The sequence below is a fragment of the Pungitius pungitius genome, chromosome 15 (genome assembly GCF_949316345.1).
Source record: "Pungitius pungitius chromosome 15, fPunPun2.1, whole genome shotgun sequence".
NCBI lineage: Eukaryota > Metazoa > Chordata > Actinopteri > Perciformes > Gasterosteidae > Pungitius > Pungitius pungitius.
The window spans coordinates 16056997-16186774 of record NC_084914.1 but is presented as its reverse complement, the minus strand read 5'-3'; the positions used below and the strand labels follow the sequence as shown (position 1 = coordinate 16186774).

At 44.8% G+C, this 129778-nt stretch overlaps 3 protein-coding genes and 1 pseudogene across 4 annotated transcripts; all 4 read left to right on the top strand.

Moving 5' to 3' along the window:
- The first annotated feature begins 12962 nt into the window (after positions 1 to 12962).
- On the top strand, positions 12963 to 56509 carry LOC119209259 (hydrocephalus-inducing protein homolog; annotated as a pseudogene).
- On the top strand, positions 56192 to 58061 carry LOC134105331 (hydrocephalus-inducing protein-like). The gene is made up of 3 exons (XM_062557934.1): positions 56192 to 56529; positions 56602 to 56826; positions 56908 to 58061. The coding sequence occupies exons 1-3, from the start codon at positions 56332 to 56334 to the stop codon at positions 57022 to 57024; spliced, it is 540 nt and encodes a 179-aa protein (XP_062413918.1). The 5' UTR covers positions 56192 to 56331; the 3' UTR covers positions 57025 to 58061.
- Positions 58062 to 87655: 29594 nt separating this feature from the next.
- Positions 87656 to 120862, top strand: LOC119209839 (hydrocephalus-inducing protein-like). The gene is given in 47 exon segments (XM_062557884.1): positions 87656 to 87835; positions 89653 to 89852; positions 90138 to 90262; positions 92755 to 92956; positions 93222 to 93405; positions 94226 to 94325; positions 95368 to 95486; positions 96573 to 96817; positions 96819 to 96951; positions 97032 to 97175; positions 97562 to 97705; positions 97922 to 98014; positions 101502 to 101633; positions 102594 to 102803; positions 103265 to 103414; positions 105693 to 105820; positions 106098 to 106234; positions 106906 to 107033; positions 107127 to 107228; positions 107419 to 107499; positions 107640 to 107762; positions 107859 to 108098; positions 108301 to 108430; positions 108540 to 108653; positions 108727 to 108897; positions 109210 to 109355; positions 109649 to 109717; positions 109871 to 110054; positions 110182 to 110302; positions 112306 to 112444; positions 113358 to 113403; positions 113719 to 113792; positions 114281 to 114454; positions 114621 to 114650; positions 114948 to 115136; positions 115282 to 115488; positions 115655 to 115872; positions 115967 to 116149; positions 118543 to 118620; positions 118622 to 118660; positions 118743 to 118902; positions 119025 to 119197; positions 119424 to 119617; positions 119777 to 119870; positions 120028 to 120120; positions 120508 to 120590; positions 120724 to 120862. Coding segments are annotated over 43 exon segments (6108 nt in total). The 5' UTR covers positions 87656 to 87667; the 3' UTR covers positions 119599 to 119617; positions 119777 to 119870; positions 120028 to 120120; positions 120508 to 120590; positions 120724 to 120862.
- Positions 120863 to 122429: 1567 nt separating this feature from the next.
- Positions 122430 to 128100, top strand: LOC119209731 (hydrocephalus-inducing protein-like). 2 transcript variants are annotated; one of them, XM_037459251.2, is made up of 8 exons: positions 122430 to 122578; positions 122728 to 122923; positions 123093 to 123155; positions 123679 to 123840; positions 126409 to 126551; positions 126624 to 126848; positions 126930 to 127042; positions 127488 to 128100. In XM_037459251.2, the coding sequence occupies exons 4-8, from the start codon at positions 123702 to 123704 to the stop codon at positions 127546 to 127548; spliced, it is 681 nt and encodes a 226-aa protein (XP_037315148.2). In that variant the 5' UTR covers positions 122430 to 122578; positions 122728 to 122923; positions 123093 to 123155; positions 123679 to 123701; the 3' UTR covers positions 127549 to 128100. The 2 variants fall into 2 exon arrangements, with proteins under 2 accessions (XP_037315148.2, XP_062413917.1); XM_062557933.1 differs by lacking the exon at positions 127488 to 128100 and adding an exon at positions 127149 to 127176.
- Positions 128101 to 129778: the final 1678 nt, after the last annotated feature.

The following is a 129778-nucleotide window of genomic DNA, read 5'->3' as shown; positions in this document are numbered from 1 at the left end:
CAATTATATAACCTTCCTCCTATCCCCATACTACTTAGCTTGATAAGCAAACCTTCCCTCCACATGGTATCATATGCCTTTTCTATGTCAAAATATACAATTGTCATTACTTCTTTCATTTTTAAAGCCTTTTCCACATCATTACTAACTCTAACTAGAGCATCCGTTGTGGAACGCCCTCTTCTAAATCCACTTTGAATATTGGTCAGTAATCCTCTCTGTTCCAATATATGTGATAATCTATGAGCTATTATCCTCTCCATCCATTTGCACAAGTGGGATGTCAATGCTATGGGCCTGTAGTTATCAGGATTAGCTGGGTCCTTACCAGGCTTGTTGAATGGTAATATTACTGCACTTTTCCAACTGTGTGGTATTATTCCATCCCTCCAAATTTTATTAAACAGCCTTAATATTAACTTAAATGATTCGCCTGGTAACTGTCTGAACATGGCATAACATAATTGATCTTGCCCGGGTGCTGTATATCCAGTGCCCAGCAGAGCTATGTTGAGTTCTGATAACGTAAAATCCACGTCTAGTATTGACATACCATCCTCCTTTTTTAACTTCACTTCCTTATTTTCTCTTAACGCCTGTTCTTTCTGCTGTTTATGTATGTCACTGAGGTTTTCACAACTGTGAACTGCCACAAAGGCCCTCCCTAGCACTTCTGCCTTTCCCTTATCTGATACTATTATCTTCTCTCTATCCATCAAAGCTGGGATTTTACCAGATGTCCTTTTCCCATTCATTCTCTTGAACATAGACCATATATCCCCTAATTTTACTCCTCTGCCTATGGTGGAACAGAATTCTCTCCAGTTTCTCTTTTTGTTATACTTTATTGTCCTACGTGCCGCAGCCCTTTTCCTTTGATACTCTATAACATTCTCGTATGAAAGATTTTTCTTTAATGTTCTAAATGCCTTGTTTCGTTCTTTAACGGCTCTGCTACATTCCTCATTCCACCAAGGTACCACCTTCTTCCTTCCCTTTGTTGTTCTTTGTGGGATACTCCGTATCGCTGAGTTTATAATGTGTTCTGTAACTTGCTTTGTACATTCTTCTATATTTCCATCAAATGTCACCAGATTAACTGACTCTTCACAATATGCCCTAAATTTTTCCCATTCTGCTTTCTCAAAACACCATCTGGTTATGGACATCCCTTCTTGGATACAAATGTGTGTATTAATTACAGTGAGAACTGGGAAGTGATCACTTCCTATGGTAGTTTCACTTTTAACATGCCAATCACATGCTTTAACTAAGCTTTCTGACACCAGTGTAACATCCAAGCATGATATAGTGCCCCTATTCATATCTATTCTTGTACCCTGTCCATTATTAAGGCACACCAACACTCTTTCTTCCATAATCTCTTCCATTATGTTCCCGTTGCTATCTGTATGCTTGCTGCCCCATAGGCTGTTATGCGCATTAAAATCTCCACACCAGATTTCTTTCCTGTATACACTCCCTGCCATTTCTTTTAATTTTTCAGTAATTAATTTTTTGCATGGGTTATAAAAATTTATTAGCTTAATATGACCCTCTTTCCTTGGACTACATATCTCGATCATAATACATTCCATATCCACTGGGCAAGGGAGCTCTCTAAATGCCAGCCCGTCCTTGAGAAAGGTAGCACACCCTCCCCCATTTTTGATTGTTAGGCCTATCATATCTTACAGCACTAAACCCTGGTATAACGAAGTCCAAATGTGGTTGTAACCAAGTTTCTTGTACACATACTACATCTGGAACTACATCTAAGTCATAAATATATTTTTTAAATTCTTGACCATTAGCTATGAGGCTTCTGGCATTCCACTGTAGTATGTGAATTACCATAATTAATGTTCTAACCCTCAGTTTGTGTATTTTCCCCGTTTCCAAGCGCTGTTAACAATTCATGAATCTGGTCTGCTTTAACATCTATATCAAGAATTCTTTCTGCTGACTCCACAATAGCCTTGATTCGATCACTTTTCTTTTTCAGCTGTGGCGCAACATTGATAGTGTGACAAATGAATACCACAAAGTTTATCTTCTTAACTACCAGTGTTTCCTTATCAACTTCACATTTGTGTTCACATGTAACCTGAGTATGAACAGGAGTCTGCCTTTGTGTTTGGTTGACTGCTTCTGTATTTCTTTGAACCATTCCACTGGGGTTTTTATTTGATGTTGTTTCTCTCACTGTTTTTAGTGCTTCTGCATAAGACACTTTACTTAGGATTTTCACCCTCTGGGCTTCTCTGGCTTCTCTTTGTATCTCACATCCTCCAAACGCAGCACTATGCTCACCACCACAGTTACAGCATTTAATTTTCGTATCCTTTTCACATTTACCGTACTCATGCTGACCACCACATCTAGCGCACCTCAACTTTCCTTTGCATTGCTGGGCTGTATGTCCCATTCTTTGGCATTTATAGCATCGAATAGGTTTGGGAATATACTCTCTCACACTGTAGCTCATGTACCCTATTTGCACTGATTTAGGTAGTTTTCTCAAATTGCACTACAACTGATAGTGTTTCCTTTAATGACCCATCTCGTTTGCTTTTAATACGTGTGGCTTCAATCACTTTGCCTCCCTGAATCTCATGTTTGACATCTTTCATTGACATACTCAGTGGTACACCTGATATCACTCCTCTCACCTTTGTCATTGCTCCTGGTATATGTGCTTTCATTCTTTCCCCTTGAAGTGAGGACATTTTCAGTATCTTTTCTTGTTGTTGCTTGCTAGTTGCATGTATCAGTATTCTTTTATTGCTCAAAAACCTAGCAAATATGATTTTTCCAATCTCTTTCTCAATAGCCTTAGTGAGTTTAATCGGGTGGTAATGTCCACCGTCCTGGTTAAACTCAATAATAACTTTCCATACGGTTCCTTGCCCATTCTCCATGTTGTCCGTTTTCTGTTTCTCCGACTGATTAGATCTCAGTTTCTTGCTCGTACTTCCCTCCCCAGTCTCGCTGTACTCTGACCAACTTTTCCCTCTATTTCTTGTTTTTAAAGCCCTTTTCAGTCTCTCTGTTTTGGGTATTGTCCAATCCATCTCGTCTCCATCTGAACTAGTTGACATGCTATACAGTCACAGTACAGTTTATGCAGATCCGCCAGATTATTTGCTCAACCAGTGATCCTACCGCGTTTCACTTCCGCCTTTCCCAGTCCTCTCGCATATACTGCTCCGACCTCCTCCCGTCCACATTGTAAAATTAAAAAGATGACAAAGGACAATTTCAGCTAAGCGATAGTAGCGACAACAGCGCAACTTGTGCGAGACGGCGATATTAGGAACGGAAATGACGTCGGCACTAACGTGTGTATGACGTGTTATCTCTCCATGGCAACGCCTCTGATATCGTCAGCGTGTCACGAGTCACATTACAGCTTTCATATCGAATTCCATTTGTCTGGCAGTCGACATAGTTTGGAGCTGAGGAAGGAACCACAGGTAGATACAAACATCACTGCATTTGTTTAGAAAAAGCTTTAAAAATGTATCTGAATGTTAATAGTGAGCTCAGTAAAGCCCGAAAACATGCCGCTGAACAGGAGTTGCGTATATCTCAGCTAACTGTGGACTTAGATTGCTCCAGAAAACAACAGCAAATTGATCAAAAAAGCTGGAAGGATGAGAGAAAACAATTTCAGTTGAATTATTCATTATCCTTGGAAAAAACCACAAAGTTTGAGAACAAATACATCGTGGAAAATTCGCTCCGGTTGCAGAGGGAAGACGAATTGAAGGCGCTCAAGGACACAATTGCGAAGAATGCCAACAATGACTTTGAAGAATTGAGAGCACAGTTCGACGAGTTGGAAAAATATAAATCTTTTGCTATTGAAAAATTGGAAGAACAGAGCCTGAAGATCAATACAATGGACATAGACGCCATTAAATTAAATGATGCATTGAGCAGTGCGAAACAACAGCTTGCTAAAAATGAAAATGTGGATAAAGAGCTGACCTCTGTAAAGAAGCAATTGCGTGTAGAAAAAACTGATTGTGAAAAAATAAAAAAGGAACTCTTAAAAAGATCCACAAAAGGGAAAGCTTATGAGAGACGAATAAAGGAACTGACTGAAACGAACAATGACATGAAATGTCAAAATGGCAACTATTTAACGTTGAATAAGAAGCTTCAGGTAGAAGTGAGTAGCCTGCAAGAAAATCTGGCAAAGAAGACAACGGAATTAGAAAATCATGAAAACGAGGCGACGAAGCAGGCAGACCACATTAGGAAAATGAAGGAGGATCAGCAGTGCTTCATTGACCAGCTGAAAATGCTCACCGAGGACATGAAAACCAAAGAACAGGAGAATGGGAATGTCAGGTGTTTGCTTGCTGATTTGGAGAAAAGGCATGAACTGGAAACGATCAATAATGAGTTCATAATAAAAGAGAGAAATATTGGCCAGGAAAACTTGTTCAAGGCTGAGGAGGAACTCGTTCAAAACCGCAAGGGATATCAAAGTCTGCAGGAGAAGGTCATAACCTTGAATTTTGAGGCTGAAAATAGGAATAAACAGCTTACCAAGGCTAACCTGGATTGCAATGACTTGAAAGAAATGCTGGAAAAAAAGATTTTGCACTTAGAAAATGAAAAAGAACAACTAAAAGTCCAGGTCAACCTATGCACGCTATGCACACCCCAACCCAGGCAACCACGACCCATATGCCGAGTCGCACCAACACCCCGACCCAGGCCACCACCAGCCATAGGCAGAGTCCCACCATAACCCCAATACGGGCCATCACCAGCCCCAGCGTCACCCCGACCCTGGCCACCACCAGCCCCAGCGTCAACCCGACCCTGGCCACCACCAGCCCTGATCTGAAGAACCTCCCCGTTCCACTCCTCTCCAAAGCCACGCGATGCACACCCCGACCCAGGCCACCACCAGCCTCAGCGTCCCCCCGACCCAGGCCACCGCCAGCCACATGCCAAGCCCCAACGTCACCCCGACCCAGGCCACCACCAGCCACATGCCAAGCCCCAACGTCACCCCAACCCAGGCTACCACCAGCCACATGCCGAGCCCCATCGTCACCCTGACCCAAGCCACCCACGCGGTCTTAAATTAGCCATTCCCAAGGAAGAGCAAGGTGGCTCGGGTTGGGTTCTGGGTTCACATTCATGAGCCTCATTGAGTGGCTTTGCATGTTCTTGTGCATGGCTGGTGCGTTATGATTTTCTCCAGGTACTCCGGTTTCATTGAAAGGCCTTAAGACACACAGTGTCAATAATAGGCAAACTGTGGCTCACAACAACAAGCAGAGGCCTTCTTCCCAATTTACACAATGCCGCAGCCACACATTAAGAACCATTCCAAGGTTGCTTGCAGGCCTGTGTCAAGGCAAACTCGCTTCCCACTCAATGCAAAGTCTAAGCCTGGATGTGAAAAGGATCTGAAGAACCTCCCCGTTCCACTCCTTTCCAAAGCCACGCGATGCACAACCTGACCCAGGCCACCACCAGCCACATGCCAAGTCCCAGCATGACCCCGACCCAGGCCACCACCAGCCTCAGCGTCACCCCGACCCAGGCCACCACCAGCCACATGCCGAGCCCCATCGTCACCCTGACCCAGGCCACCACCAGCCACATGCCGAGCCCCATCGTCACCCTGACCCAGGCCACCACCAGCCACATGCCAAGCCCCAGCGTCACCCTGACCCAGGCCAGCCGCACGTCACATTACATTACATTACATGTCATTTAGCTGACGCTTTATCCAAAGCGACGTACAAAAAGTGCATTTCCACATAGATACAAACTCAGAAGAACAAGTAACAAGAAAGTACATTTTTCATCAAATAAGCAGTTACAAAACATGTTGTAGAAAAGTGCCATTATAAGTACAATTGAAGTGCTATCATTTGTTAGTGCTACGGTTTGCTAGTGTTTTAGTCAAGGTAGAGTCTAAAAAGGTGTGTCTTGAGTTTTCGACGGAAGATGTAGAGGCTCTCTGCAGTCCTGATCTCATCGGAGAGCTCATTCCACCATGTGGGAGATCTCGTTGAGTGCTTTTCTCTCAGTGAGGGAGGAACAAGCCGCTTGGCAGATGCAGATCGGAGTGTTCGGGTTGGGATGTAGGGTTTCACCATGTCCCGGATGTAGACTGGTCACGATCCATTCCCAGCATGGTACGTCAGTACCAATGTTTTGAACTGGATGCAGGCAGCCACTGGTAACCGATGAAGTGCACGGAGAAGCGGTGTGTTGTGGGAGTATTTTGGAAGGTTGAAGACCAGTCGAGCTGCTGCATTCTGGATGAGCTGCGGTGGTCGTATGGCACCTGGGAGACATGCCAGCAGAGAGTTACAGTAGTCAAGGCGGGAGATGACAAGCGCCTGAATCAGTACCTGTGCCGCCTTCTGAGTGAGAAGGGGTCGTATTCTCCTGATGTTGTAGAGCGTGTATCTACAGGATTGTGTCGTTGCTGCGATGTTGGCTGTCAGGGAGAGTTGGAAGTCAAGTGTCACGCCGAGGTTCCTGGCACTCTGAGTGGGCGTTAACACGGAGTCGCCGAAGTTAACGGTCAGGTCCTGAGTGGGTGAGGTTTTTCCAGGGAAGAAAAGTAGTTCGGTCTTGTCGGGGTTGATCTTCAGGTGATGAGCGGACATCCACTGGGAGATGTCAGTCAGACATGCAGAGATCCGTGCCGCCACCTGAGTGTCCGAGTCGGGGAAGGAGAGGAATGTCGTCGGCATAGCTGTGATAGGAAAAACCGTGCGAGCGAATGAAAGAGCCAAGGGAGTTGGTGTAAATTGAGAAGAGGAGGGGACCCAGGACGGAGCCCTGAGGAACTCCAGTTGTAAGGGGACAAGGTTCCGACACTGATCCTCCCCAAGTTACCCGGTAGGTGCGACCATCAAGGTAGGATGAGAGAAGAGATCCTGTGCGGATCCTGTGACACCAAGTTCCTGAAGGGCGGCAATAAGGATCTGGTGGTTTACTGTGTCGAATGTTGCAGAGAGTCCAGTAGGATGAGCACGGAGTCGAGCGAGGCGGCTCTAGCAGCGTGGAGTTGGTGGGGGTCTAGGAGGTTGTTACTATGGAGGTAGGAGGAGAGTTGGTTAAAGATGGCTTGTTCAATTGTTTTGGACAGGAAGGGAAGGAGGGATACCGTAGAAAGCACTTTTTGCAGCAGAGATGGAGGCAGAAAAAGATGACAGAAGCGACTGAAACGCATGCAGGTCATCAGGTTGTTTGTATTTTCACCATTTCCTTTCAGATTGCTCGCAGAGTGGCTCTCGTAGCACGCACCGGCTCAGTTGTGTACGGGGTTCACATTGAGCCTGGGGCCTCACTAAGTGACTTTGCATGTTCTCACTATGTCCATTATGATTTTCTCAGGTGCTTCGGTTTCATCAAATACCTTAAGATACACAGTGTAGTCAAAAGGGTTTCTGTGGCGTAGGTGACTGTTGTAACAGTGAAGCGGCATTGTTTTGATTAATAGCTAGTGTGAAGTTGAGACATTTACATCAATAGAACTATTAATAATAGTCTACTTTTCGTCAATGAAAACTAAAAAAAAAAAGATTTTAGTCTAGTTTTAGTCGACCAAAACAAAATTAAATTTTAGTCTAGTTTTAGTCACACAGCCATACTAAACTCCTTTTCTTCCTTTCTCAGGCCCAGGGACCCCCATGTGTTGTGTCTACAAGTGCATAATAGTCTAGCTTACAGTACTTAGATTGTCCATTAGATATCCCTCATTGGAAAAGTCTATAGGATGTGACGAATGTGGGCAAATCTATATCTGTATCTCCATTCCCAACAAAAAGAAAAATAACTTTAGTCGACCTATTTATTTTCTGACACAACACATATTCACATATAACACATCACACATATCTCAAATTGTGTGTGCTTGTGCGCATCAAAAGTGTTGTGTGCGTAGAAAAAAATAAGTAAGTGCGTGTGCAGGCTTGTTGTTTGTATTTGTGTGCATGGATGTGTGTGTACAAGCAATCATTTGTTAAACAGAACCGTGTTAACAACCACACAGAAAAAACACACACACACTTTAACAATCCGATGGGGCAGTCTTAACGGAAACAAGAACCCTCCTGGAGTCTATTGAGTTTGAGGAAAGCACTTCTCTCTAATACTAAAAACCCGCTCCGCAAATGCTTGGGATGCTGGCATTGCCAGAAGGTCAAGGGCAAAGGGTTTTAAGGTCTGGGACACAGTTGAGCCCGGTGAGGCCCAAAAGCCAATAGCGCTCTCTTTGTGTATGGGCTGAGAAAGGTGCTCTTTGAACTTTTGTAGTTCTTGCATGACAGAGGGGTTTGGTCTTAATGGCCGGCTTGTACTTACTTTTGAAAAAAAACAAAATCTCGGATGCTTTGAAGGGGCTGTCTCTGGTGCCTCCATTCTCTCTTCTTCCTCCTCAAAAGCATCCTCTTCCTCATGTGGTGCTATAATTTGAGCAATGTAATCTTCTGCTGTTCTCAGAAGCTCCTGAATTTGGCTGTCCTCATTTTCAATGAGGGTTTCAGGTGAAACAGTTGGATCAAGGAAGCATGCAGCAGCGGCAAGGGGCGAGATCCATGGGCTCAAGGAAGCAGCTGAAGCGCTGCTCCATGTTTGCCTTCATTTTTTGTGCCAGGCCAGCTAGGTCCCTGTAGCCAGTGCCCTGGGGGAACCGGGACAGGTGAGCACTCAGGTCCAAGAGGGCGGGAACCACCAGGGATAGGGACCTGGTGTCGCTCTGTAGCATCTTGGTATGCTCTGCGAAGGGGAGGAGCAGGTCTCTGAGAGCAGCCAGCTTCTGCCACTCACTGGGCCGGAGACAGTCCCAATCCATCCCATCAGCAACCTGGACAATTGAGTCCTTCACTTCAAGAAGGCGGGAGATCATCTGGTATGAGCTGGACCATCTAGTGACGCAGTCTTTGACCAGAGTAAGTCCACACAGCTCGAGCAGTCGCTCAGTTGCTACAGATGACTTGCGGAAGAGCCTGACAAGTCCTCTTAGTTTGTCAAAGAGTCGTTTTACACTTTGTTCCTTCTGGGTCATGTTAACCACGAGTTGCATCGTGTGTACAGCGCAGGGTGTCCTCTTTATGGCTGGTAAATAAGACAGATAGACAAACAAAAGAGAAGACAGGCAGTTTAATAATCATCCATGGGAAATTAAATTGCCATGAGCAGCACAATGCAATCACAATATACAATGTATAAACACACATAACAGCATAGAATTATTAACCAAACCTAGCTCAATGACAGACATTATCTAGTCTACTACTGAAACCGCTACAATCAAAAATAATTTACTCTTTTGCCCTTCACCACCCTCCTCAGACTCTTCATCACTGTTCTGGACTTCTTCATCCTCAGAGCTGTGCTCATCATCATCTTCGTTTTGAATGCGGCCACCATGTTGCTCCCGTTATCTGTTATTACAGTCAGAATCTTTTCTTTTGAAATTCCCCAGTCCTCTGCATGGGCCATGTACGGTGTGGGTAGCTCGGGCTCCGGACAGAGGCACAGGACACCAGGGTAGCGGGTTCTAAATGCACTTTTATTGTGTACTGGTTCCAAACAACGCGCCGGCGTCCAGCTCGCTCGTGCTCCCGCGCTCCCCCGCTCGCCGCCTCCTTGTGTTATATCTCGGGGAGAGCACACACATTAGTCAATTATTGCCAACTGCCCTCACCTGGCACGGTTCCCCGAGCCACTCCCCCTCTCTCCCCCCTGCAGCCGAGCCAAAACCACGCCCGCCACCACATACCCCCACCGCCCGACTTAGGCCGGGGAGCCGTCCGGCCTAGCCAACTCCCCCCCCTCTCCCTCCAGCGGGCGGGAAAGGAAGTCCGCCACGACCATCTGCGTCCCCGGCCTATGGACCACCTTGAAGTTAAAAGGCTGCATGGCCAGATACCACCGAGTGATCCGGGCGTTAGTATCCTTCATGCGGTGGAGCCATTGGAGCGGGGCGTGGTCCGAACAGAGGGTGAATGGGCGTCCCAGGAGGTAGTAGCGCAGGGAGCCCACCGCCCACCGGATGGCCAGGCACTCCTTTTCCACCGTGCTGTACCTGGCCTCCCTCTCCGATAGCTTCCGGCTGATTTAGACAACGGGGCAGTCGACCCCCTCCACCTCCTGGGACAAAACGGCCCCCAGCCCTCTGTCCGACGCGTCGGTCTGCAGAACAAACGGGAGAGAAAAGCTAGGTGTGTGGAGGAGCGGCTCCCCACAGAGAGTCTGTTTTACCTTCTCAAACGCCCGCTGGCACTGCTCCGACCACTGGACCGGATCTGACGCACCTTTCCGGGTCAGGTCGGTCAAGGGGCTGGTGAGGTCCGCAAAGCCGGCGATGAACCGTCTGTAGTAACCTGCCAGCCCCAAAAACCGCCTCACCTCTTTTTTTGTCTTAGGGCGCGGGCAGGCCGCAATAGCTGCCGTCTTGTCCACCTGAGGACGCACCTGCCCACCCCCCAAGTGGTACCCCAGATACCGTACCTCCCTCCGTCCAACTGCACACTTCCCCGGGTTGGCGGTGAGCCCGGCCCGCCTCAGCGACTCCAGTACCGCGTCCACCCGCCGCACATGCTCCGCCCAGGTGGTGCTGTGGATGATTACATCGTCCAGGTACGCGGCCGCGTATGAGGCATGCGGACGCAGCACCCGGTCCATGAGGCGCTGGAACGTGGCCGGGGCACCGAACAAGCCAAAGGGAAGCATGGTAAATTGGTACAAACCATACGGAGTGGAGAAAGCTGTTTTCTCTTTGGACTCTGACGACAGGGGAATCTGCCAGTAGCACCTCATAATCAACCTCCCCCACCCGGCGTGTGAAGGGCCCTCGAAGGGCCCTTGCCACTTAGCCAGGAGCTTTGAGTTGGAAGAAGGAAGTAATACAAGTACCTTTTCTCCCGGTGTGAATTCTCGCAGCTTGGCTCCTCTGTTGTACAGCCGCTGTTGTTGTTCCTGGGCCTGGAGCAAGTTCTCCCGTGACATCCTACCCAGTGTGTGTAGCTTTGCTCGTAGGTCCAGGACGTACTGGATCTCGTTTTTCCCGGGGCTCGGACCTTCCTCCCAGCTTTCTTTAATAAGGTCCAGCACCCCTCTTGGTGATCTGCCAAACAGAAGCTCAAAGGGAGAAAATCCCGTGGAGGCCTGGGGGACCTCCCGGACTGCGAACAACAGAGGGTCAAGCCATTTATCCCAATTACGTTCATCGTCGCTAATAAATTTACGAATCATGGACTTCAGCGTCCTATTCATCCACTCCACCAACCCGTCAGTCTGGGGATGGTAAACGCTGGTGCGGACGGACTTAATGCCCAGTAACCCGTAAAGTTCTCCCAGTGTGCGCGACATGAACGAGGTGCCCTGGTCTGTTAGAATCTCTTTCGGGATTCCAACCCGGGAGATGACCTGAAACAGTGCTTGCGCGACGCTCTTTGCAGAGATATTGCGCAATGGCACTGCCTCCGGATACCGGGTTGCGTAATCCATGAGGACTAACACAAAGCGGTATCCGCGTGCGCTCCGGTGAAATGGCCCGATTAAATCCATGCCGACGCGCTCGAACGGGACCTCCACCAGCGGTAGAGGCCGCAGCGGGGCACGCGGGATGGCTGGTGCATTGACTAACTGACACTCCGGGCAGGACGCACACCAGCGGCGGGCATCCGCCCGGATGCCTGGCCAATAAAATCGAGCCATTATCCGGTCTAGTGTTTTCCCGTATCCCATGCGACCCGCCATCGGATTATAGTGAGCCGCCTGGAAAATCATTTCCCGGCGGCTTTTCGGCACCAGTAACTGTGTGTTTTCCTGCCCCGTTCGAGTGTCACGACTCACTCTATACAGTCTGTCCCTAATCAATGAGAAGTGCGGGTATGACTGTGCTGCGTCAGGGCGCACCAAATGACCATCAATTCTTATCACCTGGTCGTAGGCTGAGCGTAGAGTATCGTCACGAGACTGCTCGAGTGGAAAATCCTCCATGAAGCGGAACTCGGGAACCTCCGGCGTCTCCAGCGGAGGCACTGCCGGTTCCCCCTCTCCCCCGGCGGCGTCGGACGAACTCGCGTCACCGCTGAGCACCGCACACATACCGCATGTCCCTGTCGGTCGTGAACGCACCCCCGCCGCCTGCCCCATTAGCGTGTTAAATCCCTCCCAATCCGTTCCCAAGATTACGGGGTGCGTCAGGTGGGAGCTAACCGCAACCTTTATCCTATATTTTTTTCCCCTGAACCTAAGTTCAACGGCCACAATAGGATACTCGTGAATGTCCCCATGCACACACCTAATTTTCACCCGCGACGCCTCCATCAATGCCCCGGGCCGAACCAGGCTCTGGTGTATCATGGACTGCGAGCAGCCCGAATCCACCATCGCCTGGCGTGTACCCCCCTGGATTCTTACCGGAACGCGGTACGTCGCTCCCGGGCCGGGGGAGGGTGATGGAGCGCCGGCAACCCGGATCACCTGCCCCACCTCCATCAGCGGGCACTCCCTCCGCAGATGGCCGGGCTGCCCACACTTCCAGCACTCCTGCCCTGGCGTTTGAGAACCTCCGGGTGGGTCAGGAAGAGTGCCGGGGCTTGCTGCGGTCAGGGGGTCCCGGTGTCGGATCATCGGCTCCCGTCGTGGGGCTGGTCGGGGTCGCCCTGTGGTCAGCTGCTGGCTCCTTCCCCGTGGTGCGGCTGTTTCCAGGGTCGATTGTGGTGCGCCCTCCCGGTCGCCCCGTCCGCTGTGTTGCACCTCCAGGTGGTCCTCGGCCAGGGTGGTGGCTGCCTCTAGCGTCGGCGGGCGGTGGTACCGGACCCACGCCGCCGTTCGGGCCGGGAGCCCCTACATAAACTGCTCCAGTACCACCTTTCCCAGCACCTCCGACGCTGTTCCCACCCCATTCGGCAGGAGCCACCTGGCGGCCGCGTCCCGGAGCCGCTGTCCGTAGGCGAATGGCCGGTCCTCCGGTCTCAGCCTGGCACCCCGGAATCTCCGCCGGTGGTCCTCTGGCAGCAGCCCTAGCCGGTCCACTACCGCTTTCCTCAACGCCTGGTAGTCCCGACGGGCCGCTGGAGGTAGCCCCATGGCGGCCGTCTGTGCCTCCCCAGTTAGCAACGGGAGCAGCCTAACGGCCCATTCCCCCACTGGCCATCCGCACGCCTCCGCTGTTGCCTCGAAGGCCTCCAGGAACGCCTGGGCGTCGTCCTCCGCCGTCATGCGGTGGAGGGTCGGGCTCGCCAGCGCTGTTGGCCCCGGTGGTGGTCTCGCCGCCAATTGCTCCAGTGCCTGGGCCTGTCTCCCCACCTGGGCCTGGAGCACCTCCATGAATTGCCGGTTCGCCTCGGCTTGCTCTGGTTGGGTCGGCATTCCCTGTTGCCCCTCGTCCGACATTCTCCGCCGAGTTGGGCGCCACTGTACGGTGTGGGTAGCTCGGGCTCCGGACAGAGGCACAGGACACCAGGGTCGCGGGTTCTAAATGCACTTTTATTGTGTACTGGTTCCAAACAACGCGCCGGCATCCAGCTCGCTCGTGCTCCCGCGCTCCCCCGCTCGCCGCCTCCCTGTGTTATATCTCGGGGAGAGCACACACATTAGTCAATTATTGCCAACTGCCCTCACCTGGCACGGTTCCCCGAGCCACTCCCCCTCTCTCCCCCCTGCAGCCGAGCCGAAACCACGCCCGCCACCACAGGCCAACACATACACTCTGCAGTGTGTGGGTGGGAGATCTGCTCAAGCCTCAGCAGTATGTGTTTTGCTGAGTGCAATAGTAGCATGCACTAATGGCAATGATTACTGCTGTGAGCCCTTTTTTTGTCCAGCCCAATTGTAATTTTGCGTGCTGTGGCAAGTCTGTCTTTAAATGTCTGCCTTTTGGCCTTTCGGCAAATTTTATCAATTCAATTAGTTGTTTTTGTTTTCTTGGGAACAGTCAAGCTCTTATCAATGGTCAGCATTTGAACAAAATCTTCGTCCTCAACCGAACGAGCAGGTAGGCCAGTGCGTCCAATCCACTGGGCAATAGCCTCTTCTTGTCACAAGGGTGGAGGTGCGGGCGGAAGCAGGCAGGACTCAGACGCAGGATCTTCAAACGAAGTGCTCTTTATTTCAAAACCAACCGAACGTGCACCAACGAGGACTGACAAAGACAATGACGCGACAAGGGACAACAGGCACACGGGGCTTAAATACACAAGGGAGGTGCAGGTGATTGGACACAGGTGGAAGCAATCAGGCAATCACAGGACAGGACAGGAAGTGAAGCTCACCCAGAGACACCAGAGACAAGAAAACTACAAAATAAGACAGGAAGAGGACCCAAACCGTGACAGAACCCCCCCCTCAAGGACCGAATTCCAGACGGTCCTAAAGGGGAGCAGAACCGGAGAAAATCAGACAAGGGGAGGGAGGGTGGGGACCCGACGATCCTGGACCGCGCGGGGAACTCCGGGTGATGGCGGCCATGTGTCGGGTCCTTCGGGGGGCTGGCCGGGCCTCAGGGTCTCGGGGGGTCTGGCGGGGCGGCGGCCGGGCCTCAGGGTCTCGGGGGGTCTGGCGGGGCGGCGGCCGGGCTTCAGGGTCTCGGGGGGTCTGCCGGGCCGGCGGCCGGGCCTCAGGGTCTCGGGGGGTCTGCCGGGTCGGCGGCCGGGCCTCAGGGTCTCGGGGGGTCTGCCGGGTCGGCGGCCGTGCGTCGTGGCGGGGGGCGCCGAGCTGTGCGGCTGCGGCGTCGTTGTGGCGGGGGGCGCCCAGCTGTGCGGCTGCGGCGTCGTCGTGGAGGGGGGCGCCGAGCAGTGCGGCTGCGGCGTCGTCGTGGCGGGGGGCGCCGAGCAGTGCGGCTGCGGCGTCGTCGTGGCGGGGGGCGCCGAGCAGTGCGGCTGCGGCGTCGTGGCGTGGGGCTCCGGCCCAACCCCTGACCCCACCCCCCCTTCAAGGACCGACTTCCAGGCGGTCCCCAGAGGGTGGGAGGGAGGGGTCATGGTCAGGCGCCGCGGGGCCGGGACCGGGGGCGTGGTTCTCGGGGCAGGAACGGGCGCTGACCGGGTTCTCGGAGCAGGAACGGGCGCTGACCGGGTTCTCGGGGCAGGAACGGGCGCTGACGGGGTTCTCGGGGCAGGAACGGGCGCTGACGGGCGTCTCGGCGCAGGAACGGGCGCTGACGGGCGTCACGGCGCCGGAACGGGCGCTGACGGGCGTCTCGGCGCCGGAACGGGCGCTGACGGGCGTCTCGGCGCCGGAACGGGCGCTGACGGGCGTCTCGGCGCCGGAACGGGCGCTGACGGGCGTCTCGGCGCCGGAACGGGCGCTGACGGACGTCTCGGCGCAGGAACGGGCGCTGACGGGCGTCGTGGACGGTGTTGCTGCCGCCAACCTCGGAGGTCCAGGACGTGGGGATCGTACCTGGCCCTGGAGGAGGGCGGCCAGCTCCAGCACCTGCTTCCCGCGTTCGCTGAGGACTGGAGGCTGGGCGCTGGCCTCCCACTGCGAGTCCCAAGCGGTGCCTGGACAGCGGCGAGGGCGTCGACCGGAACGCCGCCAGGAGCCTGCTGGCGAGCCGGGGTCGGCGTTACGCCTGGCAGCCTGCTGCACGCTGCGGGGACCGCCGAGGGCCAGACGGGTTCCCAAAAACGTGTTCACAAAATTGAATCCCGCTGAGTCCTTCCATGGTCGCGTCATTCTGCCGTCTGTGCCTCCCCAGTTAGCAACGGGAGCAGCCTAACGGCCCATTCCCCCACTGGCCATCCGCACGCCTCCGCTGTTGCCTCGAAGGCCTCCAGGAACGCCTGGGCGTCGTCCTCCGCCGTCATGCGGTGGAGTGTCGGGCTCGCCAGCGCTGTTGGCCCCGGTGGTGGTCTCGCCGCCAATTGCTCCAGTGCCTGGGCCTGTCTCCCCACCTGGGCCTGGAGCACCTCCATGAATTGCCGGTTCGCCTCGGCTTGCTCGCGCTGAATCCCCGCAAGCTCCCTGATCATCTCTGCCAGCGCGAGCGCTGGTTGGGTCGGCATTCCGTTGCCCCTCGTCCGACATTCTCCGCCGAGTTGGGCGCCACTGTACGGTGTGGGTAGCTCGGGCTCCGGACAGAGGCACAGGACACCAGGGTAGCGGGTTCTAAATGCACTTTTATTGTGTACTGGTTCCAAACAACGCGCCGGCGTCCAGCTCGCTCGTGCTCCCGCGCTTCCCCGCTCGCCGCCTCCCTGTGTTATATCTCGGGGAGAGCACACACATTAGTCAATTATTGCCAACTGCCCTCACCTGGCACGGTTCCCCGAGCCACTCCCCCTCTCTCCCCCCTGCAGCCGAGCCGAAACCACGCCCGCCACCACAGGCCAACACATACACTCTGCAGTGTGTGGGTGGGAGATCTGCTCAAGCCTCAGCAGTATGTGTTTTGCTGAGTGCAATAGTAGCATGCACTAATGGCAATGATTACTGCTGTGAGCCCTTTTTTTGTCCAGCCCAATTGTAATTTTGCGTGCTGTGGCAAGTCTGTCTTTAAATGTCTGCCTTTTGGCCTTTCGGCAAATTTTATCAATTCAATTAGTTGTTTTTGTTTTCTTGGGAACAGTCAAGCTCTTATCAATGGTCAGCATTTGAACAAAATCTTCGTCCTCAACCGAACGAGCAGGTAGGCCAGTGCGTCCAATCCACTGGGCAATAGCCTCTTCTTGTCACAAGGGTGGAGGTGCGGGCGGAAGCAGGCAGGACTCAGACGCAGGATCTTCAAACGAAGTGCTCTTTATTTCAAAACCAACCGAACGTGCACCAACGAGGACTGACAAAGACAATGACGCGACAAGGGACAACAGGCACACGGGGCTTAAATACACAAGGGAGGTGCAGGTGATTGAACACAGGTGGAAGCAATCAGGCAATCACAGGACAGGACAGGAAGTGAAGCTCACCCAGAGACACGAGAGACAAGAAAACTACAAAATAAGACAGGAAGAGGACCCAAACCGTGACACTTCTTTGCTTTGTTGTTCGACTGAGTCAGCTTTATACTTCACTGGTGAGGAGAAGTTGGCTTGAATAGATGACGCCCCCCTCTTTGGATCAGGCTGCTGTTTTTCTGGTCTTTCCGGTCTTGTGTCTGGGATCTAGGTGAAAAAACGGTGGATACAGTTAATCTTTAGGATATATACAGATCTCCTAGTTGTTACAATGTAGTTGTGCCACTAGGTGGCACTCTAATGATTTGTTGTTTAGCCTAACGGTGCAAACCAATGACAACAGAATGACTGTTGCGATATAAACCACACTGTAATGTATGCTGGGAAAGCTAGAGTAAGAGCGAGCGCAAGGAGGTGTATGTAAGCTGTGTAAAATATGTCTAAATGAGAAACCTGCCTTAAAGCTGCATCTGGATCACTCAAGCTAGACTTGTTGCATCTGATCATAAAACACTAGTACATGTCTACCGCTAAATTCCAATCAATTAGATGTAAATAATATATGTACGGCAATACTTAATAAACAGCCGTCGATGGCTGCAGAATCTGGACCCAATCTGGCTTCATAGAAACGGCCTTATTCAGGCTGAGACATGGCAGCTGGGTTTATTGGCGACCAGCCCTAAAACAGGTAAGAGGCAGACCATTAGGACAGATTACTCTATGTCTGTGACATACGTGGCAATAAATGGCTTCTAATCCTGCAAAAGGTGGATTCAGGAGGGTCTCTCTGCTTGTTGATGTGCTTGACTGTGGGTAACAAGGGCAAATGATATTTGACATTCCTCCCAAAAATAGAAATCAGATGCATTGTCACTTTGTTGACACAGTGTGTACTGTTAAAAACTAAACATTCTCTACTTTCTTCTGTTGCGGCTTTTTGCCTTTGTTAAACACCCTGTGCTTTTGTCAAACAATAATCCTTTTCTTTACATTAATCCAGTTCAATTAGGTCCATACCAATGCTTTCTAATCATTTAAACCTTGGGATTGTGTTATGAATGAATGAATTCATTCATTTTTTTTCGAACTTACAAACATAAAAACAAATGTATAACTATTTGTACATACTCTTCTCCTATTCTTTTTTAAGAGCAGAATAACAAAGCCAAGACATAACAACACACCATACATCGTTCGAAAAAAAAAGGAGTGGGAAGAAGTACAAAACTTTTTTGATTTCCCAACCCTTTATAGCTGCTCTTCAGTTTGCACCGATAACCTCTCTACATAACACACCTATATATATATACATACATATATACCACATATACACTTCATAAATATCCATATCGATATATAATCACCAAAAAATACAATATTATACAAATATCCCTGTAAATATACATATAAATATAAACATAAACTATCCTGAAGGGTGGGTTTGTGTGCTCTCTGTATCCTGTTTTATTTATTGTCCTTATTGCTCTTTTCTGTATTGTGCATATCAGCTGCAGAATTCCTTTGTAGGTGTTTCCTCAGACTTTGAAACAATATGTCAGATATGGCAAAAATAATGAGTGATATAGGGTGTGCAACGATTTATTATCCAGGATATGTTTTGTTTTCCGCAGAATTGCAGAGGACTTCGCCGGTTTTGCTCGTATGTATCTTACATGCAGCAGACTTTATTATGCACCTGCAAGCTGCAAGCGCCCTGCTTGCTGGAGGTGCTGTGCACAGAAGCCGTGTGTTTGAGAAGGGGAAAAGGGGGGGACAGTTCACCTCTGGGTCACCCAAATGGATCGGTCGGATAAGGGGGGGGAGCAGAGGTCGGGGGATTCACTGTTAAATACGCTAATGTAATTAGTGGGCTAAAGTCAGTCACACCCCGACTTTCTTCCAAATAACGCACATTTCAATAGTGATAAATGCAGGCCTATAGTTCCTGCACATTTTTGTTTTTTATGAATTGTGTGAAATGGCCAATAACAATTGGTAATACAAAACGATTACGTGTCACCTGTCACCAAGGTTAAATGGTTTAATCTTGACTTCTGGTCGTGACTGACAGTGTTGGGGGGATGGGAAATCTGTTGCTTGTCGAGTCAGTGGCAAATAAAAACAGAGATGCACAGAAAAATGTTAAAGCCATCAGGTTCCCACTATAGAAAGTAAAGAACAGAAGAGGAGGAGAAACAAGCAAAAGATGAAGGTATGCAACTATGTTCTCTCTCTGTATGATTATACGTGTGTCATGAATGTGTAACGGGTCTGCAGAGCTCAAATTAATTAGTGGGGTAACTCTTTCATCTGTTAGCCTTTTTGCTATGTTGCTTAATGCTTATACAACAATAATTGTGTTTTAACTCAACAAACACAAGGTTTGTAATTTCACCATAATATGTGCTTTGCAACAAAACTGTTACAAGTTGAGTTATTATTTATTTCCATCATTTGGTTTAACGTCCTGTCATTAACCGACGGAATTTTCAAATCTGTAGGTAGTTTCAAAGACGGACATTTGCTATTTGCTAACTATATTTTGTGACAAAGTATAGTTTAACAGTCAGAACTAAAAGTGTGCTATGAATAGAATTCAAGGCTGTAACCAAGGAGCTAGTTTCCTCCCTAAAAGTTAGATTAATATAGCATGTAATGAAAGACATTTATCATAAGGGCATGTTTATTTAACCTTACTATATTATGTTCGGGGTCAATTTGATCCCAGGCAGTTTTAGCTGTATAAAACATAATCCTATGGTCTTTTGATTTCAATTTCAATCAATTTCAATTGCAAATCAACTAAATTCAGGGTCACTTTTAAAATATTTTGGAACATCCTCTGCTACTGGTCAGGATGAGCCACCTACCTCCCCTCCTACACATGACTCTGCTGCTGGAATAGTCTCAGAGCCTCAGGATGAGCTACCATCTATATCCTCAGCTACACATATGTCTCCACGAATATCTGATATTGAAGATGAAGTCCTCTTTGCCTCTACTTCTCCCCAGCATGAGCTTCAGGTGAGTTTGTGTGTGTGTGTGTGTGTGTGTGTGTGCCTAGACGACATATTTTGTGCAAATGTGTAAAATGCGTGTTTTCTGTTGTAATTGCAACAGTAACTGGATTCTGTTAAGTGTGTTTTTCTAATGTAATTTTCTCTCACTTATGTTAAAAAATAAAAATATAACTGCAGAATTTTGTGAACTTTTTTTTTGGAGGGGGGCGCCCAAAGGGCCCTGGGTGCTATTCAATGCAGAACCGCCCCTGAGTATGATGTAATGTAGTGGAGGGTTAATCATCTACAATACACCTCACATCTGAGTATAGAGTTATAAAACGTATACTCACTCTGTCTTCAGTAAATTCATCCATCAGGATTTTAAATTGAATGTAAAAAGTCTGGTCCATGATAAGAAGGACAATGGCGCCTGATGAGCACAAGCTTTTGTCTCTGAGACTGTCTTTCACGTGTGGTTAAAGGTCACAGTTTGAATTCAGTATCAATTGTATATTAATTAAATATATATTATTAATAAGACCCTGTGCTCAGTGACACATTGTATTAGAGTGGATAGTTTTTACTCTTCTATAGTGATGCGAAATTCGGATTGGAAACTAAATGCGAGGGAATGAGTATGTCATACTTTTTCTGTACCACAGGAAAGCACTGCTGTCACCTTTAAAAACACAAATAAGTTGGTCAAAGGATTACTACCACTAATGGAAATTTTAAAAAAAGAAAGAGAATTCAGTAAAATTGTTATTTCAGTTAAGTTCTCAGCGGACAACAGAGCCATCTTTAACACATTTTCAATGATGGATGTCAAGTTAAATTGCCTTATAATTTTAAGAAAACTATGTTTCCAACTAAATGGACTGTACTTGTATTGCCCTTTTCTAGACTTCCGACCACTCAAAGCAGTTTAACTGCTACTCGACATCATTCATCCATTGATAGGAGCCACCATATACCGTGCCACAGGATTGTTGCCTGTTTCAGAACCCGACACATACATAGCAGTATTGTTAATCCTAAATAAGAGTAATTTGAGGATAAAACAAATGATATATACGTGATATATACACAAATATTGAAATTTAGTGACCTTCACTTGACTTCAGCAAACGGAAGGTGTGTTGGAGAAAGTGAGTGACCGCTTCCCGAGTATGTGGCCGTGACTTTGCACCCATAATTTGAAGCAGATTAGCCGTGGACAGACAGAGAAGCACTCACTCACTCACCCACTGACACGCAAGAGATTGTGGGATTCTGCTGCTGGGGATAACCATTCATCCATTTTCAAAATCCAATCAAGTAGATATGATAGTATATCAGTTACAGAGAAATTTCAGTCGGATTATGATTGCAGGACTGTTACTTGTGTTTTACGTGGTTTTATGACTATCAATAAAAGTAAACATGTTTTCAGAATTAATTGTATTTGCGTTGTTTGCATATAAATTGTTTGTGTGTACACACACAGTACGGTTATATGCATATATATATATATATATGCGCTGAAGAAGTAAATTCAAATTGCCAACATTCAAATGTCTAAATGGATCTAAAATGAATCATACTTATAAAGCTTTTGAATCTGGAAAACCGCATCTGGAGGTACTCTGACTCAAGTTGTTACCAGACCTCAGTCGCCTGGCCAAAAACCAGATAATGAGCAGATTTATTCATATCAGGTAAGTGCAAACGCCTTTGATCACATGTCATTACTCTATCCAGATCCAATTTTAGAAGCAAACTTGCAATTTGCGATCCAATGTTTTCTTGTCTGAGTGACTAAGAACACTGCTCCTACAGCAGCCAATCCAGCTGCAACGGCCATGTTTTGCTGGTTCTTGCCACTGACGTTTCTGACCACAGCTCGCACAGAACCATATAATTTGACAGCTTTATTTCTCTGTGGGCCTCAATGGCACCCACATTTAGTTTTTCCCTTGCGTAGTAAGTGGTGAAAGGACTGTTCCTGTAAAGCACATGTTATCATTCACTTTTGGCATGGGGTACCACAAAAGGTTTCACCTGCCCTTCATGTCCATCTTACATTTACACTTATTGGCAGGCACAGCTCACAAGAGCAATTTGAGACTCAATACTGGACCAATTTCAGAAAACACCATTAGTCAATAATACAGAAAAACAATGGTTTTGATATCAGGTTTAAATGTAGGCTAAGAACCTTTCAGATCAATAAGAGGAATCATTACACTTTTGTGCCTTTGTATACCAGGAATCTGGAAATATTACCAAAGTGTGTCAGACATACAATGAATTTGACTTAGGGGTTAGTGCATGACAGCAGACAAAAGCAATTTGAGACTCAATACTGGACCAATTTCAGAAAACACCATTAGTCAGAAAAACAATGGTTTTGATATCAGGTTTAAATGTAGTCCCTCTCTCAGAAGGCTCTCACAGAACCTTTCAGATCAATAAGAGGAATCGTTACACTTTTGTGCTTTTATATACCAGGAATCTGGAAATATTACCAAAGTGTGTCAGACATTTGACAATGAATTTGATTTAGGGGTTAGGGCCCATAAAGCAGGGACAGTGGCCCATTGGTTCATTTTCCATACTGACACTGGGCTGGCCCGATCATCTCTTAGCAGGCTCCAGCCCTCCCTCTCCGTGTGTCAGTCAGATGCATTCAGTGACTCAAAGCTAGAAAGAAATGTGGATTAAGATGGAGAAACAAAAACGTAAGAGCAAAGGGCTGCGGAGAAATTGCGGGCCAAAAAAAATCTAGAGCTTGATGCCTCAACATGTTCAAAAATAACCGACGTGTTTAGTGCTGTAGCTTCAGTTTCCAAAACTACTACAGAACCTGATGACATGTTGCAGAAACAGCATGTCATAAACATCATAAATAGCACATGGAGGAGGAGAGGTGACTAGCCATAGCGATAGCGGTGCTTGCGGCTCGCAGTAGGGTTGCCAACTCTCCCACCCCCAAATCAGGGACACTTTCGCGGGCTGACGGGGGGGTGCTAGCAGTCGGCGGCCGGGCTTGCAAAACCTCACATGCTCCGCTCTGGCCACCCGGCACCCGCGCGCACACTGCTCTGATGCGCCACAACTTCACAACAACCGGGAGTTTTTCGCGCGTCATTAACTTAGCAGGCTGTGATTGGAAATCGGTACTGGAGCTGTCCCGGCCGGGACAAATCAAAATTACCCATAATTCTGGATGTCCCGGGTAATACGGGACGGTTGGCAAACCTAGCTCGCAGGCAGCAGAGGAGAAGGTGCAGCAGGTGTCAGTGTGACAGTGAAGTCCAGGAGGGGCAGAGTGAGCAGGAGAGTGTCATTGAAACGGTAAGCAAGCAGGTAGCTCCATGAACAGGGAGGGAGTGTTAATCAGGGCGGGTGCATGAGGATAGTGTGTGTGGCTGGGCTGGGCCACAACGAAGATGATGACGATTTAACAGTTACCTCAATTAATGAATATTATAATAAGGCAACAAACATTATCGTTGTCGGTTGTTGCTATTATAAAGTCTGAGTGTCAGGTTGTCATTTGTCAAATTGGCACTTAAAAGTGACTGCAATGGCCACTCAGTTAGCTAAAGTCAAATAGCACAGCATAAGCTATTTAGCACTGTTATTGTAGCTAGCAGAGTTGAGAGTTCACTTATTCAATTGCAACTTCGGATATTCTAATGTAACCATTTCAAACTCATAACGGTTGTCGACGGCCCTTCTTCTCTAGAAAAAAACTTAAATGATGCCATTTGATTATTTTAATTATCACTCACCAACGAGTTACACGTTAGAAGAGGTAGCTAACGTATGTTATATGGGGGTTAAAAACCCGCTTTGCATTTTGAAAGCTGTATATTCAACTAACTAGATATTTTATAATGTTTCATCTGAATTTCCGATATCATCAATATGCAATATTACGGCAAGTGAATACTCTAAATTTTATATACATATTATCAGGACGTTTTGTGTGAGTAATTTGTTTGTATAGGTTTTTTATGGGATGTGTCTCAACAATTAGAGGTAAATGTTGTTTGGTGTCATATTAAAGAGGGGGAAATGAAAAATGTGTCATCATTTACTCACCCCAAGTTGTTTCAAACCTTTATGAATTTCTTTATTCTGATAAACAAACATATATATTTTGAAGAATGTCGGTAATCAGACAGTTGATGCACCCCATTGACTTCCATAGTATTTTTTTTTCTACTATGGAAGTCAATGGGGTCCATCAACTGTCTGATTACCGACATTACTGTCCATGGCACTTCCAGTAGTTCTCAACCTTGTTTGGGTTTTTGGGAACGGAACAGTAGATATGCATATCTACAGGGAAAGCTAGGATAGTGTACTGGTTGGTGGTTGTGTCCGACCGATTGTGGGGGGCCGGTCTGAGCAGAAATGCCAGGGCCCTTTTTTTGTCCCAGTCCAGCCCTGTGTGCTGGTGGTTCAGCATCACCTGACCAATTTAAAATTAAATTATTCATTTCTATCCTCCTAGGACTACCAACATAGAGTGGTGTTTGTGACAGAGAGGGAGCGGTTTGAGGTCCCAGTCCGTGCCATTGGGCCACGTGCCATTCTTGATTTCCGCGACAAACTCCTCTTCCCCGTCTGTCCTGTGAAATCCTCCACAGAGAAGACTCAGCATGTCCGCAACATAGGAAATGGCAATTTGTCAATTTGGCTTTTTTCTACTAGTTTCTAAAACAACATTGAATCCCAGCTGTTAAAAAAAGACGCCAGGCCTTAACTTCCGTTTCTAAATTCTATTCCATCTTTTTCCAGCCCGTTCTCTGTGACGCCATCCAGTGGGACTGTTGACGTCGGCGGGAGCGTCCAGGTGACTGTGGATTTCCACCCTATGACAGTAGGGGTCCACAGCCAGCCGCTGGTCCTGCACTACCACACCGGTGAGAAAACAAATGAGGCTATGACCACAGCATCTGATAAAGCCAGTGTCAGTAGTACAGTGCATCATATCCGGATTCTCCACAGCTGTAGTGAAATATTCTGTTTTGATTAGCGGAAGTTTATTTTTTATTTTTACTTACCTTGTTGCAGTGTATTTCCTACCAGCTGGGTTATTTTTCCACAGAAGCAATTTTCAGAGAGATGTCCTTTTAGTGCAATCATAGATGTGAATCTCTTTCTGGTCACATTGAGTCTGTCACTACACTTGTTAACCCAAATGGACCTCATGAGTATCTGACAATAGTACACACAACATGAACCTGCACTGTGAAACCTCAAACTAACCGCCTCAACACTCAAACCGACCGTTTACCTGAGTTCAGGGAATGCTAAACAAACATTTTGAATTACTTTGCACTCATTTAATGTTCAAAGAGGTTTCAATGCTGAACCTCAGCTTGGTGTAACTCGGCAAACCCAATTTTACTGCATAGTCCAGGAGGAAATAGGCTCATGCTTTTTATTGACTTCCTGCCAAACATCGGTGGCCAAAAATTGCAAACATGACACACTAGGGACGCTTCAATCCGGACCAAATCAGCTTTACTCCTGACCCAGGCTGGACACATCAAAGTCTCCTCTAAAGCTTCTTCCAGCTGCACAGCTCCACAGAAGTGGTGTTGGTAGAATAATCCCATGGTGCTAAACAAATTGGTCTGACGGACCATGGAAAATTATGGAAATTGATCATTACATCGCTGGAGGCAAACATGAGCACGGCATGAACAAAGTGCATTTTTACTTTAGCGCTCGTCTGCAATGAGAGTCTACATGCTTCACAGTCAGTTTACCGTATTTTCGCGACTATACGGCGCACTGAATTATAAGGCGCACCTTTAATGAATCGCCGATTTTAGAAATATTTTCATATATAGGGCGCACCGGATTATAAGGCGCACATCCGGGACCCGGGTCGCGGCTCGTCCCGACGGGGGGGTGCTTCCGCATTCGCTGGCGGTGGCGGTGGCGGGGGGGGTGCTTCCGCGTTCTAATTGCCGCGCTGACTGAAAACATGAACGGACGAACCGGAAAAACACTGACACTTCAGCTGCATTAGAGAAAGTACCTGCACTCCATGCTTTCATGCATCTTGCACCGAGAGGCAGCGCTGGAACAGACGGTGGACCGTCAGCGCGATCCCGACATCCAACTACCAGCTTTGATATAGTGTAGCGACTCCCGCTAATGAATCTCTGGACAATGTGCTTATCTTCTGGTTTTATTGTCGAGAAACAGGCTACTGTCGGCCGAACAAAAACACACCATCGCTCTCCAAAACAACAACAACTCCCGCGTCGCCATAAGTGGCACTAAGATGAGTGACGTAACATTGTGCGCCCTTCACTGAACATCCCAAAACTCTGTAAAGTGCAACGCCGCTCCAGAACATGAAATACACAATACACAACCAATTGATCCATATATATGGCGCTCCGGATTACAAGGCGCACGCGTCGTTTTTTTGGAAAAAAAAGGATTTTAAGTGCGCCTTATAGTCGCGAAAATACGGTATTCTTTTCCCTCAGTCGGCACTGGAGTCGATTCGTTGTAGATGCACGTTACTCAGAAAGGAAGATATATTCGTTTTACTTCTCTTGGTGGGTGTTGGATAGGGTGAAGGTTCTAAAGAAGTATATCTTTAAAATGTGGTCTTTTTGGCCCTTAATAATCATGTGTTTGAATTTCCCTTTTCTGTTGATATCCGTGATGCAAGAGTGAAAAGCAAGAGTCATTAGTTGTGTGTGCGAAGCTAGTGTGTCACTAACCCAACAGCATGTAAACAGACACACATTCATAATGAATAACTGCAAGTTTTCTTGTCATCATGTGTATGATGTAAAGGCAGTTGCAGGCAGGCAATGGGTTTGACACATTATCACATATAAAACCCAGCTCCATTTGAATGGCTGATCCATTTGATGAAAGCAGTCTCCTTAATCACCTCACTTAATCAGAAAAGTAGTTTGAACAGGATACAGAACATGCTGAGTTGTAGAAATCTTCCTTGGTTGACCTTGATCTTTAAACTCCTGAGACCCAATTAGATGATCTCAATCAGAAGTATTAAAAACCCTCTTCTGTGTCTCCTAACCAGGTGAAGATGTGCACATCAGCTTGCAAGGTGTTAGTGAAGAACTGGACATCCGCCTTGAGGCAGACTCTGTCCTTTTGACAAAGACCTACATGTCCTTGGCCAGCCATCGCACAGTGTCCCTCACCTACAGGAGTGAGATCCCTCTGAAGTACTTCTGGACCACGTGGCCCAGCCTGCAAGAGGAGGCCCTGAGCTTATTGAGGTACGCGTGCACACAAATGCTTCAACACAGACAACAAAAGGATGGGGTTTTGATACAATGACTTCTAGTAGAGAGGGCAGTATATTTTCCCCCTTTTCCTACATGTAGAAAGTAGAATGACCTGCTGCGTTCTTTTTTCTCCATCCTCTATTTGTTGACAGAAATAGCTCAAGTGCCCTTTGCTTTCTTTCTGCCACTTTGTTCTTCTCCCCAACCCGACTTGTTTTCTCGATGTCACGATGTTCGTCTCCTTTTGTGTCTCCAGCGAGAGCTCGGGGCTGGCACAGGAGGAGTTTGAGAGGAAGCGGCTGCTCGCTCAATGCAAAGCACATCCCACAGTGATACATCGCCTTCCGCTGCTGTCCAGAGCCCTGCAGGAGCGCAGAAGCCAGACAGTGAGGGACCACCGGCTGGTCCTCTCACACAGCTGTATTACCATGGAACCAGCGGTGTGTTTGTGTGTGCCTCTGTTTTCTGTGTCTCTCTGTTTCCCTCTTGACTATTATCTCTCATTAGCTACTGGTGCACGCCCTACCCATAGATGTGCACCTTAGTTTCCCTCTTCTGCAAACTGCACTGGATAATAACTTCTCATGACGTATCGGAGTGATCTAATAATATATAACTACATATTGACGCAAAGCAGGTTATTGTCCTTCACTAAAGCCATATCTGAGCTTGCAGGGTTTCAGTAACTTATCCAAGAGCAGGTTGGCTGTTTGAAACAGCCTCTAATCAATTCAAAGTACACTATTAAATTCATGCCAAGAGCTCGGTTTTGCAAAGAGTTATTTTTCGGACTCGCTGCTCAAACATAAATCCAATCTCCCCAGCAGCGGGCCACTGAGCTGGGCTCTTTTTGTCAGTGTCTCCTCCACTCGTCAGCCAGGTTCCCTTGGCTGAGGGAGGGAGGACAGTGCGGGGGAAGGAGATTAAACCGTTTACAGGCCAGTCCCAACAATAACCTTGGAAGGGAATTTGAGCGTCCGCAGATTCATATACCCACCTTTTCATTTTACGCGTGAAGAATAAACAGTCAACTTCCACACTGCTTGCCACACTGGAATCAATGAAGTTGGAGTTGCATTAAAAAATATCTTACCTGCACACTACGAGGCTCTCACTAACATTAATCATGAATTGTTTTAAAACCTAAACCTAATCTATTTTCTTCCCCTCTGTGACTGTATACGCATTTACAGTGTGTGCATGCAGGCCTGCTTTATGGGTAGAATCACTCATTCTTCTTCTTGTCTTACTGTGTCTCAGGAGGGTGAGATATGGCCCAGGACTCCAGCCCAGTTTCACATTGTCTTCAAGCCTGAGGAGGCCAAACTGTACCAACAAACCATATATTGTGATATCACAGGTAAGTGGAAAACACATATTTAGCTGACACATTCCAGAGCACAGTACTGCACGTATCTTTATGGGACAGTAACAACCAAACAGCGCCAGCATTTTAGACATGGTAGCTTCATGTTTCCAGGGCCACCAACATTTTTGCTTTATTTTGTGGAAAGTCTCAACATTATTATATTGATTAACATGACGTCTGGTGCAGACATTCATGTTGGCCTCAGGACGAATTGTAAATGCATTTGGATTGCTGACTGGTTCCTCTAGCACCGTCATTGGGTCAATCTTCAAATGTATGAAGTCATTTGGTAATGATCCAAATACATAATGACCTGACAATGCAAATCAGCAAATGAGAGCATGTTAACACACTAGATATGAGCTGTGCTTAAGGTAAGTAACGTGTTCAGTGTAACTGGAGCAACCGTGTTGGAGGGTTACAGCGATGGCTCTGGAGATGAAGGGATGGTGGACGCTAAGGCTCTTCGGTTGCTTTGCCCGTCTACAGTCCATTGACCTGACTTTTTAGGTCAGCAAAGTTTCAGCAAATTCAACTGTCCTTGTGCCTTGCCCCATTAATATGAATACTAGCAATAAGAAAACTTCTATAAAAATCCCATTGACCTTTAGAAATTACGCTTATAACTAAAAATCCAGTCATCAAACAGGATGTGAGTCTCTTGAGGAAGGGAAAAGGTCAGCCAATTTAACTACTGAATACAATACCAAACCTGGGAGATCAGAACCTGGAATTCCATTTTTGGTATCTAATGTACAGACATGCAAGTATAATCAGTGTCTCAATTTACATTGGGCGTCACTTAATCAAACCCTCCGAAGTCCCAGAGACCTTCAGAATGCATTTTGATATAAATTTGACAACATTTTGATTATCCAAGATCAAGTAGCCAATTGTAGTGCAAAATTGTGGTTTTCTCTAGTTTGTGTCCTTAAACTAGGAGTAAGAAGGCAAGTGGTAATTACAAGCAGTCATTTAAAATCCATTTCATTGCAAGATGTAAAGGCATCTCACCTGGATCCAGGTACACTATCTGATAAAGTATGAATCAGAATTCATATCAGACCATGCAGTCATGAGCCCCCAATATCTCAACCCAAAGGTTGTTAAAGGTTTTGGGGAAATTTGCATGTGGCCGCTGAGTGTGTCTTCTAAGCCGCATTGATCTCCATTTTGGGGGTTTCTCTGTCTTTAACTGTGTTCTGAATCTCTCCCTGGCTCTCCTCTGTCTCCACTCAGGCCGTGAAGCTCGGTTGACTCTCACAATAATGGCGGAGGGCATTGGACCTAATGTCCAGTTCAACTACGACCTGATGGACATGCAGAACGTAGTCATTGGAGACACAGACTATTATGAAGTAAGAAAGACAATGCCAAATTGAACTTTTTGCACCATTTGCACTTTACCCATCATCCCTCTTTGTTGTTCAGTTTTATATATATATATATATATATATATATATATGTATATTTGTATTCTAAAAGTAAATACATAGAGATATGTATGTACTTTTAGAATATCTATATATATTCTATTTGCTAAATATTACATCCGTTCTTTGTTTTTCATTTTCTTCTTTTTTCTATGTATGGGGAGAACAGAGTGGAAAAAAATGTCAAATTCTATATATGAATATGTGGCAAACTAAGCAAATTTTCATTCTGATTCTAACACAGTGATTCTGTTCATTTCGTTCTTGCTGACAAAGCAGCAGACAAAAACAATTTCTACACATTTTAACCCAACTTAACAAGCCCCATCAACTATACAGAAGCCAAAAATCCTACAAGGCAATGATAGAGCCACAGTCCCTGTGTGAAGCTTAAAATGAAGTCTTAGTAGGATTCTATGTTGTTGTCTTATTGTAACGCGTTCATGTTATTTTGTAACATTATGTCACATCTATTGCGCCAAATAACAACAAACCTGAACAATACTATTTGACAGAACTGAAGTATGTTATACAGTCTTTGCCAATCATTTGATAATCAGCGTCCAATAACTATGAAAAATCTAAATTATGTTCATCTGAATTAACACCATCCTCATTGGCTGTTTACTCTTTTAAATAAGCTTAACTCTCAATCCAAATTAACTGAAGGGTCAATAACACTTCCAACACAAAAACAACTCATGAACAATCTCTTCTACTGTAATCGAGTCACCAATTGTTTCCTGCTAAATGCAGCACAGGTTTATTACTTTAGTGGGGCTCCTAAGAAAAAAAAGATGATTGAGCATCTAATCAGTGGATTGTCTTTTTTGTCCAGGTGAAGGTTCGCAACAAAGGACGGATTGATGCTCCTTTCAGGCTGTCGAGCCGTGACACCACTTTTGGCCGCTGTTTCTCCTTCTGTCCTGAGGAAGGCGTCCTTCCCTCGGGGGCCTGCCAGAATGGGGAAGTCATCTTCTGCAGTCACACATTGGGAACTTTCACAGAGGACCTGCTGCTAACTGTCACAGGACGGCCGCAACCACTTACAGTGACTTTCAGGTGAAGTTAGCTAGGACGGAACATTGAGACGTCTCCAAGCAATTTTCATTCTGATTCTTACACAGTGATTCTGTTCATTGTACAAAACACTAATATTGACAATTTATTTATTAATTTATTATGATTCTTTAGTTATTTTGTTGCCATAAAAGAGCAGAGGTTTACAGTGCCTTATCCAAACTCTCCTGACATCCTTTCTCTTGAAGTACAGTGCCTTCTCTCTGGCAGTAACCGCTGTGCTGTTTCTGCCTTCACATGTTGTGAGTGTGTTCTAATGAACCTCCATACAGGTGTCAACAAATCAGTGGAGGACGTGTTTAACATTCTGAACCTCATTTGCATCATAAAATATCCCAACGTCACCTCCACTATTCTGGGCAATGTTGGAGGTGTTGTTGGGATATTTTATGATGCAAATGCAATGTATGGCATTATAATATATATACATATATATACTGTACGTGCCTGTGTAGTTGACCTCCTGCTTGCAAGCAATAAATGGACTTTCTGCAACTTTGATCATTCATCAAGACTCCGTTTTATTAGACAAATCATTCTCTTCTACCGAGCTTATTGAAATATTCCACAACAATAGTGACTTTTTTTCCGTTGAGGCGACGGAATTGCTCTTCTTTCAATAATGCAAATACTGTTATGAATGAACTACAGTTATGAATAAGACACAGATTGCTCCATCTCTTACTCTCTCCCTGTGTATCTATCTTTGTTGATAGGTGTGTTGTTCCTGCTATTGTGGTGGAGACCCCGGTGTTGAACTTTCAGAGGTGTTTTCTCGATCACCGATACGAACAGAAAGTGCAACTGACTAACACCGGCCCTCTACCTGCCTGCTATGGAGTGCTTGACCAGGTTGGGTGGATCATTGCAATAAATAGTTCATTCTGCTGGAAGGGTACTCCTGTCCTGAGGACGCATGTATATTCAAGACAATGTCTCATCAAAGAAAACAAATTCTAAACAAATCACATTGAATCTTTATTGTCCTTTAAAAGCAGTAACATTCAACAGTGTCCACATGATAAAACAAGGGCAAAATCCTAAACATTGACGGTGTATTGGGAAGGGTTCTTCTTAATGGGAGTAGGAACACGAGGAATAATTATGGCAAGATAAATTACTAGTGTTCTAAAGCACACCCGGCTATTCTTGCTACAGATGCTTTCGTTCAAAATGAGATTTCTATGGATGTCCATTTTATATCCACAACAAAGGCAAAATTTGCGGCAGACATGAAGCAGTTGTTGATTACTTGGGGCCCTACCAGACAGTTGAGGAGTTTAGCCCTTCATCCCAGTATAATAGAATCAATAAATTAGTTTCAAGAGGTCCTCGAGCATACAGTCATCGAGAAAAGCAACAAGACAAAAATCCATTAATTTTTCAAAAAAAGAATACAAAGATTTTTTTTTATGTGTTTGTATATATATATACAAATTTCTCAACTGGGAGCAGTATACTTAGCTGTCTCCTGGCTCCAGCCTCATGTTCAACCCACTAACATGGGAGTTGTGTCGATCTTCTCCCTCAACTCTCAAGAAAGCAAGTGGACACATTTCCTTACTATTGCTTTGATAAACACAATTTAAGGTAATATTCACTGCAGATTAAGACTAAATGGAATTTAGATTGTATTTTGTCAAAATAAATGATCTGATCATGACTTAGACAACTGCAACGTGGAAAAATGTCTTTCTGCTTCCGATAAACAATGGATGTTGACGTCAGTATGCATGCATTAAAAAAGTAAATTCACCTTTTCAGGAATACGAGGAGAGTCCGTCACTGCTCATTGGCAGTTCCACTCCCACCGGAATGATTCGCCCTCACAGTTCAGAGGAGTTTCCTGTGTTCCTGCTTGCCAAGGCCGTTGGACTCTACGCATCGCTGTGTTTGGCAGCGTCCAGCCACCCCAGGTCCTGGGAAGTTTGTGCGCTTTGGAGTGTGAATCACTGTTTCTGCCCTATGGGGGTGTAATTGTGAGTGTCTTTCCGTGAATTGCTCGGTTAATTCTGTTCTCTTATCCGCCTGTGTTTGGTTCTGTTCTGTTCTAGGAGGTGGTCCTGTCATGTATTGGACAGGGACCAATAGTTCATGTTCACAGCAAACAGCTGGACTTTGGCGCAGTTCCGGTTCTAACGGACATCACCAGATCCCTGCGCCTGTCAAACCAGTCTCCTATTCCAGCTTACTTCAGTGCTTGCATGGTACAAACATCGCAGCACAGACACACCTCTGAGCATGCATACCACCACTATTAAAAATCGTTAAACACTTACGACATACATTCAAATAGATGTAATGAGACACGATTATGTAGCTATGGATTTTTACGCATCTATCTTTTCCCGTCCTTGTGTGGCACAGGCCACAGTGACATTGCCCCTCACTCTGGGAAAATATTTTCATCCCTCACATTCGCTCAGAGCAGAGGCTTCAGCTCACCGCGTACACGCCGTAAAGAAACTGTGATTGTGTCTCAGTTTCCTCAGAGCCACGGAGGGACATTTGGCCGGGTCGAGCCCAGTGAGGGGGAGGTGCCACCTGAGAGCCAGCTGGAGCTGAAAGTAGTGGCTCACCTGAAGGACACACTTCTCTTCCGGGCCAGGATGGAAGTATCTATCCAGAACAGCCACGTGCACACTGTGCTTCTGTCCGCCACCGGCACTGGCCCCAAAATTGTCAGTGACAGACCTTGATCTAGGCACATATTTAAGGTAGAATGAGCTCAATGATATTGATACGGTGAATTTACAACTGAAAATGTAGTGCTGACAGGATGCCTCACTTCTTTGCTGTCTCCTGATCGTCCCACAAGCCATGCCTCATGCCAGTACCCCTTCAAGCTGACAAACCAGGGTAAGCGAACGCACCGGTTGTACTGGCGGACTGACAGCTTTCTGTCAAAATCTCCAAAAGGCAGCCGGACCGCCCTGCCCCCCATCCGTGCTCCGAGCAAGAAGAAAGGCTTTATCGGTAAGCCTTTGCCCTCCTCTGGCAAAGAGAGGCCTGTGTTCAGCCTCAGCCCTTCTCATGTGGAGCTCGCGCCAGGCGGCTCAGTCGACATGGTGCTGACAGGATCTTCAGACTCCCCCAAGGTGAGACAGTTAGCTCGCAGGCTCACAGTGTTTTTCTCTGATATTATATGTACAGTTGCTATTTTCTTGTCTTCACCAAGGTTGTTCAGGAGCGCCTGGTGTGCCATGGCTTTGTGGGTCGACAGGGCTGTAGAGAGCTCATCATGTGCGTAGATCTTACCTGTCGATGACGATGACAATAAGCTGGGGATAATCATGTGTGTGTGTGTGTGTGCTCGCCCCTATATAACAGTAAGGCAGGGGCGAGCGAGGGAGAGAGAGAGACCGACCGAGCGAGCGGCGTGTTCTTGTGAACGGAATAAATAAAATATTGAAACTCACCACCCTGGTCTCGAGTGCCTGTGTCCACAGCCGTACCAACCCACACCGTACAATAATCTCTCCAGGAAACCGTTCAAAACTATTTTATTAGTTATTTAATGTTTCTTTAATGTACCCTTTTTTTATATGTCTCACAGGTCCCAGGAGAGAGACTAATGCCGCTATACGAGAAGCTCGTCTTGGAGAATGTGTTGTCTCTGTCTCTTTCTGTTGAGCTCTCTCTGGTTGAGTCCTTCTCTTTGTGTGAGGCCTCGGGAGCCCATAGCCCGGCTACCACTAAGGTACACGTATCTTCCTTTTTGTTAACTTTTTCATTTCATGCTCCAAGAGGAGAAACCTATTGATTTTAGTGGCACACAGACTTTTGGCCTGGCACGAGCACCTCATTTGAATCTTCTGTCGACTGCCAATCGTGTGTTCTATGTGAAAATAACTAGGATATTATTAGGACTATTTTTTTACATTGTTTAACTAAGGCAAGATTTATCTTTTCCCAGTCCATGACTATAGGTGATGGGCAGCGGGCTGAGCTGTGGGTGTGCTTTGACCCAACTTACTGTCAGGATCGGGTGTCACGAGTCGTGAAAGAGGTAACAAATTCCTGTTGTATTGCTTAGTTTTTTCATCCAGGTCACATTTTGACCTTCACAGAAGAGCATATCCCAGGACAGATACCTGTTGTCTGGGAGTTTTTGGACTCAGTATTTAAGAAATAATATAAACCACTGTTTCTTTATATGGGGCTTTTCTCTTTAATAAACACAGTATTTTTACCTCCAAATCAAATAACCCGAGGTGATAGGCTTTGAAAATGGGTATAAATGCTTTATCAAAGAGGTCACAAGCCCAGTGTTGCAATGTGAGTACATTTAGTGGTTCATTTAGATTTTAGCATTTCCCTTTTAATGTATACTACAATTTCCCCAACAATATTATAAAGATGAGATTGTTGTTTTTCTGAAAAGCTGACTTTTTGCATGCAACATTAAAAACAGTTAAGTTACTGTAATGATAAGTGAAATATGACCGTCAACCACTAGGTGGAGGCACCTGTAATTGTTTGCATGAATAGAGCATCTAGGATCTGGTGAAGCTCAAACAATAATCATGCAATGTAGATTGAATGTGATCACCGCCTTTGCTTGAATGAGTATCTAAACGTATAAATAAATAAATAAATATATATATATATATATATATATATATATATTTCTTAGGTCCTCGAGATACACTACCGGGGGACACCCAAAGCGACACAAGGTGGAGCTGTACGCTGAGGTCCACTTCCCCAACCTTCACTTCTCCGACACCACGGTGGACTTTGGCTGCGTGCTCAACCTTACGGGGGCTCGCAGGGCGATCGCCATCACCAACTGCTCTCTGCTGCCCGTGTCCTACCACTGGGTCTTCCTGGGTGACTGGGAACACAGGGCCATCAGGTCCGTTTACACATTGAAAGTACACACACAGTTATCAGTTAACATTCATACTGGGACGTCACAGGAGGGCACACCGCTCTCGGCGGAACAGTTCAAGGAGTGCTAGGACACCAGGTTTACTGAAAATAACGTTTTTGTTGCTGTTCGGGGGGTTCTAACGTTCTCAGTGTCAAACTTAGGTAGACCCTCTCCTTGAGGTAAAACTAAAACACTGGTTCCTTTCCGGCAGGAAAACACCCTTCTTCAGTCTTACTAGCTCTTGCGCGGCGTGTAGCATCGCATCCGGGCTATTTCCCCCGGGTCTTTTTGTGTTCGGGTCCTTGGTCTGGCGCCCAGTCTGCTGCTTGTTTCTGTCAGCCTCCTTCCCCTCTCCACTCCCTCTTCCTTTTCCTGTCTCTTAAAAACCCTTCAGTTCATTAGGTGTTCATCAGTCTCAGGCGTGCTGGAGGGGTGGGGTTCCCGAGTCCACCAGCAGATGGGGCCATAGCTGTCCCAGGACACAGCCATCTTCTGGGGATGTAGCGTCCCTCCAGGACCCAGCCTCTAGTGACGCCACAATACCTTGAGTCTATTTAACAGTGTGCTACATGCTAATTTCATTGGGTTGTAGAAATAAGTCAAGCACATAGTTTCAGTGACACCTTTTTTTACCGATCAAAGCAATGTTCAAAACTGTAATATACCGAAGGAACAAGTTTTAGGGTAAAGAGCAAAATCCCTTCCATATCGCAAAAATGTCAGCAAAAGACAAATCTACTGATTGTGTAGTCAACGTAACACTGTGCCTCTCGAGCTTTTGCTCCGACTCCTCTTCCTCAAAATGTGACAGTCTCTGTGTTTGTGGCCTCGAACCAACTAGATCTTTTTTTTTCTCCTTCCTAATTGATCTCCTCTCGCTCCAATGTCAAATATGACATTAAGTCATCGATCAGAGTGTGTGTGTGTGTGTGTGTGTGTGTGTGTGTGTGTGTGTGTGTGTGTGTGTGTGTGTGTGGTGGTGCTGTTATCAATGTTAGAGACCCTGTGTCAAAGCCATCAGGGCAAACTGAAGGAACATGTTCGAACGCCTGTTCTGCAACATAAACAGAATTCACTGTCCAGTGCGTTGTGTGTCTTTTAGTCATTTTAACCCTTGTTGCGCATACAATTACCAATGTCAAGTTCCTAGCATTCCAATTGTTGGTTACAGGCACCACACATAATCAAAGGCCACCTCGCTGACACCACATATAGACATCTGCATGTCCAAATTAGCTGCAGGTGGGAAGGTCAGTCTGTCTGTATGCTGTGATGCTATGGAGAAAGAAAACATGCAAATGAACTCACACGCACACATTTTTGCATGTATAAACTTCAGTTTGTTCTCAGCGTGCATAATATCTTCCTTGTTTTTGATCTATTGATGTAATTGAATGCTGAAACATTCAGAGAAGCCTTCATTGATGTTTCCTTATTCATAATGTATGCATGAGACTTGTAACACAAGTGTTTATGTCATTTGGAGCCCCAACAACTAATGATTTTCACTGTTGATGAATCTCTTGATTTGTCTTTGAACAATCAAATCCTCTTCTTGTCTACTGTGTAGACAATTTCACTAATGTAAACCTAAATATGCCAATAGTGTCCTTATTTCTCTTACGTGTTGCATGTGGATGATATTAGCTGGCAAGAAGTAAACATTGATCCAAGTGTGAGATGAAACGCAGACTTGAGACGTGATAATGTGAGAGCAAAAAACCAGATGAAGAAAAGAAAAACACCCTTAGTTAGGCCGGAAATAAAAAAATAAAAAGCGTGCGGGGAAGAACAATCTGGCAATGAGTGAACAACAAGGTGGAGAAGATGTTGGTGGGGGGCTTTGATGGGAGGTGTGTAGACCGGGAGGAGGGATGAGCCGGCTGCAGGCAGTTGTGTGAAGTGAGTGGACCAGCAGCCAGGAAGGAGGCCGAAAAGCAACAAACTCGACATGCAATGATGTAGAGACAGACAGACGGTCGAGTACTAAGACGAGAAGAGAAAACCCATTCACCAAAACATCTCTTTAATGTGAATGCACAATAACAATAACGGCAGAATCAATGAGAATTCATCTGTATTTTTCTTTCTGTGCCTCTAGGTGTTTGATATCTTGCCGATATTCGGTCATCTGCAACCTGGTGAGCAGCAACAGGTCATTTTCTGCTTCTACGGCCAAGAGAATGTCAGCAGCGAGGTGGTAGCACAGTGCCGTGTAGAAGAGGGGCCGACCTATGAGATCCGACTCCGAGGAGAGGCATCTTGAATCAGCTACAGCCTGTACTCCACGCATATCGACTTTGGTCTGCAGGTATGTAAGCACAGCTCCTTTACTCAGACTTAAATCTCCTCAGAATGTTAACCCAACAAGCCATACCAATCAAGAAGGTATGTTTCAGTCTGTGTCAAAGACATCATATGTAATGTTCAGGGTGAATGTCACCGAATAGTTTTTCACACAATGGTCTTTTGCACCCACACTCAGAACGATTCTTGAGCTTCTTGTCTGTTCAGCAATATTCTTTTTCTTATTTTTTCTTTCTCGGTGTCTCTCCCTCTGTTGCTCCCTGTGTTGCTTTGTGGAAATGGAAATGTTTTTGAATCACCCCTCATGATGGTGACCCCTCATGAAACTATTACTGTGATGTATCATCGCTACTGAACATCCACTGCACCAAAGAGAGACTGGGTGGAGACAGCCACAAAACCAATTCACTATAAAGTCACTATCCATATAAAAAGCAATATTGCCTCTTGTCTCTTTTTATCCAGCCGTTTGATCAAGAAAGTGAAGCTGAGGTGACGCTAACCAATACTGGCAAGATAGGCTTTAACTTCAGCATCACACATCTTCAAAAGAAGGATGAAGAGGCAGAAGAGGAGGCAGGGGGGTTGAGGAAGGCCCTGGAGGATGAGCAACATGTAGAAAGACATGTCATACCAGGCCGGCCCGTGGTCATCCCCGCTCCTTTAGGTCATCTTTGCACTCTTTTGGATGTGGGAGGGTAATCTATCATGCGTACGGTTGTTGTTGTTTTTTAACCTAGTTCCTTCTCTGTGTGCCAGGGTTACATTGATCCCGGTGCGGAGTGATGTCTGCGTGTGCTCTACCTCCCAGGCACCCCAGAGGTGTTTGAGAGGCAGCTTCAGCTGCAGGTGGCTTTCCTACTGCCGCAGGTCCTCACGCTGACTGGAGAGGGAGTGTTCCCAAGGATCACCCTTAACTTGCCACAAAACCTGCGTATGTTTTGACATTTTCTCCTACATAGAGACATGACCATATCCTCACTCACCAAGCTAATGAAATATGTTTTTCATCTACTATTATGTTACTATATTAGCCATAAAATTGTATACCCCCCTTGTAATTGTATGCACACCCGTAACCCAAAATGCCCAACTGCAATTATGGGGTAATGTCAATAGAAGGTAATTTTCCCCTTGCATTGGGACAGTAATTAATAATCAGCAGTAACAGAGAAGTGGTAATTATATGGTGTCATAGTTTATTGTTTCTTTTAAATAAAATATGCACCTAGTATGTAAAGCCAATAGAATGATGTGGTTAAAGGTCACTGTGGCCTCTCCAAACACATTTTTGCCCATAACTTAAGAATAGATATGAATTTCTAACTAATACTGTTGAATTGGATGAATTATGAAGTAATGACATTCTTAGACCGCGTGCCGGTAATTCTGGTTGTTCTAGCAATCTTTGAGCCTAAATCTTTTGGTCAATAGACGGTTCCATTTGGCAGCAAATACTGGCACAAATGTAACTCTTTAAATGTGATTCCCTTGCAGCAGAGGAGTCTTACAGTGATTTGGTGCTGCAGTCCAGAAGAGTTGTGGAGGGAGTGGAGCTCATGAATGGAACGGCATCTGATGAACGACAGACAGCCGAAGCCAAACACCACCTTACAGTTTGTGACCAAGATTCTTTTTTAAACATTGATTTTATGTGTCATGTAGGTTTCTATTAAGCCGACTGTACTGTAGATGAGACTATAAGACTATACAACGCTTTGTTTAGTACAGGCAGAATAAGGGGGTCTTTAAGGATAGGACAGATAAGGACTTACCAATTGGCGACATTACCACCTCATCTACACCCTGTCCTCTACACTGCCCTCAGTGACTTTCTATTGCTCTGCCTGGCACAGCTTTTCTTTCTTGGAAATTCCTCATCCAAACACACTCAACATTGTGCTCTCTTGGATTGTGTTGAGTGTGATAATGGATAGTAAGAAACACACGATCACAAACTATCCCACTAACAACAAACGGTTCCACTGGAGTAACACTTGACAGTACAGTGTGAAGTCAATATGCAATACATACAGACAGAGACTTCTTCAATGTTAGTCAGATGGTGTGGAAATAAGATACGAGGAGGACAAATTTAATCCATTATTATATTTAGACAATGAATGCATTTCTAAGTCCGAATTTAAAGGTGGACATTAAGAATGAGAATAAATATGGATTACTATTTGTGGTGGCGGGCGTGGTTTCAGCCCGGCTGCAGGTGGGAGAGAGGGGGAGTGGCTCGGGGAACAGTGCCAGGTGAAAACAATGACAATCAGCTGGGGATAATTGTGGGTGTGTGTGCTCTCCCCTATTTGAACCGTGAGGCGGGGGCGAGCGAGCGAGCGGCGTGTTCTTGTGAGCGGAATAAATAAAATATTGAAACTCACCACCCTGGTGTTGAGTGCCTGTGTCCACAGCCGTACCAACCCACACCGTACACTATTCAATTGTGATGCGTCAAGGGAGACCAGCAATTCAAAGTACATCCAAATTAATGTGTTTTGGTTCAATAAAATACCTCAGATTAAAGAAAGCAGAAGATAAGCAAACTAGTCCTTATTCCCTGCTGCCTTGAAGAAGAGCCTTTTAAAATCTCCAGCTACCATCTCCGGCTCTAGGTATTCATGTTGAAGAGTGAAAGCGAGAAAGAGTTTCTTTTCTAAAGCGGGACGATATCCCTCCTCTTTGTGGACAACAGGACAACAATGAGTAGAAGTCGACCCTTCATCTCATTGAAGGTGTATTGTTGTCACAGGGTTTATGTGTAACCAGCCTTAGGGAGTATAGCGCAGTTAATTACATCTTAAACATTGCATATTGTGTAAGACTCCCACGCAGTGTTTAAGCTGAAGTAGTATTGGCACTGGAGTTACGAGAATGCCCTCGCTGTGACTGACAGTCTGCTTGAGCTCCGAGAATCGCAAAGTTCCTTCATGAAGTGGCACAAACTTAGCCAGTATGTTTGCACACACACACACACACACACACACACTCATACAGATTTTAGTTGAACAGATGGCCCACTCACTGGTCTGAAAGAAGAACTGTGTTGGGGTAATCAAAGATTTTGGGTTAATGAATAACAACGGTCTGTTTTTGTTCTGTGGTAAATCAATGTACTGGATGTCATGGCGTGAATCCACTCAATAGTCCCTTGTTTAACATGTTATCATCTTGACAACCTGAACAATTGAATCCAAAAATCACATCGCTTTAGACACATGTCTCAGTACTTCTTTCCTCTGCCCTAGGTTCCTGCTTCCAGAGTATGTTTTGGATTTTGGTTATGTCATTCCAGCCATTCCCCACAGTCACAGTGTAAACGTGACAAACACTGGTACAGTGGCTGTGTCCTTCAAAGCCAGTGTCAAACCTCTAGCTGGAACAGGTATCATCATTCACAAACTATAGACAGAAAAGCAGCACTGAATGAGCTCAAGGACACACAGAAATTACACAGGAAACTAGAGAGAAAACACGTCAATCCGCCCCGGGACTTAGGTCTACTTCAAAATGTATGTCTATTGTCTCAGCGGTCTGTAGGGAGAGAGACAGAGTCAGCCAGCTATTCTTGTTTAGATCTAACAACTAGATTTGAACTATAGTGACTCATTTAAATATTTAATCCAATTGATATTCATATTTCCTCATCTATTTATTTTTCATTCAGTTCATAGGAATAGTAGTTTAGTGTGTATATTTAATAATTAATGGCATTCCATGTTTAATTATGCTTTAGAAATACTGTTGGCGGGTTTTATTTAACACTGGATGGGTCCAAGCTAACCAGTTTACATTACACAAAATAACCCTCTCTTGTATCCAGAGAGACAAGTTTACAGATTTATTATTTTTTTTAAATCATGTAAGATGAGTGAATAATCCTAAAGTGATACAAGATGGATATGAATGAATTAATGTGAATGAAATAGAATTGCTGGGTTTGGAGGGCTGCATCATCAATGGGGCGATACTCTTTTGATATAAATTACTTTTCTTTGGGCTCTCAATATTCTACATGTTTGAAATGAATAAAACTGTTGTGTTGCATCTTCAAAGGATTCAGTACAGACTTTAAAAGAGTAAAAAACCTGCCTTGTGGAGAGACGCAGACTTTTACGGTCAAATTTGACCCACAAACTGCTGACCTGAAGATGGGGGATACAAGTGTTGTCATGCCAATACAGGTAACCATGATTCAGGGTGAAACTTAATTGGCTCGTTGTCTGCCTTGTTGAGCAGTAGCATTGTGTCCGTGTTGTCTCTACTTGGATCTACAGGTCGTAGGCGGCCCGACGGTCCAGGTGCGGCTGTGTGCTTTGGTGACTGAGCCGGCCGTCACTGTTTCAACTGATACCCTGCAGTTCGACACTGTGCAATGTGGCATGTGTCAGGTAATACAGTGTTACAAGAGATACCTTTGTGTAGCCCTGCTGAGGTTGCTTGTTATATTCTAGGATTGAATGAGAGTACAGTGTTGGAAGTTTAGATCCTTTTCTAGTCTCCGACATTGATTTGACTAATGTCTGTTGTAGCCAAATTGACACAAGAATGCCCTCATGTTGTTGTTCCCCATCAGATGAGGACAATACAGTTGTTTAATCACAAGTCTGTGCCGGGCTTCTGGAGTATAGCTGAGAAGGGAAAGCCTATCAAAAAGGTAACAGATCTGTCATTTTTTGGACATCTCATTTAACTTTTCGACCTCTTATTTTCTTAAGGCACCAACTGCTTTGGGAAAAAGTCTTTGTTTAGACATACAAACCTGACTCTATTTGGTTTTCTTGCTCTCTACCAGCATCAAAAGGACTTGCAGATACAACAACCGCCTGCTGTGGTGTTCAAGATGATTCCTGGTGAACAGGTCCATGTCCAGATAAAGTTCAACCCTGCTGAGGGGGTAAAGTGCTTCATTGATTTTAGAGATTGGCATGACATATAGCAGAGGAACTTTTGCTTTACATGGATTGATGACCTACCGCACGTGTCTCTACAGAGTTCTTACAACAGGCAGCTACATGTCTGTGTGGCTGAGAGCAGCCAGCAGCTGTTCATTACAGCCCAGGGGCGGGCGGAGGAGCCACATCTGGAGTTCTGCCCGTCTGTGCTGGAGCTCGGGCCATGCCTGCCTCTCAACAGTGACGTCGAGGTCAACGTCACTGTCAGAAACCCCTGCCCTTTCCCTGTTGAGTTCTACTCCCTGGAATTAGACACACAGTATTCCGAAGAAGAAAAGGTACCCCTGCACAATGCATTACACCACAGGAAGTCACATGTTTCTTCCAGATCTTTCCAACCACTCTTTGCCCTGGAGATGTGTTTTCTTTTATCTTGTTCCTTAACTGGCCCACAACATTTCATTTTCTTCTAACTGTTCCATATTATGTTTTCTCTCTGTTACGGTTTCCTTCTCTTTCCCATTTCTTCCTCCCGTGTAGATCCTGCGTCTTGTTAAGGGTTATGGCGAGAACCGCATATTACTGCTGCCCCCCAGAGCCCCTGGAGAAAGTCTTCCCCAGGAACTGCTCGAGTACTACCAGGAGCACGGCTCCCAGCTGAAAGACGATGGTAGCTTAGGGCACACATGATCCTTAAGAACTGAAATCATGTACTCAAAGGTGTCTGCATATAATGTCGGTTCTCTGTTTTTATCCAAACTACCTGTGTACAGCAGGACTGAAACAAGGCCTGGATGAAGATGAAGCTGTGATGGTTGACACATACGAGGAAAGAGACAGCAAAGTGGAAGAAATGCATTCGTTAAGTTTGAAACCAGCTGAATTACGTAAGTACAACATCTGAACATTCACTGTTGTTTCCACAGTCCCTGCGTGTCTAAGTAACACTCGTTCTTTCAGTGGTTTCGGAGATGACCGTAGTGGGAAATTCCCAGGCACTGGGGCAGCTCGAGATGACCCCCGTCTCCAGAGTAATAGCTCGCCACATGCGTGTGGATCTGTCGCCTGAGGGTCTGGCTGCACGCAACCGCAGAGGCATTGCTATTATTGTGTATGGAGCGCCACTGACAGGTGAAGCAACTGATTGACTAATTGATCAATAAAAAGTTGGCTATGCATTTTAAATCAAGCTCAATTTTGTCATCTCATTTGGAGAGCCTCATATATCAATCTAATATATTGAATTAATTTGACCCATGTTTCATCCATCTTTTTTTCACCTGCAATACCTCTCTGGTTTATCTGTTATTAACATAAAATATGTGACTAGATCCAAAAGAGTCACCAAAAATATGTGTTCCTAACTTGCCTCCCAGTTTATATGCTGTATACCCAGAAATGTAGGATTGATAGGTGTGAATTTGTGTGTCTTCCCCACTTTAGATAATGGCAGCTGTGTGGCAGCTCTGGCCCGTCACTACGGAGGGGTAAGCCTGAGTGTTGATGCCGTGGTTACCGAGGTGCTCGTCAATGGAACTTCACCTATCAGCCAGACTGCGACACAACCCTACGACTGTGCTGCCACCCGCTAATGCTGGGAAGAAGCCTGAGGAGGCTGGTAAGAAGAAAACACGGTGCTTCAGCGGAAATGGCTCCAAGGCTCCTCGGGGGACCGAGAACACACACTTTACCCGTTGCCTGGTATATTTTCTTCTCCTCTGCTCATCTGCTGCTGCTGTCAACGCATTGAAGTCCATGTTTGTAAATTGAAAAATTCCTCTACTAATTTGAGGGTATGAACCTACTTAATATCTGTGTATAATTGAAATAATAAAATAATAGTTGACTATAATAAACCAGCTTGAGTGTGGTTTCTCCTCAGGGAGGAGATGTGGACAGTAATCTGTTGCCTGAACAGCTATTGGTTGACATCCTGGCAGAAAGATTTCAGGTAGATTACCCACAGTTTTGTCTTGTGGTTATTCAGTTCAGTCTTTGATGAATCAAACATATACACTCACCGGCCACTTTATTAGGTACACCTGTCCAACTGCTCGTTAACACTTAATTTCTAAGCAGCCAATCACATGGCGGCAACTCAGTGCATTTAGGCATGTAGACATTGTCAAGACAATCTCCTGCAGTTCAAACCGAGCATCAGTATGGGGAAGAAAGGTGATTTGAGTGACTTTGAACGTGGCATGATTGTTGGTGCCAGAAGGGCTGGTCTGAGTATTTCAGAAACTGCTAATCTACTGGGATTTTCACGCACAACCATCTCTAGGGTTTACAGAGAATGGTCCGAAAAAGAAAAAACATCCAGTGAGCGGCAGTTCTGTGGGCGGAAATGCCTTGTTGATGCCAGAGGTCAGAGGAGAATGGCCAGACTGGTTCGAGCTGATAGAAGGGCAACAGTGACTCAAATAACCACCCGTTACAACCAAGGTGGGCATAAGAGCATCTCTGAACGCACAGTACGTCGAACTTTGAGGCAGATGGGCTACAGCAGCAGAAGACCACACCGGGTGCCACTCCTTTCAGCTAAGAACAGGAAACTTGAGGCTACAATTTGCACAAGCTCATCGAAATTGGACAATAGAAGATTGGAAAAACGTTGCCTGGTCTGATGAGTCTCGATTTCTGCTGCGACATTCGGATGGTAGGGTCAGAATTTGGCGTCTACAACATGAAAGCATGGATCCATCCTGCCTTGTATCAACGGTTCAGGCTGGTGGTGGTGGTGTCATGGTGTGGGGAATATTTTCTTGGCACTCTTTGGGCCCCTTGGTACCAATTGAGCATCGTTGCAACGCCACAGCCTACCTGAGTATTGTTGCTGACCATGTCCATCCCTTTATGACCACAATGTACCCAACTTCTGATGGCCACTTTCAGCAGGATAATGCGCCATGTCATAAAGCTGGAATCATCTCAGACTGGTTTCTTGAACATGACAATGAGTTCGCTGTACTCAAATGGCCTCCACAATCACCAGATCTCAATCCAATAGAGCATCTTTGGGATGTGGTGGAACGGGAGATTCGCATCATGGATGTGCAGCCGACAAATCTGCGGCAACTGTGTGATGCCATCATGTCAATATGGACCAAACTCCCTGAGGAATGCTTCCAGCACCTTGTTGAATCTATGCCACGAAGAATTGAGGCAGTTCTGAAGGCAAAAGGGGGTCCAACCCGTTACTAGCATGGGGTACCTAATAAAGTGGCCGGTGAGTGTATATCGTAGGGACGTGGACCCGTCCTCATTGGGAAGAAGCTGCAGGAGTGCACAGAACCTTTTAACAATTTGCGTTTACCTTTATGAAGGTTTTACTAAATGGGATTTTAGTTGAACTCTAAAGTTACTGTACCGTAAATCCTCAAATAGTGGCCAGGGCTTTTATTTACATAGGCTGCACAGCGCACCGGCCTGAATTTGGGGCAGGCTTGTATTAGGGGCAGACCTTTATTTCTTACTTACCGGTATCTTCTGTTATAGAATTGTATTATTTAAATAAAATAATGGGCAAAATTGCAGTAGGCTAATATCTGTCACAAAGCAGAAGGAGACGAACAGGTGATGTACCAGAGGTTTTATTTCAAAACAGGAAGCTCAGTGATCGAGTTGCCGGCGAGTAGTCCGTTCGGAGTCCGGTGGGTATTTATCGGCGTTACTACGACGAGACCAGACAACTGGCAGAGTGAAGGTGTGTGGTTTATGAAGGGATAGGGTGATGCGGGATGATGACGTGCAGGTGGTGAGAACAGGTGATGGTGATTAGAATTCAGGGGATTGAGAACGAGTGGGCGGAGTGATGACATCTGGTGTTGATGACGGTGTCTCAGTTACAATATCATTCATTGCATATGCGTTCAGCACTTCCTGCAACCATTTACCGATAGGCTACCGTATGAAACCGGTTGACCTATAGCTAATCAACTTTCTCACTAACCATTTAGAAATGATTCAGTAATAAACCATAGTGCATGTCAGTCTTAAGATACATCCTTAATTGCAGATATTTTCCAATCAAGCAAGTCAAAAATTTCACTCGGCCAAAAAAAAAGTTTATCGCGTATAGCGCTTTATTTGCAGTGTCAACGTAACAATAAATATCTGGTCCTGTGAAAGGACAGCAATCACAGAACGAACAGGAGACAACCAAAATTAAACCAAATGGCCTGGACTTAGACTAGGCCTGTCATATTACGCAACTACCAAATTCATCAGCAACATCGGAAATGGGCATAGCCATTAAGCTACGGTCAAATGGAGCAAACAAACTCCCAACTAAATGGACCTTGCAAAATAGGTCTACATCTAAACATAATACTTAGGTCTACATCCGAAGCTCACCAGTAATGAGGCAACATTTGTACAGCTATTCGGCGTCCCCCTCAACATCCTCTTCCCCATCCTTATCATCAAGAACAACAAGTTCATTATTAAGCAGCTCCTCCTCGTCGTTCTCCTCATCCTGGGCTACTTGCGTGCGGTTCTCCTCCCCCCCGCTGCCGGAGCGCCAGCGCATCCCTACCAGCGGCGCATGGCTGTCCCGCTTGGAAACAATAACAAATTTGCCTAGTAGGCCTACGTGGTAAAATGTCTTTTTTTTTTATTGCCAACAGTCCATGAAATTAGCCAATAACATTAAACATAAGGAGAACATGTATTTATGAAATATTACTTTGACTTTTTTTTCTTTTTTTACCCCCGGCCTTTATTTGTCCGTATCGACCACGCCCCCGGCTACTATCTGAAGACTGGCCTCTAATTGAATCCTGTTCTTTATTTGAGGATTTATGGTATATGCTTTTCCCAGGACTCTCTTTGCCTATAGTAAGAAGGTCCCACAAATGGAAGACGGGCTCCAGAATACATAGGTGATCAAACCTGGATACTGAGTTTGGACCATTGCTCAGTGGCGAGACCAGAGACAGGTGAGAGGCAGAGCGATAGCTGGGAAGTGTGTAAGTATCAGTCTTTGCATTTAAATTCATACACTCGTGTTTGTTTGTGTAGATACAAAGAAAGGAGACATCCAGAAAACACAGAGCGACTAGTGATTCATAACATTTCAGGCGTGGAGGCTGAGGTCCAGTTCTATTTCCAGCATGATAGCCAGGCCACCACGTACCTGCTGGACCCGCCGACTATGACCCTCAAACCCGACCAGAAACAGGTATCATACAGATCTAACATCATCATGGGAAATACAACATTTTGAATATATTTGTTGTCCATTATTTGGATGCTTATAATATTACAACATGCATTAGTAAATGTAAATATCTGTCCTGCTAGGAGTTGACAGTGTGGGCGTACCCAACAAAACTGGGACAAATGACGGACAGCATTGTGTGCCATGTCAAGGACAATCCAGAACTTGTCAACGTCAAACTTTCCCGCCGGGGCGTTCGGCCGGAGCTGGAGCTGGAAAGAAACCATTGTCACTTTCAAAGGACATTGCTGAATAGGTACCAAAAACATGGAATAACATTTCAGAGAAAGTAAATTCTAGAGCATTTCTTCTTCAACAGCTTGACAAGGGATTTTCCTCAAACGCTAAGTGAGCCCCCTCTGAAAAAAAGTAGTGCGGTGAAGTCATAATACTGTGGATCAATTACAGTGACAACAGCAATTACCTTTTAAATTCCATTGTATACGTGATTCGGTCTTACCTTCTTCCTTCCTCTTCTGTAGGCGGGAGAGCAGCAGAATGACGCCGCATAACAAGACTGCTCTGCCGGTGTCTTGGAGACTGCGGGGCGTGGAGGATTTAGGTGATGAGTGTGCCACAGGATCAGGGCATTGTTTTACCCAACTCCTCTTACCAACTGAGCTTACACTTCAGGGCCAAGAGGCCACTCCACGTTAAGAAGATCTTATATCTGGAGGTGAAGTAAAACTATACCAAGTACACATGCAGAAATGAATAATACATGTAGCATACAGAATCTATGCAGATGGAGTTTCAGAAATAGCTGTCAAACTGGATATTTCACATACCACTTTGTATGTACAGTATACAGCATGTACTGTGTGTTTTGGTTCAGGTATCTGATGTGGGGATGATTCTAGGCATCGTGCAAAAAGAAAAAATACAGGTCACAGCTGGGGAGGTGTCAGTGTTTACTATCGGGATTCACTGATGAATGATGTTCATGTGGCAGATGGCTGTGTGAACTTTGGAACCATTAAAGTTTTGAAGAGGCCAAACTGTCTCTCAGGAGGAAGAACCTAGGGAAATATGAAATAGCCTATAAGTGAGTTTGAAATTCTACTTCTTTACTTTCAATGTATTAGTTTGGGTTTCACCTTACTGCAAGTGAACTACAGAGAAAAAAACAAAGTTGTTTCACTTGCATTCTTCTCTTTGCAAAAGGTTCACATTGCAGCGAACCGACCCAAGCCAGCCAAACCTGGAGGCCATTTTCACGGTGTCTCCCCAGAGTGGGACTCTAATGCCCCACGAGAAGCCCACAGCGGTGCAAATACTATGCAGACCCAACAGAGAAATCCTCATTAGAGAGCAACCTGTCCTGCGCTGCCTACAACGGCCTTAATGCTTGCAGTGGAGGTTCAGCTATGTGTTCATTATTTGTTCATTTTATGGCACACTCAAGTTAAAATGTGGGTTTCTTCTCTCGCAGGTGATTGAACCCAGCATTGGGAATGGTGGAGAACTCATAGCCACTATAGCAATTGAGGTTTCAGTCAAGTCGGTCTTCTCCAGGTAAAGACTTAAATTCATACTATCTCTTTTCTGTAATGTGCATTAGTATTTAAGGAACAGTAGTACAATCTATTCCAATTCAGATTGTGAATCTGTGTATCCTTTTTTTGACAATTGATGAATTGCTGATCAGGTACAAGATCATACTTGCATGTGACCTCAACTTTGGCCCACTGGTCTATGGCTTCAAGAAAAGCCAGAGCTTCACCATCCAGAACAATGGAGACTTTGAGACACGTTTCATCATCAGCCGCATGACCCCTAACCCTGCGCCACCGGGGAAGGCAGGGTAGGAGAACAGAACACACACATATACTTAAGCACAAGGGATGATACTCATTCATTAAAAAATTCAGTCATTAAAAAATTAGAAAATGCTAAAACACAAGTTTTGAAGTTGCACATGTTGAACCATCTTTGCTGCCACAAGTCACAAAATTCCATATTAAAATGTTCCTGATTCATGTGAACAAAAGTTACCGTATATAGCGTGATGGAGGTAGCTTCATAGTAAACGGTATCGGCAAAAACAATGCCCTGCAATACAAACTAATGGGATTGTGTTCAATAACATGTCTCTCATGTCAATGGACACATTGAAGATTTAAATCTGAAAATGAATAAACCTACTTGTGCATAAATCACAATCAAGGTCTCAACTGCTACTTGAAGTGATGTCAAGCTGAAGAAGTTATAACAGTGATATTTCTTCTGAAAACTCACTTTGCTTAAAGATGTTCAACCTAAATGAATATTTGTATCTCTGGGCACTGGTCTCAGGGGACCTGCTAGGAAGATGCCTCCAGAGACCCATTCAGAGAGATCTGCTGGTGCCAGTAGCAAAGTAAGACGTGAGTCCAACCTGAAGGACATGGCTATGACACAGGTGAGACTGCCAGTGCCAACGAGGCTGAGAAGCATGAGGCTGGCAAAACACAACAACACACCCTTTAATAGAAAGAAAAATAACCAAATTCAAAACATAGAAACCTGCCCTTAAAATCCATATTAAAATACCAGGAGAGTTCTTTGTCCACGGTGTGTAATACCTACATTTTAATTTGCACAACGGTATTCTCGTCTAATCCCCCCCCCCCTTTTCTCTCCAGAATTGCATCACGGTGGGGGTTTTCTCCGTGCAGTGGGAGCTTGCAGCCAGGCGCTCAGCAGGTGGTGACAGTGGACTGTGTGGCTGAGCAGCTGGGAGACTGGAACCAGTGTTTGCTCATTGACGTCAGTGAGCGTGATCCTTCAGACCGGCCGGACGGCATTCCGCACAGACTGCTGGCTGAAGTCTGCAAGCCAGGTGAGAGCAGTTTGATCTTGTCCGACGTGATCAACAAACCGGACTAGTTGTGTCTGACTCCAAAACCTCTCGCTTCAATGCTTCTCACTTGGCTCCACATTTGGAACAAACATCTACTCAGACACAAGGATGAACTCAAAAGAATTTATTGTCACAAAAACATTTTTGGCCATCATTGGGGGCTTCAAAAGCCTATTACTGCAATTTCACACAAACATCTAATCAGATCAAATTATTACCTAAAGCATTAGACATGTCAACCATCTTTGAGGAACACCATTTGTGCCACAACAGCAGTCAGCTCTCCTCTGAGCAGTTTTGCAATGCTGAACGCATTTACATCCGGGACGAGAACACGTTCATTTTCAACAAAGTCCTGGTGGGGCAAACAGCCCAGGCCCCCTTCAAAATAACCAACAACAGCAAGGTGCCCTGTGTGCTCAGCTTGGCAATTAAGTACATTGGCTCTAAGGTAAGGCAGGTAAAGGGTACACGGATGAATGCGTACAGGACCATTTCCTATCGTGCTACACGCAGCTGATCCTGCGATTTCTTACAGACTTCTCGAATTGCGGATGTTTTTAATTTGTCTGCTGCAACGCTGAGCATCCCCAGGCAGTCACACTTATTCGCTGTGGTCACCTTCACACCCCAGACGATGTTGTGCTACAACGCTGTGTTTGAGGCCACAATGGAGGTAACCAGCAGGTACGAGTTGGTGACTGAGTAAGCACTGCTCTCTTTGACGTTGATTGGTCCCATTTATTTCTACTACCAAGTGTAGTAACAGAACAGCATCAGCACTTTATTTTCCTTGCTGACCGCTGTGCATCTCCTCTTCTCTCTGTCTCATCCAGAATGACACCCACATTCAAGAGTAAGGTGCTGGAGTTCAACCTCAGGGGCGAGGGCAGTCTGCCCAGTGTATGTGTGGTGCGTCCCGCTCTGAGGAACAGCAGAGGACGCCAAATGCTTCAGTTCAGACGTGTGTTGGTAGGGCGTCGCAAAACACGGCCTCTGGTGCTGCTAAATGACGGCAATGTTCCTGCTCAGGTAGGAAGGGACCTATTTATCCTTGTGTTTATTATAGATCTAGAAGATGCATTTTTCATATAGTAACTCACATCCACTCTAACAAAATACCCAAAACACAATGCTGCACAAAAAGGTGCTTTGTGGGTTGTTGATATGTTGGATTAACATGGAGTGTTCACCCTCAAAGCGGCACCTGGCAACACAAGCAGCTCCATCCACTCCACGCAGATCGAGGCCTCCAATGACTCAGGTACAAACTGGAGCTGTAAGACTTCACTTAAACAATCAGTAGCTTGTAATTTTCCCCGTGGAATTTGTTATGGAGCCCCCACGTCTGGACAACTCACGACACAGATAAAGGGGTAAATCAATAAATTGTGTTTTTTAAAGATAGGTTAAGCTAAGTTTATTTATGACTCCTAATAGCTTTTATTGCATAAAACAAAAAAAAACACTTTTTAATTTAAAGCATTCCATTGTGGGCTTGATTAATTCAGTTATGAGTTACGAGGCTTCTATGCTGCAAACTCCATATTTGCAGCTCCTGCACACAAACATAAGAGCTTTGAAGGCTCTTTCTCCACAATTTTAATGAAAATGTATCAACAAATATTCATTCATTCATTCATTCATAAATAAAGATGTACTGTGATACTGTTGTTTTGGACTACAAGTCAATGTTTGTTTGAACTCATCGTCGGCTCTGCTCCTCTGCACAAGACAGCTTTGGCCATATTTCTTTTTGAACACACGACTCTTTCACTCTTCCACAGGGCATCAGCCGGTGCAACGAGTCATGCTGAGCCTGAATGTTCACCAGCAGGTGGAGTTTGAGGTCAGCTTCTGCTCTGACAAGCCTTTGAGTGTCAAGGCTAAGCTCTCACTGCAGGTAGAGGACAACCAGTACGGAAACACCATGGGCCAGTTGTTCAAAGGTAAATTTGGTTATCGGATTGGATCAAATCTTGAAAATTAGTTGTTCAAAAGAGAAAGAAGGAATCTGAAATCAGATTAGATCAGGGAATCCAATCCTAGTTTTAATCTGGATCAAACCTTCAGTTTGTGTTGTTCAAAACTTGTCAGTGGGATTTGGATAACTTTGATCCAAAAAAACAGGATCCCAACAGGGGGTAGGATTTCAAGGTGGATTTCAGGAAGAAAATGTAGTAAAACTTACATTTGTATCATTTAGTGTATATACTTTTATTTATATTTTGCACTTGACTTGTGTAACCGTTGTAACAGTGATAAAGTAGACATAGGCTAACAATTAAGCTATTCAGTATAGTAAAGTAAAAATAAAATAAAAATTATCGTGTCCCCATGAAATAATCCCCCAAACAGATTTCAATAAACAAAAATAATATATTCATTTTTCGGTCATTCATCACCGTATATTAATTTCAAAGAAACAATCATCAGAGATGAGCCTGTCAAAAATAATGTCTAACAATTGCATCCCTTACTATACGGCCAGTCAGTCCCTGATTCTGACAGACCACCAGAGGTTGCTCTGGTTCTTCAACAGGCTCAGGTGCATCACAAACATCATCACAGAGAGGGACATTGCGCCTGGTAGCGATGTTGTGCAGGACGATACACGCAAGTATTATGTTGCATGCTCCCTGTGGTTCTACTCGCAAGTAGTTAAGGCATGCAAAGCGTCTCTTCAGAACTCCATTTAAACGCTCAATTGCACATCTTGTTTTGCAATGAGCAGTGTTGAAGCGTTCCTGCGCAGGTGTGGTTGCTGCAAGAAAAGGAGTCATCAGCCATGGTAGGAGTGGATAGGCACTGTCTCCTAATATTATGCCATCCGGTCGTTCGGTTTGGAGCTCTCTGTATAAAGCACTCTCTCTCAGGATGCGTGCATCATGAACAGACCCAGGCCACGTCACGACACAGTTTGTGATGATGAGGTCAGCATCGCCCACAAGTTGGATGTTGATGCTGCGCCTCCCCTTTCGGTTGATGTACTCCCAATCCCTCTCATGAGGTGCTTGGATATGCACATGAGTGCAGTCAATAACCCCAATAGTATTGGGCATATTCCCCAAAAGAAAAAAACTTGTGCTTGGTCTGGGCAATCTGGACATCGTTTTGGAAGTGAAACAAACTGATTGACCAGGCTGGCCAATGCAATTGACACAGCTTTCACTACATCACTCACAGTTGATTTGTCCACTCCTATATTGTCACCAACCACTTGGTAGAAAGTCCCAGATGCATAGAAGCGCAGAGCAATGAGGACCTGTTCTTCCACAGACAGACTGTGGCTCCTTCGGGTTCTCCGTTGAAGTTTTGGCCTGAAAAGGTCTGCAATGTACTTAATATCAGCATTCCCAAAGCGAAAGCGAGCATACAGTTCTTCAGTGGTGTATTGCTCCAGTGGTTGTGCACGCTCAACATACACCCTTTGACGGTATCCTCTTCCACCAACACGGTGGTAGCGATGGACAATACCTGCCATGTCAGTGTCTCTCTCTAAGTCCTCTGAGAAAGGCTGAATATAAGATGGCTGTCAAATACCCACACACCGATTGGCTGACGTGCTGTGGCTTGTGTTCAATTAAATCAATCATGCCCAAGGCCTACAAATACTATGTTCACTACAACAGAAGCGGTGAAACCATGGACTCAAAAGGACCTAATTTCACTGTTGCAGAAACCCATGCACTGCTGGAGGGTGTTAAGTGCCATTATGCCTCAATAGTAGGAAGCTCTGTTGCAGGTGGAATGGTGACTAACAAAAGGAAGAAAGACATTTGGGTTGATATCACCCAGAATGTAAATGCAATGGGGTCTGGCCAGAAGAGGACCTTGGAGCAAGTGAAATTTAGATGGAAGAATCTGAGGGCCAGAGCAACGAAGGACCTTGCTGAGGCAAAAAACACCCGAACAGGCAACAAACCCTTTAAGAAAGGTGAATACACAGATGTGGTTCTGGACATTATTGGAGGTGAGAACTCTAAAGCTCTGCATGGGATTCATGGTGTTGTAGGGGATGGTGAGCCTACAATTGTAGAGGAAAGTGAGCCAGTTCTTCCTAATGCAGAGGAAACATTCCTTCTGGATCTCAGCCCTATTATTGAAGAACAACCTGGATCCTCACTGGTAGAGCCAGCAGTCACAGGAGCTCAGAAAAGAGGCTTGAAGCATCCTTTGCCGAATAATAATGATGATGCCTATGAATCACTTCTTAAACGAGAAACTGAAAGAGCAGAAGCACAGATACTCCTGGCAGAGGAACAAATCAAGCTGACCAAACCAAAGCGAAACTTCAGATCCGCCTCCTAAAAGCAGGGCTTGGAAATGCTGGTCTCTCCTCCTCAGATGAAGAAGAACCCTGAACATTCTTTATTTCGTTAACAATTGGATATTTAGCCATTTTATTTTTTAAAGATGTTTTCAAAATATCCACTATGTATTTGTTAATGTATATTTGTTTTTTATTTTTTTGTGGTGCAGATGAGGGGTCATAAAAGTAATTATTTTATATAATTATTATTTAATATTTAAAAATGTAATTAAAGTTAAATTATGAATGGAAGTGGATGTTTATGTTATTTTTGTGTTTTGGCTGAAAATAAACACTTACAGTGACCCTATGTTGGCTCTTACTTCTACCTCTTCTTTACATAGCCCACATTGTGATATGTTGTCCCATTTAGAGCACTGTAATCCGGATTTGGTAATCTTGAAAACTGTGTATCTGGATCAGAGTGATCCAGTCCAATGTTGCTTTGAAAAACCGGCATAAAAGTAAGATGGATTACCTGATCCTGGATAGGAAAAAAGGGGATTTCCAAATGCGGATAATTTTGATCCAGATTAAATGTTTTGAACAACTGGCCCCACATTACATGGGACCGGAGAAGCTCACCGGGAAATTGTCTCTCTTGACAACATCAGGCGGTCATTACAGGAAATAGATCAGGAAAATGGAGATGGAGGTAAGAGAAGACAGGGCGGCAGAAAGCCCATCATGTGATTAGACTGGAAAGAGCCATGTGTGAAGCAGGTTCAATAATCAACCAGTGTAGCAGTTGTTTTATTGATTCTGAACAGGCAAATGCTGTAAGCTTTGGGATTTATTAATATGTCAACTGGTTTCTTACTCAGGAATTTTACTCAAGTCTATTTCTGTCTGACAGGTTATTACGAGGTGCTGAATTTTGGCGACTGCCATGTAAATTGTTCCTATCAAGAGAATTTCACAATGACAAACCACAGCAGCAGCCAGGTAGTGAGGTTTGAGTGGCCTCCTGTTGGATCCCATGTCTCCTTTTCACCACAGGTAAAATATTTGAGGAAGGAATACAGGTGTGGGAGTTTAAAAAAATCCCAAATAACCTCTCTTTTCTTCCAGGTTGGGCACCTTCATGCCGGTTGTTCCAAGGAAGTGACTGTGACCTTTGCCTCCAATCAGCCAGTGACTCTTACCAGCCAGCCGATCAGATGCAAACTTAGTCAGGTGAATTTCCAGCAGCCACTCGAGCAGGTGGCCGACTGGGACGACCGGAGGAGGACATTGCAGTGGCAGAGTTCTCCCAAACAGGCCTCAGGAGCACCACAGCAGCACAAGAAGAAGAAGGTAAACATGACGACAGTGAAAGCGATGTTAAACAGAGAATCACAAGGTCAGGATTTTTGTTGAGCACACGTTTGCACGCAGGTGATGAAGACGGATCCTGAACCCTGCTGCTCTGTTGACTATGTGAAGTTCAGCTGCAGCAACGACACCATCCACTTCAAAGACAGCATGCTTTACCAAACCAGGCTCCACCAGTAAGTCTACCACCCTGCATAGGCTTTTTCATGAAAGGAATCAGGGCAACGAGGTAGACCTCATGTTTGTTTCTGTGTGTGTGTGTGTGTGTGTGTGTGTGGAGGGGGTATGCCTAGACGACATATTTTGTGCAAATGTGTAAAATGTGTGTTTCCTGTTCTAATTGCAACAGTAACTGGATTCTGTTAAGTGTGTTTTTCTAATGTAATTTTCTCACTCATGTTAAAATAAAAATATAACTGCAGAATTTTTTGGTGGGGGGCTCAAAGGGGGTCTCGCCATGGGTGCCATTCAATGCAGAACCGCCCCTGCACACAATCACACAAGCAACATGCAACACCACTAATACAACTGATGTTCCTTTCCACAATATATGTTCATACTAATTCTCCCCTCTGATTTCACTGTCTTTATTGTTTATCGTTGGAGATTGTGCTCCCCCCTCCTGTAGTCCAGACATTGGTCGTGGTGGTGAAGAAGGGAGTTGATGAAAATGAAAACGAAGGATGATGCATGATAGCTGGCTGGAAGTGCCTTGGGGGGAGGAGGTTCGCGTCCGGTTTTGCGCTGAAATGACACCTGACAGCAACAACGGAGAGAAGCCCTTTAAAGGTTTGACAGCAACAATATGATTGGTTTAGAGACACAGCACCGCCTCTGGTTGGTTATCTACACCTAGATGCTGGAAATCTCAGCTGATAGTATAATGCCATGAATTACGCATGGCATAAAGGGAGTCTTCCTTCCTTGAACTACCGCTTAAGCTCCATAACCAGAAAGCGTCATATTCCATGTCTCCATCAAGGCAAATTGGTGCATCCAAATGTTATTTGAAATGCGTAAATTATGTAAATTCTTTCTAATCATCCAAAATAACGATACGTGCAATGCCATGAGTGGGGAACGCGCTGTGCATTGAGTGGAACGAATTTGACAGTCACTCACTGGCACATTTTTTTTCCCCAGTCCGTCCCTGGTGCACATCCTACTATGATGAAGTTAAAATGTGTAACACGCACCGCGCAAGGGCATGTAACGGGTCACCCAGCTGTAATGATTTTGCTATTGGCCAGTTTCTGACTTTTCAGAAAAACGCAAGGACACGCACACGCATGCGTGCCGTTTCACCCCTTCTTGCGTGCGTCGTCAATTTTTCTAGACTAGGGACAAAAGCTTCGCAAGCCTCACGCAGCCTGCAAGGCTGTGGTTGGTGTAATGGCAAAAATATATGTAACCATGCCACCTGTAACTGAACTGAGGTATAAGAACCGCCTGGCCCTGATGTGAAGGGGGAAGGTTCTTGGTATTCTACTGAGCACGTAGCTGCTGTGACCTTTCTTCCCTTGAAAGGAAATAAACGGAGAAAGAAATATTTGACCCAGAGCCTTTATTCTTATTTAACGATTGTCTGTGAAAAAACCTGCGCCACAATGCACTGTGCAGGCTCGTGGTGTAATGGTGTGGGGGATGTTTTCTTGGCACACTTTACATACTTTTAAATGCCACGGACTCCCTGAGCCTTGTTTCTGGCCATGTCCATCCCTTTATGGCCACCATGTACCCATTCTCTGATGGCTACTTCCAGCAGGAGAATGCACCATGTCACAAAGCTCGAATCATTTCAAATTGTTTTTTTGAACATGCCAATGAGTTCACTGTACTAAAATTCCCCCCACAGTCACCAGATCGCAACCCAATAGAGCATCTTTGGGTATGTGGTGGAACGGGAGCTTCGTGCCCTGGATGTGCATCCCACAAATCTCCATCAACTGCAAGATGCTGTCCCATCAATATGGGCCAACATTTTCAGCACCTTGTTGAATCAATGCCGTAGACGTAGAATTAAGGCAATAAGTTCTATTTACATTGCAATGATTAAAATGGGTAATTTGCAGACAATATCTCAGGCAGTCGCATTATGTCATCAGGAAAATAACTATTTAATTCCGTGAATACTGTGCAACGTATCAGCTATCGTCCCTAACAGTGGCAGACCCCTGCAGCAGCACCTGCTGCTTTGTCTGGCTTCAACGTTATTCTTTACCGACGGGTTACAGAACCGTTGGGCTTACCCGGTATATACAAACCGGGAGGAAAGACTCATCGGCGTGTATGAAAATACAGGCGTCTAAAAGCCTTCTCAGCTCTCCGTTGTTACGTGAATAAACCGGACAACTAACTAACGTTAGCATAGCGATTACACACATTGTGAAATTAAAAAGATGACAAAGGACAATTTCAGCTAAGCGATAGTAGCGACAACAGCGCAACTTGTGCGAGACGGCGATATTAGGAACGGAAATGACGTCGTGTATGTGACGTGTGTATGACGTGTTACCTCTCCATGGCAACGCCTCTGATATCGTCAGCGTGTCACGAGTCACATTACAGCTTTCATATCGAATTCCATTTGTCTGGCAGTCGACATAGTTTGGAGCTGAGGAAGGAACCACAGATAGATACAAACATCACATCATTTGTTTATAAAAAGCTTTAAAAATGTATCGGAATGTTAATAGTGAGCTCAGTAAAGCCCGAAAACATGCCGCTGAACAGGAGTTGCGTATATCTCAGCTAACTGAGGACTTAGATTGCTCCAGAAAACAACAGCAAATTGATCAAAAAAGCTGGAAGTGTGAGAGAAAACAATTTCAGTTGAATTATTCATTCTCCTTGGAAAAACCCACAGAGTTTGAGAACAAATACATAGTGGAAAATTCGCTCCGGTTGCAGAGGGAAGACGAATTGAAGGCGCTCAAGGACACAACTGCGAAGAAGGCCAACAATGACTTGGAAGAATTTAGAGCACAGTTAGACGAGTTGGAAAAATATAAATCTTTTGCTGTCAAAAAATTGGAACAACAGAGCCGGAAGATCAATAGAATGCAAATAGACGCCACTCAATTAAATGATGCATTGAGCAGTGCGAAAAAACAACTTGCTAAAAATGAAAAGGTGGATAATAAGCTGACCTCTGTAAAGGACCAATTGCGTGTAGAAAAAACTAAATGTGAAAAAATAACAAAGGAACTCTTAAACAGATCCACAAAAGGGGAAGCTGATGAGAGACAAATAAATGAACTGACTGAAATGTACAATGGCATGAAATGTCTAAATGCCAACTATTTAACGTTGATTAAGAAGCTTCAGGTAGAAGTGAGTAGCCGGCAAGAAGATCTGGCAAAGAAGACAACGGAATTAGAAAATCATGAAAACGAGGCGACGAAGCCGGCAGACCACATTGACCAGATGTTAAAAACTAAGGTGAAAATGCTCACCGAGGACAAGAAAACCAAAGAACAGGAGATTGGGAATCTCACGTGTTTGCTTGCTGATTTGGAGAAAGGGCATGAACTGGAAACGATCCATAATGAGTCCATAATAAAAGAGAGAGAGAGAAATATTGGCCAGCAAAACTTGTTCAAGGCTGAGGAGGAACTCGTTCAAAACCGCAAAGAATATCTGCAGAGAGAAGAAAGTCTGCAGGAGAAGGTCATAACCTTGAATTTTGAGGCTGAAAATAGGAATAAAGAGCTTACCAAGGCTAACCTGGCTTGCAATGACTTGAAAGAAATGCTGGAAAAAAAAACCTTGCAGCTTGCAGAAGCAAAGAAAATGTATGAGGACGTATCCCAGGTCCACTTGCTGGCAGTAGCCAAACTGAACGAGGTCCCGGCTAAAATCGCAATGTTAGAAAAAAAGATTTTGCACTTAGAAAATGAAAAAGAACAACTAAAAGTTGATGACGCCATACTGAAGTTCCAGGAGGACAACAGACAACTAAAAAAACAGTTGCAGGGAACACAGGGACAAATCCTGGCGCTCGAGTCTCAATACAAGACAGTGAGCAATGAGAACGAGGAGATGAAAATGGTCCTGAGGAAGATCGAGTGTGTATATGAAGAAAAGCGTCTTCACTTGCCTCCAATTTCCACAAGCAATCAGCGCCGCACTGAAGACGAATCCAAGGACGAGCGCAGGAAGCAGTATGGCCCCAAACCCATCAAGTGTTTGCCACCCAATTCCAAAATGGCCCAGTCATCCACTCAGGACCAAGTGACTAGAACCCCCAAACTTGCACATTTGTCCCCAACTGAAGACCAATCCAAGGTTGCTTGCAGACCTGTGTCAAGGCAAACTCGCTTCCCACTCAATACAAAGTCTAAGCATGGATGTGAAAAGGATCTGAAGAACCTCCTCGTTCCAGTCATCTCCAAAGCCACGCAATGCACACCCCGACCCGGGCCACCACCAGCCCCAGCGTCACCCCGACCCAGGCCACCACCAGCCACATGCCAAGCCCCAGCGTCACCCCGACCCAGGCCACCAACAGCCACATGCCAAGCCCCAGCATCACCCCGACCCAGGCTGCCACCAGCCACATGCCTAGTCCCAGCGTCACCCCGACCCAGGCCACCACCAGCCCCAGCATCACCCCGACCCAGGCCACCACCAGCCACATGCCAAGCCCCAGCGTCACGCCGACCCAGGCCACCACCAGCCCCAGCGTCACCCCGACCCAGGCCACCAACAGCCACATGGCAAGTCCCATCGTCACCCCGACCCAGGCCACCCGCACGGTCTTAAATTAGCCATTCCCAAGGAAGAGCAAGGTGGCTCGGGTTGGGTTCTGGGTTCACATACATGAGCCTCATTGAGTGGCTCTGCATGTTCTCCGCACGGCATGGCCGTTAGGATTTTCTCCGGGTGCTCCGGTTTCTTTGAAAAGCCTTAAGACACACAGTGTCAATAATAGGCAAACTGTGGCTCACAAGAACAAGCAGAGGCCTTCTTCCCAATTTCCACAATGCCGCAGCCAAACACTAAGGACCATTCCAAGGTTGTGTGCAGGACTGTCAAAGCACAATTACTTTCCACCCACTGTAAAGTCAGATGGTTGGTATGAGAAGGAGCTGACATCAACCCCATTATCCCATCTACAAAGTCCGGTGACGTGTAGATAAATTAAGGCCATCCCACACAAAACCCCCACACCATTAAATTTGCCATTCCCAAGAAACTGTACAGTGGCTCAGTTGGGTTCTGGGTTCACATTCATGAGCCTCATTGAGTGGCTTTGCATGTTCTTGTGCATGGCTGGTGCGTTATGATTTTCTCCGGGTACTCCGGTTTCATTGAAATCCTTAAGACACACAGTGTCAATAATAGGCAAACTGTGGCTCACAACAACAAGCAGAGGCCTTCTCCCCAATTTCCACAATGCCGCAGCCACACATTAAGAACCATTCCAAGGTTGCTTGCAGGCCTGTGTCAAGGCAAACTCGCTTCCCACTCAATGCAAAGTCTAAGCATGGATGTGAAAAGGATCTGAAGAACCTCCCCGTTCCACTCTTCTCCAAAGCCACGCGATGCACACCCCGACCCAGGCCACCACCAGCCTCAGCGTCACCCCGACCCAGGCCACCGCCAGCCACATGCCAAGCCCCAACGTCACCCCGACCCAGACCACCACCAGCCACATGCCAAGCCCCAGCGTCATCCCGACCCAGGCCACCACCAGCCACATGCCGAGCCCCATCGTCACCCTGACCCAGGCCACCACCAGCCACATGCCAAGCCCCAGCGTCACCCTGACCCAGGCCACCCGCACGTTACATTACATTACATGTCATTTAGCTGACGCTTTATCCAAAGCGACGTACAATAAGTGCATTTCCACATAGATACAAACTCAGAAGAACAAGTAACAAGAAAGTACATGTTTCATCAAATAAGCAGTTACAAAACATGTTATAGAAAAGTGCCATTATAAGTACAATTTAAGTGCTATCATTTGTTAGTGCTACGGTTTGCTAGTGTTTTAGTCAAGGTAGAGTCTAAAAAGGTGTGTCTTGAGTTTTCGACGGAAGATGTAGAGGCTCTCTGCAGTCCTGATCTCATCGGAGAGCTCATTCCACCATGTGGGAGCCAGGACAGCAAAGAGTCGAGATCTCGTTGAGTGCTTTTCTCTCAGTGAGGGAGGAACAAGCCGCTTGGCAGATGCAGATCGGAGTGTTCGGGTTGGGATGTAGGGTTTCACCATGTCCCGGATGTAGACTGGTCCCGATCCATTCCCAGCATGGTATGTCAGTACCAATGTTTTGAACTGGATGCAGGCAGCCACTGGTAACCAATGAAGTGCACGGAGAACCCACATGGAAAGAACCTATATGTGGATATATGCACATATATGAAACCTATATGCAGTATATATGTACATATATATACATATATACTGCATATATGTACATATATACTGCATATATGCGTATATATGCTACATATAGGCGACCTATATGTGGCATATATGCGCATATATGCCACATATATGACAATATATGACAATATATATGTTGCATATATGCCACATAAAGGCTAAATTGTGGTGCTTATATGTGCATATACAGACCATATATGTATATGTTCCGGATACACAGAGTTGTATCCATCAGATAGATAATAATCGATAGATAGATAACACGTGTGCATTTATCTATATCTATATCTCTCTATCTATATCTATATAGATAGATAGATAGATAGATAGATAGATAGATAGATAGATAGATAGATAGATAGATAGATAGATAGATAGATAGATAGATAGATAGATAGATGTTCATACACAGGTATATATTTGACATTGTTGTGCTAAACAGCCACTGCGTAAAGCGCTGCTTTCAGTACTCGGGAAGGGGACAGCTGACAGAGACCCTCGTCCATTTCCGTAGCTAATAGTGAGAGACAGACAGACAGACAGACAGAGTGACGGTTATCCACGTAGGCTAGCTGGCTAAATACAAGAGCAGCAGTAGCTTCGTACAACTTGTTTGCGCTTGCTGACATAACTTGTCAGCCACCGCAAAGCTAGCGCGATAGTAGCGCTAGCCGACGAAAGCTAGCTGCCGGTAGCGTCAGCTGACTAGATACAGAGTCATTTGTTTATGTGTGACGTAGCGGCTGCTTGTGTGTGCGGGGCTCTGGTTGCTATGGGGAGAGTTGCAGCAGAGTGGAAGCGACAGACTGATTAGAACTGTCCTAAACAGAGCGCTCTAACAAAAGCAGACGTCACACGTTGCCGGCTACAAATAATCAGAGTTAATGCTGAAACACGCGAGGAGTAAATTATCATTTGTGGGCAAAAATTAAAGGCTTTTTAACATCCACACAGTAATCAAATAATAGCACTATCCGTGGCTACACGGGGATTTTGAAGACTTTAAAAGAAAAGTCGAGAATTGTGACAAACATTTATTGATTGAAAATTGAATCAGTAATCAGGGATCAAAACATGTATTGATTGGACATTGAACACAGACTGCACGATTACATGGATTTGTCATAACTGATTGAATTGATTAAACTGATTATACATCCATTTTACAAAAAGTTAACATAGAACAACACAGCAATTTTTAAATGATTTTCAGCTTTTTCTATTCTTTCAGCAATGTTGAGAAAGAATTTCAGCTTTTATTATTTCTGTGATTTCAAATTCATAGAAAATTCTCCCATTTCAGTTTTTTTGCAATTGTTTCAAGTTGATTTCAGCTTTTCTCATTTCTGTATTTTCAGCAATTTTCAAATGTATTTTAGCTTTTTCTATTCGTTCAGCAATGTTTAGAATAATTTCAGCTTGTTTCATTTCTGTACTTTAAGCAACTTTTTGAAATTAATTTCAGCTTTCTGCATTCCAACGCATTTTCTGCAGGAAATGCATTTTCTAGTTCACTTATGGCATGGGGTACCACAAAAGGTTTCACCTGCCCTTCATGTCCATCTTACATTTACACTTATTGGCAGGCACAGCTCACAAGAGCAATTTGAGACTCAATACTGGACCAATTTCAGAAAACACCATTAGTCAATAATACAGAAAAAGAATGGTTTTGATATCAGGTTTAAATGTAGGCTAAGAACCTTTCAGATCAATAAGAGGAATCATTACACTTTTGTGCCTTTGTATACCAGGAATCTGGAAGTATTACCAAAGTGTGTCAGACATACAATGAATTTGACTTAGGGGTTAGTGCATGACAGCAGACAGTTTGACTATGGACAACAAGACAACATAGTGCAGGAATAAGATAACAATAAAATCAAATACAATGCTATGGGTTAGTTAAGTTACAAATAAAAAATAAAAATGAAGTGCAGCAGTCAACCGAAAGGGGGGGGGGGGGCGGGCTCTGTTGATGAGGGAAGAAACTGTTGGTGTGGATGGAGGTCTTAGTCCTGATGGACCTCAGCCTCCTGCCGGATGGGAGGGGCACAAACAGTTCATGTTCAGGGTGGGAGGGGTCGGCTACAATCTTTCCGGCCCGCTTCAAAGTCCTGGAAGCGAACAAGTCCTGGAGAGACGGAAGATTGCAGCCGATCACCCTCTCTGCAGAGTGGATGACACGCTGCAGCCTTCCCTTGTCCTTGGCTGTGGCTGCAACTGCGAGCAGCATCTTCATACCCTTCAAATTCTCCAAGTGATGGACATTGAGCATCTCTACTGGTGCCTTGCTTAAAGGCACTTTTGGATCAGGTCGGATGAAACTTTAATGATCCCCGTGGAGATGTCAGCTCAGCAGCTGAGGAGAGGCTACACATAAGATTATTTGAATACAGATAATTCAAATGGGGAATATTACATGAAGCTATGTGAGGAGAGCTCAAACTGGGGATGATCCATGAATTAAATGAGATTTACACAAATCTGCACTCCATAACTATCACTAAGTAGTAAAGGTTTGTCTCAACAAATCGCTGATTCTTCTGCTGTTAAAAGTATGACTTTTGTGCTTCACTGTACATCTGATCATCCCAACCCTTTTCTGGCATAATGAAACAATGCATCTCATTAAATAAAACAACAACAACAACAATGTGTGCAAGATTTAGACTGCTGTTGGTGCCATTTGATGTGGCATTTGCAAAATGGCTTAACAGCTGATTGGACAAAGAAGAAATGTCCAGTCAGCATAGATACAAGAGAATGGGAGGATAGACAGGACTCGATTCAACTGGTTTTTCTTTTTCTTTTTTGGCCTCCATTTGTGTTCCAGTTCCCTTGTAAAGGCTTTGCCCTGATCTTGCATATGTCTGTGCTTAAATAATAAGCTCTATTCTAGCTGATTAACAACACGGATGGTTTGCAGAGTTGAGGGGACACAGAATGGAGTGGAATATGTTAAAGAAGCAGAATTAAGTTTATACTACATGTTTAACACTGGAAACTATTGTGTGTTAAACAGAAACAATTAACTGAAGGGCCCAAAGGAAATGTTTTCCAGACTGATTCACCGAGCTTGTGTTATCACACTTACCTTGAAATTGGAGCAGGCTTAAAAGGATCGTTTTTTAATAGCAAAAAGGGGTCTGCAACAAACACAGTCTAAAGAAAGACTTGTCATGCCTTTCAAGTTGTGCTGATCAAAAAAATGAGTCCTGGTTCTAGTTCTCTCCTGTGCATGCATTAAAATGTCCTAGCAAAGGCTGGTCAGTTTGGATGGTACATAGTGGCACGTACTCCTCAGTGCAGCACCACAGGTAAAGCAAGCACATTTCTTTGGATTGATGTCCCTGACCACATGTTACATTACATTTTGTGACCTGATTACGAAATCCAGCTGTCAGGCCAAAAAAACGTAATAAAATACTGTTTTGACAACTAGTGGTGCAGAAGATTATAAAACTTACTGTTCTCATCAAAGACAGAAAAGGGAGCAAACATGATGTTTGGATACAGATACTAATTGCAGATTATTGATAATCCACATTGGCAGACTGAGCTCTACCAGACCATAGAACAGTGTCATTGAATGCTTTTGTCTTTGCCTGAAAAATAATTTTAACAGCACTGAAGCATAAACCATAGTTATTTTTACATATTATCCTTTTACCTGGATGTAGTAATTCATAAGGGCTTTTTTATTCTTAAAAACAAAAGAATCTTTTCATTATTTGTTTTGTGGTGTAGTCTATTCACAGCCATCCAATGGTGGCTGCTTTGCCGTATCCATCCATCCTGTACCTGAGCGGCCCCAGATTCAGGGGCAGTCTGGCCATAGGGGATACCGGGGGGATTTCTTGTGGTCCGGTGGGGTTGGGCTGGTCCAATACCAGACAACCTCCATCACCATACCTTCTGCGATATGCATTTACCCCTCAAGAAAGTCTGCATGTTTTTTTTTTTACATTTGCCATTGTTCACTCCTCGTTGGGCACATGCAGACACATGCGTGCACACACACAGGTGAGGAGGCTTTGGCCAGTGAACAGAGTGCGTGTGTAAGCCTATTCATCTATTCAACTATACCGACCTTACAGCGTTACAATAGCCTGTTCAATCAGGACAGACTCGGCCTGAATTGACAAACATTTATTACACTGTATAATATTGCAATCGTGCCGAATCTTTTGCGATTGGACTCCATCCTAAACCGGGATAATCAAGGGGCCGTGATGCAGAGTTCTGCTTGGCCCAATCCCCTCCTGCAGTCCAGACACTGGTTGTCACGGCGAACGCCCTCTCTCATCAGGAAATAGGCGGAGCCAACTATCGCTCACCTGCGCGCACCCGAGCAGATTAAGGGTGCGTGCGGCTCCAACTTAAGGGCAGGAGAGACTAATTGTTTGAACCAGAAAATCGCTAGCGGGACGTGAGGATTTGTTTCTCAGGAAGCATTCCTGGAACTGTGCAGGATTTAGGACCATTCAAAGACTGAATAGAACAGCCGGTAAGAGAACCGTTCATCGGACTTTTGTTGACTTTTGCACGCCATTGGCGTCGCGGTGCAGATGAGATAATGCACCTGTGTTTGTGAGCTTACACCTGTGTTGTGGTTTGCTTGATGCAGTGTGGTTCTGGTATGCATTCTGATAGAACATGGTTATTTATTCATTGCATTGAACTATTTAAATTTGTATTTATTCATTGCATTAAACTCATTGCGTGGCTATTTAAATGTTTATTTATTAAATGTGCTAAACTCACTGCGTGGCTATTTAAATGTTTGTTTATTCATTGCGTTCAACTGCTTGGTTATTTAAAGGTTTGTTTATTCATTTTGCTAAAGTCACTACTTGGTTATTTAAATGGTTATTTATCCATGGTGCTAATCTCACTGTTTGTCAAAATGGTTGGTTATTCATTGTGTTTGGGTACCATTTTAATTCATGTGGAAATCTGTTTGGTTAAAGGAAGATGCAAATTGGTAAAACGGTTGACGTTTCTGGTTTTAAGGTTTTTCACCTGTAAACTGCTGTAAGCTGCTGTGAGCTGCTGTAAGCTGCAAATATCTGGGCTGCCAAGAGAAAAGACTAAATAAAAAAGAAAGGAGGATAAAGATAAAAGTGGCCTGGTTATTGAGTGGAACCCAGTTTTAACATTCAGGAATGGTTACCGTCCGATCAAGTGTGGGTTAAGCACAGCGAAGTTGGAGTTACACTTAACAGTGAAAAACCGCTGAAGCTGGCTAAAGAAGAAAAGCAGCTGCCGAGCTTCGGTCGAGCCCATCCGCAACTCCTGCCAATCCCGGTGGGCCAATTTAAAGTTCTCTCCAAAGCCCAAAATGGCCGAGTCAAAGTCTCTGCAGCAGTTAAAGCGTGAGAGAACGACTGCCAAACAGCGGTTTTCCCGTCAGGCAAACTCAGTATTGAAGTCTTGCAAGAAGATGTCGGCGGAAGAACTGGTCGAAGCCTTCAGCAAGGTTGCGCTGGAGGCTGACCGAGTGATGGAGGCAAATGAGGAGGTGGAAAGTGCCTGTACTGAGGAATCCTCCAAAGAAGATGGAAGTACAGACATTAAGAAGGCTTCAGAAGAGTGTGAACAAAAGCTTGAGGAAGTGGAGGCAGCAGTTCAGAGGGTTCTATGGCAAAGTTTTGGCTACCTGGAATTGTCCCTAGCATTGGAGGCAGCTGAAAAGGAGTGCGAACAGCTGGAGGAAAGTAAATCTGGCCTGAAGTTGGAGGTATATGAGTTAATGCTTAGCAACCTTGAAGGGCTGGAAAAAGCAGCAAAAGAAGCCATCCGGCGATGGACTCGCTGGATTCCAGAGGAAGAGCGGTCTGACTATCAAAAGCGCATGAGGCGTGTGGAAGGTTGGCTACTTGACTTGATTTCAGGTTTTAGTTTTTATCTGTACACGTCGCACCAGTCGATTTTTGTCCGGAATAGTATCCACAATTCTTCCTGTAATCCAAGTATTGCGAGGAGCCATATCATCCACTAGCACCACCAGATCTCCTGAAACAAAATTTCTTTTTACGGAATTCCACTTCTGGCGCTCCTGAAGTCCAGGAAGGTACTCCTTTACCCAGCGCTTCCAAAATAAGTCCGACAGGTACTGAATCTGTCTCCAGCGACGACGGGAATAAACATCCTCCTCCCTGAACACTCCTGGAGGCAATAACGGCCGTGATTTAAGCAGAAGCAGATGATTAGGAGTCAATGCCTCCAAATCTTGGGGATCTGTAGATGCTTTTGTTATTGGACGACTGTTAACAATCGCTTCAGCCTCACAAAATACCGTCGCCAAGCTTTCTTCGTCAAGGGTCTGACTTTTAAAGACAGAGTTCAGCACTCTACGAACTGACCGAATTAATCTTTCCCAAACGCCTCCATGGTGTGATGCTGCTGGAGGATTGAAAACCCATTTAACACCCTTTCGCAACAGTACATCATTTATAAGGTCATGATTCAGATTTTCAAAGGCATGCCTCAATTCACGTTCAGCGCCCACAAAGTTAGTGCCGTTATCTGAACAAATTTCTAGGACTTGACCACGTCTCGCCATGAACCTTCTGAAACCATTAATGAAAGAGTCTGTGTCTAAAGACGAAAGAACTTCAAGGTGTATGGCTCGTATTGCCAGGCATGTAAAAATTAGCCCATACCTCTTGATCACAGATCTTCCACGCTTAATTTCAAATGGTCCAAAACAGTCCAACCCAACACGACTGAAAGGAGGCTCATCAGGAGTAATTCGGTTGTGAGGAAGATCAGCCATTTTCTGATGTCCAGGAGAAGCAGACAGTTTACGGCAGATAACACATTTACTCAGAACCCTTCTGATGGCAACGCAGGCACCAGGAATCCAATACTTCTGATGCAAATGAGAAAGCATATGATTTTGTCCACCATGGCCTGTTTCTTGATGTACATGAGCAAGGATGAGATTAGAAACGTGTTGATCTTTAGCCAGTATAACTGGATGTTTCGCTTCAAGTGGCATTGCTGCTCTACTGAGCCGTCCCCCAACCCTGATGAGATCACCATCCAGGATCGGGTTGAGCTTGTAAAGATGACTTGTCCTTCTTACACACTCTCCTTTCTTCAAATGGGACAGTTCCTCCGAAAACTTCACCCTTTGACAGAAACGGACAATATTTAACTCTGCCATGACCATGTCCTCCACGGATAAAACCTCCTTTGGTATTTGAGACTTAATACCTTCCATCTGAACCTGTAGTTCTTTCTCCCGCTGATCAATACTTAGATCTGTCCTAGAAAGGTTTTCTCTCACCAGCTTTCGATGTTGCACCAAGGATAGGAGCAAGTTCTTAAACCTAAGAAGCCAACCAACAGCCCTTTTAAGACGGAACCAGGAGGAAAAGTAACAAATGAGCTTCTCCACAGGACTAACCTGCTCAATGTGAGCAGCGCTCACCACCACAGCCCTGACCTCTGGGTCTCCAGAGAGAGAGCTTTCCAAGGTCTCAGGATTTTTGGGCCACCTGCACTCAGGCTCACAAAGAAAGTCAGGACCACAGAGCCATGCATCAGTCTTTAAAAACGACTGAACACTAATACCTCTGGAAGCTAGATCCGCAGGGTTGCTTGCTGTATTCACGTACCTCCACTGTGATACGTTAGACGTTTTCAATATTTCAGACACTCTGTTTGCTATGAAGATCTTAAACCTAGATGTCTCATTGGCTATGTATTTCAAAACAGAAGTGCTGTCCGTCCAAAAGACCGACTTTTCAAGGTCCATATGCAGCTCTTTCCTCCACAAGTTGTCCATCCTGCTAGCCACCACCGCGGCAGTCAGCTCCATATGGGGGATGGTGACAATTTTTAAAGGAGCTACTCGTGCCTTTCCCATTACAAACGCACGGTGAGTCTGCCCGCTATCGTCATGGAGTAACAGGTAAGTCACAGTTCCAAACCCTTCCTCACTTGCGTCTGCAAAGTGGTGTAGTTGAGCAGAGGCAAGACGACCACAGTCCACTGGTTTTAAACACCTACTGACCTCCCAATTTTCAAGATCATGAAGGTCTTCCAGCCAGGCCGTCCATTCTCCTGCAACAGAAGAGGGCAAAGGATCATCCCATCCCAGACGTCTCCTACAAAGGTCTTGGAGGATTTTCCTGGCAGACAAAACAACAGGTGCCAAGAAACCAAGAGGGTCGTAAATTGAACTAGTCACGGACAAGATTCCTCTTCTTGTGAGTGGGTGGGGCTTAAGTGTAATTTTAAACTTGAATGAGTCAGATTGGACGCACCACTGAACACCCAAGGCACGTTCTACAGGCAAAGCATCACTGTCCAAATCCAGATCTTTTACCTCTTTGGCCCGCTCCTCCTGAGGAATAGCGGCGAGGACGATGCGTTGGTTACTAATCCACTTTGTGAGCTTAAAACCCCCTTTAGCACACAAGGCACAGAGCTCTTGACATAAAGATACTGCTTCCTCTTCAGAGCCAACAGACACCAAACAATCGTCGACGTAGAAATTGTGCAGTACAGTGTTAACTGCCACAGGACTGAAGCACTTTTGATTGTCTTCAGCACACTTCCTCAGGGCGAGACAGGCACAGCTAGGGGAGGAAGTAGCACCGAATAGATGCACCCTCATTCTGTACTCCACTAGCTCCTGAGTACAATCTCCATCTGGCCACCACAAGAATCTCAACAAGTCAGAGTCTTCAACTGGCACCCTGACCTGATGAAACATGGCTTCAATATCAGCCATGAGCACGACAGGTTCTTTGCGGAATCTTGTGAGGACTCCCACTAACGAATTTGTGAGATCTGGTCCCTGAAGAAGCTGAGAATTCAAAGACATCCCCCGAAACGTGACCCCACAATCAAAAACTACTCGCAGCTTTTTCTTCTTGGAATGATACACCCCATGATGGGGTACATACCACACCCTTCCATCACAACGGGCCAGCTGCTCAGTAGGAACTCTCTCTGCGTAGCCATTAGTCAGCATGCCAGACATGAATGTAATGTAGTCGGAGCGAAAAGATAGATCTTTGTTCAAACGCCTTTTTAGACTCAATGTACGCTGCTCTACGATTGTCTTATTGTTTGGCATTTTGAGGGATCTTTGTCTTACCGGCAAACCGATATTATAATGACCATCAATGAGCTTAGCAGATTCAGAAACTGACTCAATGAAGCGCTTATCCTCTCTCGACAGACCAGGTTGGTCATCATGCAGATTTTCAGGAAAATCCACCTTCAGTTGTTTTTCCCAAAGCTCATCAAGTCTCGCCACGGAGTTGCGATTGACTGAGATGTCGGGCTGTGAACACTGATCACGGATCTGATTATCTCCTCGCAGCGGACCATTCACGGTCCAACCCAGAATGGTTTTAATTGCATAAGGGCCGCCGTTCACGGCTCGAACTACCTCCCACGGCTCCAGAGCTTGAGGGACGTTAGTGCCGATCAAAAGGTCCACATCAGCGTCAATCTCTGGTATTTGTATGTGTCTCAGGTGCGGCCATCTTTGGAGGTCTTTTGAGCGTGGAATGTTACCTCTATGAACAGGCATGCTTCTTTGAGTAAAAATCTCAGGCAGGTCACAAAAGCTGTCAGAATCCAACTTGGAGACTTCCAAGTCTGACAACCTGTAACTTTCCACCACCTTCTCCTGCCCCATAGTTCTAAGGAGTATTCCGAGCTTCTTCCCTGTAAGATTGAGCCGATTCATGAGTCGCTCTGTACAAAACGAGGCAGTACTCCCCGGATCCAGAAACGCATACGTGACCACGGTCTCTTGCCCACTTTTGGATTTCACCTGAACAGGCAAGATAGAAAGTGTACAGTCCTGCTTACCGGCCCCAGTTAAGCCACTGGACTGGACAGACACCACAGCGCCTTCTCTGACTGGTTCAAGGCCACCATTGGCCTGAGTCGAACTCTTTTGTTTTGCTTTGGGGTGGAAATGCAACAACGTGGGGTGTCTATAATTGCATACTCTACATATTAAACGTTTTCTGCAATCTTTACTCATGTGCCCAACGCACAGACATCCAAAGCACATACGGTTCTCCTTCAAAAAAGACAATTTCTCATCTTGTGTCCTTTTACCTAAAGAAAGACAAACATCCAACGAATGTCCAGCTCCACAGAACAAACAAACTTTCACAAGAGAGTTCTTCTCTATTTTGTTTCCAGACTCCACTTTCTTCTCAGCAGGTGTCACGGTAGTGGCAAAACTACTGCCTCTAGCCTTTGAACCAGTTTGAGAGTGCAACTTGACTATTTTTAATTCCTTTCTTCCTGTCACATGTGTATCTTGTATATTTCCAAAAAGAGGGTCACTTGCTATCTTGACTTGCCTCTCAACAAACTCCACAATGTCTGAAAATGTAGCTCTACGGCGAAACTTCTCCTGAATATCACCAGCCACACTTCTCCAATGATCCCGCAACTTATAAGGCAGCTTTTTCACAATGCTTTGCATATTCGTAGGTACATCCAGATCTTTTGTGGCAGTCCCCATGGAATTGCAACATTCCTGTAACATTAGACTATACACCTGCAAAGCGTCAATATCTTCAGCTTTAACCATAGGCCATGAAAGCACCTTATCCATATAAGCGGAGGCTACTTTGAATGGATCGCCAAAATGTTCTTGAAGTAGTGACCTTGCCTTAGTGTATCCACGAGACAGAGGCAGATGTTGACAGCTACGGACCAAATCCCTGGGCTGCCCTCTCGTATACTGCTCGAGGTAATACAAACAATCCTTTTGGCTTTGTGTTCTAGCTTCAATGTTGTGTTCAAATCCTCTTATGAAGGTTTGATACTCCAGAGGATCTCCATCAAAAACCTGTAGATCTCGCTTAGGTAAGAGAAAAAGTGACTGTTGTTCAACCAATAAAGATGTAATTTGATTTTGTCTTTCCGAAACTGTGAGAAAACGCTGATCAGAATTATTCGCTGTCACAGATGTATCTCCAGATTGAATGTGAGTAACTGGTGGATAAGAAGAACCTTCTGGAAGAGTGGACATACCAACCCCAGTCGCAGCAGCGGGCAGAGAAAGCAAAGCAGACGGACCGGGCCAGGTCACAGCAGCAGGCGGCTCCCTTCTGTTGTGTGTATTAGGCCTTACAGCAGAATAACCTGAAAGCAAAGCTTCACCTCCAGCCTCTGCATCCCATGGTTGGGTGTTGAACTCAGGCACGAATTTGACAGCATCAGGTCTTAACTGTGTTCCTTTTCCTCTTTCCAAATAAGAGTTCATCCCATCTGATTTTACGGAAACATTAGACACACAGAATCCTTCTGAAGCCTTGAACACACTCACTTTAGCCATAGATGCCGCCAGCTCCGTGTCCAGGTCCAGCTCCTCCTTTCTCTTCCTCAATACTTCCTGCTGTTCTTCCAGGGCATGTTTCTGACTCAGCATTCTTTGACGAGCCACAAGAGCAGCTGTCTCAGCTTCAGCCCTTAATCTAGCTGATGAAGTAGTGGACATAGATTTACTTACTACTGAACTGTGCCTCTTTGACTTCACTGATACATTAGAAACACTATCAATCGGTCTAATGTCATCCACTACATTTTCCACAATACCTGCCTCATTGTTGGAAACAGATCCTAAACATGGTGCAACAACACACTCTTCTGCTGTGTCTGGCACCTCAAGCAGCCATTTATTGGTCTCCTCCACAAAAGCAATTGTATGTTCTTCAATACTGACAAACCAAGCATTTTGTTTTTCTTGTTCTTCAGGTGGGAGCATAGAAGCCACAACACCATGAAGATGACTTGCTACTTTAAACAAGCTCGATACATTATCAAGGCATGACCGTATTTTTTCAGCATTATCCGCCCTTTGCATTAGGGTTTTAATTTCTCTTATTGCACCTTTAATCTTCCTTATTTTTACTTGACGTTCTTCTTGGAGCTTTTCCAATTTGTGCTCAAAGGCTTTGGGTGTAAGTGTTATTTGTCTTTTCTCCACTTGGCTGGTGTCATTCAACTCAATTTTCCATTTACAAAAAATCCAATAAATCACAAAAAATATCTGCTAATGACGTTAAGACATAGGGCTCTTTTATAATTTGTATTTCCACCTGAAAATAGTACAGCTACAGTGCTGTTACGTTCCCACCTAGGTTGGAACTCGTTTTACAGGTGGGGAACGTAAAAACCTGTGCTGGCACCCCCTGTATAATCAGCAGTGGACAGTGAAGTAGTGTGGAAGGGGGGTGCAGCTGAAACAAATGAGTCCTGACACGTAAAATTTGTGTTTGGTCCCCGTGGGACATTTAGTAGGTGACACAAACAAACAACAACAAAACAAAAGGTACACACATAACCAAATCAGGGAGGAGAAGGGGATTGGGGGGATTGGGGTCAAAGTAAGGAAATAAACAAAAGGTCCCTTTTGCTCTACACCCCTTTCCCTGCCTAACACAATCTATCCCTAACCAGCTCACCTCTCTATTGCAAAAACTACAGGGGTGACCCCACCCAGCTAACTTAGTGTGTGTAACAAAGGTTTACCTACGTGATGGAAAATGTACACCCATGGGCTGAACTACCTACCCCTTCTCCAGAACTGAGGTAGAGTACCATTGGGTCTCACTCGACCAGATCCCACACAAAACAATGTCAGCCAGGCCATACAACAAAACACAGCCTCTCCTTTCTCTTACTCTCTCCTTCCTCAACCAGGCTGGTTATATGGGCCACCAGCTCGTTAGCTGATTGCTCCCCAGGTTTTATACGGCCACGCCTCCTCGCCAACAGCCAACCAGCACTGCACACCTGTAAGCCATGACAAAAAACAAAACACTACCCCCACTCACAGTTAAAGGCAGAGACACAAAACATGGGGACATGTTACACGCCCCCCCCAAAAAAGAGTAAACCCGTGGGATTACGACATGGTCTGTACGTGACTTTACAGTGGTCACAACAAAAGTTCAGGTATCGAACACAAAAAAATAAAAAATCACAGACCTATTCATTTAAACCCTAGACAGAGCATCAGCAACCACATTTGCTGACCCCTTTATGTGTCGTATCTCTAAATTATAACTTTGTATAACCAACGCCCAACGCATGAGACGCTGGTTGTGGTTGTACATGCGGCCCAAAAAAACTAAAGGATTGTGGTCAGTATATACCACGACAGGCAACACACTGGAGCCAACATAAACTTCGAAAAACTGTAATGCAAACAACAGCGCCAGAGTCTCCTGTTCTATGGTGGAGTAACGGGACTGGCAACTGTTGAATTTTTTAGAGTAGTAACAAACTGGGTGATCTACTCCATCATGTTCCTGCAACAGTACAGCACCCGCACCCACAGAACTGGCATCCACCTCCAACTTAAACGGTTTTTCAAAATCTGGGGCAGACAGAACCGGAGAAGTGCACAGTAGGTCTTTCACAGACTCAAAAGCAGACTGACACTCATCAGTCCACTTAAATGACACCGAAGGACCGAGTAATTGGGTCAGTGGGGCTACGACAGTGGAGAAATTCTTGCAAAAGGTTCGGTAATACCCAGTCATGCCCAAGAACCTGCGCAATTCACGCAAAGTAGCAGGAGCAGGAAACCGTGTGATAGCTTCTACCTTGGCAGTTAGGGTGCGAACCTGACCTCTTCCCACCTCCTTACCCAAGTACGTCACGGTTGCTTTTCCAAATTCGCATTTGGCCAAGTTGAGGGTTAACGATGCGCTGGCCAAGCGTGCAAACACAGCCCTCAACGTGTCTATGTGATCAGGCCAGGTAGTCGAATGAATCACTAGGTCATCCAGGTACGCTGTACAATCGTTTATATCAGCCAATACTATATTTACCAACCGTTGAAAGGTGGCCGGGGCGTTCCTCATTCCAAACGCCATCACCGTGTACTGGCAGAAACTGTCCGGAGTTACAAAAGCAGACACCTCAGAAGCCTGCGGGGTTAAAGGTACCTGCCAATACCCTTTTAATAAATCAAGTTTGGTGACATGAGCAGCTGAGCCAATGGTGTCAATACAGTCATCCATGCGAGGTAAAGGAAATGAGTCAGGGATCGTAACCTTATTCACTTTCCGGTAGTCCGTGCAAAACCTTTGAGTCCCGTCTGGCTTTGGAATCAGCAAGCAGGGAGAACTCCAAGGACTGCTACTGGGGACTGCCATTCCATTTTTTATCAAATAGTTTACCTTGGCTTTCATTACTGATCTCTTACTTAAATTAACACGATATGGATGTTGTTTGATTGGCGCAGCATCGCCTACCTTTATATCGTGTTCCAACACAGTTGTCCGACTCGGGACATCCTTAAAGAGACTCAGAAAATCAGCAATTAGTATCTGTATATCAGCACTCTGCTGATCACTCAAATGCTCCAGATGTGAGGGAAGAGACGCTAACATCTCAGAATTACCCAAATGAGCACACTGCTCTGGAGTATTTCGCATCGCTAAACTGTCCTCATCAGTTACCCAGAGTCCAGGTTGGGTAACGTGCTTAACAGCGGCAACAGCGGCAACCACCGGACTTGTACTGGTACCAGATTTGGAACCATCTCTAACCTGATATGCTTTAATCATGTTAATGTGGCATACTCGGGTTGGTCGTCTCCGGTCTGGGGTCTTGATGACATAATCTGTCTCGCTGAGTTTTTCCTCCACCACATAGGGACCCAAGAACCGGGAAGAAAGGGAAGAACCAGTTTCCGGCAATAAAACCAAGACCTGGTCACCTGGTTGAAAAGAACGAGACACAGCTTTTAGATCAAAGTGACGTTTCATTTTCTTCTGAGTGGAAGACAGTTTCTCTCTAGCTGCTGCCCATGCATCATGCAGCCTTTCTCGGACTTGACTTACATAGTCTAGGACGTTAGTAGAAGACTCTGTTGTATCGCTAGCCATAATTTGTTCTTTTAGTATCTTTAGAGGCCCTCTCACCCTGTGACCAAAGACTAGCTCAGCGGGGCTAAACCCAAGAGACTCTTGCACAGTCTCCCGAATCGCAGACAGCACATATGGAATCCCTTCATCCCAATCCTTCTCGGTGTCCTTGCAGTATTTACTTAACATGGCCTTTAGGGTCTGATGCCAACGTTCCAGCGCACCCTGACTCTCCGGGTGGTAAGCGCTAGACAACTTATGGGCCACAGACAAGGTCTTCAACACTCCCTCAAACAGTTTAGATGTAAAATTTGTTCCTTGATCTGTTTGTATGGTTTTTGGGAACCCAAAAGTAGAGAAATACTTAATCAGGGCTTTCACCACTGCCTTACTGGTGACTGTACGCATAGGAATTGCTTCAGGGTACCTAGTAGCAGTGCACATTATGGTGAGCATGAATTGGTTTCCAGACTTAGTCCGTGGTAAGGGACCAACACAATCAATTAACACCTTCTCAAACGGCTCTCCCATGACCGGAATCGGGCATAAAAGGAGCCGGGGGAACTACCTGGTTAGGCTTCCCTACCACTTGGCACGTACTACATGTACGGCAGAAACGAGCCACATCCTGTTTCATTCCCGGCCAAAAGAAATGACGGAGGAGGCGATCATACGTTTTAGTCACCCCTAAATGACCAGACCAGGGAATATCATGAGCTAAAGACGTTACATGTGTCCGAAACAAGGCTGGAACTACAATCTGGAAAACCGAACTCCAATCCTTCCCTGGATCCGTACGGGGAGTCCATTTTCTCATTAGCAGACCGTCCTTCAAGTAATATTTCACACCCGTCGTAGTGGTTTCCTCGAACTTCACAACAGAGGCAAAAATTTAGCTAAGCTCAGATCCTCTTTTTGGGAAGCTATTAGCTTTTCCCTAGTCAATGGTACTCTTAAATCGTCACCCGAGGAATCCATTTTCTTTTCTACCTCAAGAGCAACCTTAGCTGAACTACTTGGCATCACAGAAGTAGAACACGGGACATCTTCTCCAGTCCACATAGGTGCAAGCACAGAGTCAGATAGGTCAAGCATGCTACCCAAGCAACGCGACTGGGCACGCGTAATTACGCATGCAGGAAAGGCCTCAGGAAATGTAGTGGCCAAAACATCTCCGCTAGACTGCACATCTGGCTTGTCTATTACCTCTAACACTGGCACAACTTTACCTCCTGCTAGATCATTACCCATGATTAGAGCCACCCCATTTATGGGAAGTTGGGACTGTACACCAACTCTGAAGCATCCACTCACCAAATCTGAAACCAAATGGACAGTGTGTAAGGGGACAGGGACACAACCCATTTCAATCCCCCTCAACAATACACTAGAACCACAGTAAGACTCAGCTGACCAGGGCAGAACACTTGAGAGAATTATAGACTGAGCCGCCCCAGTATCTCTCAATATCAAAATGGGCTCCTGGTCCTTAGAATCACCTGTCAGGGAAACAAAGCCTTTAAATATGAACTGGTCATACGTTGGGTCACAACCACTCGGTCGAACGGCAGAACTCTCTTGTACCGTGCCCTGTGTAGCCATCTTGATTAACCCCACACCTTTGGGGTGTTTAGGGGTTGATGGTGGGGACTTGCGTTTTAAAGTCACACAATCGGCAATGACATGCCCAACCTTATGACAGTAAAAGCATGCACGCTCCTCCTTTTGAGATGGTCGTGCATGTACCGTGTAACAAGGGGAGTTATAGGCAGGTGCAGAAACAACTGGTCTAGTTTCACTACGGTGAGTGGGAAACACAGTTTCATGTGTTAACACAAATTCATCGGCCAGCACTGCGGCTTCCGATAACTTATTAACCTTTTGTTCATTAATGTATACAACCAACCGCTCTGGAAGGCTGTTTTTAAACTCCTCCAACAAAATTAACTCACGAAGACTTTCAAAAGTTTTAACTTTACTTGCTAAACACAATTTGTCCAATAGGGACTCCTTTTCTCTCGCAAATTCGACAAAGGTTTTTATAGTGGATTTGGTGTGCCGTCGAAACTTTTGGCGATAAGCCTCTGGCACCAGCTCATATCCACGTAGCACAGTAGCCTTAACAACGTCATAGTTAAGACTATCAGCAAGGGAGAGGGTACCCAGCACCTCCTGCGCCTTACCAGACAATTTACACTGAAGTAACAGTGGCCACACGTCCCTAGGCCAATTTAAGGCCACTGCTATCCGTTCAAATGCACTAAAGTACGAATCCACCTCAGACTCACAAAATTGAGGAACTAAAGCAATATGCCGGCTGATGTAAAATGTATTTGCAGCGCTCTGAGCGGAAGATCCCCCAGTGGGCATGGCAGAAGCAGCGGCAAGCCTCGCCCTCTCTGCGTCCAATTCCAACTTTCGCAGTTCAAAATCCATCTGCCTTATTCGGATATCCCTCTCAGCTTCCAACTCCAGTTTACGCATCTCCAACTTGTGCTGGAGCTCCTCTTTTCGGATCTGAGCCCTCTCTTCGGCGTCCAGCTGTAGCGGTACAGCAGAAGGCATGGGAGAGAAGGGATCAAACCGAGGCAAGGTGGCCGGGGCCTTATACTCAGCCTCAGGAGGTCTCTCCGGGGACCCCGGAGTATCCACCCCCTCCTCAAACACAGGTTGAGACAAAACTAGCACCTGCTGTTCAAGCAGTGCGGCCAACACTAAAGCACGTACCTCCGCCTTAACAAATCCCCTTGGCACAGAGACACCCAAATGGGCTGCCAAGGATTCTAAATCCACTCTTCTACAATTTTCAAAATCCTCCCATGTAGGGTTATCCAGAAAGTCTTTTACTTCAAAGGTGGCCATTTTATGAGTCACCCTAAACAAACACACTAAACCCACTACCACACTTTACACAGTCCAAAGCTACAAACACAGAGTGTGTGCACAGGCTGATTCAAAAGATCCCGGACGAGCCCCCATGTTACGTTCCCACCTAGGTTGGAACTCGTTTTACAGGTGGGGAACGTAAAAACCTGTGCTGGCGCCCCCTGTATAATCAGCAGTGGACAGTGAAGTAGTGTGGAGGGGGGGGTGCAGCTGAAACAAATGAGTCCTGACACGTAAAATTTGTGTTTGGTCCCCGTGGGACATTTAGTAGGTGACACAAACAAACAACAACAAAACAAAAGGTACACACATAACCAAATCAGGGAGGATAAGGGGATTGGGGGGATTGGGGTCAAAGTAAGGAAATAAACAAAAGGTCCCTTTTGCTCTACACCCCTTTCCCTGCCTAACACAATCTATCCCTAACCAGCTCACCTCTCTATTGCAAAAACTACAGGGGTGACCCCACCCAGCTAACTTAGTGTGTGTAACAAAGGTTTACCTACGTGATGGAAAATGTACACCCATGGGCTGAACTACCTACCCCTTCTCCAGAACTGAGGTAGAGTACCATTGGGTCTCACTCGACCAGATCCCACACAAAACAATGTCAGCCATACAACAAAACACAGCCTCTCCTTTCTCTTACTCTCTCCTTCCTCAACCAGGCTGGTTATATGGGCCACCAGCTCGTTAGCTAATTGCTCCCCAGGTTTTATACGGCCACGCCTCCTCGCCAACAGCCAACCAGCACTGCACACCTGTAAGCCATGACAAAAAACAAAACACTACCCCCACTCACAGTTAAAGGCAGAGACACAAAACATGGGGACATGTTACAAGTGCATTGTTTTGATTCCCCCTAACTTCCACCGAGGCTAAACTAGACTCAACCCTAGTCTTCTGTGCGTACTAGCGGTGGGTATTTATGTACCTAAATACCGATAGCCTCAAACCAGACTAACCGTCTTCGAACGAGAACTACGGCGGCACTCCCAAGAGCAATGCTTCACCCGCTTGACGCACGAACAAAAACCCTACAAAAAGGTCCCAAAACAAACAAACAAACCAGTACAATCACCTTATGCGAAAGTACTACTAAGCCTAGCGGGGAATGCAAACAATGCACAATATTTATAGACGTGTACCTTTGAAATAGAAGCGCTGTGATTACAAATATAGTAACAGCAAATTTGTGAATCAATGCGCTTTACGCGAGTCTAATGAGCGTTCACGTCTATCGTTTACAACTTTGAAAGCGATCTCCGACATCCAGCGTTATCACGACAATACATTTCCACGCTTCAACAAACTTTCTTTTGACAAATTATAGCGGCTTCTACACAATAAACAATATCCAAAAGCCGCAGCAGGCTAAGACATGAGGGGATCATACTAATGACGCGTCGCACTGAAGTATTTTGATGTGTCCGTTTCAGCGAGAAGTAACATACGCAAATCGCTTACTTTACCAGATGCATTTTATTGGTCAAGTGAGTATCAAAGCACATGAAACTCCATTGAAGTGACGATGACATTAACGATGGTGATAACAATGACGGTGACGATTACAATGACGCTGACGCTGACGATCAAAAGAAAGTTTTTCCCCATACTCACCCTGCAGCCATGCTCCAAACAACCACCCCCCACAGGTGAATAGACACACACTAATATACACACACACACACCACACCCCCTTACGGTGTCGTGGATACAAATGACGTCACACCACACGCACACATACAAACAATGTAGAAGGAAAGAATAATACAAAAGAATAATCAAAACCCGATGTATGGCTCCTACATCAGGGAAAGCCACCCTATTACAGGCGAAGCTGGAGAACGAGGGATCCCTAAGAGGAACCCTACACCGGTCACCCGCTATCAAATTGAGGCCAACAGCACTCCCGCAGTTTGATGGAAATAAGCGAAACTTCTACCTCAGGAAAAAAGAATGGGAAGCGCTCCATGAGCAAGGCGAGACTACTGGCTCCAAGGATGTGAGGAAATTTCAGCTGTTGGATAGCCTCGAGGAAAAAGTAGCGAGGGACCTCCGCTTGTCAACCTATGGAACAGCGGAAGAAATCTTTCGTGTCCTTGGAAACAGTTTTGGAAACAAAACAGAAATTGCCCTGGAAATTGTTGAAGAGCTGCAGATGCTGGCACCGGTGAAAAGTTACCAACCCAGGAAGATTGTGGACTTGATCCAGGTTGTTGAAAAAGCCTTGTATGACCTCAACGGATTAGGGGATATGGGCGCCTTGAAAAATCCACTTGTCACAAAGTCCCTGGAGAGCAAGCTGCCGGACAGCTTAAAGAAGGAGTGGTTGGTCCATGTATCAAAAGAAGAGGAGACCGAATCGACTGGAAACAGGTTTGACATGCTCCTTAAGTTTCTGAGAGGTCAGGAGAAAATTTATGAGCAACTAGACCAATTAAAGGATGAAGACCCCAGCAGGAGAGGGGGAGGAATCCCACAAAAGCACGCTCGAACAAAGTCCACCCACTTCTCAAACTCCCAAGCATTGTGCGTTGTCTGTGGAGAGAGGGGACATGGGAGGAAGCTGTACTATTGCAAGAAATTTAAAACACTTGGAGTAGCAGAAAAGAAAGAGGCAGTGAAGAAACTTGGTGCTTGTGGGAGGTGTCTTAAGGTTCACGACACCGATGCAGAATGCAAGACAACCTTCCTGTGCAAAAACGATCGGTGTAAAAGCATTCACGGCCCGGGTCATCACTATTACCTCTGTCCCAAGGGGGGAAGCAAGGAAGATGGACTAAGGAGACTGAAGCCCAGCCCAGGAAGGGGCGAGGTAAAACATTACACAGAGACCCATGAGGAGATCCTGACGGGCCTGGCCCCCGACTTGGCTCAGCGGTGTCGAAATGTGTTCTGTAATTCTGTCTCAAAGGCATTTAGTTCAACCTTGACGGAGAACGGCCTTGATGAGTTCCCGGTCGTAATGATGATCCTTGAAGTCACTGCGAATGCTGGCCAGAAGATTGGTACCTTGATAGACTTGGCATCCGATACTATTTACATCACTCATGAGGCGGCAGGTGAGCTGAATTTGAGGAGCGAGGACGTCACGCTCACAGTCCATGGAGTTGGCGGGATGCAAGTAACGGTTGAGACCAAGCGGTATCTACTGAAGATCCGGGTCACAATTCCAAGGGGAACCTTGAGATCCCACCAGCTTGTGTGTTACGGGCGGGATAGCATCGCAGAAGTCCATCAGCACGTGCTACCCAAGAGACTACAAAAAATATTTCCCGACATTCCTCTCCACGAGCTGATCCGTCCTACTAAAATAAAGCTGCTCATCAGTCATAAAGAAGGCCAGCTCGTCCCTCAGAAGGTGCGCTCCGTAGGTGACCTTGTGTTGTGGGACGGCCCCCTTGGCAAAACAGTGGGCGGTTCTCATCCGGAGCTTTTTGAAAATGTTACGGTCACGGCCCATGGCTCCAGAGCGCATTTTGCACGCTCCATGCGGACAGCGGCTGCGCAGTATAAAGAAGTCAGCTGTAATGGCTCAGCTCGACCGCCTTCATTCACCCAAGCCACTACGTGTGCTGCCGGCCGAGACTTCATGAACTGGTGGAGTTGGGATAGCATCGGTGCTGCCTGTGAACCCAGGTGTGGCGGTTGTAGATGTGGAAACTGTCAACCTGGGGGGAAGGAGATGACCATTTCTGAGGAGCGGGAGCTGGAGCAAATAAAGAGCGGATTGACATATGTAAGCGGAGATCATCACAGTGAGAAGCCGCATTGGCATGCAAAGTACCCCTGGATGGAGGATCCGGAGACGTTGCCCAACAATAGGAGGGCTGTCGAAGCAACATTCCTGAGGACTGAAAGGCAGTTGGCAAGAGAGCCTGAGTGGAAGAACGCCTACAAAACGCAGGTTCAGGACATGGTGGAGCGAAGTGCTGCTGTCAATCTGACGAAAGAAGAGCTGATGAGCTGGACTGGACCCGTGTGGTATGTTAGCCACCTGATTGCTCCAAACCCCCACTCTGTTACCACGCCGGTCCGCCTTGTATGGAATAGCAGTCAGAAATTCAGGGGCCAGAGCCTGAATGATCTACTTATCAAGGGTCCAGATGTCCTCAATGACATCCGTGCTGTCCTCTTACGGTTTCGGCAAGGTGCTTTTGCTGCGCTAGGGGACATCAAAAAAATGTATAATTCTGTATGGCTCGAGGACCAGGAGGTACATCTTCATCGATTCTTATGGAGAGACTCTGAGGGGGAGGACATTCAGGAGTATGCGATTACGAGGGTCAACATCGGAGATAAGCCAGCGGGCTGCATCGCGCAAGTCGCCATGCGTGAGACCGCAAATCTGCCAATGTTCAACCACTTCTCAGAAGAGCGCCGAGCACTGGAACAAGATGCGTATGTGGACGACATCCTGACCTCGCACAATGACCTGAGCCAGCTAAAGAAAATAACAGCCAATGTTGAGCAAATCCTGGAAGCTGGCGGATTCTATATGAAGCCGTGGGTCTACTCAGGCCAAAGTGGGAGGCAAGGACCCAGTGACATGGAGAGGGTAGAACCCCCGGTGATGGTCCTTCCTAACCAACTCTCAGACGAGAACAATAAAGCTCTGGGTCTTGGCTATGATCCAGAGAGCGACAAACTTCGTTTGATGGTAGCTGTGAACTTCTCCAAAAGAAAGAAGAAAATGAGGTTGGGGGAAAATCTGTTAAAGGATGAAATAAGGACACAGGTGCCAAATCCGCTCACCCGTAGAGAGCTCCTAAGTCAAGTGTCAGGGTTGTACGATCCCCTCGGTCTTGTGACACCCGTGAAGCAGAAGGGAGCCATCTTGGTGAGAAGAGCTTTTCAAGAAGCACGGGTCAAATGTAGCCCATCAGAGAATACATGGGACATACCTTTGTCCGAGGGCCTCCGGGAAGATGCTATCTGCCTTTTTGAGGATTATGCTGATCTTGCCCAGCTGAGATTTGTCAGAGCCTTGTCACCTCCTGACTCACCAGCCGAGCCCCTCGGGATCACGTTCTCTGATGGTAGCGAATGCTCGTATGGCGCTGTAGTGTACCTACGGTGGGAGTTGGCACAAGGTGTGATCATACGGCTAGTCGAATCCAAGGCTAGGCTGACGCCTTTAGACCACAAGGGGGATGCTGTTAAAGCTGAAGTTTGTGGAGCTGTCTACGCTGCCCGTCTGAAGAAGTATTTCCAGAAGCATGGCAGGATTCATGTAGCGAGGTGGTACCACCTCGTGGACAGCCAGACAGTCCTGGGAGCTGTCCAGCGCGAAAGCTACGGATACCAGACATTCTTTGCGAATAGAATTGGGGAAATTCAAGGCAGCACAAACGTCCAAGACTGGTGGTGGGTTCCCGGACCACTCAATGTAGCGGATATCATCTCCAGAGGGGCAAGCCCCAAGGAGTTGGACGAAGGCACAGAGTGGCAACTGGGTCCCAAGTTCTTAAGTCTCCCGGAGAGTGAGTGGCCAGTGAAGTCCGCCCAGGATGTTGCCGTTGAAGCAAGAGAGAACCTCGCCCGAATCCAAAAGAAGACTTTTGTTGCTGCTCTTACCCGGGCTGGAGCGAGCAAGGAGTCCAAGCAGGATTTTCTGGTTTTAAGGTTTTTCACCTGTGAGCTGCTGTAAGCTGCTGTGAGCTGCTGTGAGCTGCTGTGAGCTGCTGTGAGCTGCTGTGAGCTGCTGTGAGCTGCTGTAAGCTGCTGTGAGCTGCTGTAAGCTGCAAATATCTGGGCTGCCAAGAGAAAAGACTAAATAAAAAAGAAAGGAGGATAAAGATTAAAGTGGCCTGGTTATTGAGTGGAACCCAGTTTTAACATTCAGGAATGGTTACCGTCCGATCAAGTGCGGGTTAAGCACAGCGAAGTTGGAGTTACACTTGACACTGGTGGTGGTGGTGGTGAAGAAGGGAGTTGATGAAAACCCAGAACGAGCTGCTGGAGGTGCCTGGGGTGGTGGCGGGTCGCATCCGGTTTCGCGCTGAAATGACACCTGACAGCAGCACAGAGAGAACCCCTTAAAAGGTTTGACAGCAACTATGTTTCATTCCATGTGTCCATACAGGCAAGTTGGTGAAACACAAGATGTAATTTCTTTGTAATCATCCAACGTGATGTTAAGTGTATGGGTATTTTTCAAATAGCACACTGCCATGTCGATACGTGGGATGCATTGAATGCATTGGTCTGACAATAACTCGGGGGCCATTGTTTTCCACCAGCCTGCCCCTGCCCGTATGGAAAACATTCAACATCACAACACATAGTGGAAATCTCTAATTGGATCACGGAGTGTATCTGACAGGTCACAACGTTTGTTGTAATGCTCCACTCCCTTCTTGGCCGTCAATCAAACGCTGGACCAGGTTTAAAGGCTGAAGGTCAATTGTTAACATATACTTTTTGTTAAAAATCCTTCTTATCAACATAAACATGTAACTTTAAAACGACATGCTGCATGAAAAAAATGTAACTAATTGATGGTTGTATATTCTACTGCAGCTACAACAGGACAACAGTTGTCTTAGAAATGTCACAAATAAAACATTTAAAAAACGATTGGGATTTTGTTGCTTCCCACTTTCCAGCGCCTCCCCATGGCATGAATCACCCCCCATACGGTAGTACCTCTTGTTCCCGGTAGATGTCGATGCTGACACCGATGGGGATTCTCTTCTCCAGTGCGCAGCGCTCCGGCCCGGCCGCTCCTTCCTTCCTCATCTCCTCTCCTCACACAGCTGGCTCGCTCTCCTCTCGGATGATGGCTCTGGCTTCTCCTGTCGCACACAGCGCTGGACCCAGGGCTGGACTGGTAATCGGGCATACCGGGAAAAAGGGCCGACGCACTTGGGGGCCGGTCGATAGGCCTATAAAAACATTTTATTTAAAAAAAAAAAATTGCTTTCGACCGGCCCATAAAGCAGGGACAGCGGCCCATTGGTTCATTTTCCATACTGACACTGGGCTGGCCCAATCATCTCTTTGCAGGCTCCACCCCTCCCTCTCCGTGTGTCAGCACATGGAGGAGGAGAGGTGACTAGCCATAGCGATAGCGGTGCTTGCGGCTCGCAGTAGGGTTGCCAACTCTCCCACCCCCAAATCAGGGACACTTTCGCGGGCTGACGGGGGGGTGCTAGCAGTCGGCGGCCGGGCTTGCAAAACCTCACATGCTCCGCTCTGGCCACCCGGCACCCGCGCGCACACTGCTCTGATGCGCCACAACTTCACAACAACCGGGAGTTTTTCGCGCGTCATTAACTTAGCAGGCTGTGATTGGAAATCGGTACTGGAGCTGTCCCGGCCGGGACAAATCAAAATTACCCATAATTCTGGATGTCCCGGGTAATACGGGACGGTTGGCAAACCTAGCTCGCAGGCAGCAGAGGAGAAGGTGCAGCAGGTGTCAGTGTGACAGTGAAGTCCAGGAGGGGCAGAGTGAGCAGGAGAGTGTCATTGAAACGGTAAGCAAGCAGGTAGCTACATGAACAGGGAGGGAGTGTTAATCGGGGCGGGTGCATGAGGATAGTGTGTGTGGCTGGGCTGGGCCACAACGAAGATGATGACGATTTAACAGTTACCTCAATTAATGAATATTATAATAAGGCAACAAACATTATCGTTGTCGGTTGTTGCTATTATAAAGTCTGAGTGTCAGGTTGTCATTTGTCAAATTGGCACTTAAAAGTGACTGCAATGGCCACTCGGTTAGCTAAAGTCAAATAACACAGCATAAGCTATTTAGCACTGTTATTGTAGCTAGCAGAGTTGAGAGTTCACTTATTCAATTGCAACTTCGGATATTCTAATGTAACCATTTAAAAATCATAACGGTTGTCGACGGCCCTTCTTCTCTAGAAAAAAACTTAAATGATGCCATTGGATTATTTTAATTATCACTCACCAACGAGTTACACGTTAGAAGAGGTAGCTAACGTATGTTATATGGGGGTTAAAAACCCGCTTTGCATTTTGAAGGCTGTATATTCAACTAACTAGATATTTTATAATGTTTCATCTGAATTTCCAATATCATCAATATGCAATATTACGGCAAGTGAATACTCTAAATTGTATATACATATTATCAGGACGTTTTGTGTGAGTAATTTGTTTGTATAGGTTTTTTATGGGATGTGTCTCAACAATTAGAGGTAAATGTTGTTTGGTGTCATATTAAAGAGGGGGAAATGAAAATTGTGTCATCATTTACTCACCCCAAGTTGTTTCAAACCTGTATGAATTTCTTTATTCTGATAAACAAACATATATATTTTGAAGAATGTCGGTAATCAGACAGTTGATGCACCCCATTGACTTCCATAGTATTTTTTTTTCTACTATGGAAGTCAATGGGGTCCATCAACTGTCTGATTACCGACATTACTGTCCATGGCACTTCCAGTAGTTCTCAACCTTGTTTGGGTTTTTGGGAACGGAACAGTAGATATGCATATCTACAGGGAAAGCTAGGATAGTGTACTGGTTGGTGGTTGTGTCCGACCGATTGTGGGGGGCCGGTCTGAGCAGAAATGCCAGGGCCCTTTTTTTGTCCCAGTCCAGCCCTGTGTGCTGGTGGTTCAGCATCACCTGACCAATTTAAAATTAAATTATTCATTTCTATCCTCCTAGGACTACCAACATAGAGTGGTGTTTGTGACAGAGAGGGAGCGGTTTGAGGTCCCAGTCCGTGCCATTGGGCCACGTGCCATTCTTGATTTCCGCGACAAACTCCTCTTCCCCGTCTGTCCTGTGAAATCCTCCACAGAGAAGACTCAGCATGTCCGCAACATAGGAAATGGCAAGGCCAAGTTCAAGCTGGACACGCAGAGGTGGGAGTCAGTCCACACTCATGTGTTCCACCTGTATTTCATGTTTATACTAACCATGGATCACAACAAAACTTGAAATTCAAACATTTTGCCAACTGTTCAAGAAGTGTATTGCTGTACTTTGTGCTAGGCAAACAATTCATTAACAGTTAGTGTAATTACTGTTAATTAAAATTCAATTTGGCTTTTTTCTACTAGTTTCTAAAACAACATTGAATCCCAGCTGTTAAAAAAAGACGCCAGGCCTTAACTTCCGTTTCTAAATTCTATTCCATCTTTTTCCAGCCCGTTCTCTGTGACGCCATCCAGTGGGACTGTTGACGTCGGCGGGAGCGTCCAGGTGACTGTGGATTTCCACCCTATGACAGTAGGGGTCCACAGCCAGCCGCTGGTCCTGCACTACCACACCGGTGAGAAAACAAATGAGGCTATGACCACAGCATCTGATAAAGCCAGTGTCAGTAGTACAGTGCATCATATCCGGATTCTCCACAGCTGTAGTGAAATATTCTGTTTTGATTAGAAGTTTATTTTTTATTTTTACTTACCTTGTTGCAATGTATTTCCTACCAGCTGGGTTATTTTTCCACAGAAGCAATTTTCAGAGAGATGTCCTTTTAGTGCAATCATAGATGTGAATCTCTTTCTGGTCACATTGAGTCTGTCACTACACTTGTTAACCCAAATGGACCTCATGAGTATCTGACAATAGTACACACAACATGAACCTGCACTGTGAAACCTCAAACTAACCGCCTCAACACTCAAACCGACCGTTTACCTGAGTTCAGGGAATGCTAAACAAACATTTTGAATTACTTTGCACTCATTTAATGTTCAAAGAGGTTTCAATGCTGAACCTCAGCTTGGTGTAACTCGGCAAACCCAATTTTACTGCATAGTCCAGGAGGAAATAGGCTCATGCTTTTTATTGACTTCCTGCCAAACATCGGTGGCCAAAAATTGCAAACATGACACACTAGGGACGCTTCAATCCGGACCAAATCAGCTTTACTCCTGACCCAGGCTGGACACATCAAAGTCTCCTCTAAAGCTTCTTCCAGCTGCACAGCTCCACAGAAGTGGTGTTGGTAGAATAATCCCATGGTGCTAAACAAATTGGTCTGACGGACCATGGAAAATTATGGAAATTGATCATTACATCGCTGGAGGCAAACATGAGCACGGCATGAACAAAGTGCATTTTTACTTTAGCGCTCGTCTGCAATGAGAGTCTACATGCTACACAGTCAGTTTACCGTATTTTCGCGACTATACGGCGCACTGAATTATAAGGCGCACCTTTAATGAATCGCCGATTTTAGAAATATTTTCATATATAGGGCGCACCGGATTATAAGGCGCACATCCGGGACCCGGGTCGCGGCTCGTCCCGACGGGGGGGTGCTTCCGCATTCGCTGGCGGTGGCGGTGGCGGGGGGGGTGCTTCCGCGTTCTAATTGCCGCGCTGACTGAAAACATGAACGGACGAACCGGAAAAACACTGACACTTCAGCTGCATTAGAGAAAGTACCTGCACTCCATGCTTTCATGCATCTTGCACCGAGAGGCAGCGCTGGAACAGACGGTGGACCGTCAGCGCGATCCCGACATCCAACTACCAGCTTTGATATAGTGTAGCGACTCCCGCTAATGAATCTCTGGACAATGTGCTTATCTTCTGGTTTTATTGTCGAGAAACAGGCTACTGTCGGCCGAACAAAAACACACCATCGCTCTCCAAAACAACAACAACTCCCGCGTCGCCATAAGTGGCACTAAGATGAGTGACGTAACATTGTGCGCCCTTCACTGAACATCCCAAAACTCTGTAAAGTGCAACGCCGCTCCAGAACATGAAATACACAATACACAACCAATTGATCCATATATATGGCGCTCCGGATTACAAGGCGCACGCGTCGTTTTTTTGGAAAAAAAAGGATTTTAAGTGCGCCTTATAGTCGCGAAAATACGGTATTCTTTTCCCTCAGTCGGCACTGGAGTCGATTCGTTGTAGATGCACGTTACTCAGAAAGGAAGATATATTCGTTTTACTTCTCTTGGTGGGTGTTGGATAGGGTGAAGGTTCTAAAGAAGTATATCTTTAAAATGTGGTCGTTTTGGCCCTTAATAATCATGTGTTTGAATTTCCCTTTTCTGTTGATATCCGTGATGCAAGAGTGAAAAGCAAGAGTCATTAGTTGTGTGTGCGAAGCTAGTGTGTCACTAACCCAACAGCATGTAAACAGACACACATTCATAATGAATAACTGCAAGTTTTCTTGTCATCATGTGTATGATGTAAAGGCAGTTGCAGGCAGGCAATGGGTTTGACACATTATCACATATAAAACCCAGCTCCATTTGAATGGCTGATCCATTTCAATTCAATTCAATTCATTTTATTTTGTATAGCCCAAAATCGCAAATTACAAATTTGCCTCAGAGGGCTTTACAGTCTGTACACATGCAACATCCTCTGTCCCGAAACCCTCACATCGGCACAGGAAAAACTCCCCAAAATATGAAAAAAAACCCTTCAATGGGGAAAAAAGGGAAGAAACCTTAGGGAGAACGTCAGAGGAGGGATCCCTCTCCCGGGATGGACAGACTGCAATGGATGTCATGTGTACAGAATCAACAATGTAAAAGATGTACAATACATTCAATTTCTCTAACTGAAATGATACAAGTAATTGCAAGTTTGATTTTTTGATGATTTGATGAAAGCAGTCTCCTTAATCACCTCACTTAATCAGAAAAGTAGTTTGAACAGGATACAGAACATGCTGAGTTGTAGAAATCTTCCTTGGTTGACCTTGATCTTTAAACTCCTGAGACCCAATTAGATGATCTCAATCAGAAGTATTAAAAACCCTCTTCTGTGTCTCCTAACCAGGTGAAGATGTGCACATCAGCTTGCAAGGTGTTTGTGAAGAACTGGACATCCGCCTTGAGGCAGACTCTGTCCTTTTGACAAAGACCTACATGTCCTTGGCCAGCCATCGCACAGTGTCCCTCACCTACAGGAGTGAGATCCCTCTGAAGTACTTCTGGACCACGTGGCCCAGCCTGCAAGAGGAGGCCCTGAGCTTATTGAGGTACGCGTGCACACAAATGCTTCAACACAGACAACAAAAGGATGGGGTTTTGATACAATGACTTCTAGTAGAGAGGGCAGTATATTTTCCCCCTTTTCCTACATGTAGAAAGTAGAATGACCTGCTGCGTTCTTTTTTCTCCATCCTCTATTTGTTGACAGAAATAGCTCAAGTGCCCTTTGCTTTCTTTCTGCCACTTTGTTCTTCTCCCCAACCCGACTTGTTTTCTCGATGTCACGATGTTCGTCTCCTTTTGTGTCTCCAGCGAGAGCTCGGGGCTGGCACAGGAGGAGTTTGAGAGGAAGCGGCTGCTCGCTCAATGCAAAGCACATCCCACAGTGATACATCGCCTTCCGCTGCTGTCCAGAGCCCTGCAGGAGCGCAGAAGCCAGACAGTGAGGGACCACCGGCTGGTCCTCTCACACAGCTGTATTACCATGGAACCAGCGGTGTGTTTGTGTGTGCCTCTGTTTTCTGTGTCTCTCTGTTTCCCTCTTGACTATTATCTCTCATTAGCTACTGGTGCACGCCCTACCCATAGATGTGCACCTTAGTTTCCCTCTTCTGCAAACTGCACTGGATAATAACTTCTCATGACGTATCGGAGTGATCTAATAATATATAACTACATATTGACGCAAAGCAGGTTATTGTCCTTCACTAAAGCCATATCTGAGCTTGCAGGGTTTCAGTAACTTATCCAAGAGCAGGTTGGCTGTTTGAAACAGCCTCTAATCAATTCAAAGTACACTATTAAATTCATGCCAAGAGCTCGGTTTTGCAAAGAGTTATTTTTCGGACTCGCTGCTCAAACATAAATCCAATCTCCCCAGCAGCGGGCCACTGAGCTGGGCTCTTTTTGTCAGTGTTTCCTCCACTCGTCAGCCAGGTTCCCTTGGCTGAGGGAGGGAGGACAGTGCGGGGGAAGGAGATTAAACCGTTTACAGGCCAGTCCCAACAATAACCTTGGAAGGGAATTTGAGCGTCCGCAGATTCATATACCCACCTTTTCATTTTACGCGTGAAGAATAAACAGTCAACTTCCACACTGCTTGCCACACTGGAATCAATGAAGTTGGAGTTGCATTAAAAAATATCTTACCTGCACACTACGAGGCTCTCACTAACATTAATCATGAATTGTTTTAAAACCTAAACCTAATCTATTTTCTTCCCCTCTGTGACTGTATACGCATTTACAGTGTGTGCATGCAGGCCTGCTTTATGGGTAGAATCACTAATTCTTCTTCTTGTCTTACTGTGTCTCAGGAGGGTGAGATATGGCCCAGGACTCCAGCCCAGTTTCACATTGTCTTCAAGCCTGAGGAGGCCAAACTGTACCAACAAACCATATATTGTGATATCACAGGTAAGTGGAAAACACATATTTAGCTGACACATTCCAGAGCACAGTACTGCACGTATCTTTATGGGACAGTAACAACCAAACAGCGCCAGAATTTTAGACATGGTAGCTTCATGTTTCCAGGGCCACCAACATTTTTGCTTTATTTTGTGGAAAGTCTCAACATTATTATATTGATTAACATGACGTCTGGTGCAGACATTCATGTTGGCCTCAGGACGAATTGTAAATGCATTTGGATTGCTGACTGGTTCCTCTAGCACCGTCATTGGGTCAATCTTCAAATGTATGAAGTCATTTGGTAATGATCCAAATACATAATGACCTGACAATGCAAATCAGCAAATGAGAGCATGTTAACACACTAGATATGAGCTGTGCTTAAGGTAAGTAACGTGTTCAGTGTAACTGGAGCAACCGTGTTGGAGGGTTACAGCGATGGCTCTGGAGATGAAGGGATGGTGGACGCTAAGGCTCTTCGGTTGCTTTGCCCGTCTACAGTCCATTGACCTGACTTTTTAGGTCAGCAAAGTTTCAGCAAATTCAACTGTCCTTGTGCCTTGCCCCATTAATATGAATACTGTGTCTCAATTTACATTGGGCGTCACTTAATCAAACCCTCCGAAGTCCCAGAGACCTTCAGAATGCATTTTGATATAAATTTGACAACATTTTGATTATCCAAGATCAAGTAGCCAATTGTAGTGCAAAATTGTGGTTTTCTCTAGTTTGTGTCCTTAAACTAGGAGTAAGAAGGCAAGTGGTAATTACAAGCAGTCATTTAAAATCCATTTCATTGCAAGATGTAAAGGCATCTCACCTGGATCCAGGTACACTATCTGATAAAGTATGAATCAGAATTCATATCAGACCATGCAGTCATGAGCCCCCAATATCTCAACCCAAAGGTTGTTAAAGGTTTTGGGGAAATTTGCATGTGGCCGCTGAGTGTGTCTTCTAAGCCGCATTGATCTCCATTTTGGGGGTTTCTCTGTCTTTAACTGTGTTCTGAATCTCTCCCTGGCTCTCCTCTGTCTCCACTCAGGCCGTGAAGCTCGGTTGACTCTCACAATAATGGCGGAGGGCATTGGACCTAATGTCCAGTTCAACTACGACCTGATGGACATGCAGAACGTAGTCATTGGAGACACAGACTATTATGAAGTAAGAAAGACAATGCCAAATTGAACTTTTTGCACCATTTGCACTTTACCCATCATCCCTCTTTGTTGTTCAGTTTTATATATATATATATATATATATATATATATGTATATTTGTATTCTAAAAGTAAATACATAGAGATATGTATGTACTTTTAGAATATCTATATATATTCTATTTGCTAAATATTACATCCGTTCTTTGTTTTTCATTTTCTTCTTTTTTCTATGTATGGGGAGAACAGAGTGGAAAAAAATGTCAAATTCTATATATGAATATGTGGCAAACTAAGCAAATTTTCATTCTGATTCTAACACAGTGATTCTGTTCATTTCGTTCTTGCTGACAAAGCAGCAGACAAAAACAATTTCTACACATTTTAACCCAACTTAACAAGCCCCATCAACTATACAGAAGCCAAAAATCCTACAAGGCAATGATAGAGCCACAGTCCCTGTGTGAAGCTTAAAATGAAGTCTTAGTAGGATTCTATGTTGTTGTCATATTGTAACGCGTTCATGTTATTTTGTAACATTATGTCACATCTATTGCGCCAAATAACAACAAACCTGAACAATACTATTTGACAGAACTGAAGTATGTTATACAGTCTTTGCCAATCATTTGATAATCAGCGTCCAATAACTATGAAAAATCTAAATTATGTTCATCTGAATTAACATTAGGTGTTAACACCATCCTCATTGGCTGTTTACTCTTTTAAATACAGTTGCCGCAGATTTGTCGGCTGCACATCCATGATGCGAATCTCTCGTTCCACCACATCCCAAAGATGCTCTATTGGATTGAGATCTGGTGATTGTGGAGGCCATTTGAGTACAGCGAACTCATTGTTTTTGTAAATAGTTAGAAAACACTTAGGACATACATTCAAATAGATGTAATGAGACACGATTATGTAGCTATGGATTTTTACACATCTATCTTTTCCCGTCCTTGTGTGGCACAGGCCACAGTGACATTGCCCCTCACTCTGGGAAGATATTTTCATCCCTCACATTCGCTCAGAGCAGAGGCTTCCGCTCACCGCGTACACGCCGTAAAGAAACTGTGATTGTGTCTCAGTTTCCTCAGAGCCACAGAGGGACGTTTGGCCGGGTCGAGCCCAGTGAGGGGGAAGTGCCACCCGAGAGCCAGCTGGAGCTGAAAGTAGTGGCTCACCTGAAGGACACACTTCTCTTCCGGGCCAGGATGGAAGTATCTATCCAGAACAGCCACGTGCACACTGTGCTTCTGTCCGCCACCGGCACTGGCACCACAATTGTCAGTGACAGACCTTTCGCGCCCAACCTTGATCTAGGTACATTTTTAAGGTAGAATGAGTAAGCCTTTGCCCTCCTCTGGCAAAGAGAGGCCTGTGTTCAGCCTCAGCCCTTCTCGTGTGGAGCTCGCTCCAGGCGGCTCAGTCGACATGGTGCTGACAGGATCTTCAGACTCCCCCAAGGTGAGACAGTTGACTCGCAGACTCACAGTGTTTATCTCTGATATTATATGTACAGTTGCTATTTTCTTGTCTTCACCAAGGTTGTTCAGGAGCGCCTGGTGTGCCATGGCTTTGTGGGTCGACAGGGCTGTAGAGAGCTCATCATGTGCGTAGATCTTACCTGTCGCTTTGTGGCTCCCATGCTCAGAATTTCCTCCAGGCAGCTGAAATTCCACCTGGAGAAGGTTGGTCAAAAGATAATTGTGGTGGCGGGCGTGGTTTCAGCCCGGCGGCAGGTGGGAGAGAGGAGGAGTGGCTCGGGGAACAGTGCCAGGTGAAAACGATGACAATCAGCTGGGGATAATCGTGTGTGTGTGCTCTCCCCTATATAACAGTAAGGCAGGGGCGAGCGAGGGAGAGAGAGAGAGAGAGAGAGACAGACCGAGCGAGCGCCGTGTTTTTGTGAGCGGAATAAATAAAATATTGAAACTCACCCCCCTGGTCTCGAGTGCCTGTGTCCACAGCCGTACCAACCCACACCGTACAATAATCTCTCCAGGAAACCGTTCAAAACTATTTTATTAGTTATTTAATGTTTCTTTAATGTACCCTTTTTTAATACGTCTCACAGGTCCCAGGAGAGAGGCTAATGCCGCTATACGAGAAGCTCGTCTTAGAGAATGTGTTGTCTCTGTCTCTTTCTGTTGAGCTCTCTCTGGTTGAGCCCTTCTCTTTGTGTGAGGCCTCAGGAGCCCACAGCCCGGCTACCACTAAGGTACACGTATCTTCCTTTTTGTTAACTTTTTCATTTCATGCTCCAAGAGGAGAAACCTATTGATTTTAGTGGCACACAGACTTTTGGCCTGGCACGAGCACCTCATTTGAATCTTCTGTCGACTGCCAATCGTGTGTTCTATGTGAAAATAACTAGGATATTATTAGGACTATTTTTTTACATTGTTTAACTAAGACAAGATTTATCTTTTCCCAGTCCATGACTATAGGTGATGGGCAGCAGGCTGAGCTGTGGGTGTGCTTTGACCCAACTTACTGTCAGGATCGGGTGTCACGAGTCGTGAAAGAGGTAACAAATTCCTGTTGTATTGCTTAGTTTTTTCATCCAGGTCACATTTTGACCTTCACAGAAGAGCATATCCCAGGACAGATACCTGTTGTCTGGGAGTTTTTGGACTCAGTATTTAAGAAATAATATTAACCACTGTTTCTTTATATGGGGCTTTTCTCTTTAATAAACACAGTATTTTTACCTCCAAATCAAATAACCCGAGGTGATAGGCTTTGATAATGGGTATAAATGCTTTATCAAAGAGGTCACAAGCCCAGTGTTGCAATGTGAGTACATTTAGTGGTTCATTTAGTTTTTAGCATTTCCCTTTTAATGTATACTACAATTTACCCAACAATATCATAAAGATGAGATCGTTGTTTTTCTGAAAAGCTGACTTTTTGCATGCAACATTAAAAACAGTTAAGTCACTGTAATGATAAGTGAAATATGACCATCAACCACTAGGTGGAGGCACCTGTAGTTGTTTGCATGAATAGAGCATCTAGGATCTGGAGAAGCTCAAACAATAATCATGCAATGTAGATTGAATGTGATCACCGCCTTTGCTTGAATGAGTATCTAAACGTATAAATAAATATATATTTCTTAGGTCCTCGAGATACACTACCAGGGACACCCAAAGCGACACAAGGTGGAGCTGTATTTTTGTGTTCGGGTCCTTGGTCCGGCGCCCAGTCTGCTGCTTGTTTCTGTCAGCCTCCTTCCCCTCTCCACTCCCTCTACCTCTTCCCGTCTCTTAAAAACCCTTCAGTTCATTAGGTGTTCATCAGTCTCAGGCGTGCTGGAGGGGTGGGGTTCCCGAGTCCACCAGCAGATGGGGCCATAGCTGTCCCAGGACACAGCCATCTTCTGGGGATGTAGCGTCCCTCCAGGACCCAGCCTCTCGTGACGCCACAATACCTTGAGTCTATTTAACAGTGTGCTACATGCTAATTTCATTGGGTTGTAGAAATAAGTCAAGCACATAGTTTCAGTGACACCTTTTTTTTACCGATCAAAGCAATGTTCAAAACTGTAATATACCGAAGGAACAAGTTTTAGGGTAAAGAGCAAAATCCCTTCCATATTGCAAAAATGTCTGCAAAAGACAGATCTACTGATTGTGTAGTCAACGTAACACTGTGCCTCTCGAGCTTTTTCTCCGACTCCTCTTCCTCAAAATGTGACAGTCTCTGTGTTCGTGGCCTCGAACCAACTAGATCTTTTTTTCTTCTTCCTAATTGATCTCCTCTCGCTCAAATGTCTCCTCTGCCTGTGCTTCTGATCGCTACAAAATCTCTATTCAAGTTTCAAAATATGCATTGTCATGTGTACAGCTAACTGTACCATGCTTTGTTGCAAATATGACATTAAGTCACAGCAGCAGTCAGTCATCGATCAGAATGTGTGTGTGTGTGTGTGTGTGTGTGTGTGTGTGTGTGTGTGTGTGTGTGTGTGTGTGTGTGTGTGTGTGTGTGTGTGTGTGTGTGTGTGTGTGTGTGTGTGTGTGTGTGTGTGTGTGTGTGTGTGTGTGTGTGGTGCTGTTATCAATGTTAGAGACCCTGTGTCAGGGCAAACTGAAGGAACATGTTCGAACGCCTGTTCTGCAACATAAACAGAATTCACTGTCCAGTGCGCTGTGTGTCTTTTAGTCATTTTAACCCTTGTTGCGCATACAATTACCAATGTCAAGTTCCTAGCATTCCAATTGTTGGTTACAGGCACCACACATAATCAAAGGCCACCTCGCTGACACCACATATAGACACCTGCATGTCCAAATTACCTGACGTTTCCCTCAAGATAAACAAAAGCAACAAAAACTACATTATTAACGGTGTGGTGGTCTGAGGCTAAAAACTTTTAGTCTCTTTGTTCTGTAGCGTCTGTCTGATGACAGGACTGAGGACTGTGCTGGGGGGTGTTCTTTCCTTGATGATGTTTTCAGCTCTCCTGGTGACCCTCGTAGAGTAAATGTTCTGTAGAGAGGGGAAGGCTGCTCCTGAGATGAACTGTGCTGTTTCTATCACACGCTGGAGTGCTTTCCTGTCTTGTTCAGTGCAGTGTCCTTACCACACTGTGATTGATGTGGTAAGGACGCTCTTGACCGTAAAATTTGCCGAGAATTTCTGTTGGCATGCCAAATTTCCTCCGCCTTCGTAGGGAGTACAGGCTCTGCTGGGCCTTCTTAGCGATCTGGAGTGTGTTGTGAGACCAGGTGAGGTCCTGGCTGATGTTCCAAGTAATTCAAAGGTTTTCACCCTTACCACCTCACCAATGTACAGTGGTGTGTGCTGCACCTTCTCCCTCCTTGGGTCGATAATCATCTCCTTGGTCTTGTTTGATTTTAGGGAGAGATTATTATTGGGACAGCCGGCCACAGGTTCCTCCACCTGTCTTCTGTACGCTGTCTCTGCCCCACCAGTAATCATTCCAATGGCCGTAGTATCATCTGTAAACTTGATGATACTGGTGTGTACAGCAGGGGACTCAGTACACATCCCTGTGGAGGGGGGGGGGGGGCTCTTTCTTCTCTCCTTTATAGGAAGTTCAGCACCCAGTTGCAGGTGTCAGATGCAAAGTGAGGAGTTTTGGTGGAACGACCGTATTGAAAGCTGAGGTGAGGTCTATGAAGAGAAATCTTGTACAGGAGTCCTTGCCCTGGGAGGGTTGTGTGGATGACGTTGTTCGCTGCATTGTCATTGGACCTGCAGCAGGTCTGCGGTTCCTGGGATCATCTTTTTGATGTGGGTCCTGACTATACCCTCACAATCACATCACACGTGGGGTGAGTGCAACGGGACGATAGTCATTCAGGCAGGTCACAGTGTTTTTCTTTGGGAGGGTCACGTTGGTGGTGGAATCGAAGCAGGTGGGCACATGAGCCAGTGCCAGTAACAGGTTGTAAATGTCAGCTAGCACGTCAGCCAGCTCTGATGGGCAGGCCCCGCCGGCGCACCTGGATATGTTGACTGGGCCAGATGCCTTCGTATCACCCTTCTCTTTGCTTCACCCTCTCCGTCTTGGATTATGACCTCTCTTAACAATCCGTCTCATTGGTCGGCTCGCTAATCACTCTGCAACAATCGCTCCCAAAAGTCTCTCTTTCTCCCTTGCACACCACCTCTTTGAGAGAGAATCGGGACATCATGAAGTAGGGTTCAAAATGAAAGCCCTTTAAAATCTCCTTCGGGATCTTCAAATCATATTCACAAAACAATTTGTCTATTTCTCTACAGTCAAAAACTACCTTGAATTTCCCGTTTTTTAATCGGAATGTAAGTATTATACAAAAACTGAAACATACCTGTAACTAATATGTAGAAAATAAACAAACGGATGAATGGATGAAATGGATCTCAAGGATAAATGTACATAATCACTCTGAACTACTGGGAATAAGTCCAGAAACACTTCTTGCACAAACTAAATGGCAAACGTATTGAAATAGCTCATTTGCACCGGAGATGAGTGGAACTGTTCTGAATTTTTCTCATCATAGAGAGACAGAGATAGTGGAGGTAGAGGGGGAGCAGACAAATCCAAAAGATGGGACCGAAGAAGAAGAAGGAGGATGGAGTTGGCCCAGAATGCCTTCTCTGGCCTTTTCGGATCCACTAGGGCCTGGTGCAGATGAACGGAGCAGCTCACGGGACCCTCTGGGTGCCCACGAGGTAAGCAAATGCTCGCTTGTGAACAACAATTTGTTATTGTATGGAGAGTGCCTGCTGCAGGTGGGAAGGTCAGTCTGTCTGTATGCTGTGATGCTATGGAGAAAGAAAACATGCAAATAAACTCACACGCACACATTTTTGCACTATAAAGTTCAGTTTGTTCTCAGCGTGCATAATATCTTCCTTGTTTTTGATCTATTGATGTAATTGAATGCTGAAACATTCAGAGAAGCCTTCATTGATGTTTCCTTATTCATAATGTATGCATGAGACTTGTAACACTAGTGTTTATGTCATTTGGAGCCACAACAACTAATGATTTTCACTGTTGATGAATCTCTTGATTTGTCTTTGAACAATCAAATCCTCTTCTTGTCTACTGTGTAGACAATTTCACTAATGTAAACCTAAATATGCCAATAGTGTCCTTATTTCTCTTACGTGTTGCATGTGGATGATATTAGCTGGCAAGAAGTAAACATTGATCCAAGTGTGAGATGAAACGCAGACTTGAGACGTGATAATGTGAGAGCAAAAAACCAGATGAAGAAAAGAAAAACACCCTTAGTTAGGCCGGAAATAAAAAAATAAAAAGCGTGCGGGGAAGAACAATCTGGCAATGAGTGAACAACAAGGTGGAGAAGATGTTGGTGGGGGGCTTTGATGGGAGGTGTGTAGACCGGGAGGAGGGATGAGCCGGCTGCAGGCTGTTGTGTGAAGTGAGTGGCCCAGCAGCCAGGAAGGAGGCCGAAAAGCAACAAACTCGACATGCAATGATGTAGAGACAGACAGACGGTCGAGTACTAAGAGACGAGAAGAGAAAACCCATTCAGCAAAACATCTCTTTAATGTGAACGCACAATAACAATAACAGCAGAATCAATGAGAATTCATCTGTATTTTTTTTTCTGTGCCTCTAGGTGTTTGATATCTTGCCGATATTCGGTCATCTGCAACCTGGTGAGCAGCAACGGGTCATTTTCTGCTTCTACGGCCACGAGAATGTCAGCAGCGAGGTGGTAGCACAGTGCCGTGTAGAAGAGGGGCCGACCTATGAGATCCGACTCCGAGGAGAGGTATTATTAATCAGCTACAGCCTGTACTCCACGCATATCGACTTTGGTCTGCAGGTATGTAAGCACAGCTCCTTTACTCAGACTTAAATCTCCTCAGAATGTTAACCCAACAAGCCATACCAATCAAGAAGGTATGTTTCAGTCTGTGTCAAAGACATCATATGTAATGTTCAGGGTGAATGTCACTGTATAGTTTTTCACACAATGGTCTTTTGCACCCACACTCAGAACGATTCTTGAGCTTCTTGTCTGTTCAGCAATATTCTTTTTCTTATTTTTTCTTTCTCGGTGTCTCTCCCTCTGTTGCTCCCTGTGTTGCTTTGTGGAAATGGAAATGTTTTTGAATCACCCCTCATGATGGTGACCCCTCATGAAACTATTACTGTGATGTATCATCGCTACTGAACATCCACTGCACCAAAGAGAGACTGGGTGGAGACAGCCACAAAACCAATTCACTATAAAGTCACTATCCATATAAAAAGCAATATTGCCTCTTGTCTCTTTTTATCCAGCCGTTTGATCAAGAAAGTGAAGCTGAGGTGACGCTAACCAATACTGGCAAGATAGGCTTTAACTTCAGCATCACACATCTTCAAAAGAAGGATGAAGAGGCAGAAGAGGAGGCAGGGGGGTTGAGGAAGGCCCTGGAGGATGAGCAACATGTAGAAAGACATGTCATACCAGGCCGCTGACTGGAAAGGGAGTGTTCCCAAGGATCACCCTTAACTTGCCACAAAACCTGCGTATGTTTTGACATTTTCTCCTACATAGAGACATGACCATATCCTCACTCACCAAGCTAATGAAATATGTTTTTCATCTACTATTATGTTACTATATTAGCCATAAAATCGTATACCCCCCTTGTAATTGTATGCACACCCGTAACCCAAAATGCCCAACTGCAATTATGGGGTAATGTCAATAGAAGGTAATGTTCCCCTTGCATTGGGACAGTAATTAATAATCAGCAGTAACGGAGAAGTGGTAATTATGTGGTGTCATAGTTTATTGTTTCTTTTAAATAAAATAAGCACCTAGTATGTAAAGCCAATAGAATGATGTGGTTAAAGGTCACTGTGGCCTCTCAAAACACATTTTTGCCCATAACTTAAGAATAGATATGAATTTCTAACTAATACTGTTGAATAGGATGAATTATGAAGTAATGACATTCTTAGACCGCGTGCTGGTAATTCTGGTTGTTCTAGCAATCTTTGAGCCTAAATCTTTTGGTCAATAGACGGTTCCATTTGGCAGCAAATACTGGCACAAATGTAACTCTTTAAATGTGATTCCCTTGCAGCAGAGGAGTCTTACAGTGATTTGGTGCTGCAGGCCAGAAGAGCTGTGGAGGGAGTGGAGCTCATGAATGGAACGGCATCTGATGAAAGACAGACAGCCGAAGCCAAACACCACCTTACAGTTTGTGACCAAGATTCTTTTTTAAACATTGATTTTATGTGTCATGTAGGTTTCTATTAAGCCGACTGTACTGTAGATGAGACTATAAGACTATACAACGCTTTGTTTAGTACAGGCAGAATAAGGGGATAGGACAGATAAGGACTTACCAATTGGCGACATTACCACCTCATCTACACCCTGTCCTCTACACTGCCCTCAGTGACTTTCTATTGCTCTGCCTGGCACAGCTTTTCTTTCTTGGAAATTCCTCATCCAAACACACTCAACATTGTGCTCTCTTGGATTGTGTTGAGTGTGATAATGGATAGTAAGAAACACACGATCACAAACTATCCCACTAACAACAAACGGTTCCACTGGAGTAACACTTGACAGTACAGTGTGAAGTCAATATGCAATACATACAGACAGAGACTTCTTCAATGTTAGTCAGATGGTGTGGAAATAAGATACGAGGAGGACAAATTTAATCCATTATTATATTTAGACAATGAATGCATTTCTAAGTCCGAATTTAAAGGTGGACATTAAGACTGATAATAAATATGGATTACTATTTGTGGTGGCGGCGTGGTTTCAGCCCGGCTGCAGGTGGGAGAGAGGGGGAGTGGCTTGGGGAACAGTGCCAGGTGAAAACAATGACAATCAGCTGGGGATAATCGTGGGTGTGTGTGCTCTCCCCTATTTGAACAGTGAGGCGGGGGCGAGCGAGAGAGAGAGACCGAGCGAGCGAGCGGCGTGTTCTTGTGAGCGGAATAGATAAAATATTGAAACTCACCACCCTGGTGTTGAGTGCCTGTGTCCACAGCCGTACCAACCCACACCGTACACTATTCAATTGTGATGCATCAAGGGAGAACAGCAATTCAAAGTACATCCAAATTAATGTGTTTTGGTTCAATAAAATACCTCAGATTAAAGAAAGCAGAAGATAAGCAAACTAGTCCTTATTCCCTGCTGCTTTGAAGAAGAGCCTTTTAAAATCTCCAGCTACCATCTCCGGCTCTAGGTATTCATGTTGAAGAGTGAAAGCGAGAAAGAGTTTCTTTTCTAAAGCGGGACGATATCCCTCCTCTTTGTGGACAACAGGACAACAATGAGTAGAAGTCGACCCTTCATCTCATTGAAGGTGTATTGTTGTCACGGGGTTTATGAGTAACCAGCCTTAGGGAGTATAGCGCAGTTAATTACATCTTAAACATTGCATATTGTGTAAGACTCCCACGCAGTGTTTAAGCTGAAGTAGTATTGGCACTGGAGTTACGAGTAAAAAAGTAATGATATCTTCCTTCAAGTGAATCTTGACAAATAATGAGACACTTTTTATTGCCATCATAGCATTTGCTTGTATTAAGAGATCTAAACATGGGGCATGTGATTGACTTGGAGATACCTTGAATTATTGTGAGACTGTGCTGTTTGGCGCTTATGTGACCCTTCCGTACTTTTTTGTCACTTTCATGTGTTTAACGGCTATCCCTCTTCCTTCTCTCTTATGCCTGCTGCCTCTAGTATAAAGAGCTGCTTCACATGGAGATTGAGAGGATGATGGTCAAACAGAATGCCCTCGCTGTGACTGACAGTCTGCTTGAGCTCCGAGAATCGCAAAGTTCCTTCATGAAGTGGCACAAACTTAGCCAGTATGTTTGCACACACACACATACAGACTTTAGTTGAACAGATGGCCCACTCACTGGTCTGAAAGAAGAACTGTGTTGGGGTAATCAAAGATTTTGGGGTAATGAATAACAACCGTCTGTTTTTGTTCTGTGGTAAATCAATGTACTGGATGTCATGGCGTGAATCCACTCAATAGTCCCTTGTTTAACATGTTATCATCTTGACAACCTGAACAATTGAATCCAAAAATCACATCGCTTTAGACACATGTCTCAGTACTTCTTTCCTCTGCCCTAGGTTCCTGCTTCCAGAGTATGTTTTGGATTTTGGTTATGTCATTCCAGCCATTCCCCACAGTCACAGTGTAAACGTGACAAACACTGGTACAGTGGCTGTGTCCTTCAAAGCCAGTGTCAAACCTCTAGCTGGAACAGGTATCATCATTCACAAACTATAGACAGAAAAGCAGCACTGAATGAGCTCAAGGACACACAGAAATTACACAGGAAACTAGAGAGAAAACACGTCAATCCGCCCCGGGACTTAGGTCTACTTCAAAATGTATGTCCATTGTCTCAGCGGTCTGTAGGGAGAGAGACAGAGTCAGCCAGCTATTCTTGTTTAGATCTAACAACTAGATTTGAACTATAGTGACTCATTTAAATATTTAATCCAATTGATATTCATATTTCCTCATCTATTTATTTTTCATTCAGTTCATAGGAATAGTAGTTTAGTGTGTATATTTAATAATTAATGGCATTCCATGTTTAATAATGCTTTAGAAATACTGTTGGCGGGTTTTATTTAACACTGGATGGGTCCAAGCTAAGCAGTTTACATTACACAAAATAACCCTCTCTTGTATCCAGAGAGACAAGTTTACAGATTTATTATTTTTTTTAAATCATGTAAGATGAGTGAATAATCCTAAAGTGATACAAGATGGATATGAATGAATTAATGTGAATGATATAGAATTGCTGGGTTTGGAGGGCTGCATCATCAATGGGGCGATACTCTTTTGATATAAATCACTTTTCTATGGGCTCTCAATATTCTACATGTTTGAAATGAATAATACTGTTGTGTTGCATCTTCAAAGGATTCAGTACAGACTTTAAAAGAGTAAAAAACCTGCCTTGTGGAGAGACGCAGACTTTTACGGTCAAATTTGACCCACAAACAGCTGACCTGAAGATGGGGGATACAAGTGTTGTCATGCCAATACAGGTAACCATGATTCAGGGTGAAACTTAATTGGCTGGTTGTCTGCCTTGTTGAGCAGTAGCATTGTGTCCGCGTTGTCTCTACTTGGATCTACAGGTCGTAGGCGGCCCGACGGTCCAGGTGCGGCTGTGTGCTTTGGTGACTGAGCCGGCCGTCACTGTTTCAACTGATACCCTGCAGTTTGACACTGTGCAATGTGTCAGGTAATACAGTGTTACAAGAGATACCTTTGTGTAGCCCTGCTGAGGTTGCTTGTTATATTCTAGGATTGAATGAGAGTACAGTGTTGGAAGTTTAGATCCTTTTCTAGTCTCCGACATTGATTTGACTAATGTCTGTTGTAGCCAAATTGACACAAGAATGCCCTCATGTTGTTGTTCCCCATCAGATGAGGACAATACAGCTGTTTAATCACAAGTCTGTGCCGTGCGTCTGGAATATAGCTGAGAAGGGAAAGCCTATCAAAAAGGTAACAGATCTGTCATTTTTTGGACATCTCATTTAACTTTTCCACCTCTTATTTTCTTAAGGCACCAACTGCTTTGGGAAAAAAAGTCTTTGTTTAGACATACAAACCTGACTCTATTTGGTTTTCTTGCTCTCTACCAGCATCAAAAGGACTTACAGATACAACAACCACCTGCTGTGGTGTTCAAGATGATTCCCAGTTCTGGCATGCTGTCTCCTGGTGAACAGGTCAATGTCCAGATAAAGTTCACCCCTGCTAAGGGGGTAAAGTGCTTCATTGATTTTAGAGATTGGCATGACATATAGCAGAGGAACTTTAGCTTTACATGGATTGATGACCTACCGCACGTGTCTCTACAGAGTTCTTACAACAGGCAGCTACATGTCCGTGTGGCTGAGAGCAGCCAGCAGCTGTTCATTACAGCCCAGGGGCGGGCGGAGGAGCCACATCTGGAGTTCTGCCCGTCTGTGCTGGAGCTCGGGCCATGCCTGCCTCTCAACAGTGACGTCGAGGTCAACGTCACTGTCAGAAACCCCTGCCCTTTCCCTGTTGAGTTCTACTCCCTGGAATTAGACACACAGTATTCCGAAGAAGAAAAGGTACCCCTGCACAATGCATTACACCACAGGAAGTCACATGTTTCTTCCAGATCTTTCCAACCACTCTTTGCCCTGGAGATGTGTTTTCTTTTATCTTGTTCCTTAACTGGTCCACAACATTTCATTTTCTTCTAACTGTTCCATATTATGTTTTCTCTCTGTTCCGGTTTCCTTCTCTTTCCCATTTCTTCCTCCCGTGTAGATCCTGCGTCTTGTTAAGGGTTATGGCGAGAACCGCATATTACTGCTGCCCCCCAGAGCCCCTGGAGAAAGTCTTCCCCAGGAACTGCTCGAGTACTACCAGGAGCACGGCTCCCAGCTGAAAGACGATGGTAGCTTAGGGCACACATGATCCTTAAGAACTGATATCATGTACTCAAAGGTGTCTGCATATAATGTCGGTTGTCGGTCTCTGTTTTTATCCAAACTACCTGTGTACAGCAGGACTGAAACAAGGCCTGGATGAAGATGAAGCTGTGATGGTTGACACATACGAGGAAAGAGACAGCAAAGTGGAAGAAATGCATTCGTTAAGTTTGAAACCAGCTGAATTACGTAAGTACAACATCTGAACATTCACTGTTGTTTCCACAGTCCCTGCGTGTCTAAGTAACACTCGTTCTTTCAGTGGTTTTGGAGATGACCGTAGTGGGAAATTCCCAGGCACTGGGGCAGCTCGAGATGACCCCCGTCTCCAGAGCAATAGCTCGCCACATGCGTGTGGATCTGTCGCCTGAAGGTCTGGCTGCACGCAACCGCAGAGGCATTGCTATTATTGTGTATGGAGCGCCACTGACAGGTGAAGCAACTGATTGACTAATTGATTAATAAAAAGTTGGCTATGCATTTTAAATCAAGCTCAATTTTGTCATCTCATTTGGAGAGCCTCATATATCAATCTAATATATTGAATTAATTTGACCCATGTTTTATCCATCTTTTTTTCACCTGCAATACCTCTCTGGTTTATCTGTTATTAACATAAAATATGTGACTAGATCCAAAAGAGTCACCAAAAATATGTGTTCCTAACTTGCCTCCCAGTTTATATGCTGTATACCCAGAAATGTAGGATTGATAGGTGTGAATTTGTGTGTCTTCCCCACTTTAGATAATGGCAGCTGTGTGGCAGCTCTGGCCCGTCACTACGGAGGGGTAAGCCTGAGTGTTGATGCCGTGGTTACCGAGGTGCTCGTCAATGGAACTTCACCTATCAGCCAGACTGCGACACAACCCTACGACTGTGCTGCCACCCGCTAATGCTGGGAAGAAGCCTGAGGAGGCTGGTAAGAAGAAAACACGGTGCTTCAGCGGAAATGGCTCCAAGGCTCCTCGGGGGACCGAGAACACACACTTTACCCGTTGCCTGGTATATTTTCTTCTCCTATGCTCATCTGCTGCTGCTGTCAACGCATTGAAGTCCATGTTTGTAAATTGAAAAATTCCTCTACTAATTTGAGGGTATGAACCTACTTAATATCTGTGTATAATTGAAATAATAAAATAATAGTTGACTATAATAAACCAGCTTGAGTGTGGTTTCTCCTCAGGGAGGAGATGTGGACAGTAATCTGTTGCCTGAACAGCTATTGGTTGACATCCTGGCAGAAAGATTTCAGGTAGATTACCCACAGTTTTGTCTTGTGGTTATTCAGTTCAGTCTTTGATGAATCAAACATATATATCAGATATGTATTATGTGTGACACTTTTTTACTTAAGTCTCACTTGTGTCTTCTTTTTTTTGTCGTCTTTTTGTCGTCATGCCGTTAGTTAAGCGACTGTCACCGCGGCATCGTGATTGACGGCCTGGAGTCTGTGTATGCTCAATCGGCAGCAAGCGTGCTGCAAATTATTCTCAAGGCCCTTGATAACCGCAAACGCATCTTTGTAGTCAACCTGAGTGACTCGTACGACGCCCTGAAGGCACGAGAGGAAGCACAGAGAGAAGCCAAGGGTAAGAGAAATGCACTTGATGACGCATTATTATACAAAGGTTACAAATCTTTATTTAGTGTATATGTATGTCTAATCAGTCGGGTTTATGGTTAGGAAATATGTAACTGTCTGCTTGTGTACTTCAGAGGCTCTGGAGAAAGAGAAAGCTGAAATGGAGGAGCCGTGGTTGCAGGAGCTGGATGATGAGGAGTACGACGCTCTGCCCGAGGAGAAGAAGGAGCATATTGATCAGCGACTAACAGAGAAGTACAGACAGCAGAATTTATTTTTCTTAGATACGCTAGTGTCAATGTATCTTGTCAGATTATCACTCTCTTAACTGAACATCATCAGATTGAAAATGACTATAAATGCAACCATAATGCAGAGGGAAAAAATGAAACTGACAAATAAAGATGAGCCGAGAAACAACACACTACAGATACAGTGGGGCAAAAAAGTATTTAGTCAGCCACCAATTGTGCAAGTTCCCCCACTTAAAAAGATGACAGATGCCTGTCATTTTCATCATAAGTAAACCTCAACTATGAGAGACAAAATGAGGAGAAAAAATCCAGAAGATCATATTGTCTGATTTTTTAAGAATTTATTTGCAAATTATAGTGGAAAATAAGTATTTGGTCAAAAACAAAAGTCCATATCAATACTTTGTTATATACCCTTTGTTGGCAATGACAGAGGTCAAACGTTTTCTATCAGTCTTCACCAGGTTCTCACACACAGTTGCTGGTATTTTGGCCCATTCGTCCATGCAGATCACTTCTAGAGCAGTGATGTTTTGGGGCTGTCGTTGGGCAACACGGACTTTCAACTCCCTCCAGAGATTTTCTATGGGGTTTAGATCTGGAGACTGGCTAGGCCACTCCAGGACCTTGAAATGCTTGTTACGAAGCCACTCCTTTGTTGCCCGGGCTGTGTGTTTGGGATCATTGTCATGCTGAAAGACCCAGCCACGTTTCATCTTCACTGCCCTTGCTGATGGAAGGAGGTTTTCACTCAAAATATCACGATACATGGCCCCATTCATTCTCTCCTTCACACGGATCAATCGTCCTGGTCTCTTTGCAGAAAAACAGCCCCAAAGCATGACGTTTCCACCCCCATGCTTCACAGTAGGTATGGTGTTCTTTGGATGCAACTCCGCATTCTTCTTCCTCCAAACACGACGAGTTGCGTTTTTACCAAAAAGTTCTACTTTGGTTTCATCTGACCATAGGACATTCTCCCAATCCTCCTCTGGATCATCCAAATGTTCTCTAGCAAACTTCAGACGGGCCTGGAGATGGACTGGTTTAAGCAGGGGGACACGTCTGGCACTGCAGGATTTGAGTCCCTGGTGGCGTAGTGTGTTACTGATGGTAGGCTTTGTTACTTTGGTCCCAGCTCTCAGCAGGTCATTCACTAGGTCCTCCCGTGTGGTTCTGGGATTCTTGCAATCATTTTGACCCCACGGGGTGAGATCTTGCGTGGAGCCCCAGATCGAGGGAGATTATCAGTGGTCTTGTAGGTCTTCCATTTTCTAATAATTGCTCCCACTGTTGATTTCTTCACACCTAACTGCTTACTGATTAGAGATTCAGTCTTCCCAGCCCAGTGCAGATCTACAACTTTGTTTCTGGTGTCCTTCGACAGCTCTTTGGTCTTGGCCATAGTTGAGTTTGGAGTGTGACTGTTTAAGGTTGTGGACAGGTGTCTTTTATACTGATAACGAGTTAAAACTGGTGCCATTAATACAGGTAACGAGTGGAGGACAGAGGAGCCTCTTAAAGAAGAAGTTACAGGTCTGTGAGAGCCAGAAATCTTGCTTGTTTGTAGGTGACCAAATACTTATTTTCCACCATAATTTGCAAATAAATTCTTAAAAAATCAGACAATATGATCTTCTGGATTTTTTCTCCACATTTTGTCTCTCATAGTTGAGGTTTACTTATGATGAAAATGACAGGCATCTGTCATCTTTTTAAGTGGGAGAACTTGCACAATTGGTGGCTGACTAAATACTTTTTTGCCCCACTGTCAGTAGAAATAAACTATACATTAAGAGTATACAGGAGAGTACAGATATATGTCTAATGTTGAGTGCATGACTGCATTTAATTAAAATCTCCTCTAAAGATGATTTATTTTGTTTTTGTTCACAAAAGTTAACCAAATTAGTTGACTCTGCTTTCATCCAATTATTGTTAATATTTCGAACCAAAATTACACAACCATAAAAACGTGTGAATGCATGTGCGCCTCTTTGAAAGGGAGCTCGGGCAGGAAGAAAAGATGCTTCAGGAGGAGATGACAAGGTTGAAGGAAGAAGAATTGAAGAACAACAAAAAGGGAGGAAAAATGACTCTTAAAGAAGTGTCAAAGGAGAAGAGCACACTGGAGAGGAAGCAGGTCTGTGGATATACTGTTATATTACTGATGTCCTACAACACATAGCATAACTTTCCAATTTACGTTACCACTGCATACCCCTACAGTAGGTACTGATGCTTGTACTGTGTTTGAGAGGCAACAAAACATGGAACGAGGGAATAACGTGGAATTATTTTGTAGGTATTTTATAATTAACTGTTGACTTTCAAATATTACATTGTGTAGGTACATTATGAACTACAGAGCATCACAACTGGAAAATAAGGGGACATACAGATTAATGAGTACTGTAGCACATCATAGACCAGCTGTGAATCCTTTTATAACCAAAACTACTTTATCTGCTGACGCTAACAAATGACAGAAGTCCAGGGAAAACAATATTTTATGCAACTTTCTCTAGAGATTTAGGCCATACTATATTGAGTACTATATTGTACTTGTAGGAGTTAAGAAGCCTCAAGTGTTACAAGTGTATGTGAAACTGTCGATCATTGTTCATAGAGTACAGTACGTTATATTATTGGATACCGTTGGACTGAGAACCAGGAGTCACAATCTAACAGCCAAGGCAGCTGTAGAAGTGTGAGTGTAATAGTCAGTCAAAACTTTAAGAAGAATCTTGCTATGGGCCCATCTACAGAAACAATTAGAGAAATTCGATCCCAGACTTTGCAATCAGAACTGATTGATGTATAATGGGTCTCAAGAGTATAGAAACTGCAGAGATGAAGAGGCTAAGAGTAGAAAAGGTGTTAAAGAAAAGGAAAGAGCTATTGGTGAAGAATCGCCTATCTGGTGCTGGGAAGGAGCACCACGTTCACACATGCATCACTGATTTCAAAATAGATTTGATTTCTTTTTTTTCCAGACAACAGCTGCAGTCAATGTTGTGCCGACGTCTGGCTCTAACAACTCCAAAAAAATATGAGTGGTTGAAAGAGAGCAGCTTCCATTAAACAAAGGTGCCAGCAGATGTAAGGAATCTCTACATGATTCAGTGCAGGATGCAGAAACCTTCAGCATATACAAAAGACCACTTGTTTTACCATGATGGTTGAGGGTTGCACTCACAATTTACTTACACAACTCATAATTTTATTATATTTTTGATCCATAAGGTTCTTAAAGTGTTAAGCATTAACAGTTTCAGGTCTTGAAGAAATATATAAATAAATGCAAACTCACACATTAGGCTAAGGAATTAATGTCATTCATAATGTAAAAATGTACTACATATAGCCAAAGATTATTGTGTATGTGCTATTATCAATTCCGCTTTGCTAATACAGCGCATCGGAGGAAAGAAGCCAAGCGATTACAAGCAGAATCTTCTGTGCCTGCAGACAAGCTGGAGGGAGAGATGGTGAGTTCATTAAGAAGCGAAGGTCATGACACCCCCGCACAGCAAGTCGCTCCATCGTCATGTCAAATTCTTTTTTCAGATAAGGACACAAAAATTCCAGCAAAAATGGAGACAAATGCATTTTGTATTACTCAAAAAGTAGACTTCTTTCCCTTTGTATTTGCACTCTTGCAGCTCTTAAAAGCTAAAATTGTTCTTACTATCAAACGTTGCTCTGAATACTAGAAATATAAACAACCATTCAGTGTCCTATGACAACATCTCGAGTAAGATGCTTACAACCTATAATTGATATCATAAAATAGGAATTGCATTCACTTTCGCATGTAACAATGGAAAGACAAACTGCTGTATGCACTTACAGTTTTTAAGTGATAGTATTAACTAATAATAATGAAATGAGTTGCTTATCCCACACCAGGAAAAAATCAATAGCTGTTCAATGCTGATGACCACTTTGTATTACCCTTGATGTTTGGACTATCCAGCCAATCCAGTCCATTGTGGATGAGCTGCAGTGTCAGTTCGCTGTGTATGAGCAGACCCAGCAACAGGTGGATCACATCTTGCAGCACTGGGACCGAGCCCGGGGCTTGTTGCTGGTCCCGTTGCCTGGTGACGAGGCGCCTCCAGTGCCTGAGGATGCCCCAACAGAGAAACAGGTTAGGTGGATGACCGTCAGTCATGCATTCTCTAAATGAGGTTTTCTCTAATTAAGTTAAAATTACGACAAAGATGGTATTCTCCTTTACTCTCTCCTAAACGGCTGCCGTAACATTGGAAAACTCTTCTTTTAACCGTTCTGATCAGTTCTTGAAATCCTTGTAGCATCCGCAGGGAGCAGAACACTTATTCTTGGTAAGTCTGCAACAGCGCAGAGCCATCCCTTCACTGTGACACCAGACTCCCACAGGATAACATACAGCGGTTTACAGACATTAATGGGATGGACGGAGAGATGCATTCTGACCTATCGCATGTTCACAACATTGCAACATGGCTTTTCAGTAACGCAGCGTTACTCCTGTAGAATAATCCTGTTTTAGACATTGTTATCCCTCCCCATATTTGTTCCCGGTCAAAGTAGTTAAATTGCAGTAATGCGGTACGAGAATCCAACACATCAATTGGATACATCATGGCCTGTGTGCACAGACGGCTGTTGGCAAGAAGAACAAGAAACACGGCTCGTCTCCGTTGCCTAGTCAGATGTCAGTGCCAGCTGCAGCGGACGTGGTGCTTCCACAGGACATTATCCCTCACGTTGCCCTGAACGTAACAGGGAAAGACTGTCCGAGTGCTGCGGAGCTGCTAAAAGGCAGCACACTGGCTCCACTGGCCGAGGTATAGCTGGCTTTTCTCTTTTCTGTTGTAGTAATCATGAATTACTCTGTACTTCTTCCATAAATGTTGTCGATCGTTTCTTTCTTTTTGTATCAGTTTGTCACTAGGGAATAATATGTTTCCTTCTCTCCTGTGATCGGGGTAGGTGTTGGATGATTTGGGTTTGGGACCCAGCGGCCCACCCGTCCCACCACCCACAACGTTCTCTGTGGTTCCTTTTCCTGAAAACAGGGAGCAATCAAACGTTCAACTCACCTGTAGCTGTTTCACCTTCCTGGTTCCCTTTGGGCTGGACGAACAGGACGAGGAGAATAAAGATTGGGTGGAAGATATGCGCGCATCAGTTGTAAAGGTGATGGTATAGTTTAAACGTCAATATATGCTTTAACACTGCAAAATTGTGTCAGTCGTTCCAGAAAATGTGTTCGTAGTTTGGAGATTTTATAGTACTGCAAAATAACTGCAAAAACCTAGGTCAGCATTTAAGATTGAAACTGGTGTTTGTGTGCACACTAAAGGAAGGGGCAGGCTTTGAAGGTCGCATCAAGGCCAGCTTGACAAAAAACAAGGATAAAAAGACCAGAGAGAGTCAGAAGAGCAAGAGACAAACTTCAGACAAGACAAAGGCAAAGGGCTCTGACCTGTCTTCCTCCCCTCGGTTACCCCTCTCCTCCACACCTGACTGCGCTGAACAGGACCAACACAAAGACAACGTAAAGCTGAAACGTAGCCAGAGGCAAGGAAAAACCCACACAGACACCACAATAGTGTTTTATTCTGTTCTATGTTGTTGTTGTTTGTACTAAGTTTGTGTGTGTGTTTTTGTGCAGTCTGACAACATTTCGCTGGGTTGTACCAGCTAATGGCGAGGTGGTTCTGAGGATCTGGTTCTACTCAGAATTCCCAGGGACGTTTGAGCAGACCTTCAACTTTGAGCTTTTGGGGACTCTGAGAAGCTACCAGCTCCTCTGCAGAGGAATTGGCACCTACCCCTCCATCTGCAAAGACTACATGTCAGTCAACATTGATTAACAATCAATCAATCAACTCTTTATTTCAGACTCAAGGTCCAGGTCTAGTACTTAAATAAACGTGGTGGAAAAAATTACCTATTTAGTGTGAGTGCATAAAATGCTGAGATGAAAAGAGAACAGAATTGACTTTTAAAACTTTATTCTTTGCAAATAAGGTACAACAGTTGTGCAGGGTGCAGGCAGTCTGACAACAACTGAAGCAGTTGAGTTGTCTAATTAACAGAAACACACTCCTGCTACACAGTAAGATAGCAGAGGAAGAAACGGAGACAACCTTTGAAAGGAGTCCAACTGTGAGGTGGCCTCTTGTGATCCCATTTATGGGTGAAAGCAGAGGTTGGAGTCAGGATTTTGAAACTGTGCTAGCAATACGTGTCAACCCTCAAAGAGAGCTGCAGCATCCTGCTGTAAGAATTGAGTTCCGGTATCAGACAAAGCATATAAAGTAACAAACAAAAAAATATCAAATCCTAGTACTATTCATGAGACTATAAAAATGTTGATTTTTCCTGTCACACTTCTCCCTCTGATCATTAAATGATCAAACAAAATTCTGAGAAAAATGTTTAAGTTTGTTAGCTTCAAAAATTCACAAGGATTCAAATTGAACGCATTTGACTTGAGATAATGAGAAAAGATTATAATGCTGCTTTTGTGGGGTAGGTCCTCCTATAACCAGCAAACTCACACACGTTCAAATAAATGTCATTTCTCATGATGTAAACGTTTTATTCAGCATTCTCATATACATCAAAACAGATTATATATATATATATATATCAGACGTATATCGTAGGGACGTGGACCCGTCCTCATTGGGAAGAAGCTGCAGGAGTGCACAGAACCTTTTAACAATTTGCGTTTACCTTTATGAAGGTTTTACTAAATGGGATTTTAGTTGAACTCTAAAGTTACTGTACCGTAAATCCTCAAATAGTGGCCAGGGCTTTTATTTACATAGGCTGCACAGCGCACCGGCCTGAATTTGGGGCAGGCTTGTATTAGGGGCAGACCTTTATTTCTTACTTACCGGTATCTTCTGTTATAGAATTGTATTATTTAAATAAAATAATGGGCAAAATTGCAGTAGGCTAATATCTGTCACAAAGCAGAAGGAGACGAACAGGTGATGTACCAGAGGTTTTATTTCAAAACAGGAAGCTCAGTGATCGAGTTGCCGGCGAGTAGTCCGTTCGGAGTCCGGTGGGTATTTATCGGCGTTACTACGACGAGACCAGACAACTGGCAGAGTGAAGGTGTGTGGTTTATGAAGGGATAGGGTGATGCGGGATGATGACGTGCAGGTGGTGAGAACAGGTGATGGTGATTAGAATTCAGGGGATTGAGAACGAGTGGGCGGAGTGATGACATCTGGTGTTGATGACGGTGTCTCAGTTACAATATCATTCATTGCATATGCGTTCAGCACTTCCTGCAACCATTTACCGATAGGCTACCGTATGAAACCGGTTGACCTATAGCTAATCAACTTTCTCACTAACCATTTAGAAATGATTCAGTAATAAACCATAGTGCATGTCAGTCTTAAGATACATCCTTAATTGCAGATATTTTCCAATCAAGCAAGTCAAAAATTTCACTCGGCCAAAAAAAAAGTTTATCGCGTATAGCGCTTTATTTGCAGTGTCAACGTAACAATAAATATCTGGTCCTGTGAAAGGACAGCAATCACAGAACGAACAGGAGACAACCAAAATGAAACCAAATGGCCTGGACTTAGACTAGGCCTGTCATATTACGCAACTACCAAATTCATCAGCAACATCGGAAATGGGCATAGCCATTAAGCTACGGTCAAATGGAGCAAACAAACTCCCAACTAAATGGACCTTGCAAAATAGGTCTACATCTAAACATAATACTTAGGTCTACATCCGAAGCTCACCAGTAATGAGGCAACATTTGTACAGCTATTCGGCGTCCCCCTCAACCTCCTCTTCCCCATCCTCATCATCAAGAACAACAAGTTCATTATTAAGCAGCTCCTCCTCGTTGTTCTCCTCATCCTGGGCTACTTGCGTGCGGTTCTCCTCCCCCCCGCTGCCGGAGCGCCAGCGCATCCCTACCAGCGGCGCATGGCTGTCCCGCTTGGAAACAATAACAAATTTGCCTAGTAGGCCTACGTGGTAAAATGTCTTTTTTTTTTATTGCCAACAGTCCATGAAATTAGCCAATAACATTAAACATAAGGAGAACATGTATTTATGAAATATTACTTTGACTTTTTTTTCTTTTTTTACCCCCGGCCTTTATTTGTCCGTATCGACCACGCCCCCGGCTACTATCTGAAGACTGGCCTCTAATTGAATCCTGTTCTTTATTTGAGGATTTATGGTATATGCTTTTCCCAGGACTCTCTTTGCCTATAGTAAGAAGGTCCCACAAATGGAAGACGGGCTCCAGAATACATACGTGATCAAACCTGGATACTGAGTTTGGACCATTGCTCAGTGGCGAGACCAGAGACAGGTGAGAGGCAGAGCGATAGCTGGGAAGTGTGTAAGTATCAGTCTTTGCATTTAAATTCATACACTCGTGTTTGTTTGTGTAGATACAAAGAAAGGAGACGTCCAGTCAACACAGAGCGACTAGTGATTCATAACATTTCAGGCCTGGAGGCTGAGGTCCAGTTCTATTTCCAGCATGATAGCCAGGCCACCACGTACCTGCTGGACCCGCCGACTATGACCCTCAAACCCGACCAGAAACAGGTATCATACAGATCTAACATCATCATGGGAAATACAACATTTTGAATATATTTGTTGTCCATTATTTGGATGCTTATAATATTACAACATGCATTAGTAAATGTAAATATCTGTCCTGCTAGGAGTTGACAGTGTGGGCGTACCCAACAAAACTGGGACAAATGACGGACAGCATTGTGTGCCATGTCAAGGACAATCCAGAGCTTGTCAACGTCAAACTTTCCCGCCGGGGCGTTCGGCCGGAGCTGGAGCTGGAAAGAAACCATTGTCACTTTCAAAGGACATTGCTGAATAGGTACCAAAAACATGGAATAACATTTCAGAGAAAGTAAATTCTAGAGCATTTCTTCTTCAACAGCTTGACAAGTGATTTTCCTCAAACGCTAAGTGAGCCCCCTCTGAAAAAAAGTAGTGCGGTGAAGTCATAATACTGTGGATCAATTACAGTGACAACAGCAATTACCTTTTAAATTCCAATGTATACGTGATTCGGTCTTACCTTCTTCCTTCCTCTTCTGTAGGCGGGAGAGCAGCAGAGTGACGCCGCATAACAAGACTGCTCTGCCGGTGTCTTGGAGACTGCGGGGCGTGGAGGATTTAGGTGATGAGTGTGCCACAGGATCAGGGCATTGTTTTACCCAACTCCTCTTACCAACTGAGCTTACACTTCAGGGCCAAGAGGCCACTCCACGTTAAGAAGATCTTATATCTGGAGGTGAAGTAAAACTATACCAAGTACACATGCAGAAATGAATAATACATGTAGCATACAGAATCTATGCAGATGGAGTTTCAGAAATAGGTGTCAAACTGGATATTTCACATACCACTTTGTATGTACAGTATACAGCATGTCCTGTGTGTTTTGGTTCAGGTATCTGATGTGGGGATGATTCTAGGCATCGTGCAAAAAGAAAAAATACAGGTCACAGCTGAAGCCTATGTCATTGATTTGGAGATCACACCAAGTAAGAACTGGTCAAATTTACAAACATGTCCTTCGTCATAAGGTCCCTAATTTATTGTGGCACATTTATTTCAGACTAATATTTTAATCCAAAATCTGTGAGGTGTCAGTGTTTACTATCGGGATTCACTGATAGTTGAATGATGTTCATGTGGCAGATGGCTGTGTGAACTTTGGAACCATTAAAGTTTTGAAGAGGCCAAACTGTCTCTCAGGATGAAGAACCTAGGGAAATATGAAATAGCCTATAAGTGAGTTTGAAATTCTACTTCTTTACTTTCAATGTATTAGTTTGGGTTTCACCTTACTGCAAGTGAACTACAGAGAAAAAAACAAAGTTGTTTCACTTGCATTCTTCTCTTTGGGTCGGTTCGCTGCAATGTGAACCTTTTGCAAGCCTGCCAAACCTGGAGGCCATTTTCACGGTGTCTCCCCAGAGTGGGACTCTAATGCCCCACGAGAAGCCCACAGCGGTGCAAATACTATGCAGACCCAACAGAGAAATCCTCATTAGAGAGCAACCTGTCCTGCGCTGCCTACAACGGCCTTAATGCTTGCAGTGGAGGTTCAGCTACGTGTTCATTATTTGTTCATTTTATGGCACACTCAAGTTAAATTGTGGGTTTCTTCTCTCGCAGGTGATTGAACCCAGCATTGGGAATGGTGGAGAACTCATAGCCACTATAGCAATTGAGGTTTCAGTCAAGTCGGTCTTCTCCAGGTAAAGACTTAAATTCATACTCATCTCTTTTCTGTAATGTGCATTAGTATTTAAGGAACAGTAGTACAATCTATTCCAATTCAGATTGTGAATCTGTGTATCTTTTTTTGACCATTGATGAATTGCTGATCAGGTACAAGATCATACTTGCATGTGACCTCAACTTTGGCCCACTGGTCTATGGCTTCAAGAAAAGCCAGAGCTTCACCATCCAGAACAATGGAGACTTTGAGACACGTTTCATCATCAGCCGCATGGCCCCTAACCCTGCGCCACCGGGGAAGGCAGGGTAGGAGAACAGAACACACACATATACTTAAGCACAAGGGATGATACTCATTCATTAAAAAATTAGAAAATGCTAAAACACAAGTTTTGAAGTTGCACATGTTGAACCATCTTTGCTGCCACAAGTCACAAAATTCCATATTAAAATGTTCCTGATTCATGTGAACAACAGTTACCGTATATAGCGTGATGGAGGTAGCTTCATAGTAAACGGTATCGGCAAAAACAATGCCCTGCAATACAAACTAATGGGATTGTGTTCAATAACATGTCTCTCATGTCAATGGACACATTGAAGATTTAAATCTGAAAATGAATAAACCTACTTCACAATCAAGGTCTCAACTGCTACTTGAAGTGATGTCAAGCTGAAGAAGTTATAACAGTGATATTTCTTCTGAAAACTCACTTTGCTTAAAGATGTTCAACCTAAATGAATATTTGTATCTCTGGGCACTGGTCTCAGGGGACCTGCTAGGAAGATGCCTCCAGAGACCCATTCAGAGAGATCTGCTGGTGCCAGTAGCAAAGTAAGACGTGAGTCCAACCTGAAGGACATGGGTATGACACAGGTGAGACTGCCAGTGCCAACGAGGCTGAGAAGCATGAGGCTGGCAAAACACAACAACACACCCTTTAATAGAAAGAAAAATAACCAAATTCAAAACATAGAAACCTGCCCTTAAAATCCATATTAAAATACCAGGAGAGTTCTTTGTCCACGGTGTGTAATACCTACATTTTAATTTGCACAACGGTATTCTCGTCTAATCCCCCCCCCCCTTTTCTCTCCAGAATTGCATCACGGTGGGGGTTTTCTCCGTGCAGTGGGAGCTTGCAGCCAGGCGCTCAGCAGGTGGTGACAGTGGACTGTGTGGCTGAGCAGCTGGGAGACTGGAACCAGTGTTTGCTCATTGACGTCAGTGAGCGTGATCCTTCAGACCGGCCGGACGGCATTCCGTAAAGACTGCTGGCTGAAGTCTGCAAGCCAGGTGAGAGCATTGTGATCTTGTCCGACGTGATCAACAAACCGGACTAGTTGTGTCTGACTCCCGAACCTCTTGCTTTAATGCTTTTCACTTGGCTCCACATTTGGAACAAACATCTACTCAGACACAAGGATGAACTCAAAAGAATTTATTGTCACAAAAACATTTTTGGCCATCATTGGGGGCTTCAAAAGCCTATTACTGCAATTTCACACAAACATCTAATCAGATCAAATTATTACCTAAAGCATTAGACATGTCAACCATCTTTGAGGAACACCATTTGTGCCACGACAGCAGTCGGCTCTCCTCTGAGCAGTTTTGCAATGCTGAACGCATTTACATCCGGGACAAGAACACGTTCATTTTCAACAAAGTCCTGGTGGGGCAAACAGCCCAGGCCCCCTTCAAAATAACCAACAACAGCAAGGTGCCCTGTGTGCTCAGCTTGGCAATTAAGTACATTGGCTCTAAGGTAAGGCATGTAAAGGGTACACGGATGAATGCGTACAGGACCATTTCCTATCGTGCTACACGCAGCTGATCCTGCGATTTCTTACAGACTTCTCAAATTGCGGATGTTTTTAATTTGTCTGCTGCAACGCTGAGCATCCCCAGGCAGTCACACTTATTCGCTGTGGTCACCTTCACACCCCAGACGATGTTGTGCTACAACGCTGTGTTTGAGGCCACAATGGAGGTAACCAGCAGGTACGAGTTGGTGACTGAGTAAGCACTGCTCTCTTTGACGTTGATTGGTCCCATTTATTTCTACTACCAAGTGTAGTAACAGAACAGCATCAGCACTTTATTTTCCTTGCTGACCGCTGTGCATCTCCTCTTCTCTCTGTCTCATCCAGAATGACACCCACATTCAAGAATAAGGTGCTGGAGTTCAACCTCAGGGGCGAGGGCAGTCTGCCCAGTGTATGTGTGGTGCGTCCCGCTCTGAGGAACAGCAGAGGACGCCAAATGCTTCAGTTCAGACGTGTGTTGGTAGGGCGTCGCAAAACACGGCCTCTGGTGCTGCTAAATGACGGCAATGTTCCTGCTAAGGTAGGAAGGGACCTATTTATCCTTGTGTTTATTATAGATCTAGAAGATGCATTTTTCACATAGTAACTCACATCCACTCTAACAAAATACCCAAAACACAATGCTGCACAAAAAGGTGCTTTGTGGGTTGTTGATATGTTGGATTAACATGGAGTGTTCACCCTCAAAGCGGCACCTGGCAACACAAGCAGCTCCATCCACTCCACGCAGATCGAGGCCTCCAATGACTCAGGTACAAACTGGAGCTGTAAGACTTCACTTAAACAATCAGTAGCTTGTAATTTTCCCCGTGGAATTTGTTATGGAGCCCCCACGTCTGGACAACTCACGACACAGATAAAGGGGTAAATCAATAAATTGTGTTTTTTAAAGATAGGTTAAGCTAAGTTTATTTATGACTCCTAATAGCTTTTATTGCATAAAACAAAAAAAATCACTTTTTAATTTAAAGCATTCCATTGTGGGCTTGATTAATTCAGTTATGAGTTACGAGGCTTCTATGCTGCAAACTCCATATTTGCAGCTCCTGCACACAAACATAAGAGCTTTAAAGGCTCTTTCTCCACAATTTCAATGAAAATGTATCAACAAATATTCATTCATTCATTCATTCATAAATAAAGATGTACTGTGATACTGTTGTTTTGGACTACAAGTCAATGTTGGTTTGAACTCATCGTCGGCTCTGCTCCTCTGCACAAGACAGCTTTGGCCATATTTCTTTTTGAACACACGACTCTTTCACTCTTCCACAGGGCATCAGCCGGTGCAACGAGTCATGCTGAGCCTGAATGTTCACCAGCAGGTGGAGTTTGAGGTCAGCTTCTGCTCTGACAAGCCTTTGAGTGTCAAGGCTAAGCTCTCACTGCAGGTAGAGGACAACCAGTACGGAAACACCATGGGCCAGTTGTTCAAAGGTAAACTGATCGGATTTTGGTTATCGGATTGGATCAAATCTTGAAAATGAGTTGTTCAAAAGGGAAAGAAGGAATCTGAAATCAGATTAGATCAGGGAATCCAATCCTAGTTTTAATCTGGATCAAACCTTCAGTTTGTGTTGTTCAAAACTTGTCAGTGGGATTTGGATAACTTTGATCCAAAAAAACAGGATCCCAACAGGGGGTAGGATTTCAAGGTGGATTTCAGGAAGAAAATGTAGTAAAACTTACATTTGTATCATTTAGTGTATATACTTTTATTTATATTTTGCACTTGACTTGTGTAACCGTTGTAACAGTGATAAAGTAGACATAGGCTAACAATTAAGCTATTCAGTATAGTAAAGTAAAAATAAAATAAAAATTATCGTGTCCCCATGAAATAATCCCCCAAACAGATTTCAATAAACAAAAATAATATATTCATTTTTCGGTCATTCATCACCGTATATTAATTTCAAAGAAACAATCATCAGAGATGAGCCTGTCAAAAATAATGTCTAACAATTGCATCCCTTACTATACGGCCAGTCAGTCCCTGATTCTGACAGACCACCAGAGGTTGCTCTGGTTCTTCAACAGGCTCAGGTGCATCACAAACATCATCACAGAGAGGGACATTGCGCCTGGTAGCGATGTTGTGCAGGACGATACACGCAAGTATTATGTTGCATGCTCCCTGTGGTTCTACTCGCAAGTAGTTAAGGGATGCAATGTACTTAATATCAGCATTCCCAAAGCGAAAGCGAGCATACAGTTTTTCAGTGGTGTATTGCTCCAGTGGTTGTGCACGCTCAACATACACCCTTTGACGGTATCCTCTTCCACCAACACGGTGGTAGCGATGGACAATACCTGCCATGTCAGTGTCTCTCTCTAAGTCCTCTGAGAAAGGCTGAATATAAGATGGCTGTCAAATACCCACACACCGATTGGCTGACGTGCTGTGGCTTGTGTTCAATTAAATCAATCATGCCCAAGGCCTACAAATACTATGTTCACTACAACAGAAGCGGTGAAACCATGGACTCAAAAGGACCTAATTTCACTGTTGCAGAAACCCATGCACTGCTGGAGGGTGTTAAGTGCCATTATGCCTCAATAGTAGGAAGCTCTGTTGCAGGTGGAATGGTGACTAACAAAAGGAAGAAAGACATTTGGGTTGATATCACCCAGAATGTAAATGCAATGGGGTCTGGCCAGAAGAGGACCTTGGAGCAAGTGAAATTTAGATGGAAGAATCTGAGGGCCAGAGCAACGAAGGACCTTGCTGAGGCAAAAAACACCCGAACAGGCAACAAACCCTTTAAGAAAGGTGAATACACAGATGTGGTTCTGGACATTATTGGAGGTGAGAACTCTAAAGCTCTGCATGGGATTCATGGTGTTGTAGGGGATGGTGAGCCTACAATTGTAGAGGAAAGTGAGCCAGTTCTTCCTAATGCAGAGGAAACATTCCTTCTGGATCTCAGCCCTATTATTGAAGAACAACCTGGATCCTCACTGGTAGAGCCAGCAGTCACAGGAGCTCAGAAAAGAGGCTTGAAGCATCCTTTGCCGAATAATAATGATGATGCCTATGAATCACTTCTTAAACTGAAAGAGCAGAAGCACAGATATCTGGCAGAGGAACAAATCAAGCTGACCAAACTGCAGCAAACCAAAGCGAAACTTCAGATCCGCCTCCTAAAAGCAGGGCTTGGAAATGCTGGTCTCTCCTCCTCAGATGAAGAAGAACCCTGAACATTCTTTATTTCGTTAACAATTGGATATTTAGCCATTTTATTTTTTAAAGATGTTTTCAAAATATCCACTATGTATTTGTTAATGTATATTTGTTTTTTATTTTTTTGTGGTGCAGATGAGGGGTCATAAAAGTAATTATTTTATATAATTATTATTTAATATTTAAAAATGTAATTAAAGTTAAATTATGAATGGAAGTGGATGTTTATGTTATTTTTGTGTTTTGGCTGAAAATAAACACTTACAGTGACCCTATGTTGGCTCTTACTTCTACCTCTTCTTTACATAGCCCACATTGTGATATGTTGTCCCATTTAGAGCACTGTAATCCGGATTTGGTAATCTTGAAAACTGTGTATCTGGATCAGAGTGATCCAGTCCAATGTTGCTTTGAAAAACCGGCATAAAAGTAAGATGGATTACCTGATCCTGGATAGGAAAAAAGGGGATTTCCAAATGCGGATAATTTTGATCCAGATTAAATGTTTTGAACAACTGGCCCCACATTACATGGGACCGGAGAAGCTCACCGGGAAATTGTCTCTCTTGACAACATCAGGCGGTCATTACAGGAAATAGATCAGGAAAATGGAGATGGAGGTAAGAGAAGACAGGGCGGCAGAAAGCCCATCATGTGATTAGACTGGAAAGAGCCATGTGTGAAGCAGGTTCAATAATCAACCAGTGTAGCAGTTGTTTTATTGATTCTGAACAGGCAAATGCTGTAAGCTTTGGGATTTATTAATATGTCAACTGGTTTCTTACTCAGGAATTTTACTCAAGTCTATTTCTGTCTGACAGGTTATTACGAGGTGCTGAATTTTGGCGACTGCCATGTAAATTGTTCCTATCAAGAGAATTTCACAATGACAAACCACAGCAGCAGCCAGGTAGTGAGGTTTGAGTGGCCTCCTGTTGGATCCCATGTCTCCTTTTCACCACAGGTAAAATATTTGAGGAAGGAATACAGGTGTGGGAGTTTAAAAAAATCCCAAATAACCTCTCTTTTCTTCCAGGTTGGGCACCTTCATGCCGGTTGTTCCAAGGAAGTGACTGTGACCTTTGCCTCCAATCAGCCAGTGACTCTTACCAGCCAGCCGATCAGATGCAAACTTAGTCAGGTGAATTTCCAGCAGCCACTCGAGCAGGTGGCCGACTGGGACGACCGGAGGAGGACATTGCAGTGGCAGAGTTCTCCCAAACAGGCCTCAGGAGCACCACAGCAGCACAAGAAGAAGAAGGTAAACATGACGACAGTGAAAGCGATGTTAAACAGAGAATCACAAGGTCGGGATTTTTGTTGAGCACACGTTTGCACGCAGGTGATGAAGACGGATCCTGAACCCTGCTGCTCTGTTGACTATGTGAAGTTCAGCTGCAGCAACGACACCATCCACTTCAAAGACAGCATGCTTTACCAAACCAGGCTCCACCAGTAAGTCTACCACCCTGCATAGGCTTTTTCATGAAATGAATCAGGGCAACGAGGTAGACCTCATGTTTGTTTCTGTGTGTGTGTGTGTGTGTGTGTGTGTGTGGAGGGGGTATGCCTAGACGACATATTTTGTGCAAATGTGTAAAATGTATGTTTCCTGTTCTAATTGCAACAGTAACTGGATTCTGTTAAGTGTGTTTTTCTAATGTAATTTTCTCACTCATGTTAAAATAAAAAATAAAAATATAACTGCAGAATTTTTTTTGGAGGGTGGGGGGCGCTCAAAGGGGGTCTCGCCATGGGTGCCATTCAATGCAGAACCGCCCCTGCACACAATCACACAAGCAACATGCAACACCACTAATACAACTGATGTTCCTTTCCACAATATATGTTCATACTAATTCTCCCCTCTGATTTCACTGTCTTTATTGTTTATTGTTAGAGATTGTGCTCCCCCCTCCTGTAGTCCAGACATTGGTCGTGGTGGTGAAGAAGGGAGTTGATGAAAATGAAAACGAAGGATGATGCATGATAGCTGGCTGGAAGTGCCTTGGGGGGAGGAGGGTCGCATCCGGTTTTGCGCTGAAATGACACCTGACAGCAACAACGGAGAGAAGCCCTTTAAAGGTTTGACAGCAACAATATGATTGGTTTAGAGACACAGCACTGCCTCTGGTTGGTTATATACACCTAGATGCTGGAAATCTCAGCTGATAGCATAATGCCATGAATAACGCATGGCATAAAGGGAGTCTTCCTTCCTTGAACTACCGCTTAAGCTCCATAACCAGAAAGCGTCATATTCCATGTCTCCATCAAGGCAAATTGGTGCATCCAAATGTTATTTGAAATGCGTAAATTATGTAAATTCTTTGTAATCATCCAAAATAACGATACGTGCAATGCCATGAGTGGGGAACGCGCTGTGCATTGAGTGGAACGAATTTGACAGTCACTCACTGGCACATTTTTTTTCCCCAGTCCGTCCCTGGTGCACATCCTACTATGATGAAGTTAAAATGTGTAACACGCACCGCGCAAGGGCATGTAACGGGTCACCCAGCTGTAATGATTTTGCTATTGGCCAGTTTCTGACTTTTCAGAAAAACGCAAGGACACGCACACGCATGCGTGCCGTTTCACCCCTTCTTGCGTGCGTCGTCAATTTTTCTAGACTAGGGACAAAAGCTTCGCAAGCCTCACGCAGCCTGCAAGGCTGTGGTTGGTGTAATGGCAAAAATATATGTAACCATGCCACCTGTAACTGAACTGAGGTATAAGAACCGCCTGGCCCTGATGTGAAGGGGGAAGGTTCTTGGTATTCTACTGAGCACGTAGCTGCTGTGACCTTTCTTCCCTTGAAAGGAAATAAACGGAGAAAGAAATATTTGACCCAGAGCCTTTATTCTTATTTAACGATTGTCTGTGAAAAAACCTGCGCCACAATGCACTGTGCAGGCTCGTGGTGTAATGGTGTGGGGGATGTTTTCTTGGCACACTTTAGGACTTTTTGTTTCTGGCCATGTCCATCCCTTTATGGCCACCATGTACCCATTCTCTGATGGCTACTTCCAGCAGGAGAATGCACCATGTCACAAAGCTCGAATCATTTCAAATTGTTTTTTTGAACATGCCAATGAGTTCACTGTACTAAAATTCCCCCCACAGTCACCAGATCGCAACCCAATAGAGCATCTTTGGGTATGTGGTGGAACGGGAGCTTCGTGCCCTGGATGTGCATCCCACAAATCTCCATCAACTGCAAGATGCTGTCCCATCAATATGGGCCAACATTTTCAGCACCTTGTTGAATCAATGCCGTAGACGTAGAATTAAGGCAATAAATTCTATTTACATTGCAATGATTAAAATGGGTAATTTGCAGACAATATCTCAGGCAGTCGCATTATGTCATCAGGAAAATAACTATTTAATTCCGTGAATACTGTGCAACGTATCAGCTATCGTCCCTAACAGTGTCAGACGCCTGCAGCAGCACCTGCTGCTTTGTCTGGCTTCAACGTTATTCTTTACCGACGGGTTACAGAACCGTTGGGCTTACCCGGTATATACAAACCGGGAGGAAAGACTCATCGGCGTGTATGAAAATACAGGCGTCTAAAAGCCTTCTCAGCTCTCCGTTGTTACGTGAATAAACCGCACAACTAACTAACGTTAGCATAGCGATTACACACATTGTGAAATTAAAAAGATGACAAAGGACAATTTCAGCTAAGCGATAGTAGCGACAACAGCGCAACTTGTGCGAGACGGCGATATTAGGAACGGAAATGACGTCGTGTATGTGACGTGTGTATGACGTGTTACCTCTCCATGGCAACGCCTCTGATATCGTCAGCGTGTCACGAGTCACATTACAGCTTTCATATCGAATTCCATTTGTCTGGCAGTCGACATAGTTTGGAGCTGAGGAAGGAACCACAGATAGATACAAACATCACATCATTTGTTTATAAAAAGCTTTAAAAATGTATCGGAATGTTAATAGTGAGCTCAGTAAAGCCCGAAAACATGCCGCTGAACAGGAGTTGCGTATATCTCAGCTAACTGAGGACTTAGATTGCTCCAGAAAACAACAGCAAATTGATCAAAAAAGCTGGAAGTGTGAGAGAAAACAATTTCAGTTGAATTATTCATTCTCCTTGGAAAAAACCACAGAGTTTGAGAACAAATACATAGTGGAAAATTCGCTCCGGTTGCAGAGGGAAGACG

Excerpts from the sequence above, each read along its gene's own strand:
- LOC119209731 (XM_037459251.2), top strand. The coding sequence starts at position 123,702 with ATGCTGAGCCTGAATGTTCACCAGCAGGTGGAGTTTGAGGTCAGCTTC. Across the intron at positions 126,552-126,623 it reads ATGTCTCCTTTTCACCACAG|GTTGGGCACCTTCATGCCGG; the intron begins GTAAAATATTTG and ends CTTTTCTTCCAG. Across the intron at positions 126,849-126,929 it reads AGCAGCACAAGAAGAAGAAG|GTGATGAAGACGGATCCTGA; the intron begins GTAAACATGACG and ends GTTTGCACGCAG.
- LOC134105331 (XM_062557934.1), top strand. The coding sequence starts at position 56,332 with ATGTCAACTGGTTTCTTACTCAGGAATTTTACTCAAGTCTATTTCTGT. Across the intron at positions 56,530-56,601 it reads ATGTCTCCTTTTCACCACAG|GTTGGGCACCTTCATGCCGG; the intron begins GTAAAATATTTG and ends CTTTTCTTCCAG. Across the intron at positions 56,827-56,907 it reads AGCAGCACAAGAAGAAGAAG|GTGATGAAGACGGATCCTGA; the intron begins GTAAACATGACG and ends GTTTGCACGCAG.